This window comes from Mauremys reevesii, linkage group 2 (genome assembly GCF_016161935.1).
Source record: "Mauremys reevesii isolate NIE-2019 linkage group 2, ASM1616193v1, whole genome shotgun sequence".
Taxonomy (NCBI): domain Eukaryota; kingdom Metazoa; phylum Chordata; order Testudines; family Geoemydidae; genus Mauremys; species Mauremys reevesii.
The window spans coordinates 39,954,505-40,056,510 of record NC_052624.1 but is presented as its reverse complement, the minus strand read 5'-3'; the positions used below and the strand labels follow the sequence as shown (position 1 = coordinate 40,056,510).

At 41.2% G+C, this 102,006-nt stretch overlaps 1 protein-coding gene across 2 annotated transcripts; it reads left to right on the top strand.

Annotated features, from left to right (window-relative positions):
• The first annotated feature begins 1,765 nt into the window (after positions 1–1,765).
• LOC120397231 (macrophage mannose receptor 1-like) lies at positions 1,766–101,612 on the top strand. 2 transcript variants are annotated; one of them, XM_039522929.1, is made up of 30 exons: positions 1,766–1,941; positions 7,116–7,517; positions 8,971–9,144; positions 14,120–14,284; positions 16,832–16,945; positions 18,913–19,059; positions 35,431–35,613; positions 39,811–39,968; positions 43,921–44,034; positions 45,161–45,276; positions 47,825–47,973; positions 49,320–49,519; positions 50,123–50,244; positions 53,164–53,251; positions 54,631–54,775; positions 56,823–56,864; positions 56,947–57,110; positions 58,293–58,360; positions 61,468–61,568; positions 65,622–65,764; positions 75,235–75,349; positions 78,534–78,703; positions 81,764–81,866; positions 82,698–82,927; positions 83,912–84,077; positions 88,487–88,636; positions 93,903–94,019; positions 97,000–97,167; positions 99,749–99,790; positions 100,203–101,612. In XM_039522929.1, the coding sequence occupies exons 1-30, from the start codon at positions 1,881–1,883 to the stop codon at positions 100,451–100,453; spliced, it is 4,368 nt and encodes a 1,455-aa protein (XP_039378863.1). In that variant the 5' UTR covers positions 1,766–1,880; the 3' UTR covers positions 100,454–101,612. The 2 variants fall into 2 exon arrangements, with proteins under 2 accessions (XP_039378863.1, XP_039378864.1); XM_039522930.1 differs by lacking the exons at positions 1,766–1,941; positions 7,116–7,517; positions 8,971–9,144; ... (2 more) ...; positions 18,913–19,059; positions 35,431–35,613 and adding an exon at positions 38,783–38,879.
• The last annotated feature ends 394 nt before the right edge of the window (positions 101,613–102,006 follow it).

Below are 102,006 nucleotides of genomic sequence, written 5' to 3'. Positions count from 1 at the left end.
CAAAAACAACAATAATCAGCAACTATTTTAAAACAGTCTATAAGATCATGCTATGGTGGCCAGTATTTAAACATGTAATGCCACTGCATATATTAGTCAATTGACATACCAAAAGCCTGCACATTCGTATACTGAATGTCATATCATTGAAGCACAATGTAATCTATATTGTATCTTGAAAATTAATATTGCTGACTTGTAGACAGTTAGGGCTAGATTCATCAAGGGACTTAGGTGGTGTGACACTCAGCGTCACACAACACCTAACTTTTAGGTGCCTAGGAAATCACTGGAATTCACAGAGCCTCAGTTTGGTGCTCCAGCTTCTTATACAATGAATCAAGGGAGACAGGTGCCTAAGACTGGGATACTCAAAAGCCAGCTTGTTAGGCAGCTTCCTGCCAAAGAAAGCCAATGGGCGATGCCGAGGACAGAGATGTGTCCCAAGCCCGGCCCTCTGAGGGAATTTGATGCCTAAATTCAGTCTGGAGGAGGCAACTATTTGTACTTGGGATTCTCAACTGGGAACCCGATCTTGGGGCCAGGCACCTAAAGTGTTTCTTGCAAGAAGCAGGCAGTAGAGGACTTTCTTTTTAACTTCCAGCCTAGTGGTTAGAGTATTCACGGGTTCAAGTCCCCCCTCCACCTGAGTGGGAAGAAGGGATTTGATTACAGGAATCTCCCAAGTCTCAGGTGAGTGCCCCAGCCACTGAGCTATGGGATATTCTGATACCCCCAATCTCTCCTGTTGAAGCTGTTCCACTTTGGATAAATAATTAGTCATTGGGCCAGAGAGAGAGAACAAGTGGAGAATGCCTCTAGGGTCTGGTGGTTAGAGCACTCATCCAGCCTGTAGGAAACTCAGGATCCTGTCCCCCTGCTCTAATGCCTATTTATTTTCTCCCAAAATGGCATCCCATTTTGAATGACCTCTTTTCATTTCTAAATGTGTTTTGGTTTTTTTCTTTTGTCCCCCACTTCCCTCTCAAATCCCTTTGTTAGCTAGATGCTACTGGCTATTGCCCCCAACAAAGCAAAGAAATGTCAACTTTTATCAGGGTTGCTAAGAGAATTGCTGTTCCAGGGGAGTGTAGATACCCCAGAGCCTTTCATACCGTCTCTACATCCCCCTCCCTACTGCTTCCCGATGCCCTGCCTGTTTATGCTTCGGTATCACCCCATAAATGCTGTGGTACACACACTTCACTTCTGCTGAGTGAACCTCTCAATTTTTATTTTTTTTAACATTTCACTTTTCAGCTGTGCCATAATCCTTCTGTGCTACTAGGAAACATGCAGTTTAGAAGCAAATCTTTTCACACTCCAAGTATATCTATATACTATTAAAGGAGAGGAAGAGATATTTGATACTCTGTCTAAATATCCTATATTACAGCCATTTCTATATTCAGGAGATTACAAGTCAGCATGGTGAATATGTATTTCAAGTTTAAGGTTTAGCTGTGAAGGCAGAGGGGGAAATCTGCTCTTTCACTGCTGGTTGGACACTTCACGCTCACCAGTATCCTCTTTTGAGGGCTGATTTACTTGGAAAATCACTAACAAAGTCCCTGAAAAACTGCCCTCATCTGTCATCACTTAATCACCTGCCTTTCTGTTGGAGACTCTTCCCTCAGCAGAGAAATTAGCTTAGGAAAGCAAAGTTTGAACTGTGAATTCCTGTTATTTCAAAACACCCCATGTGACAGGATATTTCCTTATCATTTAGAGCACAGAGCTTTCCCCTGATCCATCAGCCCTTCACAAGTGCTGAGGACCTGCTACCTGGCTCACTTCAGAAATATCCTCATGATAGAAACTGATCACAGTTCTTCATCTTTCATTTTGGTGGCGGGGAAGAAAATAATCAAACATTTGTGATGACTCTCTCCCTGCTCCTGGTTTTTCTCTCTCTCATTCAGAGTGCCTTTCAGCTGCTGGGTAAGTGTCTGCTCTGTCTGTGCTGTGAATGTGGATGTTGGTGTGAAAGTGCATCCGTTCTCATGCTTTAAGACACACTTTGTGTTGCAGAGGCTGATCATTCTCTATTTATCAGCCTTGATGTACACATTTTAAACTAATGTGGTAGAAATGTTTGCCCCTCTCGCTGTGATCTGTGGAATCCTCTGTCAGGTGAAGGAGAGGATTGACCCGCACGGCAGTGATGAGCAGGAGCAGTGCTGGGTGGAGGGGCAGAGACAGAGACTCTTGAAAAGGCTCCTGATGGGGGAACAGTTAGAAGCAGTTGTGACCCTGCTGGAGTGTGGACAGTATAATATGCCCCTTCCTATTCAGAGGAGCCATTAGTTGCAAGTCATGTACACAGCTCTGCTGCCAGTGCTTTACTGCTTCTACAGCAATAAAACAATAGCTTATTTTGGAGTTTCTGGAGTTCTCCAAATAGTTTAATTTCCCCCTCTGCCTTCACAGCTAAACCTTAAACATAGTTCTCCTATGCCGTTCTCCATTATCCCCCCCAAAATGCCCTGCTGTCTCTACAAGCTCCTCCCTCAGCTGCTTCTCCTGTTCTGCCCTCTTGAGCCCCCCTTCTCTTTCCTCTCTTGGTGCTCTATCTAGCTGCACTCTTGTCTCCACAGCACTGAGGGACCCAGGAGGAAATGCCTCTGGATTTCTGAGAGATTTGGGCCTAGCATCTTGTAACTTTTAGCCCAGCAGGTGGAGTCACAACTTCAAGGCACCTATATCCTCTGCTCTCTGACCTGTTTTTCACTGAAGAAGCTCCTCTCTCACACCCTATGTATTGGCTAAAATATTTCCTTTATTTTCCTACCTCTAGAGTTGTTCTTGCTATCCCAGTCTTTCAGTAACACAGAAGCAGAGTCCCTTCTTTTCCAGTCTGTGCCAAGTTAAGTATTTGAATGGCTTCAGATAGATCAAGCAGCTATGTGCCTGTCGGAGCCTCTTACCAGCAAAGCACAATTCTGATTTCCATTAGCAAGCCACTTCTTTGACTAGATCTGTGACCTCTGTGGGATGTGACACTAAACATTGTGGGCCTAATTCTGATATCAGTTGCACGAGTTTTATACTGGTGTAACTTTACGGAAGTCAGTGGCATTACTGCTGATTTATACTGGGTCAGAAAGGTCAGAATTGGGCTCTGAGTGCCCCAAGTTGCTTACCCGACTATGTTCAGTGGTAGAATCCAGACTTACCCTTGAATCACACCACAGAGGGGATTCGTGCCTAAATAATGTGCTGTAGGGATATGTGGTGATCTCTGACTTAGCTGGCTGGATATTTTTCAGCAGGTGGATTTGGGGTGGGGTGGGGGAGTTTGATGCTGTTTTTGTTTTTTAAAACCTGGCTATATCTACCAGGTTTATTAGCAGCACAACTCAAAACACACACAAAAAGGGGATTCAGAGGTAACAACAGAGGACCAGAGGTCCTCCAACTTTCAAAAGCGGAAGAACCCTATTTTGTGTAAGCCTCCCACCACTCTGTGAATGATCACAGTTTTGTGTAAATTAATATATTTGTGGTTAGATGTTGATATATGTTTGGCTGCATATGTGTGTTCCCTCTGTGCACCACCCCAGCCTTGCACAGACAGCTGGCATGGCATACCTTGAGCGAACTACCCAGTGACCACATGATCTGTTAAGGGATGAAGGCACCCAGTCAGGTTTATTGGCGACGAAGCATGGTGCTTGTATCCTGCAGACTCTACCTGACCACTAATATATGTAAGCCAGTAACAATGGACCAGCTCAGTGAATGGCGGGACTTTCCATTCCTCTTTAGGCCAGACAAAGATACTCCCTCTGAGATACATCTTTATACCCCGATACAAACAAGTTAGTACTGCGCCTCTGACATAGTTAGTTATTGCCCCCTGACATGGCTAGTTACCTCGTACATGATGGTTCGATCAAAACATCTCTATTGCATACTGTCATTCTGACCTTATCTTTTAGGAGAGGTCAGTGTGTTCCTGTTATCCTTGGTGAATGTTTTTGTACCATCCTTGACATTGGGATGTTCTGGTACCACTTGATATCGGGATGTGTTTGCGTGAGCGCTCTGTGCTTAGCACTTCTTAGGAATGTGTATTTCTGAAATATCAGCCCTGTTCTTGCCAGATTCTGTGAGCAGGTCCTGCCTTACACCAGGCCTCTGATACAAGGGCTTATGTCTTAGGCTCTCTTCCTACTACAATCTTTAACGCTGAAAATCTAGGCAGGTTGCATCCAGTCCCTTAACGCCCCTACAAAGTCTTCACTGACCCATTGGCTGCTTGGGCCTATCCAGTTTGAGAACTACTACAGTACAGCCTTATTTAAATAGTAGGGCTGTCAAGCGATTAAAAAAATTAATCACGATTAATCGTGTGATTAATCACACTGTTAATAATAGAATATCATTTATTTAAATATTTTGGATGTTTTCTACATTTTCAAATATATTGATTTCAATTACAACACAGAATACAAAGTGTCCAGTGCTCACTTTATATTTATTTTTTATTACAAGTATTTGCACTGTAAAAAACCCAAAAGAAATAGTATTTTTCAATTCACCTAATGCAAGTACTAAAGTGCAATGTCTTTATCCTGAAAGTTGAACTTACAAATGTAGAATTATGTACAAAAAAAACCCTGCATTCAAAAATAAAACAATGTAAAACTTTAGAGACTGCAAGTCCACTCAGTCCTACTTCAGTCAATTGCTCAGAGTTTGGTTACAATTTGCAGGAAATAATGCTGCCCGCTTCTTGTTTACAATGTCACCTGAAAGTGAGAACAGGTGTTCACATGGCGCTGTTGTAACCGGTGCCACAAGACATTTACATGCCAGATGCGCTAAAGACTCATATGTCCCTTCATGCTTCAGCCACCATTCCAGAGGAATGACTAGTGATTTCAAATAAGGATTCAGGAAAAGAAGAGAGGTGTTTCAATTGTAAACATTGCATATATAGTTTACAATAACACTGGGTTAGCTGCTAATACAAAAGCATAATAAAATAATTTATCACTAGCGATTATACTTACACATTTCCTTGCATTGTCTGGAGGTATAACTAATTGGCAAAAGGCAGCCGTTTGTCTCCAGTGCTCATCAGTTTTATGGGGCTTCCTAACGAGTTGGAAGCCAGAGGACAAGAAAAGGAAACCAAAGAATGGATGAGATAAATCCGGGTCAGCTTTTTCATTGAAACAGCAGGTTATTCATCTCTGGGTTATCCTGCCTCAGAAGAGTATCATCACTTACCTCTTGGAGTCTCAACAAAAAATACAATACAATATATTTTGGAGCTAACCTGGCACCCGCCCAAAGTATTTGCAACTTGTGTAATTAATATTCTTTACAATTATTTTATTCAATAATTACCAATTACCCTGAATGCCTTAAGTCATGAAAAATTAATGTGTCTCTTTCTTTCTGCATATCTGAAAGGGCATTTTAAGTACTGTACCAGCTTTGAGTTATGTCACTAGCCATCAGACTGAACTGTTAAACAGGACAATACCATTTTAAAATTCATGTTCAATGGATCAAGGGTGACAAACGCTTGAGCTGTGGGCCAGAGCTGCCCAGCTGGATATAGTCTACGGGTCTCCATGATAGATTTAGATGTAATGTAAAGCATAGGGTGGGGGAGGGAAGGAGAAGGAAATTTTTAACTGTTATGGCTGAGGAGGAAACCTTGAAAATGCGAACAGAGTGTGAACCTATGCATAAGGCCCTTTGTTTTCATTTTTACTGATTTTTAGTGAAAATTTCCCAGGTTTTAAAATAGCTGTTATTTGTTTCTTTGTTTGGTTACTTTAACCAATCTTCACCCACATTTTGGAAGTGCTGGAACTCCCTGACCCAGCTCCCTATCTGGTAACTGCCATCTCTCCTTCTGGAGCAGGGAGGGAAGAGGTGCAGGAGGCAAGGGTGCCATCTCCTCATGCTGTTTCCTCCTCTTCTTCTACCTCCAGTCCCACTCTGGAAGAGTGGCAGCAGCTCGGTAACCTGAATGGCCCAGGTTCCCAAGCTGCCATCTCTCCTTCCAGTGCAGGTCAGAAGTACAGAACAAGTCGAGTGCTGCTACTGTCAATCTCATGCCCTCCACATACACATTACTGGCTTTGTAGCTAGCTTGGATAGTTCTCAGCAGTCAAAGCAAATAAAAGTCCTTTAACTACTTTTTGAGCTAAAATGGGTTGGAAATGAAAAACCGCGTCTGACTGTGTTTCAGAACATCAGGGATTTTTTTGAACATTGGAAAAAAACAGGAGAAGAGCATGATATTACCCATAAAGCTGTGAAGTTAATATTTTTTCACCAATTTCCACCCATTTAAAAAAATTGTAATAAATTCTGGAACAATAGCTCAGGGAGGTGTTAATGATGGTACCCTGTGGTGATAGTTAAAATGTCAACACTGTTAGCTATTTCATTCTGTGCAAAAGCATGTGGGAAAGGAGGGTGTGTGTGGGGGTGGGTGGGGAGGGAATCACAGATCTGCACAGTTTACTGGACACCATCATTTGGGCACCATGAGTGGCGGATATTTGGCAGGTACAACCACTCCTCCCACTCCCATTAAAGAAGGAAGCCCAGGGACTTTAGCAAAGATTGTCAGGGCATCAGCCTCACCCACCCAAAGGGAAGCCTGGGCTGTGGAGTCCATGAGTACTTTTAAACCCCACTGAATGGGAGCAATCTCAGGGAGCCCAAAGGTTGCGCACAATCATATTTTGAAGAGCTACGCAATCTATAGTGCGTGGTGCATGGCTTTTAATGACTCCTGTGATCTCAGCTTTTTATTTTTTTATTTTTTCCCTCTTCCAGCTTGACTGCTGATTTAGGTCTTGGGGTCTAATTCTCCACTGCCTTGCATCTTTTGCATTGTCATTTACACATATGCAAAATGTGTAAAATCAGAATTAGTAGCATTTTGTGCACACATTGAATAGGGGAAATGACTACTTAAGGTGCAGGGCAGTAGAGAATCATTCCTAGTTTAACTGAACAGTAGGTAGGACTTAACCAACAGTCAAGCATCAAAAGGCCCTTGCTTGAGTCAACAAACCCTTACATCTAACTAAAATCATCCCCATGCAATATTATTGTTCTTTTTTTGTTTTGTTTTACAGATACCAAACTATTTTTAATATACAATGAAGACCACAAGCGCTGTGTAGAAGTTCAGAGTTCTAGTTCAGTTACAACTGCGAATTGCAACCAGGACAATGAGTCTCAAAAATTCAGGTGGGTCTCTGAACACCAGCTGATGAGTGTATCATTGAAGTTATGCTTAGGAGTACCATCAAAGAAAGACTGGGTTCCGATCACTTTGTATCCATGTGATAAGGCAAGTGAACTCCAAAAATGGGAATGCAGAAATGAGACCCTTTTTGCAATCCAAGGCGAAGATTTATTTTTCAACTATGGCAACAGACAGGAAAAGAATATTATGCTCTACAAGGGATCAGGAGTATGGAGTAAGTGGAAGATCTATGGAACCACAGACGATTTGTGCTCTCGGTTCTATGAAGGTAATGCTCTGAAAATTAATCTCTTCATTCTGAACTAAATTCTTAGTGTAACTATTTGAACATTTTGATGCCTATTAATTTTCTTAGTCTTGTAACTGTTCAGTGAGCAGAACTCCCAATGAAATCAACAGGAGTTTTGAGAAGGGTCGATTTATTACAGAATTGGGCTCTATTAGTGAACTGACCTTCTAAAAAGCAATTCTGTCGAATAGTAGCACTGATTACACAAGACAAGAATATAACACTATAAATACAGTATATAATGCTGCTGTTATTTGTACGTGTATAGGAGCCTGTACAGAAACACTGAGAATGCAAACTTAGTCACTGTTATGTAGACATTCCCTCTTTGGAAATAAATATAGAAATATGCTGTGTTTACCTTGGAGTTTGTATAACTGTTCATCTGTTCAGCTCCTGGACACTGAAAATTACTGGCTCATTACTTGAGGCAGTTCCCAGAGCTGATGTTTGTGGAATATGTAAATTAACTGGATATTTTAATGGATTTAATTGTACAATGTTTTTGTTGATATAAATATATAAAATAATTGTGGCTGCTTCTTTAGGATTTTTTTTTAACACATGAATTATTATGGATCAGACTCTGATCAGTTTCTGATGAACACACAGGAAGGAGGCATGTAAGAAGCTGCCCTTTCACAGTCTGCCCCAGGGCTGGCTGATTGCAGTAGCACTCCGTAAGGCAGGGGCAGAATTAAAGCCCAAGGGAGCACGTTGCTTGAAAGCAGGCAGGAAGGAACTAAGGTTATGGCCTCACCATCCCTATGCACTTGACCATTGCTATCTCAAGTGTACACCAGGATGCTCTGGGACAGATTATACTTCCTGAGAAACAGTCTATCCCAGTACTCCCCCATGGATAATGCTGCTCTGTACCTCCCCCAACACAGGGCTGTGTGCAAACCACACACCCACCAGTATTCATTTAGTTTAGTAAGCCAAATCCTGCAGTCCTTACCAGGCAAAACTCCTTCAGAAATGAATGGGAATTTTATCTAAGGATAACAGAATTTGGGCCATTGTTACATATATGCCCTTCCAATGCATGTATTCTCCCCAACTACTATAGTCAATAACTGAATTGATTCATAGAACAAATGTATTTTGTGTTACAGAAGTACAGCAATGATATTCTTAACTGGTGGTAATGCCTCAGCCCTACTGACTTTTTGTATACTTATTAATATTGTACTCTGAAATTTTAAGATAGGAATGCTTGGTTAATTCTGTTTAATGAACATTTTTAGTTTTTATTGACACTGAGAACTTGTTGAACTGAATTTCATCATAGAAAAGGGGACAGGAAGTTTGAGAATAAGGAAATAGAATGTGGTATTATTGGCAACTCAGTACTTGCACATTATAACCACAAACTTGGGCAGACGTGGATTCCATATTTCATATGCTTTTTATTATTCTATCTCCTTAGGTATGTTTACATTGTTGGGAAATGCCAATGGAGCACCCTGCGTATTCCCATTCAAGTTTAATAAAAAATGGTATGCTGAGTGTACAGATGATGGTAGGTCAGATGGCTGGCTCTGGTGTGGAACAACTGCAGACTTCGATGCAGACAAAAAATATGGATTTTGTCCACTGAAATGTAAGTTTTGTATGTTTTTAAGACTTTATGACACTGCATATTATTTAGCAAACTAATAGTGCAGACGTGTCACTCATTTTAATATCTTTACTGTACAATACAAAATTTGAGTTTTGTACATTTTCCACAGCCTTGATGTCCTTTCTAGGGAAGCTTATTAAATACTACATATATGTACCTAGGACCCAGTTGTAAAAAAGTACTGCCTCCAACTACACCCATGCAAATTATGAAAGCATGTATTTGAGCCTGTAGTTATCAGATTTGCTCATATAATAGGGCAGTTGAACACAGATCCTGTACTCAAGCATACAAAAGGGTATCTGCATAATTTTGTGCAGCAGAATTAGAAGGTAGGGTGTTGTCTTGTTGTTATAGAAAAAAATGTGATTTAAACCTAAAATGGTGCACAGAGTTTTGCAGAAAACTTCTATTCAGTGTATTATACTGAAGTGTATTATTACTCAAATACAATAATATGTCGATTGCCCAGTGTTTTGTGATCCTGTAAGGAAAAAGCCAATTGCAATGCATAATCACAGTTAAAATAAGGAAGCTTCACTCTAAATTTCCTGACTTTAGTGCAAGTAAAAACCTTAGTTTTTTATTTAAAATAAAAAGCATAAGATAAAATGTATTTATTTAATCAGAACAACACACTTACATTGAATTACTGACATTTTTTTTAAAAAGGCTGAAGTTTCTTCAAACATTTAAAAAAAATCATCTCTGTGCTGTGAAAATTTCTCATTTTTATTATCTCAAATGTTAATTGGTAATTGTTTCAAAAGAATCACTGAAAAGAGCAGTTTAAAAGAAAATGCCCTTTCATCTTTAACTATGATAAAAACAGGTAATAAATACGTAAGTAGATTTTAAAAAGTAATTCCAAATTGCCAAGCTGGATTTCAGAAGTGGATCATTTGGAGAGAGAACCAAGTGAGGAACATTATATCTTCTACAGGATGATTCAAAAACCCATTAGAGGGATATCATGCTTTATAGGATTCTGGAGGAATTTCCATAGATCCCTATTTAGTTATTATCGAACCCTACTGATTTCAAACTTGGTAATTTCTACAGGACTTGTCCAAAAGGTCCATAGTCTTTAGAAGGCCTTTATAAACTTGAGAGACCCTGAAAGATCAGTAGGTACAAGCTACTCCCACTCATGAAATCAGCTAGATTTACTGAGTTCTTGCTCCTCTGGTCTGCCTTCTTTCCACTGTGAGGGTGCTCTTCCTACTTTTGGCCCAGTGCTGAGGGCCCTTTTTCCTTTTTGTGTCCTATCAGTAGAGTGCTAGCTGACTGTAGCCAGAGCCAAGAGAAACACCTCTGTGTGATGTTGGGAAAACTGTGGGCTATTTATTCTGCCTTGATGACAGACTACAACTAGAATCATTATTTCAGACGGGTTAGGAATGAGGGGTTTAGAATGAAAGCCTCATCTCAGTCTCATTTGAAGCATCATGGCAGTGTTACCATAATAAAGCTAAGACTCTTTGAGAAAACCACAGCAGTTATAGGTAACTGTTCCTTCATTCTTTAAAGCACACTGTGCCTCCTTTTGCCTGCCTTGCATAATTTCCTCACATTGCCTTTCAGAAGAAATAATATTTGAAATTATTTTTTCCTCCATGTCAGTAGCAGCTCTCTTAAATTCAGTACCAATAACATTGTGAACCTTAATCCCATAAAGATGTCACACAGAGCAGGACTCACTTTAGTATGTGTTAACTGTCTAGCATGCTCTAAATAAATAGATGAGGCAGTATCTTGAAATTGTTAAAACTGTATTTGGTTCTTTGACATCATTCACGAAAATTCATTCAGATGATTGTTTTTGCAAAGAACTGCATTATGTTGATTGCCTTCGTGTTTCCTTCCTGGTTCGTCAGTACTAGCAATTAAATATGATGTTTATTTGTGTGGCATGTTTTAAATAAAGACAGGCCTGAGCTGCAGAATTCATATTCAGATCCAGTTTTGAACTCTCTCTCTGTTATTGCGTAGTGTTTAGATCTAGAGTTTATATTTGAGCCTATTTCAATCCTATGGGTAGGGATGCTCTTGCCTAACAATTTCTTTGAGTTGTATTAATTCCTTTGTAACAAAATTGATTTGATTTTTTTTTTCATCCAGAATAGGCTTTGACAGAAAATAGTTTTGACAGATTTTTTCTAAAATGCCCCAAAGCCATAGTGGACTGTAAATTGATGGTGTTAGGTATCAAAAAAGGTGGTGTTCATGGCAGGCTTAATTATATCTAAAAGCTAAAGAATAATAGTATCACAACAGAGCTTTTTAATTATGGGACAATGTACTCAACTAAGAAAGGGCTCTGTATTAAACTGCCCTGAGCAGCTGTATAAATTGAATGTATTCAGTGCAAACAACTAAACGGTTATATTTTTTCATGTAAATTTGGTGCTCATAAAAAAAGATACTGGCTTGACAGCAATGGAGACAACAACAGGAGGGAACAGGGCAAGCTTGTTGCTATTTCAGACTGTTCTTTCAGTGTGTGTGTGTGTGTGTGTGTGTGTGTGACTGTGACTGTGACTTTTTATAGATAAATAAAAGACAGTCCCTGCCCCAAGGACCTTAAAATTGAGGTTAGATGAGACATTATGTGGCAGAGCCAGAGAGCACCTCACGCAATGGGGCTCGAGAAGGAGTCTTGTTATATGGTGTAAGGTCATGAGTGGAGCTGGCTGAACAATTAACAATAAGCAATTAATTTTGTGAATTTAGATATCTCTGGATCCACTCACAAATTGTCTGTCAGTGAAATACCTACCACTATTACAGATTTTTTCACTGTTGGCAATTCTTCAGCTGTTTACTGCAAACATATGTTTAGCCTATGGATTGCTCATGAACAGTTCATTGCAAGTGTATTTGTGATTTGAAACTCACGATGTATAACTGGTCACTCAAGTCATATGATATTGTTTATAAACAGTCAGAGGGACCTGATACATTTATCTGGATCTTGGGTTCTCTCAGTGAGAGGAGAGGGAAGAGCACTTCAAGGGAAGAGAGCTAGGAGATAAGTAGAAGGAAGATTTTAGGACGCTTCAGACCTTTTCTTGTTTTCTTTTCTACCTGAGACAGCATTGTGTTTAGCCACATATGTGAATCCCATATATAAAAATAGCTGAGTTTCTTCCTGAATATGAGAGATTTATAGATACAAGCCAAATTTATTGGCCGTGTAGCAGAATTGTCTCTCAATTTCCTCATGTAGTGATGCTGCCCATGGTGTGTCTCTAGTAAGCGTGCTAACAAAAGTGTCAGTTGTAGTGGTAGTTTTGAGAGTGGTAGCACCTGTATACTGGGAAGTGGACTGAGACCACCGGCTTCCTTTCTATAGACTCCTGAGCAGCTGGTAGATGGTGAATTTTTTACTACTATTACTGATACGGGCCGGAGTTGAACTTGCAATCTTGTGGTGACAGTTTGTGCTATTGATAAGTCCTCCAGGAAAAGTAGAGAGGACACGCTTCCTGTACTCTCTAAATGCAGTCTTTGTTTTCCCACGACACAGTTCCTGTTGGGAGCAGAAACAAAGAAAGTAGCTACACAGGGCAGTAGGAAGTTTGTGACCTGATTTCTGTACATATTTTCTGTTCATAATAAAGGGTTTATCTTGACACTGTGGTAATTGTCTTGTAGAAAACTAGCTGCCAACAGGCCAGAGCATATTAATGCATCTAAAATTTTTTTAAAATGCTTCTTATCGGGTCAAACATATATTTTTTGGAAAAAAAATAAATAGTAACATCAATTATCTCCATGTTACCTCAAGTCAATACTCTCTGTGCCCCAGTTCAGGGTGCTTTTTTAAACAGAACAAATTATACCAAAGAGATTATTCCTTCCTGTATTCATAAAACATCTTGGACATGGTCTTGTTTTTAGATACTGATATTAAAATTTGTCATTTTCCAGGAAAATGTACATTGCAACATATATTTTTGTTTCTAGTGTGTCAGGCTAATTTGAAATGAAGCATTTTATGTTATCTGTAGGCTATCAGCTCCAGTACAGGGAAAACGTGGAACTGGGTACTGACCTACTGACACTTAACATATATCTCCTTTGTCTTGAGTATTGTTTATTGTAATGCTTTTTCTGATTCACACACTAAAGTTTTCTGAGCTCTTTTGAGAATAGGAAAAGGAAAAGAACCCGTTCTCTCAACTGTTTCACAGCTTGCAAACAGAGAGCCTCTGATTTATGCTGCAGGAATTTCAGCTCTTCGGACACTTTCTCTTTTCCCATCATCAGCAAATATACAAGTTTCAACTCTTTGAGGCAAGAATTTTAGCTCAGTGTAAGGCTCATATTTTATTACTGAAAAGAAGATTCAGTGTGAGAAAATTAGAAGTAGTTAGGTGATATGGGTCATTAGACTCTGCTCTGTCCCGTCATCCAGAGACTTTGTCTTGACTTGAGGTTGAGTTGACGCTCACTTAGCTAACCCCTGCTGGTTAAGCCCAATGTAAACTCAATCTTTTCCCTCATGTAGATGCAGGCTAACTCCTTTAGCATGTTTTTAGCTGGTCACATTCAAGCCTAGGCAGGGGCTTTACACTACTTGAGTAATTGGCTGAGAGTCTAGCCTATTATATGTAATGAGTAGTTCAGTCAACTCTACTGTGAGAGTCTAGCCTATTATATGTAATGAGTAGTTCAGTCAACTCTACTGTGAGAGTCTAGCCTATTATATGTAATGAGTAGTTCAGTCAACTCTACTGTTCTGGCTTAGCTATGGAATATATATATATATATATATATATATATATATATATAATATAATAATAATACACCTGTGATCCTCAGATCATTTTAGATCTGCCCCTGTACTACAGCAGTGGTGTTTGTACACTTAGTCTCCATAATTTATTCTATGTTTTCATTTGGGTCACTCATAGAAACCAACAATAACATATCTTACTTATCTCTACAGTTACAGGCATTGATACTCTGTGGTATACAGATCCACTGACAGGAGTCCACTACCAGATAAACTCCCAATCAGCCCTAATGTGGCACCAGGCAAGGAAAAGCTGTCAGCAACAGAATGCGGACTTATTAAGTATCACAGAGTTGCATGAGCAAACATACCTGGCAGGTAGAGTAATCAGATGATTACTACTGCAAATGTAGCAGTTTTTTTTTATTCTGTACATTGCAACTATAACACTTGTATAGCACATTATATCTTCAAAGTACTTTATGCATGTTAATTCATCCTCATAATACTGTGAAGTAAGTAAGAAAATATTTTGATCATGTTACAATAGTCAGATGACAAACTTGCCTGTGCTGTAAGTGTCTTCCATTTTTTAAGCTTAGAAAATAATTATTTTTTCTAATAACTATAACTAATAATGTTTATAGCATATTTTCCCTTAAGCTTTTATTTTTGAGTTAAAAATCCCGTCGAACACAGAAATCATGGCATAGGTGGGACCTCCAGGGTTTCCTGACACATTAAGTTCTTGACTTGTGGAACCTCGTCAGATTGCAGCACCATACTGGTACATTCAAGCACTGTTTCTTTTAGATTACAGAATATGAACAGTCTTGCATCGTATCATCTAGCACAGGGGTTCTCAAACTTAATTGCTCTGCAACCTTCTTCTGACAACAAAAATGACTACTCAACCTCAGGAGGAGGGAACAAAGCCTGAGCCTGCCCAAGCCCCGCTGCCCCGGGTCGGGGGGCCAAAGCTGAAACCCAAGGCTCTGGGGCTCGGGCATTGGCTTCAGCCCCAGGCCTCAGCAAGTCTAAAGCCAGCCCTGGCAACCCCAGTAGAACAGGGTCGTGACCCGCTTGGGGTCCTGACCCACAGTTTGAAAACTGCTGATATAGCACATATTTAAATTGCATGATTGACAGCATCAGAGGCATTTTGTTCTAGATATTCTATCACACAAACGTTTTGTTCTAGATAGTCTATCACCACGATCCTATACTATTAGCAAAGCAGAAATAAGTGACCCATATCAGTGCAATGTTTTTTCTGAGATCAATGAAGCCCTATGTTAAAATTTGACATTCAGTAGTCAGTCAAGTAACCTTCCAAAGCCTTAAAAAGAAGTAAGAGATAAAGTATAGAATAATAGGCTCTAAACTCGCTAATGCTTACACATGTGAGTAGTCCTATTGACTTCAATGGGACGACCAGTACAGGAAGTTACTTATGTGTATAACTGTTTCCAGGATTGTGATCATAATCTGGAAATTGATTATGGTGTGTGATGGGGCAAGGCCAGATGGCTACAGTAAAGTAGTAAGGAACAGATATGTTAGCCCCAGGCTAACCAAATCCCTAGTACCATGGTAACCAAATGGCAGTTGCTCCAAGTTAATCAAGACACCTGGGGCCAATTAAGATCTTTCTAGAAGGCAGTGGAGATAGCTACATTGATTGGGCCACCTGAAGCCAATCAAGGGCTGGCTGGAACTAGTTAAAAGCCTCCCAGTTAGTCAGTGAGAGTCGCATGTGAGGAGCTGGGAGCAAGAAGCGCAAGGAGCTGAGAGGGAGAGTGAGAGGGTGTGCTGCTGGAGGACTGAGGAGTACAAGCGTTATCAGACACCAGGAGGAAGGTCCTGTGGTGAGGATAAAGAAGGTGTTTGGAGGAGGCCATGGGGAAGTAGCCCAGGGAGTTGTAGCTGTCATGCAGCTGTTACAGGAGGCACTATAGACAGCTGCAATCCACAGGGCCCTGGGCTGGAATCCGGAGTAGAGGGCGGGCCCGGGTTCCCCCCAAACCTCCCAACTCCTGATCAGACACAGGAGAAGTTGACCCAGACTGTGGGGAAGATCACTGAGGTGAGCAAATCCGCCAATAAGTGCAGGACCCACAAAGGTAGAGGAAGAACTTTGTCACAGGTGATATTGACTTGATCAGTAGCAGGAAAATGATCCAGACCTGAAAGCAGGTGAAACAGAAGAAGTTGCAAGTCTAACTAGAAGAAAGACACAAGGATTATTTTTAATGTCTCTTGATAAAATATGAATAGTATTTTTGCATGCTACGATATCTTGTACATTTTAAGCTCTTTAAATATGTACAGTAATTTATTACTGTTTGCCATGAAATACCAAAAATGATGCAGGTTGTGCAAGTGGATGAGTTAATATTTGCTGGTGGAATATTAACTTTTGCATTTCTGATCTATTGTGATTTAAACCATGCAACCCTAATGGAGTATTAACATAAATTTTGCATTTTATAGTGTCAAGAGTAAAGTGGTTAGTCTTATCTTTGTGTGCATGTGTTTACAGTAGGCACACTTAAAAAGCTCATTCAGTTTTAGATGCATTACTCAGTCTAGCAAAATTCTTTGTACTTAAAATTGGGAATGCTGGAACCAGTAATACCTTTAATGCTAGAATGAACTGTAAGTGCCTCCACTGCTTAAACTTCCCATACTGCCAAATAAATTGAAATCAGACTCACTTGACCCGTACAAATTCGGAGTAGTCATGCTTTGTGCAGGGTGCTAAGCGATGAATGAGAGTGGATGGTATTCGAGTCCTCAGGTGACAGGCTGGCTTGAAGCTGCAACAGAACCCCTCTGCAGCCACTACTCCGTAAACTGGAATAGCATCTGTCGTTGCTTTGCACCCCAATGGTGACCTTTTCTGTCTTTCTCTTGGTTATCTAGGATTAACTAGGACTATGAGTTCTTCACTCTGGTTTGGTCTTAACAGTTTGAATTTCAACAGTGGATGGCAATGGAGTGGTGGTAGCCCTTTCAGATACTTAAACTGGGTTCCAGGTAAGTATAAATCAGTCTGGTAAACAATTTTAGAGGCAAAATTGTGCTCTTAGCTCAATGTAATGGATTTCAGCTCCAGTGTTCTACTCTTCCGATGTGCATGGAACTTTGTTTAACTTGTGTTAAAAGGAGCTGAACGTGGACATACAACAGAACTCATCTCGTGTTTATCAAGAACAGAATTCTGCACTTAATTCAAAAATAAAAAATAGAAATCATAGCGTCTAAACTCAGAACAATGGTATTTATGTTTTGTTCACATGGATCTAAATTTCCCATATGTCATATCCTATTTCTCACCTTAGATATAATTAGCAAACTGCTGGTGCTTCACAGAAAACTTTGAACTGTATTCTTGTTAGAGATGTCGTTACTTGTACATTTGTCCTTTTTTAAATATTTGGGACATATGCATGAAAATAGAACGTTCTTTTTTAAGCATTAATATGTTCCAGGGCAGTTAAATACACAAATCAATAGGACATGAAGCACTTTATTTTAAGCAGCACAAAAATATTAAGTTCACTGGGTGAAATTCTACAGTATTTGTTATGCAGGAGGTCAGATATGTACAACAGTGGAGAATGGAATAAATATTACCAAAGAGTGAAGATCAGCCTTCGGACAGCCAGCCAGTGCAAGAACCTGCTAGTTACATCCAGTACAGGGGCTACACAGGGTGCAATATACTGAGTGCACCACAGAAAGAATCTACATACCAGCCCCACATAGGCTGGTGGAAGACTTTCATTACTTGAGGTGGAGTTGTACCAACGAAGGGGACTGGTCATGGTCTTCCTACAAACACATATAGTGGGTGTATCAGTAGCAGCCTGGTAAAAATAAATAAATAAATAAATAAATAAATAACTCAGACTTAAGTGGTCAGATGCCAACATATAGAGCTAGCCTGTGCCATTCACAGGAATGTGCAGGCTAAGAACCAGTTTCAGTTGAATTTTCTTGCTGATTTTTATTTTACTTTTGATTTTTGATAATGACACCCACAGCCGAGAGGAAAGTGCATCATATAAATGAAAATATTACTAATAAAGTAATTACTGTAATAATAAAATAGCAGCAATAACATAAAAACAATTTCAGCTGAGCATTCTTACACATTAAAAAGGATTGCTTTGCTGTGATATATGAACTATATTCATATATACTTGTATAGATCATATATCTTTTGTGTTCAAAGGCTGAAGAGAAAAACAGGATTAGTGTAATAATATTAAAGTGGATTCAGGAAAACTCTTCTAATTTACTGTAGTGGTTTAATCATTATACAGTTTACTACTTTTCTCCTATAGGGTTTCCCCCGCCCTCTTTCCTGGAAGTTCCTTGTCAGCTTCTAGCACAAATATCCTGTTATTGTCATTTGTTTGGACAAGTTGGCAAGCAACTTTTCAGATTGTCATCAGTTTTTGCAGTCAGCTAATTAATTACCTACCAAGTCTTTAAAGTGGTAGTCAGACCCTGGACTTGGCCAGTCCACTGCATCTCAGTGAACTGTTCCTTTCCCTGGGCCTGGTAGACTGCCTCTTGTGCTCCAGAGTCTGTGCAGTCTTCTTTTGAAAAAGGAAAAACCAAGAGCCTAACCCTTGCAGTTGTGAAGAAAATCTTCAAAATTGGAGTGTGCAGACACCCTGAAAGAATAGCTCTGAGAAGTGTGAACAGCCCCATTCATCTCAATCAACTGTTTACTCTGAATTCTAATGATTATCTAAATGTCTGCACTGTTAATTATTTCATTGCCGATCAAAGCAGACAAGAGAAAAAGTTGCTGGAATGATGGGGAAATGATGCTGCATTTTTTTAAACCGGACCCCTGCTGATTAAAGTTGGTAAAACAGTATTGGAATTAAATGACAAAGAATTACGGAGTAAAGGCCACACAAATGTTTTCTTTAGATAGTGATGTGCTTATATGAAAGTCTCTGTTTTGTATCTATTTCTCATCAAAGGAAGTCCCTCCCCAGAGCCTGGGAAAATCTGTGCAGCCTTGAATCCTGGAAAAGGTGCTAAATGGGAAAACCGGGAATGTGATCAGAAACTTGGCTATGTTTGTAAAAGGGGAAATGCCACTTTAGAGTCTTTCATTATTCCTTCAGGTAGGTTGGTCGATAAAATAAATCAATAATGGCAATTATTTTAAATGCTATGTAATTAGATGAGGAAAGAGTAAGAGTAGCCTCAGGACCCTGCAGCTGATGGTGTAAAGGAAGATCCCTCCTCAGAGTGAGTGGGATTCCTCTGCTCCCCCTAACCCCCCAGGGCAGTCCTGTCCCACCCACTCCCCACACAATCTGCCTTCTCCCTTGGCCTAAATCCCTGGACTAGCAGAAAGTGGCCGAGTTCCCCTTTCCATGAGCAAACAGAAGGGCCCCTCTGTGCACAGTTCTTGGGGGAATGATGTGACCCAGAGATGTCATTGTCAGTACATGAAAAAGGTTAAAGTCTTTGTTTTGAAAAGGGACAATGGAATCGTCTAAAACATCAAATTTTCATTTGCTGAAGAGAATCTGTTGCTATTTGTTATCACATTTGATACCTTGTAATATAAAACTAAATACACTAAAAATGCTACAGCAACACAGCTGCAGCTGCACCGTTGTAGTGCTTCAGCAAAGACCCTATCTATGCTGATGGGAGGGGTTCTACTACCGTCACTATAGTTAATCCAGCTCCCCAAGAGGTGGTAACTAGGTTGATGCTGTACACCGGGGCTTAGGTCGGCTTAGCTATGTCTCTCAGGGGTATGGATTTTTCAAACCCCTTTGCGACGTGGCTATGTCCATATAGGTTCCCAGTGTAGACCAGCATGAACTTGCCAAGGCATTTTGGTATCGGGTGGCAATGGAATTTTTTAGAGAGAGTATTTTAAGAAGTATTTTGTTTCTTAGGAAGAAACATCCATATAGATCTAGGACCAGTTGAATGTATGTAGTGAAAACACAAGGCAGCACTGGGCAAGAAAATACCACTTAGCTTGAAAGCTATTCCCTTAAAATCTCTTTGTGCCATCTCTATACTTTGTCATTGTTTCTGTCATCCCTGCCCTCCCCCCGCCCCAGCATTCCCCTCTCTTTCCAGAAAAATGCCCAGATGTCTCTTAAATCCATATGGTTTTATTTTCAGTGACCTTTACTGGTAACCTAGTCTACATCTTTACTACTCTTTGACCAAAATGGTCTGCCTGAATTTCCAAACCTTTAGTGGTTCCAGTGCTGCAATCTACATATACAAAACAATATGCCCGCATACACGGGGTGGTAGGTTTGTAGAATTTTTGGTGGTGCCCAGAACAGGTCCAGGTCCTGCCTTCCCGCCACACTTGCCTAAGGCTCTGGGATGTAGTTTGGGTGCTGGGTGCAGGCTCTGGGCTGGGGCAGGGAGTTGGGGTGCAGGTTCTGGGATAGTTTGGGTGCAGGAGGGGTGCAAGCTCTGGAAGGGAGTTTGGGTGCTGGGTGCGGGCTCTGGGCTGGGACAAGGTTGGAATTCAGGATGGGGTGTGGAACGTGGGGCTGGGCTGGGGATGAGGAGTTTGGGGTGCAGCAAGTAGACTACCCCCAGGGCTGGGGGCCAGAGAGGAGGACTCCCCCCAGCCATCTCCCCGCCGGCAGCGGCGAGCTCTGGGGGAGGGGAGGACCCCTCCACGGCCCCTCTTGCATGACACTCACCCAAGCCCCCCCCCAGACTGCTGTTCAGTAGGTCCAGCCAGGATAAGGCCCCCCACCCCGGAGTTGACTCGGAGGCACCTGATGAAGGGTGGAGGAGGGCTGCCATGCACCCTCCTCCCATCCGCAGGTGCAGCAGCCTGTAGCCGGGGGCAGCCTGTAGCCGGTGGCAGCTGGCAAGGGAGCACAGTGCGGAGCTGCAGGGGGCAGCCGCCCGCTGCCTAGGGTAGGCAGGGATGCTTGGCGCAGGCACATGGGGGCAGCAGGCAGGGCTGGGGGACGCTCGAGGGGAGGTGCGTGGGGGCGGCAAGTGGGACCAGGGGACGCTCGGTGCAGGCACATGCGGGTGGCAGGCAAGGCCGGGGGATGCTCCAGGGGAGGTGTATGGGGCGGCAGGTGGGGCTGGGGGAGGTGCGCAGGGGTGGCACGCGGGGGCCAGGGGAGAGAGTAAGTAAATGTTATGACAGTATGTTGCCTGATTTGGGGAGGGTTAGTAGGGACAGTGGAATTTATCCACTTAATTTAGTTTTATTTATTAATTAATCTTCTAATTAATTAAGAATGTTAGTAATAATTAATAGATATTAATAATATGGGTATGGCTCGCCAATATGTGTGGTCAGAAGATAAAAGTTCGTCTTGAATCAGGCTTCACAGAATTTAATACCAAGGAGATTGGGGTATAACAGGAATTACACTGAGACAAAGTTTAGTCAAACAAGACCTTTTATTTAAAATCAATGAAACAAGAAGTAAATGTAAAATGTTAAAAGCAGTATGAGATTACAAAGTATCACAATTCTTTAAGAGATATAATATGATATTATACAGTCCTAAATGCACTCTGCAGCAAAGAGTACTAAAGTGAATTTCACACCTCTGCTAGAGGAAGTATAGTTATAAAGAAACTGGTTGTAAATTAAACCCTTCTTAGCATAGATGCTTAGAGGTGAAGTAGAAATTAAGAATTATTTCATACTCACAAAGAATTAATACTACGACTAGCATTGACAGCTGAGAAGGAGGCTTCGAAGCAGGTTGAGACGACCAGGAAACAGAGAGATGTATCGCCTGCCCTAGTGGTGGATTATCACACCTTTTATAGGTAAAAATCCTTCCCTTTATGCCCAAATTTGTCTTTCCCCCATGGAAAGGTGAGGGTACCTGTTTTCATAGGCTGACCTTTGTAATGACAACTATCTACGTATTTTGTGGTAGACTTGTTATATTTTGTGGGCAGAAATACCCTACTTTTGCACCTAACTAGGTGAAAGGTTAGCAGATATTCAGAAAGTCCCTAGACAATTTGGTTTGTTTCCTAGTATCACTTTTCTGAGTAAGGGTCTTAAAGGTTGCTTTCAGCATCACAGAGGAAATAGGCCAGGATGTCTGGTTTAGAAGCTTCTAGGTATCTTGCATTTATAGCTATTGCAAATTCTATTAATCTATGCAGCCTACACACTTTTATCAAAAGACATTTTATACAGACCAACAGATTAATCCTCAGGGCTGGTGGTTTACATAAAGAAACCCCGTCACCTAGGACTTAATATCTGTGGGGCCCTTTTTAGTTTCATACCTGGGCAAATTTTGGTATGTATCGGGAATGGGCACCATGTATATATATTCATCTTTATCCCCAGATGGTGCTCGTCTATGCATTTGTTTAGGGGATTGTCTGGGTGTCTGTCTAGGTCTCTGCCTAGTTTTTGGCTTGGGTTTGTTGCATTTATACAGCATATAACCTAACATAAGGAAATTAATCACAATCCCAATTCCTTGGATAATTATCCATACTTCTAATCCGAAATTTTCTCTGGAAGTTATTACAGGCTCATTCCCTTCATTCATTAATTGGGTAATAACTTGTTGGGCTTCATCCATATTGTTAGTAATTTGAATGAGGTGAGTCTCTTTACGAGTCATTAAGGATTTCAGTTGCAACCCTAATGGTGGAATATAAGCCAGAAAAGTAGGTGTACTTTGAATAGTTAAATTCTGGTAATCAGGGTTAGACTGAATAATAGTAATGTTCTTAAAAATAGGAATAGGGGAAATAACTTGATTTCCTATTACCGTGGGTTGCTCTGGGGTAAAACAGAAATTTGGCTCTGTGACAGGACACTCCAAGGGACCATACTGGTACCTCTTTTGGTTGGTAACCACGCAAAATTGGTTCCTTCCAGTATAGGTCACCCTCTCCATCGGAGTCTTCCATGTGGTCAGCCTCACCAGGCATGACGGTGATGAATTCTGTGCTTTCTCTCCCTGTAGTCCACACAAAACAGTGTCTGTTTCAAACACATTACACCTACAGATATACTGGGGTCCCTTTTCAGAACAACAGGCCATCTGTGGTACCTTCCAAGTCTGAGTTGGAGTGTGATAGACTACCAGGAGGTGCACCTGTAGATGTCATCTTCGAGGTGACCTATAGAATGGATAGCAGCCAATTGCCTGTACACATCTCTGTCTGGGTCAAACACCGACCGTGAATGAGACATACAAAGACCGTGCCATCATACAATCTTTTATAAGAGAACAACTGTCTCGGTTGGGGTGAGGTGTCACAGATCCTATCTCTCTCATAGCACCCACTGACAAATGCTGGCATGCATCCAAACAAGTGGATCTTTCCTTTTCCAGCTTTTGAAAACATTTAGGACAATACCAACTCATTAGTTGTTCATCCTTAATTAAGTCAGGGACTTCTCCTAATTTTAAGGATCGCAATGCATCAGTAATTGTGCTTACAACATATTCCCCATATGCAGAACATATAATTTCTTTCCCCAAATGCTGATCTCTTTTCTGATCATTGTTTAAAGCAATTAACTTTAAAAGCAATTACCACATCTTTTTCCAACCACTAGAGGGTAGTGCAGTTACTTCTACTAATTGATATTCAAAAGTAACATCCCCGAATTCCTTAACCTGTTGAATCGGGTTGTTGACCAGTTCTGGATTAAGTATAATAGTCCGTTCCTTCTTTGTTGGTATGTTCTGTTGCTTGGGCTCAGACAACTGAGTGTGATCCGGTCGTCTGGTTTCCTGGGGTTGCAATAGTTCGGTTTCAGACTTAATATTTTGGCATAGTCCTACCCTTAGAGCAACAATAAGGGTGTAATAAGTCAAAAATGTCAATGTCAATTTCATGGTTGCAAACTGCTGGGCTCCAGTTGTTGCGATTTCGTCTGATCACTTAAGTCCTGAGGAGGAAGTTGCTCCTGCGACCTGGACGATCGATACAGCTTTAACTGGTTAGCATGATAAATCTTGTCTCTATTATGCTTTCCTCCTGTTACTCTGATCTTATATACTGCTGAACTGAGTTTATCAATGATTTGGAAAGGTCCAATCCATCGATTACACAACCCATGTTCTGGTGACTTATATGACAATAACATTACTTGATCTCCTACCTCCCAAGTATTCTCTCTCTGTTTTTTGTCAAAGTAAGCCTTTGCCTTACGTCTGGATTTTCCCAATTTAGCAGCTACCTGCAAGTGAATGTGATTTAAATGTTTTTACAGATTTTGCAGGTAGGTATCCATTTTTATTCCCTCTAATTGAGTGCCACTAGTTTGCCAAATTAAATGTTCTGGTAATCTCATTGTTCGGCCTGTCATCACTTCAAAAGGTGTTTTATCAGTAGATGCAGCCTCAATGCCATTAAAATTAAAGGCATGAGGGTGTCCCAGTTACGTCCATTGGCATCAACCAGTTTCCTCAACATCACTTTTATAGTCCGATTGGTTGTTCCACCATCCCAGATGACTGTGGTCTATATGGGATGTGTAGTCTCTGACTCCCATCAATTTAAGACAATCCCTAAAGAACTGTCCTGTAAAATGTGATCCCTGGTCTGATTCTACCTTGGATCCCCCAGCGAGAGAAGACTTGTTCTACCAAAACCTTGGCAGTGGCTTTTGCAGTATTGGCTTTAAGAGGAAATGCCTCTATCCACTTTGAGAAAGGATCGATAATCACCAACAAATATTGGTTACCTCTTTGGGTCCTTGGCAAAGGACCTACAAAGTCAATCTGCAAAGCCATCCACGGACCTTCATACACCTGGGATCTTAGTGGCGCATTTCTTTTGGATGGAGTAGGATTAGCTTGGGCACATGCCAGACAATTTTCACAATATTGTTGCACATCCATCCTAAGAAGTGGCCACCACCCTACAGATGCAAGACGTTGGACAGTTTTGTCCACTCCCTGATGTCCTCCTGTAGGAGTGTCATGGACCATGTACATCATTTCCCTTCGTAGGTGAGCTGGAACTACCCACACAGGGAAAGGACCTCCTGTATACATGAGAACTCCATCTACGATTTGTAACTGCTATTCATGTCGTTTGTACAAAGGGTCTATTGTTAGTGATCCCTCTTTGTCTATTTTGGAAAGCTCTAAAATTACTTTTATTATGTCCTTATCCAATTTTTGCATGTCTTTTAGATCTGGTATATTGGGTTGTACCAATTTAGTTGCAGCTACAGGACATTTAGGATTAGGGGTAATAACAGAATACTCCTGATCCTTACTTTCCCAAAATTCTCCTGATCGGGCTCCTTCACGGGCCAATTTATCAGCTTTCTCATTTTCCATAGCATAAGGGTCTAATTTGCAGTGAGCTTTACTTTTTTATTTTGATTGGCGCTCTGAAACAGTAACTATTACTGTTAACCAATGGATGTATCTCATCAGTGATGCATACCTAATAGGTGTGCCATCAGAAGATGTAAAACCATTTGTTTCCCAATATGGTAGGAACTCTGTGAGAGAATTGCATACCCATGCAGAGTCTGAAAACAGACAGATATCTTGGTATGTGGTGGTGATGGAGAACTGCACACAGTACTCCAACACACAAGCCACTGCAGCTAATTCTGCATATTGAGCCGAATGTGGAGTGCATGAATATGCCTTTTCCCAAGGCTCTCCTTTCCCCTCAGGGGGAACTGCATAGATTCCGAACCCAGTATAGGGTTTGCCTTGATGGTAATAACTAGAACCATCAACAAAGAATTTATACCTATTAATGGGATCTGTCTCCTGGATTAAAGGTTGAAAGAGCTTTTGTTTTTCCTCCCCCCTTAGATCCAATTGATCAAAGTTGGGACACTTGTGTGGCTCTCCCTGATACAATAGAGCTGTTGGTAACAAGGATGGTGTCCTAATAGGTTTGACTGCAATATCTTTTCCTTGCAGTAATAATGCCCAGTGAGCAAGGCGAGCATTTGAAACTTGCCCATCTTTTACCCTATTGGACAGTAAAAACTTAATAGTCTTTTCTATGTATGGATTTGCTTGTTCTGGGTAAGGATACTGTTTTTGGGCTGAAATTTCTCCTCCTTCTACAACAATAGTGACAGCCATGCATCCACAGTCATGTTTGTGTTTAGCAAAGGCATCTGTATGTTTGTACAGTAATGCCTGTAACTCAGGTTGGTCTGCATGTTTAGCCACTATTTTGTCCAAATCATACCCTTCAGGTTCAAAGTCCTCCACAGGAGATACCATGCCACACTCAGGTATGACTACTGGAGAGTCATCCTTTTCCTGTTCTACTGAAAGACACAATAATTGGTTACACAAATCAAGAACACATCCCTGTTTGTATAAGAAATCAGTTCCCAATAAGGAATTATTTGGGTCTGCTAACTTCATTAATGCAAAAGTATGATTCTTTCTTAGGTGACCTATTTGTACTTCAAGGGGTGTAGAAAGTGTGGTAGTAACCTGATTACTTGCAAAGGTTGCAAGTGTCTTGGTACATCCTGATGATAGAGGAGAGGATCTAGGATCCTCGACATGGAGAATACTGATTGCTGCTCCAGTATCTATAATGAGATTCCTGTCTAGTCCCTCTATCACTGCAGATATTGTGGGTCTTCCACTTATATCTCTGGGTTATGACTACACTCGGGTTGTTTGTAGTCATGCAGCATATGCTGTCAGATAATCAAGGGGTTCCTCCTCTATCTCCTCAGAGGCAGCCAATTCTGGAGGAGTGGCTGTCCACTGGGGAAAAGAAGGATGGATCGACGGAGGCCACTGGACGGTTCAAGGTTGCTGAGCCTTGGCCTTCCATCATCATCAGCTCATTCACACGGGCATGAAGTTCTCGGATAGCCCGTCGTTGAGCCTCAAGCGTCTGTTGCACTGTTTTAAACATTTTCACAACTGAGTCCTCAGTTTTGTGCAAAGGCGGTGATTTAGATCTCTGCAGACGTGAACTGTTCTGTGCAGCATCTGAAAAGAAAGGAACACGATCCCGGGCTCCTGCATAGGATCCAAACGCATAACCCTGTCGAGGGGCCTGGCCACTCGAAGGTCCAGGGTTATTACGTGGGTTAGGGTCATTTTGCCAACGTTGATACTTAGGGAATTTAGGAACTCCTCGTCCTAATCCTGGCTGAGGTTGAGGTCCCTCAATCCTCACCGTAGGATTAGTTTGTGATTCCTGAAGTACTGCAACCGGGGCTCCACCTAATTTAGAGCCTCCTGTGCATGTGCTTTAGCCAGTAAGGCTAATGTTCTTTTAAAGAAATATCATCAGTGATATGCATATTAACCATTTCTCTTAACTGAGGAAGAGAATTATTAACTAGCAAACTGATGTATGGCAGTTCATCTGTTTCCTCTTTGATATGACTGCTGCACTCAACCGCAAATGAAACTGATGTGGAGTTTCATTAGGTTTCTGCTTTAAGTTAGACAGAATTGCTACTCCAGCTTGCCCTGGGTGCTGGTTATGTTCCAATAGGGCTACTGTCTCTTGAAAACTTTTCTCTCCTACCCTAAACTTAAGTGGCAAAGTACTCCACAATGCTCGATTCACTGTGAGTTGTAAGATTTTAACCCAATCTTCCCTTGGTAAGCCAAACACTTTTGCTGTCTCCTGCACACGTTGTGCATGCATAGCAACTGAAGAATCCTCCATCATTCCTACTTGCTTAGCTACCAGGTCTAAGGTTTTAATATCTGTAACAACTGCTACAGGACAATCAGAATTGGAACCTGCAGTTCCTTCTTCTGGATCTGAATCTGAGCTTTCATCTGAGCTTTCATCTGAGCTTAAATCTACAATTTCTATTCCTTGCCTCCTTCTACCTGGATTTACATTTTCCTCATCTGAACCATCAAAACTTTCCACTGGAGAGAATCCTGGGTATCTAGGATAACTTTCCATGAAATATCTATGGCTTACATCCAAAGTGTCTCCACACTGACGCAGGACATCCCTTAGTCCACTAAAGTCTGGCGTGGTAGGGCGTTCTACCGATACACTAGGTGATACCAGCATATACCACGGGGGTGTAGAGGACCCACGAAATTCCTGGGGTCTAGGCAATGTTGATTGCCCGAATGCCAATAAATGTCCACCCAAAGGGACTGGATTTTCTACTCTATATGGTGCTAATGTAATATTGGGTGGAGGAGCAGGAATTCTATTTCCTGCTTGTTGTTGTAGCTCTCTTTGTAACTTAGAGATCACTACATCACATGCATTAGCTACCTGTGTTACCTGTGATACAGCCTCTTCCAACCCTTGAACAATGACCGATTCTAAAGGTACACTCACAGAAGCTGTCTCTACAGAAGTAGAGATCTTTTCCTCTTTCTCTGCTTCTCTGTTTGTGTCACTAACTGCTTCACTGACTGTGACACTTGTCTCCGCCTCCTGAACTGTCACTTCAGAACTTCCGTCTCTTATCGGCAGACTGTCAGTTTTCTCTGCACTGCCAATTTCCTCTTCTGACTCTACAGATTCAACTTGCAAATTCGCTTCTGAAGGTACTGTGTTTGCTAATTCTCTTGTTTTACTTCTAGTCACTGGTCCAATAAGATTTTCTACCTCTGTCGGGTCCACCATACCAATAGGAATGGGAATCAATTCTTCAACTTCCTCTGCTCTATTTTCTCCCTTTTCTAGTTCTTTAATCTTTTCCAACAGCCGACCACGGTCCACTCTATAGGCTACCAGCATCTGCTGAACTTCCCTGAGTAACTCCATCTTTTTATCCAATTTCTTTCCCAATGAACTACAAGCTACAAGCAAGCATTCAACAGCTATTCCCTTCACCACCTTAGCTCTTTTCTTTTTCTGCTCTGTTTCATCCTCAAATACATTACTCACAAAACCCCATGGGTTTCTCTGCTCAGAAATCATTCTACTATTTCTCAGCTGCTCCAAACCTCCACCATGTTCCTGAATATATTTCCTAGCAAAGTTTTCCAAAGCTAAACTACTAGAAATTCCAACACACTCCACTCCTGTGCTATCTTCACTTTTAACACTCTTACTACGAAATAGAGAATTCATCTCTTCCTTTTCCTAGTATATTCACTAGAATCTAGTATTGTCTAGTATATTCACTAGAATCAATCTTCTGTTGATTTACTCTGATATAGAAGGCGTCCCTTCACAGAAACAACAGGATAATACCCCTTGTACACCGGTTTAAACACTGTATCATAAAAGTCCCAAGTAAATAGAGGGAGTGGGGATACTCTCTTCTCTCTTCTCTCGATGGCTTATAGCAGATCGAGAGGTCTTTCCCCTCTGTCGGGACCTGCCAAATATCGGGGAATACTGAGGCAGACGGATCAGAGGTGCAGTCCGGAAGAGTTAATGGGACTAAGATAAGGTATCTTTGAACTATTCAAGTTCTGACTGATTTATGAATACCTTGCTTTATTAACTCCCCGCCACCACTAGTGTGGGTCATCGGATCCAGATGCTACTGCGAATTATTTTATTCGGTACCATTCATTAACTTCTTCAACATATAAAAACCCCTTTCTGTGCACATATATCACTTTTAAACTTTATTACTTTAATATTCAGTTATCAATACAGTTAAAATCCTTTAGGCAAAAGTGAAAGTAAAAAACCTTAAGATTGCTTAACCACAATACAAAACGGAAATACTGGGCGTACTGCCAGCAACAATAACCACAGTTGATTCTGACTTTGGTTTAAGAATAAGATTTCAGAATTGTACTGAAATTAACTATTTACTTACGGTTCAAAGAAAAAGTCTCTAAAGGGTCCAGAAATTCCTGTCACACACTCCTTAAATCTCCTCCTGGCTGGCTCGCCAGTCTGTTGCCTGATTTGGGGAGGGTTAGTAGGGACAGTGGAATTTATCCACTTAATTTAGTTTTATTTATTAATTAATTTTCTAATTAATTAAGAATGTTAGTAATAATTAATAGATATTAATAATATGGGTATGGCTCGCCAATATGTGTGGTCAGAAGATAAAAGTTCGTCTTGAATCAGGCTTCACAGAATTTAATACCAAGGAGATTGGGGTATAACAGGAATTACACTGAGACAAAGTTTAGTCAAACAAGACCTTTTATTTAAAATCAATGAAACAAGAAGTAAATGTAAAATGTTAAAAGCAGTATGAGATTACAAAGTATCACAATTCTTTAAGAGATATAATATGATATTATACAGTCCTAAATGCACTCTGCAGCAAAGAGTACTAAAGTGAATTTCACACCTCTGCTAGAGGAAGTATAGTTATAAAGAAACTGGTTGTAAATTAAACCCTTCTTAGCATAGATGCTTAGAGGTGAAGTAGAAATTAAGAATTATTTCATACTCACAAAGAATTAATACTACGACTAGCATTGACAGCTTTCGTAGGAGAAGGAGGCTTCGAAGCAGGTTGAGACGACCAGGAAACAGAGAGATGTATCGCCTGCCCTAGTGGTGGATTATCACACCTTTTATAGGTAAAAATCCTTCCCTTTATGCCCAAATTTGTCTTTCCCCCATGGAAAGGTGAGGGTACCTGTTTTCATAGGCTGACCTTTGTACGTACTAATGACAACTATCTATTTTGTGGTAGACTTGTTATATTTTGTGGGCAGAAATACCCTACTTTTGCACCTAACTAGGTGAAAGGTTAGCAGATATTCAGAAAGTCCCTAGACAATTTGCGTAGGTTTGTTTCCTAGTATCACTTTTCTGAGTAAGGGTCTTAAAGGTTGCTTTCAGCATCACAGAGGAAATAGGCCAGGATGTCTGGTTTAGAAGCTTCTAGGTATCTTGCATTTATAGCTATTGCAAATTCTATTAATCTATGCAGCCTACACACTTTTATCAAAAAGACATTTTATACAGACCAACAGATTAATCCTCAGGGCTACAAGTAGCAATATGGTATTGGCAGAGAGACACACAGTAAAGCAATTTACTAAATGTCCATTGGGAGTAAGAGTCATTGACGGAAGCAGGATGTGTTCTTGCAAAGTGCTGTGTCTCCTCAACTCCCTTTGATGTAAAGGGTAGGTAGTGGCACTTGGTGCCTTCCAAGACCTGCTCCCCAATAAGGAAGGAAAAAAGTGGCCTAGGTCCCAATACAACAGTGCACTTAAGCAGATGTTTGACATTAAGTGTGTTGGTTAAAGTCAACCCTAGAGATTATAGGTTTCATCTAGCCAGGCTGCGTACACGAGTTACGGGAGAGCAGTGTTCATTACATGACAGTCTATAACTAAATGCAATCCAGATGGTTGTACTGCAAACTGCCCACACTATTTGTAGTACCTGTGTAGCCCTTTACTTTTGTAGAGGAAGAGGATTTTCATGAACTCAAGGAATATGCTGGTCTAATGCTGCAAAAATCTATTTTTCCATTAGAAGACCACAGCAATCTAATAAAAAAAATTGTCATGGCAAAGTCTGAGGGCTTCAAAGCATTTGAGATGAAAGAGTTTGCATCCTGACACTGATATGTGGATCAGCAGGAGACTATTAATTCCATCTTCATAACTGTCTTATTATTTGTCATCTGTGTTAACCTGCATGACAAGATCTTAAGCAGTTATGCTTTGTTCTCTCTACTCTTGCTCTTTCATCTCTAATAGTCGAAACATAGTGTGTGTCATCTGGGATGAGGACTTCTACATAGTGCCTGGATTTGCTTGTCCAAAATTTAACTGTCTTAGGTATTGTTGCCCCTTTTGGCCTGAGCAGGTAGCTGAAGTTCAGGAACTCAGAGTTGTTTCAGTTAGGGTGAGAAATAGGTTATATGATTCAGGTGCATTCTTGGTATAATCTTTATTTACAAAGAATGTGCACAAAATTCTGTTTCCCTGAACAGAGTAGAAACAAACAGCAGCAGGCAGGTTCCTGGCTCAGAAATCCCCTAGTCTGCTACCGCAGCAAATTCTGTGCCCAAGAAGCTGCCCTTCTACGTCTTCTCAGGTTTGCACTCATAGCTGCTGCTTCTGGCTTTCTACCTCCAACACACAACCTGCAACCAATATCCTAGCCCTTACGTTGCAGCCAAAGAAACCTCTCAGTCCTTATGGCTTAGCTGTGGCCTGCCTTGCAGTCTAGTGTCTTGAATGGTGACCAGGGCTGGTGCAAGGATATTTTGCGCCGTAGGTGAAACTTCCACCTTGCGCCCCGCCTCTGATGTCCAGCCCCCACCTTCCTACGGTGAAGTCCCCCCAGGGGCCCAGATGTTCACAAAGTGCAGGGGACATGGGGGGGTGCTGCAAAGAGGAGGGTCGTATGGGGGCTCTTCCAGGGGGTGAAGGTGGCAGAGAGGGGGTGCATGGGATTGTTGCAGGAGGTGGAGGTGGCCAAGAGGTGGAGGGGGCGAGGGTATAGTGGCAGGAAAGAGATTGCACAGAGGCAAAAGGGGCTCGTTGCAGGGGGTGCAGTGGCAGGGAGGGAATGGCACAAGGGAGAAGTGGGCAGGAGAGGGTTGTTGCAAGGGGCTGGCAAGCGGGGGTGTGTGTCTGTGCCCGGAGTTGTTGCAGGGGGGTGAAGGTGGCACGGAGGGGTTTGCACAAGGGAGGAGTGGGCAGAAGGGAGATGGCAGGTGGGGGAGGGGTCCCGAGGTTGATGCAGGGGTGAAGGTGACCGTGGCTGGCTGGGGTGGGGGGGGGTGTTGCTGGGTGAAGGTTGCCCAGAGGCAAAAGTGGCAGGCCAGGGTGGGTTGTTGGGGCGGGGGGTGCACAGGGGAGAAGGTAGCTGGTCAGTGGGTGTTGGAGGGGGTGGCGCTGGCTGGGAGAGGGATGCCTGGGTTGCTCCCACGTACACCATTCCCCAGGCTGGGGACTGGACCTGCCCACCCCTCAGCGCTCCATGAGCCTGTGCGGCTCCCTGCGGCCCGGCTAGGTACCTTGCAGGCAGAGTAGACACCCAGCTTCTCTGTCCGAAGAGCAGAGTACAGCTGTGCCTTCTTCCCCGCGCCACGGACCAAGCCGGGCTCTCTGCCGCCCCCGAGGCTCTCAGCGGCAGCACAGGCGGCCAGGCCCCCCATGCCCGAGCCTGCTTCTGCTGCCGCTGAGAGCCCCAGGGGTGGCGGGGAGCCCGACTTGGCCCGCGGCACGGGGAAGAAGGCGCAGCTGCTAGCGCTAGACACTCCCCTTCCCCACTCTGTCGCCGGCTGCTCCCTCGGGGGGAGGGACTGGCCGCGCTGCGGGCAGCCCCTCTGGAGCCAGGAGGCAGGGAGCAGCAGCAGACTTGTGCTCCGCTGTTTAAAAAAAATGTTTGGAGCACTGCTTTTTGGCACCCTAGGCGGCTGCCTAGTCTGCCTAGTGGTTGCACCGGCCCTGATGGTGACCCCATGTCCCCCAGCTGTACTGTATAAAGGGCCTTGATTGCACCATCTACAGGGCCTGAAAGACTGCTTGGCACACCCATTGGCTATAATGAGGTCTGTGGTTGTCTTTAGTTCCAAGACTCACCTGGTGGCAGCCATTAGCACCAGCACACAAACAGTTCACAGAAGAATCCAAAAAATGTGTTGGACATGCATACAGGGGTAGATTTTTCAAAGCCAGATCCTTATTCCTACAAACATGTCCTGACAATTTTTTAATGGCATATGCCAAAGGTGCATGCTACACTGAGCAGTTGTGCTGTAAATGTGTGTGTATTGCACGAGCAACTGCACGCTAATCAGCATTATTCTCTGTCTCAAATTGGATGTGCAATTGCAACCTGTCACAGCTTTGGATGCCTGTTTAGATATGTCCAGGGTATGTACTAAATCCACCTACCCAAATGCATCCTCTTCTCTACCCCAATGATCTTAATTATGAAACACTTGAAATTTTTGGTGCACAGAATTTTGTGCTAGTCCATGTAATGCTGCTTACTAAGCCCATATGTAGTTTATAATTTCTGTGCAACGAGTATGCGAGCTGGCTTTCCGTGCAGCTATATTCTATGTATGCTAATCTTTGATGGAGTAACCCACTAAGGCTGAATTGTATTATGGGGTTTTTAAAACAACAAGGTACCCTGGCAGCACCCTAGTGCAGCCTCATATAATGAACTTAGAAATAGAAACATTTTTCATAGGTCTAATTTTCTTTAATAAAGAAGGAGGAAGGACTTCTTTAGAAAATACTCCTAAAACAACTGTTGTTTTGTTTCCTAATGCAAGAGAGCCAACTCTCCTGTCTCTCCTCGGACGTATGGGGTTAGTCCATTAAATGCATATGTGCGAGAGTGAAGTTATGTACATGCATTTTTGCAGGATTAGGGCTTTGTGATATAAGTACTTCTCAGAGGTGAGGTGGTGCTTCAGTATGTTACTTCTCTCAGGAATTTCTGTTATATGATATCCACTAGCTTCACAATATGAATATTTTATTTTTAATATTTGAAAAAAAACCTCTGCCCAAGTATGGAATTTTACAATGTCTATATGTTTAAATTGTAAGGGGCCTTTCCCCATGTATTATGGTTTCCCAACACTTTCCATTATAATACCCTGTTTTTAGTTGCTTATACTTTGCCAGACTTTAACCATTTGTATGGAAATTTTCCAGACCAGGTGTCTGCCTCAGTCTGATTTCTTTTGGGAAGGTTCTGGTAAAATGTCCATCTACTTCTCAGAATGAGGTTAGGAGGAAATGTGGTGGTTTGAACACGTTAATACTAGTCTTCCAACCCTTTAATTGAGAAGTGCTGGTATCTCCATTCTTTGGAGCCAGGGCTTGACATTTGGCAAGCTGTTTACCTCAATGTCACAAGATGTACCTTTTGCCACTCCAGTGAAAATTCACCCAAATTTGGCCAAATTGTAAGCCACCAAAATAATTCAATTCACACATGCTTAGTAGAGACTTCAGCAGCTAAACCCTTGGAAGACTCTCTCCATCTGCACTGCACCTGATCCCTCTTGACACAGCTTCTGTATGCTGACTGGACTGTGCATGAGCAGTCCTCACAAAGTGACTGAGCATGCACCATCCTGAGATAGCAGGGGCTGAGCAGGACTTTGATAACTATTCCTCTTCCTGGCTACCTGGGGCTGCTGTGGCGCTGGACACAGGTTCAGGGAAGGGAGACTGTCTGCCCTGTGCTGACAGTGCTCCCCCTGCTGGTGTCCAGATATGGAGGTGAAGGAGGAATTCTGATCTGAATGCAGAGGGATGAGAAATGGTGGAGGAAGAGGACTGAGGGGTCAGATTGTTAAAGTTTGTATTATAATGCATAGGCACAAGGGGGCTGAATTAAGGTGGCACAGGCACCTTAATTCTGTCATTGCCTAACTTTTCAGTGTTTGTCTTTGCTACCTTAGCAATCTTTTAACCTTTGTTTGAAGTATTTTTTTATTTATCTTCACATGCTAAATGCTTTTAGTCTTACTTGAATGTGCTTTATTTTTCTATGGTGTATTCAGCATGCAATACCAGACAGACCTGCTGCTCTTCATAAAGGACAAAAAGAAAGGTGGTGGTTGTTTATGTAATTTTCTATTCCTTTTTTTGTAGTGGTCTGAAATCTTTTTGTCATTTTTCCTTCAGAGACTAATGTGCCTATTAAATGCCCTGCTCAATGGATGTCATATGCAGGTCATTGTTACATAATTCAAAGAGACACCAAAATATGGAAAGATGCCTTAACTTCATGTAGAAAGGAGGATGGTGATCTGGCCAGTATCCACAACGTTGAAGAGTACAGCTTTATTGTCTCGCAGCTTGGGTACAGTGAGTATTTCTACAGGGCCCTATCAATATGATATTGAAAAATGAACAATCTTCTAGTAATGTCCCAAGTACACTGGGTGCACTTCAGAAGTTCCAAAAGCTTGAAAGAATCAACTTGGACCAGAGAGATTCCTTATCTTTAAAAGGGGAAAATCTAACAAAACCAGTAGAATCTTTCAGAAAGATGGAACTTTCCACGTGTCTGGTGGCGTGTTGCCAAAGAATGATGGCACTGCACCTTATGCAGGGTCGGGAGGACATTGTCCTGCTTGCTGGGGGAGAGGGAATAGCGTTTTATGGGCAGGGGTGGGAAAGAGGCTCAGAAGCTGCTGCAAAAGGAGAGGGGTCAGCGTGGCGACGCTGACTCCTCCCCCAGCAACTTGAAGGACTGGGGAATTGAAAGGGGACTAGCTCAATGGGAGAAGCCCCTTTTCCCTGCACAAAGCAGAGCGGCACCCTACATTACTCCCTTTGTAGGTTGCAAAATACCAGGTTTGGTCGGGCCCTGCTGTGGGCGCCCGTGCACAACATCCTTTCTACGGCGGCTGGGAAGGAATTTTCCCCTCACCTCCAGTTTGGTGTAGGTGGAGTGAGGTGTTGTTCACCTTCCCCACAGCGGGTTCAGGGAGGGCTTTGTTATGGTGAGCAGGGACGAGAATTGCGACTTACTATGTAAGTGTGGGGCAGGTGTCCAGCGCAGGTAATCAATAGGGAAGGGATACAGTGACCCCTGGGTGATTGGCATAAGAGGCCATGGGAGGCTAAGCCTCCCCAAATAGCTGGCCTGCCACCTTTGGAGTGTGCCACTGCCAAAAGGGAACCCCGGCTGACTCCCCCCCATGCTCTGCCCCAAGGCCCTGTCCTCCTTCTGCCTCTTCCCATCCCTGCTCTGCCTGCCTGGGGGCCTCTGGGAGGGGGTGAAGAGGCATGAACAGCGGGCTGGGGGGGCCTTTCGGGGAGGGGGCTGAGCAGGGCCACGAGTGGAGTGTGGGCAGGACTTTGGGGGAAAGAGGCTGAGCGGCGGTGGGCCTTGAGGCAAGGCCATGGTCTGGGCGCACCCAGCCTCCTCAAATGGAGGAGTCATGCACCGCTCATGCAATGACCAGATAAATGGTTTGGTAAAGGACTTAAAGTGGAGGTGTTGGTTATAGGAGCAAAAGGCGGAGTGTGTTCGGGGCTCCGATGACTGTCACAGCAGTATAGCCTTTCTGTATAGCCACCTTAACTCTCCTTGGGAGTGGGTGGTAAGGTCCCAGCTGAGGGACATGTATGGAAAAATGTTCAGGTTCTGCTCTCATTTACTTGCAAGGTGTAATTCAGGGAAACTGTGAAGTCAGTAGGGGTATTCCAGATTTAGGCTGGTGTTAGTGAGAGCAGAATTTTTGTCCCAAAATTTTGCTTTTGCCTGTTGTTAAAAGGAAGAAAATGTGTTTCAGAAATTTATTCTGTACAAAAATGGGTGAAAAGTTGTTTAAGTTAAATCTCAAAATGTTGGAAGCAAAAGTATAATTATTATAGATAACAAAATTTTAGTTCAGAAGTTGTGATAAAGTGTTTGCAGTGTGCAGTTGTTAATTACATCAGACTCAACATCTTATTCCCCAGTCCCTTCCTGGCCTCTTCCCTCCACCCAGAGTTGATGCAAATAGCTTCCATCTGTTCAGAGAGTGAGATCTTTACTATCAATGTATGGAAGTAGGTGAGAGGAAGCAATGTCTGTTGATTAATGTGGACAGGACTGGAAGTCAAAAGATCTGGGGTCTGCTACCAGATCTGCTATGTGTTCACTGTGCATCTTGGGGAAAGTTATTTAATCTCTGTCTGCCTCCATTTTCTCATTTGTAACATAGGGATATTTTATCAATCTGTCTATGCATGGCACTTCAAATGCACCCATCACAACAGGTAATAGTTTAGGCAACTACTATGGAAATCTAAACAGAATCATTTGTTTTTGGTTCATGAACAGATGTTTGATTTTTCTCCTCTCACTCCTGGCAGATGTTCTTCTGAAATGTAAAAGGCGTTTAATCTTCCTTTTAAGCGTGCGTGTGTGTGTGTGAGCGCGTGCGCACGTTGCCTCCCGCTGGGTGATTAGATCTTCTCACGCAAGTATGACTTGCATTTAGATCTAAAGGAAGACAGAAAAGAGGCTCATTTTCATCTTTGACAGGGACAAAATTGAGATATTCCTGACAAACATTTAGATTTAATTAAATCAGCATTTTCCTACAGAAAACTGTTCCATTGGTACATTTTAGCTTGGGATCAAAAATCAGTGCTGCCCTCTGTTACTACCTTAATAGTTTTTTCTTTTGTCAGTACTATCACTAGGGGGTATGTCTACACTGGCAAGTTTCTGCACAACAAGTGATGCCACTTATATTAAAGTACTGGAATTAAAACCCCGTTGCGTGTACACACTGTGCTCCTTGTGATGGTGGAGAGCATCCACGTTAGCAGCTCTTGCAATGGCAAAGAGAACAGTGCATTGTGGTAGCTATCCCACTGTGCAATGGGCCGCAGGGTGCTTTGGGAAGGGTTTGCAATGCGTCATGGGGCAGGCACAACATCACATGATGCAGGTTTCCCAATCCCATTGTTCCATGGGCATCCTACTACATCGCCAGCTGCAAAGTGGGGGGAGGAGGGCAGAGTGTGTGACAGGGAGTGTGTGGGAGGGGGGAGATGGTGTGTTTTGTGGGACAGAGTGTGTGTCAGCATGCAGTCTTGTAAGTTCAGACAGCTGCAGGAAGCAACCAGTCCTGAGGCAGGGGAAGGGGGAAACTCAGACATCAGCCCCCCCAGCCTCCATCCCTGGCTTTCTGCACAGCTCTCTCACTCTTCCCCGCACACACCTGCCTGCCTGCCTACCTCTGTATTCAACAGCAGGAGCAGGAGCATTCCACATTAATGGTTTGCTTTGTGTCCCAGAACAGATCAGCACAGCACGCAGGGGCTGTCAGAAACAGCTTTGAAAGGGGAAGAGCGCATGTCTCCAGGGCAGCCAAGTTCAAAACAATGAGCAAAGGCCACTTGAGGGATTATGGGACATTTCCGGAGACCAATTGATTGCTTTCTGCACTGTAATGTGTTTACACTGCCAATACAGTGCTGAAGCCTCTGTGCTTTAAGGCTTATGACTCTCATGGAAGTGTGTGGTGTTTCGTTTATTTTTGTCTCCATGAGAGTCGTAAGCCTTAAAGCGCAGTCTGCAAATATGACAGGTCACAACAAGTGGACACAACAGACAGGGGGAGCACAAGGTAACAGTGAGAAATGCATGATTAGTGTACTAAGCAGTGGTCACACAGCACATCAGACGCTTAGCCATTGTCATGTATTTTGTAGGCATCATGGTTGAGTTGAGTTATAGGAGAGATTTGGAGGAGAATAATGTGGTGGCTTTGTGGATTTTTACAGCTGTTCCCCACACATAAAGGGGAGCATGGGGAAACGTATTAAAGTGTTTGTGGGAAAAATGGACTGATAGGTGATAGACTGGCATGATTGTTGGAGTGAAGACAGGGGTCAGAGATGATAGGATATGGATAAGATGTGAATGACTTGACAAAGAAGACAAATAATTTTGCTTGGTGTGGAGGGATATGAAGAAGGGGAAATCCAAACAGCTCCTACTGCACATTTTAGTTGAGGTAGGAATAAAGTATTCTCAAGAACAGGAATGACCTGCAGTATGTTGGGGAAAGTGACAAGTATTTTGACAAGATAATGCATATTTTTTTAAATAGTAAGTATGAGGACAATTCTGCTTTGCTCATTGTACCGAAGAATAGCAATGTAAGGGAAGTGCATACCCTTTTTTTTAAAAGGGTCATTTTTAGAAATTAATGAAAGGCTATTTAGGTTGGAGCAATTTACAGGAAATCTGAACATGGAAAGCTGAGCTAAAAATAATTCTGTTTTTAATAATAATCCAGTTTAGATAAATTAGCATTTTGGAGGAGATCTGAGACCCAGCTATTTGTAATCAGGTTATCTCCCCACTTTGGGGGATGACCCTTCCTGATAACAAAATTAGACATGTGAAGAACAGTCAGCATGTTTTATGAAGCAGAGACTTACTTCCAGAAGCTTTCTTAAACTTCCTGAGCATAAATTCTTCACTCTAGAATGGAACTGAAAGTTCATACTGTGTAGAATGATTATTAGCAAATCTCCTAATTTGATTTTTAGAGCCAACGGATGAACTGTGGATTGGACTGAATGACAATAAGGTTCAGATGTATTTTGAATGGAGTGACGGGACTCCTGTGACATACACCAAGTGGCTACGTGGCGAACCAACCCATGCGAACAACATGCAAGAGGATTGTGTTGTCATGAAAGGACAGGTAAAGTAATCCAGTTATATCTGTCTCATGTGAGCCTGTTTTTCTTTTTATCCATTTTTCTGTCCAAGAGCGGGGGTAATATTATATGAAGTAACTTTTGTTGCTCAAAGGTTTTTAGAGTTACTTTGGGGGAATCTAGTCAGTATTTACATGTGCTATGAAGTTGTTTTCATTAGTTTCATAATAAATGGCAAGAGAGGCCATACAATGACCTTTTCTCAAAGGTTAACTCCTTGTGTTGCTATGAAGCACTCTGAGTCTACTACTCTGTAGGTCTCCCATGGATTTGGGCTTCAGAAGAATACGCCTACCTGTTCCATGAGACACATGAACATGTGTGACTGTGGCTTCCAGGAGAATGGAAAAAATAAAGACATTTGTTTAAGACTTGGGAATTTTTCTGCTTTGACTGAGCAGAGGCTGTATAACTTAAATTGCACAGATTTATAAACTTCACTAAGAAAATATATTAAGGAGAAATCCTGTTAATAAAAGAGCCTGACTTTCTGGAAACACATTTGGATCCCAGACCTTGGGCTTATGTGGGCCAGATATATTGCATGAATGTATTATAAATTCTTTGTTGGGTGTGCCCTGTTCATTTATATGTGCAAGAAAAGGGATTATTCAGTGCATTAAGACAAACCATTGCAGAGAACTATTGTCAGGCTGCTTTGATAAGGGCTACCTGTTAGCACTACTCCTAGAAAAATGAGGTACAGCTTCTGCAGCGACAAATATGATAAGCAAATAGAAGGAGCTTAGATAAGATAGCATCAGAGGGGTAGCCATGTTAGTCTGGATCTGTAAAAAGCAACAAAGAGTCCTATGGCACCTTAAAGACTAACACATGTATCGGAGCATAAGCTTTCGTGGGTGAATACCCACTTCGTCAGATGCATGTTAGTCTTTAAGGTGCCACAGGACTCTTTGTTGCTTGGTAAGAGATAGTCATACAGGGTACAGCTATATGACACCAGCAAATTTTTTTTTTGCCAGATCTGTGATGGTGTGAAAGACTTGTACTTACCACCCACTGCAGGTTCACCTATTTATCAAGGCAAAAATAGTTTTCAATGGCAAAACCTACATAAGAATGGCCATACTGGGTCAGACCAAAGGTCCATCCAGCCCGGTATCCTGTCTACTGACAGTGACCAATGCCAGGTGTCCCAGAGGGACATTATCTAACAGGTAATGATCAAGTGATCTCTCTCCTGCCATCCGTCTCCACCCTCTGACAAACAGAGGCTATCCAAACCTCCTTTTCATTTTGCAAAATGTCTCACCATTGGTGAAGGGAGCTAAAAGTGAAAGAAGAGAAATAAATATACAATACAAATCATCTTTCCAGCTGTCCTGAAAGCTGCACATGGCTTATATATGGCAGACCACTTAGGCCTAGGACTAAAGAAATACGAAAGAAATCTCAGCACTTGCTTCTAGTCTTGGCAGGTCTTAAGCTGGAGGATCTTAATATTGGAATACATTTATACCTTAAAAATCTCTTAGATCACTTTTTATACGTTTTTAAGTCTGTCTCTGGGAAAACAAACAAATGAAATTATGTTTGTATTTTCAGATTTGCCACTGACAGCATTAGCAGAGGAATACTGTACTTTTTTTTTATCCTGTCATATCAGCCTACATCCTGAAAACAGATGTAGTTTAATGAGACAAACACATTTCATTGGCAGAGCTCCAACATTTCAATAGGAGCTTTTTTTATCTTCATCGTAGTGTTGTCTGTTGTAATATTTTCCCATATCCATTCATATTTATATGGCTGCTCTCAATAAGCTTAGCAGAAAGTTAGTAACCTCCAGGGATAATGGATAGGAGGAAGTTGGAAACCTAATTCTAACAATAGGATATACAATACTATAGCATAGTTTGTCAGCACTTGTTTTATAAGTTATCTATTCCAGGGGCTTATGATTTCTGTACATCTACATTTAATGAGATATAGCATGCATTTAGCAATTGGTATGATCTGGTAGGACACCCCTTGTTAGTATCAGCCAATCACCATGCCTTAGGCAGGAAAATCACTATCAGAAGTAATACTTGTTAAAATGGTGCTTCTGTGAAAGACATGGGAGAAAAAGGCTGCTGTTTGGAGGGCAAGAGATGTAACTCAAATATCCAGCTTGTACACATTTGGAAGACACCTTCAATTTGCAGAAGTACATACCCAAGCACTGTCGTACTGGCAGCTGTAGGATCACCTCTGTCGCTTAGGGAATTAATATTTCAATGTTTGCTTATGAATCTCCTATATTTAAAAAGGCTATTAAGGTAAAACCCAACTCTAAAGTTCATAAATTAGCAAAAAGGATTTTGTTTAGTCAATTCATATTTGGTCAACACTATCGCTGACAGATGTTTCTAAATGAGACAGAGGTGTGTAGTGGGTGTGCGTGTAAATATGTATGCAATGGGTACATCTCATCCAAAGTATTTAACATGAATGAAATTATATATATATAAAAGTATTCATTCCAATGCTATTTTTATATATATATATATATATATATATATATATATATATATATATATATATATATATATATAAATAGCATTGGAATGAATACTTTTATTTCTTGACATTTTATATATATACACACACGTACATACACACATATACACCCACACCAGAAAAGGACCATGTTAAAAAGGGTCGGTCATGTAATTACCTACATTAAATTCAAGTATCAGGGGGTAGCTGTGTTAGTCTGTATCCACAAAAACAACAAGGAGTCTGGTGGCACCTTAAAGACTAACAGATTAATTTGGGCATAAGCTTTCGTGGGTAAAAAAACCACTTCTTCAAGCTAATGCCCAAATTAATCTGTTAGGGTATGGCTACACTTGAGAGTTGCAGCGCTGGGAGTTACAGCGCTGGTCGTCCAGCTGTGCAGGGACAGCGCTGGTGTGTGGCCACACTCACAGCTACCAGTGCTGGTGTGTGGCCACATTTGCAGCATTTGCAGTGCTGTTGGGAGTGATGCATTATGGGCAGCTATCCCAGCATTCAAACGGCAGCAACGTGCTTTTCAAAAGAGGGGGGTAGGGTGGGGTGGAGTGTAGTGTGACAGGGAGCAGAGGAGAGAGAGAGAGTGGATTTTTGGAGCCGACACTGTGAATCGGCTCCCTGCTTTTGCAAAATCAGAAACTTTTTCCGACCCCTTAGTGTTAACTGCAAACAGCCTGCAGACCAGATAAGCAGCTGCCGACTCCCTTTCTCGCTGCTATTTCTCTCCTCAAGCAAAAAGCAAACATTCAACCCCTGTGAATCAGGCAGGCAGGGGGGATATCTCATTTGATTGTTCACAGATTGATCACAGCAAACAGGAGCTGTGTTTGTTTTTTTAGATAAGCAGCTCCCGGAGCGGAGCGGAGCCCCGCGTTCACAACAAAACAAAGAGAGGCTGCATAACAAAACAAAGGGGTTAAAAGCATTCTGGGATATCTCCTAATACCCTGGAGGCCAACAGCAGCGCTGGTGTGTGGCCACACTTTATGACCAGCGCTGGATCACCAGCGCTGCAATGCTTATTCCCCAGGCAGACCCAGGTGTATGGCCAGCGCTGCAGCCAGGGAGTTGCAGCGCTGGATGTGCCCTGCAGGTGTGGACACTTACTAATTGCAGCACTGGAAAGCCTCCACCAGCGCTGCAAATCTCAAGTGTAGCCATACCCTTAGTCTTTAAGGTGCCACCGGACTCCTTGCTACATTAAATTCATAGGTCAAAACTGGCTACCCAAGATTCATTTACTCATACTGTAGATGGAATAACTTAAAATAAATCACAGATCTACATTTTTCCCTTTCATAGCACTACAAGAATAAATATCCATGAACATTAATAATATTAAAGAACTAATGAAATTTTCTGAAAGACTAAAAGGCCCACTTGATTGATAAGTTTCTCTCCTTATGCCATTTTCAGGATGGATATTGGGCAGATCATGCTTGTGAAAAGAAACTTGCATACATCTGTAAAAGGAAACCTTTGGCAGAAGCTAGTGGAGAAGAGGAGATCAATGATCCAGGCTGTCAAAGAGTAAGTGCAAAATAGTTATGTGAGTTGAACAAGCATGGGACAATTGAGACATTAAGTACAAACCAGATTACTGTGAGGATAAGGGTGGACAGCCAAAAATTGGTCTGTATTGGCCTCACCGGAGCACATGGCCGCCACAGTCTTCATAATGTGCAGGACATATGGCATACTTGGAAGAGTAAATAGATCTAGCTTCCAACTGCCTTCTGGACCATGATTCACAACTGTGTTTTAAGTACCCCAAACCCTATAATTCCTGTAGCAGATTATTACTTTCCTGCCCTGGAATCAAGTTCTCCTTGCGGGATTGAACTTGAAGTTTTTTGAGGTGAAGTAATGCTACCCTGAGGCTGGAGAGAAGGGGTGAGCACAGACTTATCGGAAGAATTTTTAAAAACTCATTCTGTGTGACATTTTGTTTCATGAAACAGTATGTTATAAATAGATGTTTGTTCCTAGTTACAAATAGATTTAAAAAGATTTATCAACAATTTTGTGTAGCCTACATGTGACTCAGAGATGTAAAGTATCTGACTTTGTTATAGTCAAAGTAGCTTTATTAGTCTACCATTTTTCATTAATGTATATCTTATAGTTGATACTTTTATATATATGTATTATACATTTAACATCCAAGTGTTTCTGGGTCTTGTGTGCTTCTGAAGACCCACAATGCTTTTGTGTTGAACTGGATCCATATTTCTGATAGAATATTCCACTTTGCTTGTCCAGTCTGTACATATAACTGAGGCAGTTTTACTGTTGGATAAGCAGACAAAGAAAAGATAACCCAAAGCTCGGCACTGGCTCAGTTTTGATTTTTTAAATTTTTTTTTAACATGCTTCACGAAAGAGATATCCCTACAGGAAAAATTGAGTCAGCACTTCGCTGCTGAATAAACACTCCCATGTTCTACTTATTTCAAGGAAATATTTTGCTAACTTATTTTCCATCTCTGCTTGTTGTTCACATTGTGACCTCTTCATTCTTATTGTTCGTTAGTTGCCCCATGGTTTAGCAGTATATTTGTGTTCTATATCCGTTTTTTTAAAACAGAATAGAAATGAGTATTACATCACACTTGGCCAACAAGCTTGTGTGATTGCCTAATATTTATTTTGACAGGGATGGAAAAGACATGGCTTTCATTGTTACATGATTTCAAGTACATTTGCATCATTTTATGAAGCAAATCAAACGTGTGGAAGGAACCAGGCTTACCTAACTACTGTTGAAAACAGGTATGGAAAAGGCTGCTGTTCTGGCGGCTTACAGGACCTTAGAAGGCTCAAAATCCTAAAATAGTCTAGATCATCAAAATAAAATTCCCAATGTTTAGCAAAGTCAGAGACAGGCTTGAGGCAGAAAATTAGAATGGGATATCGAACCTCTCAAAATGGGTGGGTGGGTGCCCAAATCCAAGGGTGTGGGTCAGCCCACTGTAGAGACGGGTGGGTGACTACCATGAAATTTGAATTCACCATTATATAGGGTCTTCAGAGCAAATTAGTCCCTCACTTACACCTGTGGAAGCCTATTCCTGTCAGTGAGGTTGCACAGGTGTGAGTAACTGGAAGTTATTAAACAATTCTGTTGCTGATGCACACACACGCACACAAATAGAATGACATTTGCTCTGTCCGAGTCGTGTTGGCTTTGCAGAGCTTACAAGAGTAAAAAGCTGAAAAAAAACTATTTTTGTTGCCAAATGAATAGCTAGGGGGGCTCTGAATCGCACACAGGAAGCAGCTCTTCTTAGTGAGAAGGGCTATTTTTACTTAGTTACTTTTTCTGGAGTAAAGCTGCACTTTAAAAAAAAAAAAAAAAAAAAAAAAGTCATTGGAGCATTTTCCGGCTATGCCAAAAGGACAGGAGACGTCTGATATGCTTTTAATCAGGCCACAACTTTATTATTAGATGTTTGAGGCTACCTGGCAGATAACTGTATAGTGCAGGTAACCCCATGTTCATTCAGGATTTACCCGGGGGGCTCCCCCTCTTTTTCTGTCTAGATCTCCCAGCCAATTCATTGCCAGGACCTTACCATCCACCCCCTGCCTTGTAGGAGGGTTAAGGTGGGCTACAAGAAATGGGGGTTGGCTCCCTGCCATACCAGTCATAGGAGCCCCAGCCACCCTTCCCCACCCCTCCCCCATTCCATTCCTTTAATGAACAGCTCATTTTTAAGCCCTTTTCCAAGCCATTTATCTGGTCACTGTATACTTTTTTGCCACAAGGAGGTGTCAGCAGTTAGCTTGGCTGCCTTCCCCCCAAACCCAGTTGGATTCTCAAACATCTCCTAACGCCCCCTTTTGTATCAGACAGAACAAATCTGCAGCAAAGCCTGGCAGGGGAACCCCACCTTCCCTGAATAATTCTGGTGTCCCAGCTTGCGAAATTGCCAAGCTTCTTATGACCCCAAGGACTTTGACCACCAATCTGTTCACATCCTCCTTGCCTTGTTCACCCAGGTAGTGTTCCACGACTCTCTGCCAGCCATGTGTTACTGTATCAACCCCAGAAATGGTGATAAAGTAATCAATATTCTCCTAGAGCATATTTGAGGACCACCAATTCAATCCATTCCTGCCCTGGGGGAAAAACCTGCAAGGTCTGTACAGGCCTTTGTGTGAATGGCCCTGCCACGCTGCCCTCAATTCGTTCCTGTGAAATCATATTCTTTACAATGTAGCCCATCCATCAAAAACATTTTTGTTTGTTTGTTTGATATCAAATTACTCCTAGTCCCCATAAAGAGGATCCTAAAACATGAGCAAACTAACCAAACATTCTATCTGAAATTTCTATCTGAAAGTCCTTCACAGTTCAACCAAATACAGTGTATTTTACATGAGGAGATGATGCACAATATCCAATATTACATGTTGGAGGAATGCAGAAGGGGTAGGCTATGGGGAGTCAGAACTTACTTATATTTGGTCAATGAGCCCTTTAGAATTTCTCATATTTGTTTCTGTAGTGTCTTAGTAGATCTGTATGCAAACTCTACGTGGCATAGATTGTATTTTCCTATATGTGTGTGTACGTGTGCATAGCACATTTCTGGTACAACTGTAATACAAATAATTAACAGCAAATTCATCTGGTTTTGGAACTAATAATAATAACAAATATGCAAACGTTTTTTTAAATGTTTTGATTTTGCAAGACTCCCATCTCTATTGTAATTCCAATAAGCCTTCTATGTATTGCTGACTTTTACATATAACTGACTTTTATTTCTACATCTTCCCAGCCCCATAAGCACACATTATTTATATGATGTTCTTAGTTAACAGATTTGATTTTCATGATTGTTAGTTGAAGTAGTGAATTTTAATTTCCATCAATACCACCCTAGACTGCATACTTTTGTTTACTTCTTCTGTAGCATGGCAGACCCTTAACCTGGAGTAGATACTTGTGATTATTTTAATACCAAACTGCTGTCTTGCATATAGCACCAAATATTTAAAATATAGAACTACTGTAAATTCTCTCTTCCACCAAGATAACACTAGGTGCCTTTCTTCCCCTTAACTTGTTCACACTACTTCAGTCCTTCTGCATATAATTTTGTTTACTCTACACACGGAAAGGGGTGAAATTACAAATTCAAAATATGCCAAATATGTCCTCTGTGAATGATTCCACTTTATTCTGTTGTGTTGTACAAATAAATATGCCTAAACCACTCATTTAATAACTCTTATAATATAAATGATAATGACATACTATGTATAAATATTGGTTTAACACCAATTTAACTATTGTCGTCTTTTTGTGCAGATATGAACAAGCTTTTCTAACTAGTCTGACAGGGCTGAGGCCTGAAAAATATTTTTGGATCGGTCTTTCAAATATACAAGAAAAGGGAACTTTCAAGTGGACCAATGGTGAAACAGTCTTATTCACACACTGGAATTCAGAAATGCCAGGTATATACAGCACCACAATATTGGTTGGGGAGTACAGGGGCCACACTGCAATACTCAGTGTTTAGACAGATTTTTTTTTTGTAATTCCCTTACCAATTCATTCTATATCCTCTGCTGGATTGTACAGCAGTTGGCAGTTTGCAGATGCTTCCTTGGTGAAGGGTAGCATTGTCAGGAATTTTGGTTTGCTACTTTGGTGTGAATGGTGTAAGTGATCTGCATGCCTGCATTATGTTAGCCTGATGGTTAGTGTTGAAATGGGATTGTATACAAGCTTGGAAAAAGCTCAAAGCTGAAATCAGGGTTCTGATTTGCCATTGTAATGGGAAAGACTGAGTTAGTGTTGGGGCTGGGCTGACATGGAGTACGTAGTGTGTGGTGGCTTAGAGTGAATGCTAGATAGGAAATAGGGGGTGAGGTATCTTGTGATGTACTTGACCCCATCATAATCAGTATGTTACTGGAGGGAATATCACTAAACAGTTATAGTTAGTTTGGGGTAACCTAGCACTGAATGAGACGGGCCAAAAAAATAGAATTGAAAAATAGCCTTGTAAATAGTAGCTAAGACATCTTAATTGTTCATCCTAAAAACCTGTTTTTTAATATGAAAATATCATGCCATCCTGCTAACAGGCTCTCCCTAGGACAGCTTGTTCTGTTAAACACCAGATTTATTTAGATCACTTTGTTATCTGAGGATATTTCAATTCCATCTGCGTGGTTGTAATTCACCCCTTTGCAGAAGGCCAACCCAATGGCTTGTGCAGCCCTTAAGTTCTGAAAATAGGGTTTAAGTAGGACTTAGGTGCTGCTAGACACCATGCTGACCATTCGCTATGCCCATAGTGAACAAAATTCTGCATTACTTTTCATAAGATCCTGTGGTTAGCCTTTATCTTCAAATGCTTTTAATGCATGTTGAAAAATGCCCACTGGCTTTGGTAAATCATATAAGGCATGATCAAAAGAACGGTGGGCTACATAGATACAGATACTGCAGTCACCAAAAGGGACCAAAACCGGGGTCTGTTAAAACTGAGAACATAGCACCAAAAACACAGGCCTCTGCCACTTGAGTTCAGAGGAAAACTCTAGTTGTCAGAGACTAGACGGTTGTGAAGCTGCTAGGGCCAGCCACTAAAAGGTAACAGGATGATATGTACTGACTAAGTATACTAGACATATATGTACCTCAAATTCACTGAATGACCTTTGTGAGTTGAAAAATTATCCATTTGAATGTGTGCAGAAATATAATTTGTTTATATCAGGACAGAATTCAAAGTTCATGAAGTTCTAGATGATTAACAGTTTGGTTTTCATTTCTTTTTATATGTATAAAGGAAGAAAGTCAGGCTGTGTTGCCATGAGGACTGGAATTGCTGGTGGATTATGGGATGTTGTGAAATGTGAGGAAAAGGCAAAATTTCTCTGTAAACAGTGGGCTGAGGGAGTGACACCTCCGCCTATTCCAACAACAACTCCTGTCCCCACATGCCCAGAAGGTTGGAATTCAAACAATCGTATTAGTTTCTGCTTCAAAGTAAGTACAGCAAATAATTCTGAATGAATATAGACTCTGTACATGTTTGAAACACAGAAGTGCAAAGAAGAACTTAAACAAGAATGACTTCCGTGCAGACTAGACATGTCTACATTTTCTCTCCATCCTGAAAGGATCTCTGAGTGTTTTGTAAACAGGATTTACAAGCTATCGATAGGGGTCACCTCACCCATCACTGAAATGCAGACACTAGCAACTATTTAATAATACACAACAATAGGCGAGAGAGGCTCGCAACTGCTCCCATCTCTTCTCACCTCTGGTGTTCAAACCTGACTTTTCTTCTCCCACATCTCTAAGTCCTATTAAATTTTAAACTGTTTTCTCCTCATTGTTTGTATTATAGTAGAGGTTGGTCTCACCAGTGCCCTCTGCTAGCTGTGGCTCAAATGTCTCATGTAAAGCGAAACAGATTCTGTGTACAAGGCATTCTGTAATCTGTATAACGCATTTTAAATTTTATACTGTCTGCTTTTTGATTTGTTAGATTGTATGACATCATACCATAGGGGAAATAGCTCATGGGTTTTGATTCTATGATTTATACAGCACATCTCTGATTGTAAAATATACTCTCATTAGCTTTTTTCAAGAGATCAAAAGAAAACCTGGTTGGACTCTCAAGGTTATTGTAGAGCTATAGGAGGAGATCTGGCCACCATTAATGGTAAAGAAGAACAATATGTTGTTTGGCGTTCCATAGCGTGAGTATCTATCTATATTATGGTTATTTTTTCACTTTATCAATTAAATGAGAAAAATAAATGCCTTTTGATCCTTCCTGCAATAGTTGGTTTCAGCTAAATATTCATACTTTGGTACAATATTTGTCATCCAATTTAAAATATTTTAGAATTGTAATATTTACAATCAGTTAGGGATTCCAAAAGTTGAAAGAATTAATGAATTGGTGTACTTTTGTCTGCATATTATTTTGGAATTTGTAAAATTGCCACAGAAGTAATTTGATACAACATATGAAAATTTATGAAGAGAGAGGAAAATATTCACATAAAACTGGTCAAGGTTTTTATTGTTCCCTAGCTCTAACTAACCAGGTACTTGAAATGATTTCAGACAGCTTTGCTTCTATGCAGGGAATGTGAATGCAGTTACGTGGTCTCTAGTAAAGGAACTCATAACATAGGGTAATACATTATCAATGTGATCAAATGTATTTTTTAAGAAAAGCAGCGTGCACATCACAAAACAGGTTTTTCTAGCAATAGCTTCTGAAAACAATCCCCATGTATTCCAAAACACCAAAATCAAGTATTTTTGGCCAAATTTTCAATGAGCCCTTAAATTATGCTTGTAAATTTTGCATGTGCAGGTTGGAGCTCTGAACCTGATTCAAAGGCCATTGAAGTCAGATCCTTATCATTGATGTCAGCAGGCTTTAGAACACTTTGTGGATGCAGATAGGATAGTTACTCAGTCTTCTACTTTACTGCACGTGGAAGTTGTGTGTGCAACTTCCAGAAGCAATTTTAGAGACCATTTTAACTTTCCATTATTAGGACACTATTTTACCATCATTACTTTCATTAATGATCATTATGCATAATTCCCAATCCTGCTGGAAATGTATAATAAGTAGGATTCCACAGGGGTCTGTTTTGGGACTGGCTCTGTTCAATATCTTCATCAACGACTTAGATATTGGCATAGAAAGTACGCTTATTAAGTTTGCAGATGATACCAAACTGGGAGTGATTGCAACTGCTTTGGAGGATAGGGTCATAATTCAAAATGATCTGGACAAATTGGAGAAATGGTCTGAGGTAAATAGGATGAAGTTTAATAAAGACAAATGCAAAGTGCTCCACTTAGAAAGGAACAATCAGTTTCACACATACAGAATGGGAAGAGACTGTCTAGGAAGGAGTACTGCGGAAAGGGATCTAGGGGTTATAGTGGACCACAAGCTAAATATGAGTCAACAGTGTGATGCTGTGGCAAAAAAAGCAAACGTGATTCTGGGATGCATTAACAGGTGTGCTGTGAGCAAGACATGAGAAGTCATTCTTCCGCTCTACTCTGCGCTGGTTAGGCCTCAACTGGAGTATTGTGTCCAGTTCTGGGCACTGCATTTCAAGAAAGATGTGGAGAAATTGGAGAGGGTCCAGAGAAGAGCAACAAGGATGATTAAAGGCCTAGAGAACATGACCTATGAAGGAAGGCTGAAAGAATTGGGTTTGTTTAGTTTGGAAAAGAGAAGACTGAGAGGGGACATGATAGCAGTTTTCAGATCTAAAAGGGTGTCATCAGGAGGAGGGAGAAAACTTGTTCATCTTAGCCTCTAAAGATAGAACAAGAAGCAATGGGCTTAAACTGCAGCAAGGGAGGTTTAGGTTGGACATTAGAAAAAAGTTCCTAACTGTCAGGGTGGTTAAACATTGGAATAAACTGCCTAGGGAGGTTTTGGAATCTCCATCTCTGGAGATATTTAAGAGTAGGTTAGATAAATGTCTATCAGGGATGGTCTAGACAGTATTTGGTCCTGCCATGAGGGCAGGGGACTGGACTCTGACTCTCGAGGTCCCTTCCAGTCCTAGAGTCTATGAATCTATGAATAATATATCCAGCAATAAACAATTTTGAGGTTTTCAATAATTTTACATGCAAAAAACCCTGCGTTTTTACCTGATTAAAATAAAAAGTTCCCCTTTTCTGCTTCTGGTCTGTTGTTGGCCTTATTGGGCAGGACAGTTTGTATGCAATTTGATTCATTTGAAATTAATAAATAGCAATAAAACCCCAACAATATATTTACATTATAAATACTGATATACAAACTGCATATCTTCTGGTATATGGGAATACAAGTATATTATATGTGTGTACTCCTGTGCTTAAGGGGAGAGATGTTGTTTTCGGTGCCTCACCCCGTCCCCAACTTCATTAAAAAAAAAACAAACAACAGAGTGTGGGCAGCTGTGAGCTAGTGGGCCGAGTCCATGACTGGGATATGTGGATTTTATGGTAGTCTTGATCTGATTCATTGTGTGACTGTCAAAAGTCCTGAATGGATGGGTTGGCTCCATCCATTCAGGACCTTTGACCAGCAGACGGGTGCTCCAGTCAATAAGGTTAAAGTACTTTATTGATTCGGCCCCTCCCCAACTTGGGGTGGGGAGGGGGAGGGAAGAGAGGCCAGAACAACAGAAAAACAACCAGTCAAAACACCCCAGCGGGGAAGTTGACAACATTAACAGTTTGACTAGGTAAATCTCAGACAATGAGGCCAATTTTTAAAAGGTATTTAGCTGCTTAAAGGTGCAGGTACACACCTAATAAGATTTTCAACAGCAGCTAAGCAGGTTAGATGCCTAACTTTTATTGAAAGTCTAACTCATTTAGACACTTTTGAAAATCCCACTAGGCACCTATGTGCATCATTAAATGCCTAAATACCTTTGTTAATTTGCCCAAATACCTACTAGCCAGCCCCGCTCCCTTTTGTTCTTAACTCTTTGTTCTGCTCTTTCCAACAGATTTTAGGAGTATTTTTACAGAAAGTTTATGAAACTTCTTGGTGTGATTTAGATTTTTGAAACTTATTTCATATAAAAATGTTTCTCTTGTTTTTCTTTAATCTGTCTGTATATCTTGTGTTTTAGGGAAAATGGATACTATAATCAGAAATTCTGGATAGGTTTATATTATTTGAATCCTGATGATGGATTTGCATGGAGTGATGGGTCTCCAGTGAGTGATTTAGTTTTTCCACAATTGTTATTTTTCTTTCTGATTCTGTAATCCTCATGCTTTTTTTAAAAAATAAGTTTATTCCTAATCATATTCCTGAACCCCTGTTAAGCTGCCATGTGCAAGGCTGATAAATAGCTATCCTGTAGCCAGATTGTGTACAACACACTATTTTTTATTGTAAAATATGTTTAAAATAAAAAGTGAAGAGTAAAAGTGACTAATATGAGCATAAGGGTTGTTTATGTACACAAAGGTATAGTCACAAAAGAGAAATTGCTCTGACTTGCCTACAGAAAGGAGATTTTTTTTTAATGTCTATTTTTTGCCTGTCCATTTGCGGTGATAAAGGCTTGGTGAAATTGGTGTAGTTGTAAAATATAATAATGGTAGTTTAAAATACTATCTGTAACACCTAAAGCCATGGATTGCTGCCCCTTTGCCCTTATGTTTTGTAAAAATTAAAATGAATAAAACGTAACAGAAAATAGCTTAGGTCTTGTCAATTTACCCTTTTCCGGAGCTAATTTAGAACCTGATCCTGCAGAGCTCCGCACTCGATAGGTCATACTACTTGTATGCCAGTGTAACTCTGTTGAAGCCAAGGTGTAAAACTGAAGCAACTGTAGTGAATTTGGCATTGTGTGTGTATTTTCCAGTCCAGTAGAACTGGTTTAAAAAAAAAAAAAGAAATCCAACAGAACATTTTTCATTTTGAAAATGTGAGTTTGTTGACATTTAAATATTTTATGGGTTATATTTTGATTTCAATGCAATTTTAGCTGGAAAAAATGTTTGAAAAGGATCTGAAGAAGAGCCCTGAGCAAGCTCTAAAGCTTCTCTCTCTCACCAACAGAAGTTGGGCCAATGAAAGATATAACCTTACCCACCTTGTCTTTCTAAAAAGAATCGTTTAGACTTTTGTTTTGTTTCAATAAGGTAAAATGTTTTGTTTCGAGTTTGTTTCAGTTCATTTTGTTTTGACTTGTATTAAATATTCATATTGTTATATTTTATTTAATGTATTATCATATTTCAACATCATAAAACCAAAACATTTTACCTTATCAAAACAAAATATGTTGATGTTCTCAAAATGTTTTGATGTTTCTGAAAAAAAAAATTTGAGGGGGGGGGAGAGGAAATGTCCATTCTGCAAGAAATTTAGACATTTTAACTTTTCATCCCAATTCAGAATCTGAACACATTTTGAAATGTTCAGAATTTCCCACAGAATAGAAATTCCATTTGTCTGACCAGCTTTATTTTCCAGCTTGACTCTGGAAATCCAACTTGGGTCTTTGTGGTTTTCCTGCTGCAGAACAGTTACTATCTCTTTCTATGAAGAAAATAGTAATACAATTATATTTCCACTTTAGATGATATATACAAACTGGGCCTATGGAGAACCCAATAATTATCAAGGAATGGAACTTTGTGTAGAACTCAGTGGAGATTCCAGCATGTTATGGAATGACAGGCACTGTGACTATGTATATGACTGGATTTGTGAAATAAAGAAAGGTACAATGACGTCTACCTTTAAATAAGAACAATAAACAAAACAGAAGAAATGAATTTTTTGTCTAATTTAAAAAAAATAGTTTGACTTAAGAATGTCACATGCAAGAAGTGAAATAAGAACAGTGTGAGGGTATTAAGTCATCTGTCTTCATTAAATTTAAATATATAGACTATCTAAGGGGTGTCCTGGTATTATGTCCATGATCTGCCTTATTCTGTTACATGCCCTAAGGAAGGCACTGTAATTCTTGAATTTCATTCATTTTATTCTGACAGGCACAGATAGCTTTAAGATTGAATTTCAAACTGAATTCATATTTTCCCTTTTCATTTGTTCATGCTTTCCTCCAACAAATTCCTTTTGGATTAATATTTTCTGAGGTTTGTTTTAAGTTTATTGGAAAGGTTTTTTTTTCTCAGATCAATTTAATCTTTTTTTTCTTTGAGTTTTTAAAATGTGAAAAATTGGTTCTCCTTTGCATGTTCTAATTAGACTTTTTTTTGGCCAGATAACTGAAGCTAGATATTGTAAATTGTGCTTATTTTGCACATCTCTATTTTGAGATCCGAGATTCTTCAAGCCAAACTGAAGAAAATCAATTCCATAGTTTTAAAGCCACTGTGCATAAGCAGTAGGATTTTTCTGCATTTGCAGTAGAATTTTTCTATTTCAGCTACTGAGCCAATTTCCTTCAAACATGGTTTGATTTTTAGGTCTCAGAAATCTTCAAAACAAATGAAGTTTGAAGAAAACCAGGTCAGTAGCTTTAAAGTTATGGTAACAGGTAAACATACTCAGAATTAGGATGACTTTAACAAATGTGTCCTGAATGTGTTGAACTCAAATTTTGGATGGCTGGCATGAGGACACCTTTATTAAGGAATTCTGTTTTTTTGTGGCATCAAGCCCCAAAAGCTCCAAATCAAGGAAACTTCAAGTTCTAGAAGCAGCATACATAGCAAATTTTAAGTATTTCAGTTACTACTCCAGCAATTGCCTCATCACAGTCTTTTTTTTTTATTTAGGGAGAGCATAGAGTGAAGGTCACATTTCAGATGAATGAGAGCAAAAAGTTAGACCAGAAAGATCCGTTTATGATGGGTAAAGAAATTTCTGGGAAATTCATTAGGAAATTTCACTAAAAGGTTAACACTTTTGAGATTCTATTTACTCAGCAAGGACAATGACTAAAAAGAGATGACATAGACAGAGAGACATCAAGTGTTGTGGAAAGTCATTTTCTCTAGTGCCAGCTACCAGGAAAATCCATGATATGACTAACAAGGCTCAGAGAGTACCTGTGGCCTGCCTTTTATGCTACTGAGAAATTATCAGGAAAGTGTTAAATTCCACTGCAATATATTGTGATAGTTCTTTTTTTCAGCTGGTACTATACATGAACTGAAAAAATTCACAACAAAAATCAAATTTGTTTTCATTTTACAGGATTTGAAATGGACCCGTTGTAAAGCATATTGTCACAACATTTTTCAAATGAAAGTTTTATCAAAAACCTTATCTAAATGGTTAACATCTTTCATTTTCTAAAAACCCAGTTTCAGTAAATGAAAAATGTCATCATGGTTTTTTTATTAAAAAAATGTATTAAAAAGAGTTATCAGTTTTTTTAACAAAAATTGTCTGAGAGAAAAGGCCATTTTTCAATGAAAAAAATTTATCTGAAAAATATTAAATCTAGTAACACCTGTTAATGGATTGTGCCTAGTCTGCCTCTTATCTTCCACTGCACATACTAGTTTGTATACAAAATCAATACAAAAAAGAGGCATAGAAGCTTTTGCAGAGCAGGACAAGCATCTGCTGTGCCCCGTGCATCTGAAAACAGTTCTAATTCAATTCTGACACACATTTAAAGGTAACTTGCAGTGTATTGTGTATATGTAAAGAATGACTGGAATCTAGAGCTTTGGGGCAGAGATGTTTTCTTTGAATTTTACCATATAAACTTGAGTACGGGCGGGAGCGGGGGAGGTTGTGCTACATGGCTATGAGATGTATTACATGTGGTTTTATTTTATTTTACAGGAGCAAAAGTAAATCCTGAACCAACGGAGCCTCCTAGTCCCAGTGAGTTTTTTTTTTTTAGTAATGTATTTTAATAATTATAATGAGAAGGGCAATAAATATAGCCTCATTATTTGCCTTACAGAATATAAACTCACAGATGATGGATGGATTATACAAGAAGACAAGCAGTATTATTTCAGCACAGAAAGTGTTCCCATGGAAAAAGCCCGGGAGTTTTGCAAGAAGAATTTTGGAGATCTTGTTGTCATTGAGGGTGACAGTGAAAGAAAGATGCTATGGAGATATGTGAGCAAACCAGGTCTTGCTTCAGCAATTAGTAATCTAGTACAGTGAACATGGTCACAGAATATTTCACTTTAGAGCCTGATTCACTACTATGTTGTTCCAGTTTTATGCTCGTGAAACAATGTAGTTACATTGTCATAAAACTGCAATAATGCAGTGGCGAATTAGGCCTTTAGTTGGCAAAGTAGTCAAGACAGGGACTGTGTTAGCAATTGCCAGTTGATCTTAAACTTTATTTTGAATCAATTTATGGCTATAAATCAGATTTTTAACAAGAACCAAATTGCTTTGCAAAATAACAATTGCCAGAGTTAGCCACTGCTTCACTTGTCAGTCTCAAAAGAGCTGAATAAAGTGGAAGTTTTCACCGATAAGATGGGCAGGATCTGGCCTGAAATTACTGCGCTGCTAGGTTGCTTGACAACTTCAAAATATCCTGCAGAGCTGGAGGCCTTAAATGCAATACTCCAGATAAAATCAACAGCTCACGGTCTTGTTGATTTCAGCGTGTGTGTGTGTGTGTGTGAGAGAGAGAGAGAATAAAAGTGGAATTGCCAGAGAGAGAAGAATAAAAATGGAATTGCCAATCAACAGGTCTGTCCCTTATCTCTCAGCATTGTATGACTGGCAAAATCTTGAGAGGGAAGTGAGAATTTGGGGCATAAATTGAGACCCAGGGAAGAGCTTGTTTACCCTGATTGATTAGGAAACTTGGGGTAAATTCTCCTGTAGCCTATGAGTTGGTCTCCATTTTATAAAATCAGACGTGCATATAACGCAGTCTTTCATTAAATAACAATTTTGCTCAACTGACTAAAGAGCAATAGTGAAAGGATCTATCTTGGATTTAATCCAAATCATAGGTGAGAGAATGTCCGTCACTAGAAATTTCTCTAGGTGTTAAATCCAACAACTTTGAAGAGAAACTGAAATAAGTACTCATGTGATGGCCACTGTCTTGGCCAATATATTGGGGATTGAACTGGGTACCTCCAGAGCAAAAAGCATGAGCTGTTACAACTTAAGCTAAAGAGTCAAAACTCTATTGCTGTGGGATGAAAAAACTTATATCCTCTGTGAATCAGTGCAGAGGGGGACCTGTAACTCACTCTCCAGGCAGTTACACTAAAATATTTTTGATATATAAAGAGGAAGTGTTAAAGATTTATGTTTTTGTTTTAGATCTTGAAAAATGGCAAAGATGATGCATATTTCATTGGTTTAGAACTGAGTTTGGATAAACAGGTTAGGTAAGTAAACAAGCAACATCAACGCTAGTCAGATGAACTGTAGTGAAACTGGTCTTGTATTGGACAAAGCTGTGATTACAGAGAACTTTAGGGTGAAATTGTGGCCCGGTCAAAGTCACTGAGACTGTTTTGCCATTGACTTCAGTGAGACAACGATGTCACCCTTAGTGTTTCCATTACTGAGGGTTGTAAAAATTTATTCTGGACTAAATATTGGCATAAAGATCTCAGTTCACAAGCATATTTAGTTCAACATTTTTAGAAAAATCCCGCATTTCTTATTTATTATAGCATTTCTATATGATCAATCACTATAATAGCTACTTTACATTTTCTATAGTGGGGAGGGGATTGAGTTGAATTGTGCACTCAGTTACGCCATTGGTCTGAATCTTACAAAGTAAAACCACACTGAGGAATTTAAAAGAATGTTTATATATTGATAAAGGACCAAATTCTGCCGTCATAGAAGACCAGCTTCCATTGAAGTCAATAGTATTTTTCCATTGACTCCAGAGGGAGTTGGCTCAGGCTCTTAAACCCTTACAAATCCATTAATTCCTTAAGAGTATTAGAACATTAACCTTTAAACAACAACAACAACAATGAGGAGTCCTAATGGCACCGTAGATTTGTTAGTCTCTTAGGTGCCACAAGGACTCCTCATTGTTTTTGCTGATACAAACTAACACAGTACCACTCTGAAACCCTTTTTTTTAAAGTTCAGTAGTTCTGGTGGATTTTGAAAAGTACTTTGCCATTTGTTTTAAGATTAGTAGTGCATCTCAAAAGATTTAAATTGGAGTTTTGAAGTTCTACCAGGCATAAATCTCTTTTTTTTAATTTAATTTGACTACCGATAGAACTGGATCAATCCAATTTCAGTTTAGACACATCTCCAGTTAACTCAAAAGAAAAAAATGATTTAAAAAAAATAGTGTTTACTCAGAAGGAATAGAAAAAGTGATGCTAGAGATAAAGCCTGGATTGGGGGAAATGGGAGTGTCTGGATTCTGCTGTGCCATGCTAATCAAAACAATAATAAAACAAGTGCCACAGAAACGTCAATCAAATCTCCAGAAATTCACAAAATCGTGGGTAGCCAGCCAGAGATGCCAAATATGACAAACAGGGATCAAAGCCGAAAGGAAGTCCCTGTTTCGATGGAGTGTCTGGTTAAACCCAAAAAACAAATAAAGATAGTGGTATGGAATGTTCGAACAATGTATGAAACAGGGAGAACAGCATTAGTAACAAAGGAAATGAGAAAATATGGTATTAACATCCTTGGGATCAGTGAGATGAGGTGGACGGACACTGGTATGTTAACACTGGACTCTGGTGAGACAATTTTTTATTCAGGATGCACAGATGGATATCACCATGAAGGGGTGGGCATCCTTGTCGACAAACAGACGAGAAAGAGTTTGTTAGGATGGAGTCCTGTTAAAGCATAAAGCAACACAGAGCGGACGTTCGACCTGTAGATCTCTACCTTGGTTTTCATTTGCAAGATGGCCAACCTCCAAATGTTCTGAAGTCTATAGAATGCAGTTGCTGCAAGACCGATTCTGGTAGATATCTCCTTCTGAATATTACCATCAGCCGATATGTAACTACCAAGATATTTAAAATCGTTCACCTCCTCCAATTCTACGTCTTCGTAGACATACTACTGTCTTCATCGAGCTGGCTGTTTTTACTTTCATTGTTTTGCTCTTACCGGCGTGGATATTAAGTCCCACGCACCTTGCTGCTCTACCTACTCTATCAGTCTTCTCTTGGAGGTCCATCTGAGAGCTTGAAATCAGGAAAAACAATAAGATAGAAAGTCGGCTTCAGGGTTTTGAAGGAAGGTGTCTTAGGCAAATTCTTAACATACACTGGCCGCAGTGTATCACCAATGTTGAAGTGAGCCGATTAACGGGCATTAACAACATAGTGGATGAAGCCAAACAACGAAGATGGAGATGGTTGGGGCATGTGTTGAGAATGGGTGCTGATAGACACCCTCATATTGCCCTATGATGGACACCACAAGGAAGAAGGAGGAGAGGTAGACCATTGGGGACGTGGCGAAGGACCATTGAAGAGGAAATGAAAGGCATGGGAATGAAGTGGGATGAAATTTGCTGCCTCGCTCAAGAACGAAATGAATGGAGGAGAACGGTTGACGCCTTATGCTCCACTGGGAGTGAATAAGAGGAAGAAGAATGCTAATCCCTAGCTTCCATAGTGGCCCTTTGGCTACATTCAGAATTGTCCTGGGTCCCAGGATTGAGAGGTACAAAGGAGTATTAATAGTCGCAAATCGGGGCGAACTCAGCTGTAACTCAAGGTCTGTGCTTTTGTAGAAACAGTAGGTTTGTTTCTCACTCATTACTTTTCAACAAAGTTCATAGTTATATATAAGTACTTACTACCATATCTTCCTTCCTTGCAGGGGTCACCATGTATAATATTCCTTTCTGGCCAGCAGTTACCACACCATGGTGCCTGAAATATTGCAGTCTTTTCCTGAATTTAAAATAGGAAATAATTAACATATCTCAGGTTTCCTATGATGGTAACTGTTGACTTTTTCATAGAAATCACTATATGCATCTTATCACATCTTCAGTCTTGTTTTTTCTGTATTATTCATTATATAATTTGAAATCAATCAGTTGTTTACAGAAAAATAAAAATCAAAAGAAAATAGACATAGAGCTAGAATATGAACCATATCCGCCAACACACTTGGACTGTCTTTTGCTGCTCCAGCAATGTAGCTAAGCCATGTTTATGGCTGCTTTGCATCACCAGACCTGTGCCAAAGCAGCTGGAGTGTATTGGTAAATATAGCCAGCTATTTAAAAAGAAAGTTAGTATATCTATAGATACAGAATAAACACAGGGATAATCAAAGTAAAAATATATGAAACATATTTTCTCTTCTCAGTTAAGTCTTAAGCAATCTCATAACTTTTAATGTTAATGGAAGTTGGACAAGTAAAGCACTCTAAACTAAATGGTTGATAGACTTCAACATTTTGCAAAATGATTTTTGTAACATGGAAGCAAATACATTTATGCATAAATAGGTTCTGTTTTGTCTGATTTTTAAGCTGGATGGATGGAACCCCTGTGAATTTCTTAGCATGGGCAGCACATGAACCCAACTTTGCAAACAACGATGAAAACTGTGTAGTCATGTATAAAAACTTAGGTGAGCAATATGACATTTCTGGATTTAATTTTTGGTTTTTTGTGTAAGTCTTTAATTTTTCCTTCTGTGGTTTATTTCTTTTTCTTTTTAGAGGTATTACAAAAAATAACTCTCTTTATACGTGTTTGTATTGTATCCAGCACAATGGGACCTAACAGCAGCCACTGGGCATGGTTGATATATAAATATATAATGATGATGATAATAATTTATTATTATTAACTGAGCTACTGTGCTACTAAGAAATTAATGTGGATGGCATAAATAACAAATTCTTCAAACCTTTCCATTGCCTTTCATCTTAGGAACATAAGACAGTCCATGCTGGGTCAGACCAGTGGTCTGTCTTCTGATAGTGACCTCTGCAGGTGCTTCAGAAGGAATGAACAGAAAAGGGCAATTATCAAATGATCCATTCCATGTCATACAGTCCCAGCTTCTGGCAACAACGGTTTAGGGATACCCTTCAGAGCATGAAACTGCATCTCTCACCATCTTGGCTAAAAGCCATTGATGGACCTGTCCTCCATGAATGTACTTTTTGAACCCAGTTATATAGTTTTGGCTTTTATAACATCCTTTGGCTGATTGTGCATTGCGTTTTTTTAAACCTGCTGGCTGTTAATCTCAGTGGTTGACCCTTGGTTCTTGTGTTATGTAAAGGGGTAAATAATGCTTCCATATTCACTGTCTCCACACCATTCATGACTTTATAGACCTCTATCATATCCCTCCTTCATCATCTCTTTTCTAAGATGAACAGTCCCAGTCTTTTTAATCTCTCCTCATATAGAAACTGTTTCATACCCCTAATTATTTTTGTAGCTCTTCTCTGTACCTTTGATAATTCTAATATATCTTTTTGAGATTTGGTGACCAGAATTGCACACATGGGCATATTCCTGGACTTATATGCTGGCATTATGATATTTTCTGTTTTAGCGTCTGTCTAGCTATCCATCCCTTTCCTAATGCTTCCTAACATTGTTAGCTTTTTTGACTGTCACTGCACATTGAGTAGATGTTTTCAGAGAACTATCCAAGATCTCTTTCTTGAGTAGTAACAACTAATTTAGACCCCACCATCTTGTATGTGTAGCTGGGATTATTTTTTCCAATGTGCATTATTTTTCACTTATCAACGTAGAATTTCATTTGTCATTTTGTTACCCACTCACCCAGTTTTGTGAGATTCCTTTGTAACTCTTCACAGTCTGCTTTGGACTTAATTATTGTGAATAATTTTGTGTTACCTGCAGACTTTGCTATATCACTGCTCACCCCTTTTTCCAGATCATTTATGAATATATTGAACAGCACAAATCCCATTGCAGATCATTGGGGGAATCCACTATTTACCTGTTCCCATTGTGAAAACTGACCATTTATTCCTACCTTTTGTTTCTTATCTTTTTGCCAGTTACTAATCCATGAGAGAACCTTCCCTCTTATTGAAAGACCGCTTACTTTGCTTAGGAGTCTTAGGTGTCGGACTTGTCAAAAGCTTTCTGAAAGTCCAGTTATGCTATATGAAGTGGATCATCCTGGTCCACATGCTTACTGATACCTTAAGAGAATTCTAATATATTGGTGAGGCATGATTTCCCTTTACAAAGCCATGTTCACTCTTTTCCAACATATCTTGTTTATCTGTGTGTCTAATAGTTCTTTACTACAATTTCAACCAATTTGCCTGGTACTCATTCAAGAGTTCCAATAGGTGTATATAACCATCTGATCCTGATGACTTAATAAATAAGTAGGTATATCTCCAATTATTATTTTATCTCCTAGAACTGGAAGGGACCTTGAAAGGTCATTGAGTCCAGCCCCCTGCCTTCACTAGCAGAATCAAGTACTGATTTTTGCCCCTAGATCCCTAAGTGGCCCCCTCAAGGATTGAACTCACAACTCTTGGTTTAGCAGGCCAATGCTCAAACCACTGAGCTATCCCTCTCCACCCCCATTTACCAATGCGTTCCAATACTTCCTCAACTGACACCTCAAGAATTCGCTGTAATGGCCTTAACTTAAGTGCTCCTTTAGCACCTCAATCATCTATTGTTCCCACTATTGGCAGACTTCCTGCTTCTGATCAATTTTTTTAAAAAATTGCTGTTAGTTATTGTGTCTTTTGCTAGTTGCTCTTCAGATTTTTTTTGACCTCCCTAATTATACATTTACACTTGACTTGACAGAGTTTATGCTCCTTTCTATTTTCCTCTGTAGGATCTGACTTCCAATTTTTAAAGGAGCCTTTTTGCCTCTAACCGCCTCTCTTACTCTGCTGTTTAGCTGTGGTGGCATTTGTGTTGTTCTCGTGCTGTTTTATTTTTTTGTTTTATTTGGGATGTACATTTAATTAGCCTCTCTATTATAGTGTTTTTAAATAGTTTACATGCAACTTGCAGGCATTTCATCCTTGACTGTTTCTATTAATTTCCATTTAGCAAGTGTCCTCATTTTTGTATAGTTTGCCTTTTTCAAGTTAAATGCGTCTATGGTGGGTTTCTTTGGTATTTTCGCCCCTACAAGGATGTTAAATTTAATTACATTATGGTCACTATTACCGAGAGGTCCAGCTATATTCACCTCTTAGACAAGACCCTGTGCTCCACTTAGGACTAAATCAAGAATTGCCTTTCCTCTTGTGGGTTCCAGGACTAGTTGCTCCAAGAAGCAGTCATTAAAGGTGTGTAGCAATTTTACCTCTGCATCCCTTCCTGAGGTGACATAAACCCAGGCAATATGGGGATAGTTGAAATCCCCCATTATTATTGGGTTTTCTGGGTTTTTATAGCCTCTTTAATCCTCCTGAGCATTTCACAATCACTATCATCATCACCATATTGGTCAGCAGTATATTCCTACTGCTATACAGTTACCATTTAAGCATGGAATTTCCATCAATAGAGATTCTATAGTACAGTTTGATTCATTTAAGATTTTCACTATATTTGACCTTATGCTTTCTTTCACATATACTGCCACTCTCCCCCACAGTGACCTTCTCATTATTGCTATATATTTTGTACCCTGCTATTACTATGTCCTCTTAATTATCCTCATTCCACCAAGTTTCTGTGATGCATATTATATCAATGTCCTCATTTAATATCAGGCACTCAAGTTCACTCATCTTATTGTTTAGACTTCTAACATTTGTATACAAGCACTTATAATATTTGTCAGTATTTAGTTGTCTGACTTCATCTGATGTAATTGAATGGGACTCTTTTTCATCTGATTGTTTCTTTTCAGTTCCTAAGTATTTTATCAACTTCTGTCCTAGCCTCTTTATTGAGATATCGTGTATTCCCTTTAATAAATCCTCCCAATGTCTGTGTCTATTCAAACTATGTGCTCCTCTGCACCTGTTGGCTTTCCCCCAGTCCATACTATAAAAAAAGACAAACTTTTTAATTTTGCATGCCAACATCTGGTTCCATTTTGGCTTAGGTGGAGCTTATCCTTCATAGGCTCCTCCTTTCCCAAAAGCTTCCTTAGTCTTGTATAATCACTTACACATGGGCAAAATGGGTGTTAAATGCCACCAGATCACATTAGTGGCAGTGTGCACTAATTTGGCACAGGTGTAAAATACTACACAAACTTTGAGGCACTGATTCTTACTGTTAATATCCTTCAAATAACAGCACTGTAATTAATGTAACTATATTGAAATTATTTTTCATGCAACAGACATGGGGTGGGATATATGCCATGTAGCTGTAGCCATTTCAGTCTCAGGATATTAGAGAGACAAGGTGGGTGAGGTAATATATTTTATCAGACCAACTTCCATACTTTGAATGGTCCCTTAGAATATGTGCTAGAAACTTACATTAAACAATCAGATCCATCTTGCAGTTAGCTGTAACTCTGAGAGTACCTTTCCAGACCTGAAGAAGAGCCCTGTGTGGCTCAAAAGCTTCTCTCTCTCACCAACAGAAGTTGGTCCAATAAAAGATATTACCCCACCTACTTTGTCTCTCATGGGATGGGTATTCATGACAAATGTGAGTCTCACCCAGTTATTTATCTCATATTCAGGATTATGGAATGATATAAACTGTGGTTATCCAAATCCTTTTATATGTGAAAGGCACAACAGTTCCATTAATGCGACACTTTCTCCTACAACACCTTCACCCCCAGGAGGATGTCCGGAAACTTGGCTTTTGTTTCAAAATAAGGTACAGTAACATATCCACAATGTGTTGTATTTTAGACAGAGGAATTCTGCATTTTTATATTTATTATGATACAATATTGGAGGAAGAGGAACAGATTTTCACAAAGAGAGGACTTAGGTCTGCATACATTATTTTTGCATGCAAAGGGGATTATGGCATGCTTGGCATATTCATTTGTGATGAAATTGCATGCAAGCAACTTGCTTTACAAAAATTATGCACCATTTCATGAAAAACGGGGTCTGATTTTTTTCAGTTATTGGGTGGTTGAGCTATTCTGGTAATTAATAAAACTATATTTAAATCAGTTAGGAAATAAATCATGGGATATAAGCACTGTAAGTTGCTTTAAGTCTTACATACCTTTCACACAGGAATGATCCTGGTAGATTTTAATGTGTATATTTAATTGAATTTCCACTTTTTTCTGATTGATGCTTTTTTTGGAGATTTATTAGATAACTGAAAGTGAGTTGCAGCATCAGCCCTGAGCAGAGCATATGAAAAAGCCCTCTCACCGTGCATTAGAGAAACTGTTCTGAACAGTAGATCATTTTGTTCAACAAATAACTTATTCTTCGAGTGATTGCTTATGTGTATTCCACAGTAGGTGTGCGTGCTTACCACCACATGCATCGGTGTCTGAAGTTTTTTCCTTAGCAGTATCCGTACTGGGGAGCACCGCGGCAACCACTGGAGTGGCATCTGTATATCGTACTACAAGGGGAGCCACGGGCTCTCCCCACCCTCGGTTCCTTCTTGCCACCAGTGAAGGTAGTTGGAACTTTGTGCTCCAGCTCTGCTGCAGCCTTTTCTTCTCGACCTTAGTGGTACCATTCGTGGATCGTTTCTTCAGTTGTTAGAGTGGGCTCGGGAAATGTCCTGTGCCCCAGGATTCAAGTCGTGTGACTCCTGTCACTGTTCTATGCCTAGGAGTGACCCGGATGCTGAGTGTCTCCGCTGCCTGGGTGAGACTCACATCAGCGACCATTGTAAGATCTGCAGGTCGTTCAAGCCAAGGACTAGGAAGGAGAGAGACATTAGACTTCGAGCTCTCCTGATGGAGTCGGCGCTGGCCCCAACACCAGCATGCCGGGTGGACTCAGCACCGGCCGCCACGTCATCGGTGCGTAGCGAGGCCCCTTCTACCAGTCAGTGCCACTCTCCCTCCAAAAAGCAATGGAAGGGCCCTGCCTCACAGCAGTGCTGTGACAAGGAAAAGGGGGAGGCTGGTCACGTGTTGGGCAGCCCTCGGTCCCACCCCGGGCTCAAGACCTCCGACTCATGTGGAGCGGAGCAGCCCGGCACCGTTGGCCCGGGCGTCCCCACTGGTACGGATGCCGTTGACGCCGGAGGTGATGCAGGCTGCGAAGGACGTTATGAGCCTGCCAGTCACAAGCACGCAGCTGGACATGGGCCCCAGGTCTCATGGCAAGCCTCCATTGGGTGCCCATCAGACTTCTCCAGCCAGCCGCAGTTCCCACTCCGAGGATCGCTCCTTGCACCGCTTGGCACACAGTGGCTACTCATCTTGTAGTTCCTGCCCACCCTTGATGCTGGCCAGACCATCCAAGTCGCCGTCAGGATGGGAGTCACGGGGACCCTCGATGCCTCCTGCCAGCAAGTGTTGGCACCGAGAGAGGCAACGGGAACGCTCCCCTGTGCGGTGTAGGTACCGCAGCTGCTCTTGATGGGATAGATGCCATTGTTCCCGTTCCAGGTCCCAATCAGCTAGTCGTCGTGCTCGAGACTCCCCTTGGGGTGCCTCGGCACCGGGCTGCCAGTCCTTGTGTCACCGTCACGGGTACGAAGTAGTTCTTCAGGCGAGTACCATTCCTCGATGTAGAGGTCCAGGTCCTGAGGGAGACAGCATCACAGGCACTATTCCTACCACTCCCAGGGCACCGCGCGTTCGTCGGCGACCTTGGCATCTGGCCACCCATCCTCGGTTCACGCTGTTCAGCTGGGACAGATAGTGCCATCGGGCTCTCAGCCGGGTAAATGGTAAGGGGCCCCATGGCAGGGACAGTGGTGCCAGTGGGCACCATAGCCACTGATGCCAGCCAGGACAGGGGCTCATTTGGTCACTGGAGCGTCTCAGGCTCCATCGGCCTCGTCCGGCCGCCTACGGGACAAGTCGGCGGGTCACGAGTCGGCGGACCCGCGCCCGGACTCTGATCTGGGGCTCGATGCCCTGGCACCGACCGAGGATCTCGGCTCTGTGCGGGCCCTCTTCCCGGCACGAGACGACACCATATCAGTGCCTCCGCCATCAGTCCCACAGGAGGACTTCAAGGCACACCAAGAACTGCTAAAGCGGGTGTCATCCAGCCTCCAGCTGCAGGCCGAGGAGATGGAGGGTCTGTCCGATTCCCTCTTCAACGTTCTGTCTCCCTGGGCACCAGACCACATGGCCCTGCCCCTGCACCAGGGTATTGCCAACATCTCCAACACCCTGTGGCGAACCCCTGCCTCCTTGGTCCCTATCTCCAAGAAGACGGAGAGGAAATACTTCATGCTGGCCAAGGACCATGAATGCCTCTATTCACACCCGTCACCCAACTTGCTCGTGGTGGAATCAGTAAACCACAGGGAGCGACAGGGCCAGCCCACGCCCACCCCCAAAAATAAGGATGCCAGATGGCTGGACTCCTTTGGGAGAAAGCTTTATTCCTTTGCAAGTTTCCAGCTTAGGGTAGCCAACCACCAGGCCTTACTGAGCAGATATGACTTTAACCTTTGGGAGTCTCTGCCTAAGCTCGAGCCCCTCCTTCCAAATTGGGATAGGAAGGACTTCAAGACGCTGGTGGAAGAGGGGGCAGCAGCAGCTAAAGCGGCCCTGCAAGTGGCGTTGGATGCAGCTGACACTGTGGCCCACTCGATGGTTTCCGCAATTTCCATGCGCAGGGCGTCATGGCTCCTGTTGTCGGGACTGTCAACGGAGGCCCAATCCCTGATGCAGGACCTCCCGTTCGATGGGAAGATGCTCTTTGCGGACAGACAGCCGTCAGGCTGGATGGGATGAAAGATTCCCGCACTACCTTGCAGACCTTTGGCCTCTGTCTCTCTAGCTAAGGACAAGGCCAAATTGCTTCCGGCGGCTCAACCTGCAAGGAACAGATACAAGCCCCCATAAAAAAGACCCAGAGACGAGAAACGCTGCTCTCAGCAGCAGTCCCGCTCTGCCCCACAGCCCAGGCCCTCCAAGGGCAAGAGATAGGGAAAGAGGCGGTTTTGACTATTTGCAGGGGGGCACCTGGTCTGTTGCCAGGGATACCTCCCGTTTAATAAAGTTTTTGTTCTGCAACAGATTGTCTGCCTTCCACATGGCATGGTCCCGCATAACATCGGATCAGTGGGTCCTCAGTACCATTTCCAAGGGTTACATGTTGCAGTTCACCTCGCCCGCGCCAAATCACCCACCCTCCTTGTTGGCCCTAGGGGACCCGGAGCATGTCCACCTCCTGGGGCAGGAGGTGGACTGGCTACTGCACCTGGGGGCGGTGGAAAGGGTACCCGTAGAATTCCAGGGCAAAGGGTTCTACTCCCGGTACTTCCTGATCCCGAAGGCCAAAGGAGGCCTCAGGCCCATCCTGGACCTGTGGGACCTAAACTGGTTTCTAGTCTGTTCCAAGTTCCGCATGGTGTTCCTGGCCTCTATTATCCCCTCCCTGGACCCAGGGGACTGGTACACTGCCCTGGACCTTCAGAACACGTATTTTCACATCCATATATTTGAGGGGCACAGGCGCTTCTTTCGCTTTTGAGTGGGGATAGACCAAAACCAGTTTGCGGTCCTCCCTTTTGGCCTATCCACGGCATCCAGCGTCTTTACAAAATGTATGGCTGTGGTAGCGGCCTATCTCAGGCGGGAGGGCATACAGATCTTTCCTTACCTGGACGACTGGCTCCTCAAGGGGGAGTCCCACTTCAAAGTAAAGATCCACGTGGAGCTGCTCCTATCGACATGCGCCAGTCTCGGCCTAGTGGTGAACAAGACCAAATCAACATTAGTTCCCATTCAGTGCATAGAGTTCATTAGGGCCCTGCTGGACTCCTCGAGGGCCACAGCCTCTCTCCCCTTGGACAGGTTCAAGACCCTAAGGGATCTTATCGCCTCAGTCAAGGCTTTCCTGGTGACCACAGTGAGGGCGTGCCTTCGAATTCTGGGGCATATGGTGGTGTGTACTTACGTGGTCCGCCATGCCAGACTCCGAATGAGGCCCCTCCAGATCTGGCTAGCCTGCCAATTCTCTCAAGCTCGGGATGGCCTAGACAAGGTGCTCACGATTCCATCCCCAATACTGGCTTCTCTTCAATGGTGGTCTTGCCCGAGCAATATGATGCAAGGAGTTCCTTTTCAGGATGCCAGCCCATCCATAGACCTGGTGTCCAACACTTCAGACCTCAGCTGGGGAGCCCACACAGGGAATGTGCAGACCCAGGGAATGTGGTCGACCCCGGACCTGTCCCTTCACATAAATGTCAAAGAGCTCAGGGCAGTGCAGTCGGCATGCGTGGCTTTCTACATGCACCTCTGTGGCAGGGTGGTCAGGGTCCTCACGGACAACACCGTTGCCATGTACTACATCAACAGGCAAGGCGGGACGTGCTCCCTAGCCCTCTGCTGGGAAGCTCTGAAGCTTTGGGAGTTCTGTATAGTCCACAATATCTCCTGCGGGCGGCACACCTCCCAGGCATCTGCAATATGCAAGCAGACCGCCTCAGCAGGGTCTTCTCCCCCCAGTACGAGTGGTCACTCCACACAGAGGTTGCTCACCGGCTCTTCCGAGAGTGGGTAGTTCCCCATATCGACTTGTTTGCAACCTGCCAGAACCAGTGTTGCCCCTGGTTCTACTCCAGAGGAGGGGTGGGGAAGGGCACGATCTCCGATGCATTCCTCCTACGGTGGTTGGGCCAACTCCTCTACACCTTCCCCCATGCTCCCCCGAGGGCCCTGCCGCTCCGCCCGGACCCCCTCTCCCAGCACGAGGGCCGCCTCCTCCATCCCAATATGGCCGCGCTTCACCTGACAGTATAGCTGCTCTGTGGCTAAACGAGGAGGAGAGCAGGTGTTCAAAGCAGGTAAGGCGAGTCCTCCTGGAAAGTAGGAAGCCATCCATATGTCGGTCGTACATGGCGAAGTGGTCCAGGTTCGCCAGGTGGGCGAGTGAGCAGGGGGTCTCCCCTTCTGCCGCACCTCTCCAGCTTATACTGGACTACCTCCTATCCCTTAGGGCCCAAGTACTAGCACCTGCCTTGGTCAGGGTGCACCTGGTGACCATATCAGCCTTCCACCCGCCGGTGCAAGAACATTTGGTCTTCTTCCACTTGATGACCTCCCATTTCCTGAAGGACCTCAGCCGTTTGTTCCTGTACGCTAGACCCCCGGTGCCACAATGGGACCTAAACCAGGTCTTGTCCCGACTCACGGGACCTCCCTTTGAACCCCTGGCCATGTGTTCCTGGTCTCACCTCTCATGGAAGGTGGCCTTCCTTGTAGCGATCAGGTCGGCCCGACGTGTCTGAGAACTTAGGGCCTTAACCCAGGAACCTCCCTATACTGTCTTCCACAGGGATAAAGTCCAGCTCTGCCCACACTCGACATTCTTCCCGAAGGTGATCTCCGCCTTCCATATGGAACAGAGCATCTTTCTTCCCATGCTCTGTCTTAAGCCCCATTCCTCGAATGAGGAATGCCGCCTCCACAGCTCAATGTGTGTAGGGCACTGGCCTTTTATCTGGATCTGACCAAGCCGTTCCGGAAATCCTCATAACTTTTTATTGCCTTGGCTGAGCTGGTGAAGGGGCAACTTATCTCCCCCCAGTGGCTTTCCCGCTGGATCACTTCGTGCATATTCACGTGCTATGATCAGGCAGGGGTGCCCCTGCCACTGATCGTTAGGGCGCACTCTACGAGGGCTCAAGCCTCATCAGCGGCCTATGTAGCCCATGTCCCTCTCCAAGACATTTGTAGGGCGGCCACTTGGGCCTCAGTTCACACATTTAGTTCGCATTACGTGATCATCTCCCAGTCTAAGGATGATGCCAGGTTCGGCAGGGCGGTACTTCATCCCGAGCTATCGTGAACTCCTACCCACCTCCAGCAGATACTGCTTGGAATCACCTACTGTCGAATACACATGAGCAATCACTCGAAGAAGAAAGGATAGTTACCTGTTCCGTAACTGGCGTTCTTCGAGATGTGTTGCTCATGTCTATTCCATACCCCGCCCTCCTTCCCCTCTGTCGGAGTTGTCCGGCAAGAAGTAACCTGAGGCTCCCCTTATAGCGCGATATACAGGTGCCACTCCAGGGGTCGCCGCGGTGCTCTCCCAATACGGATACTGCTAAGGGAAAAACTTCTGGCACCGGTGCATGTGGCAAGCACGCACACCTACTGTGGAATAGACGTGAGCAACACATCTCGAAGAATGCCAGTTACAAAACAGGTAACTGTCCTTTTTCTTCAGAATCTCTGCTCCCATTCCTCTAGGGGTTTAATTCATTCTGCAAGAGACTATGAATGCAGATGTTGTGTATAGTATCAGAGGGGTAGCCGTGTTAGTCTGGTTCTGTAGAAGCAACAAAGAATCCTGTGGCACCTTATAGACTAACAGACATTTTGCAGCATGAGCTTTCGTGGGTGAATACTCTACCCCGCAGACAGAGACCAACACCTAGAAAATCTCCACCAAGCATTCTCAAGACTACAGTACCCACACGAGGAAATAAGGAAACAGATCAACAGAGCCAGATGTGTACCCAGAAGCCGCCTACTGCAAGACAAACGCAAGAAAGAAACCAACAGGACTCCACTGGCCATCACATACAGTCCCCAGCTCAAACCCCTCCAACGCATCATCAGGGATCTACAACCCATCCTGGACAATGATCCCACACTTTCACAGGCCTTGGGTGGCAGGCCAGTCCTCGCCCACAGACAACCTGCCAACCTGAAGCATATTCTCACCAGCAACTAAACACCGCACCATAGTAACTCTAGCTCAGGAACCAACCCATGCAACAAACCTCGATGCCAACTCTGCCCACATATCTACAGGACCTAACCAGATCAGCCACACCATCACCGGTTCATTCACCTGCACGTCCACCAATGTAATATATGCCATCATATGCCAGCAATGCCCCTCTGCTATGTACATCGGTCAAACTGGACAGTCTCTAAGGAAAAGGATAAATGAACACAAATCAGACATTAGGAATGGCAATATACAAAAACCTGTAGGAGAACACTTCAACCTCCCTGGCCACACAATAGCAGATTTTAAGGTGGCCATCCTACAGCAAAAAAACTTTAGGACCAGACTTCAAAGAGAAACTGCTGAGCTCCAGTTCATCTGCAAATTTAACACCATCAGCTCAGGCCTAAACAAAGACTGTGAGTGGCTTGCCAATTACAGAACCAGTTTCTCCTCCCTTGGTTTTCACACCTCAGCTGCTGGAACAGGGCCTCATCCTCCCTGATTGATCTAACCTCATTATCTCTAGCTTGCTTCTTGCTTGCTTATATATCCACCTGCCCCTGGAAATTTCCACTGCTTGCATCCGAAGAAGTGGGTATTAACCCACGAAAGCTCATGCTGCAAAACGTCTGTTAGTCTATAAGGTGCCACAGGATTCTTTGATGTTGTGTATGACTTTTAATATACTGGATTTTTTGTTTGTTTTTGTTTGTTCTTTGCTAAGGTGGCAATATATTACCTCTCCACACTGAACCAGTGCAGCTTTACACATGTTATGCTAACCCAGTTTTCTGTGTCAATGTTAGGACATTCAGCAGAGACAGAACTGGAATTTCAGGACCAGATTCTGATATCAATCGCAGAGGTGTAAATCCAGTCTCGCTGGTGTTTCTTTGGATTTACACTAGTGTATCTGAAATCAGAATCTGGCCCTTAGTGTTCAGAATCGTGAATGAACGCCACCAGCATCAGGAACTTGCGAAAGCAAAGTCATTAGTAGTGTTGCCACAGCTGTATCCTCCTAACGACTGCAACGTCAAATCTCTCTAATAAAGATTTCATAAACCCGATAGGAAGAATCTCCTATTCTGGTCCTAAAAGCACTACTGCATTCAAACCCATGTGGCAGGTGTCAATATACTTCCTATCCATTAAGTAAATGACCTGATAATTACTATCTCTAATTAGATGAATATATGAAGTTGGGAGCTTTCTCTGATGAGACCCAGAATCATACTTTTAATTCACGCAAGTAGTCTTCACAACTTCCATAACATTAATTTCCAAAGTGAAGGATGATCCTGCTTCCCATGTTGGACGCAAACTGGTGTGAAAATTCCATTGTAACAGATCTGTGGAACTTACTATGATGAAGAATAGGAAAACTTATGTATGTTTACTTGAAAATGTCCATCTTGCAAATAATAAAATTCACAGATCCAGTCCGTCACAGAGACAGAGTTGGAAACTCACCAACAAAGATTCAGGTTTGCTTCTTTAGGGAAAATTACCTCCATGTTCCACAATAGCAGAAGCTGTGCTTTTTCTTCCAAGTATACTTAACACAATCAGTAAACATTGGAATAAACTGCCTAGGGAGGTTGTGGAATCTCCATCTCTGGAGATATTTAAGAGGAGGTTAGATAAATGTCTATCAGGGATGGTCTAGACAGTATTTGGTCCTGCCGTGAGGGCAGGGGAGTGGACTTGATGACTTCTCGAGGTCCCTTCCAGTCCTAGAGTCTATGAATCTATGAATAGTAATGCAAAATGGAATTATCCTGACCCTGGAAGTTGGATCAGTTGGATGGAACTTCAAGAAACAGACTATTCCCCTGCTGGCCATGACTGACAGGTCTAGCTCTGTCCCCAAGTTCCAAGAAGGCTGAAGTAACAGCTCTGTTGACGTTATTACTTGAAAAAAGAATGTTTCTGGTCAACACAGAGATATTTTTCTGTTCCACAATGTACTACCAGCTCTTTTTGTGCAAATTTCAGCCTCATAGACTACCAGACATTTCTTTAAAAATGTATTTATTTGCATTTTATCACAAAACTCACTGCTTTGCTTTTTGATTCAACCTATGCTTTGTACGGCTAAAGACATACACAAACTGGTTTCAATCATTCCGTAGCTCACCAAATATAGGCAGCTGGCCTGTAAAAGCAGCCAGCTTCTGCTTGTTGTTTTAAGCTGATTTCAAATCAAATCTGGTAAACATATTTTCTTTAAGAACACACTTTTTTGGCATCTATAGTTTTACTTTTCACTTTATAATCAACTGCATCACCCCGAAAACCTCATTCTAAATGGGGCTTTCTCACAAACATTTTGTAGAACACAGTTTAACATTCCTATGGTGATGCAAAGCTTTCACCTTCCTACTTGAACATGGCAGTCATGTTAATTAAAAAAAAATGGTTTCCTATCTGCGGGGAATATTGCTGCAAGTAAAATATTTACATGATTTATTCTTATTTCAGTGTTACAAAATGTTTGGCTCAAATAAAGATGAGCGACTGTCGTGGCATGCTGCACGAACAGCTTGTGTGAATTTGGGAGGAAATCTAGTTACCATCCCAAATGAACAAGTGCAAGGTACTGTACCAGATACCATTCAATTAATGTAAAGAATTGTAAATGCAAGCTTAAAGTGTAACTCTTCAGCAGCAGTAATATATTTTACTATTTTTGTCTGTTACTGATTACATATAGAATTAAGAAAAATTTTAGTTACATGAGACAAATGTATATTTGAAAGCATATACTGTAGATATGAGTGCCGCTATATACTTTTTAGTAGTAACAAAAAGCTGATAGGACCAAGGCACCATTGGGAGACTGATTTAATTACTGTGTTTGAGATTTGTTATACTCAATTATTGTTATTTATCTGTCAACTTTTAAAGATTGTCACCTGTAAATTTAATCTGTTGAGAGTTTTCCTCAAAACCTCCCACCCCTTCTGACTCTTTTACTTTATAATGACTGTCCTGTTACTAGCTTCCCAATCCATTGTGTCAGAAAAGTAACATTGGGACAATGTGAAGCTTCTAACAGCAAAGCATCTTTATAGCTGAAGTGAACTAAAACTGATATGAACTCTCCTGCTGCTGATGAGATCAGGGCTTGTGGACATGTCCACTTCAAACTGCTTCAATTCCTAGTGTTGCCTCACTGAAAATAAGTTGTTATGCACTTCTTTTGGGGGAGCTACAGGGTGGGAGAGCACATGCAGAAGACAAAAAGAAAGTGAAGCAGGAAAACATGACACAGTCATAGAAAGGGAAACAGTTGTAAATGGATTAAAAACACATAAGAAAATGCGAGAAATGCCCATGCCAGAGGCACTAGAATTCAGGTGGTGCCTCCCTCCCTCCCCCGCCATGTGGCCCTGGGGCAAAATTGCAGAGAGCAGCCAGCCAGAGATCAGAAGCAGCTAAAGCAGGGACCTCTGGACATTCCAGTCAAAACTGCAGAATGTTCTGTGACTTTTTCTGCCCGGTGCTGATTGGCTAATTGCTCCAACCATCCCTCTCCCTCCTCACACTTCACTCCATACCTGCCCTGTCGCCCCTCACCCTCTTCCCTTCCCTTTCCTTTCTATTTAGCTGATCCCCTCCTAAGTAGCGCCCCCCATAACAACTCCCCTCATCTTCCTGTATCATCGGTCGCCTCTTGTCTTCTTCTTAGATTGTTTAAACTTTTTGGGAGAAGGATTGTCTTTTTGTTCTGTGTCTGTACAGAACCTAGCACGGAAGGGTCCTGGTCCATGATGGCAGCTCTGCGGCACTACAATAATACAAATAATAAAGAACAACAACAAAGATAGGAAAAATGACTATGAAAAACAGCTACTGCACCAAAGCAATAGATATAAAGTTAAAAGAGCAGAAATAGACAAACAGAACCATAGAGAGAGAAGTAAATGGGGTTATATTCTGACATTCACAGTTACATTACTGTAAAATCAGAGTAATTCCATTACCTTAATGTATGATTTTCCATAGTGGAGAAAATCAGACTCCCAGTGCAGAAAAAAATAGGGATCAAATATGACTGTTCTATCAAAACGTGGTTGAATTCCCTCCAAGAGAAACGTTCCTGTTGTGACCAGATTGTATGAATTCCTGAAAGGTTGCTTATGCACAAGGGTTGAATTCTAGGTAAGAAACATATGAATAGTAGAACTAGTGGGACAAACCAATATTATTACTGGCAACAGAGGCGTGCAAGGAAGGGTTGATTTCCCATCGCACTTCCCAGCAGGACCACAGCACTAACATTTGTCACAAACCTACAGGTTTTATTCCTGGCAGGATAAGGCACAAGTGACGTTCGTATTAAGAAAATTTTGGAGGATAACCAGCTGAGAGAACAGAGAAACAAAAATGGCTATTAATTCAATGAGAAGAGTAAGCTCCTAACTGAAACTCTAGAAGCTGGTTAAGATTAGCTTTGTGATAATCGCCTGTTACTGACCAGAGCTGAAGCTTGTGTACACTACAACTTTAAGTCTGTGACAAGTTAGTGAGATGGTTGGCCCTAAATTTGGTTTATGTCTGCACAAAATATGATTGATGCTGTGTTTGTAACTTTGGCAGCCAGCCATGTTTCAGCCTTGCCAGGGGAGGGCGTTTAGTCCATGTGTGTCTTCCAGTAATCAGAACACTATTATTTTGCTGAGTGAATGACAGCCATTCATCTGTGTAACCAGTTTGGTTGGTCCTCTTCCTTTCCAGCTCTCTGTGCAGTAGGACAACCCAAAATACCTTGCTGTTCATGCTGCTCGTGACGCTGTTTGTGCATATCCCCTCTGCATTCTATCCCTTGCTGAGGCAGTTTGGGATACCTATCTAGATTTTTCCAGAACGCAGCAATACAAATGTGAATAGGCAACGTGGCAGGTGCAGATGCACAAGCATGGTTGGCACATAGTTGTGTTTTCCACAAAAGAGCATTTACATTTAACTCATCCATATTGTAATCAGCTTAGGTGGAAGTATCAAGAACTGGTATAAAAACATGAATGAACTTGTAATGTGGGTGGGTCCCAGTGGGCCCCCAAGAAAACAAGGGGCAGGGGAGTGAGGGCAGTCAGGCAGCGTACACTTCAAACACAAGATTCTTGTTGACCCTAAAGCAATTTTTTTTATCATTTCCAGAGATGTGATTTCCAGCTTCAGTGCCAGCCCCAGCATCCCTGTATAAACCTCAGCAACAAATATTGATGCACATATATCACACCTGTTCTTCATAAACTCTGCTGGCTTCCCATTTGCTTCATAGCAGAGTTCAAAGTCCTGGTCATAGGCTATAGAGCACTTGATGGAATAAGACCTAGGAACCTCAGAGGGGAAGCTTTACTAATCTGCTGTTGAGACTATTCCTGTACTTGAAGAGTCAGACATACATCTGTGATATCTTGAACAAATACAAAAATTGTATATCTGAGTCCTTGCTCACCCAAACTAACAACTTACCCTCCTCAAAGTGCCTTTCCAATTTTGTCCGAAATAAAAATCTTCCCATCTTGTTGTTTTTAGTTGTTTTTCTGTTTCTTTTAACTTAATGTTGAAATAATATTCATTTCTTTCACTTTCTCCACTAGACATTCATCTAAGTTTGCAAACTATCTGATTAGAAGAGTTATAAGATTCAATACTACAAGAATTTTTTGGACCATGGCTGGCCCAGTTCTGGCCACATCAGCAACTTCTCTGATGAGAAAAAGCTGTGTTCTACTACACTTCATGTAAAATGTTTTTCTTCTTTCTTTCAGCCTTTCTCACCTTCCATTTAAAGGATTCTGTGGTTGATATTTGGATTGGATTAAATGATATAAACCATGAACTCAAATATCTTTGGACAGATGGAAGTGGAGTCTACTTTACAAATTGGGGCAAAGGTTTCCCATCTGGACAAATGTCATTATATTCATATGATAGCCAGGTGAACATCAATTACAAATTGTTGTTAAATAACTGTACCATAGTTACTGCTCAGTTTATTTCTGACTTAGTGAAGACATTTTCTGAGGCTAGAGCTGTGATACTGCAGGATTCAGGTCTTTTACAAGTGCAAAAGGAGTTTAAATCTTTGATCAAATATGTTTAGCACAATCCGGTCTCTATTGTTTATGGTGCTTGTCATAAGTTGTTACACTGATTATTGGCTCAGCTTAAAAAAAAAACATTATTGCAGCTGTACAGTAGGAATCCAAATAAAGGAGCAGCAAGTGAAGTATGAGCAATATCTTACAGGACACCCAGTAAGAGCTGCACCAATAGGGTGTGTTGTGAAGGATTTCCAGCAGGATGAAGCTGCTGAGCTAGCTTAATAAAGGGGACTGCTATGTCGCAAGGAGGAGTCATCCCTGGTTGAACTAAGTTTCAGGAAAGAAGAGCAGCTTTAACTTGTGCACGTCTCCATGGCACCCCTGCCTTGTGGTGTTTGCTATGGGGATAAAAACTGAATTAGTGCGTCACTTTTATCATTCTGACAGTGGTTCTCCCTAGCTGGCATTTTCCCTTTTGGGGCTTTGGGCTCCTACTGGAGTAGGGCCACTTACTCAACAACATCTTCTCTCTCTCCTCCAGATGGGTGGAGATGCTGCTGCTGTGGGCGAGAGGCATGTGTTACCCTAGCTTCTGTAAATAAGCATTTGACTTTTCAGAAAAAAATCACTTCCTATATTTTCTCAGCATTCTAGAAAAGGACATTCTATCCATCAAGTTCATCTCTCTGCTAATACAAGATTATTTCGTACTGTGTGGTGGAGTTACAATAAGTAACTCCTTGGATAAGGAGTTGATCCTGCCAAGGACTGCAGTAGGGGCACGATCAGGCTTTGAAGTTGTAATGCAATTTCAATATAACCTTGATTTTGATACCCTATGACCCTCTCCAACTTCCTGAAAATAGCACCTTGCTATCAGAAATTTCTCATGTGTTATCCTGAACAGATGGAGAAGTGTTGGAGAAACTCTGAAGTTTATCAGACAAGGCATTTTTAAAATATGTCACTATGGAGGAAAAATATTTTTTCTTTTCTGAAAAGCGTAGTATTTTTATAAAGTCCTGTCCTAAGAGTGGCAAGGTCTGTAAGGTTTCACTGAGAAATTGAGAGTTCATATGCGAAACCACATGGTGGGGGAATCTCAGAAGATTCCGTTTGCCTGGGGTAAGCAACAGAATGTGATCATTTCTCTGACACAGCTACAGAGTGCAAAAAATGCCATGCTCAACTTTTCAAAAATGTTTGCAGATGTAAAACATTTTTATGAAACACTGTGTTTCTTATAGGCTCACAGAAGCTCTGTGGATTTGGAAGTCAAGGAAATGGAAATGCCATCTCAACTCAGGCATCTCACTCTCATCAGTGGACATTCTTAAAAATTTGGGCCTAAGTTAGGATTGCCAACTTTTGAATTGCACAAAACTGAACACCTTTGCCTGGCCCTGTCCCGAGGCTCTGTCCCCCACTTACTCCATTCCCCCCTCTTGTTGCTCGCTCTCCTCTACCTTCACTCACTGGGGTAGGGGGTTGGGGTACAGGAGGGGGGTAGGGGTGAGGGTTCCAACTAGGGGTGTGGGCTCCAGGGTGGGGCCAGTAAATGAGGGGTTCAGGGTGCAAGACAGGGCTCTGGGTTGGGGTATGGGAGGGGGTGCAGGATGCAGGGTCTAGGAGTGACTTAAGGTGTGGGAAGGGGCTCAGGGTGAGGAAGGGGTTCAGGGTGCGGGCGGTACTTACCTCAGGTGGCTCCTGGGAAGCAGTGGCATATCCTTCCGGCTCCTAGGCAGAGGGGCGAAGGGCCTCTGCTTGCTGCCCATGCCCACAGGCACTGCCCCCGCAGCTCCCATAAGCCATGGTTCCTGGCCAATGGCAGCTGCGGAGCTGGCACTCAGGGTGGGGGCAGTGCATGGAGCCTCCATGGCTGCCCCTGCGCCTAGGAACCGGACATGCCGGCTGCTTCTGGGAGCTGCACAGAGCCAGGGCAGGCAGCAGGGGCGGCTCTACATATTCCGCCGCCCCAAGCAGTCATGCGTGGGAGGCGCCCTGGAGCCCCGGGAGCAGCGGACCTCCCGCGGGCTTGACTGGTGAGGGTCCGCTAGTCGCACGGCTCGGTTGGACCTCCCGCGCCACCAGCGAACCACTGGAGCCGCGGGAGGAGCGCCCCCTCCGCAGTCATGCCTGCGGCAGGTCCGGTCGTCCCGGGGCTCTGGTGGACCTCCCGCAGGCATGACTGGCGGCAGGTCCGCCGGCCCAATCTGCCGCCCCTGCCGGCAAGTGCCGCCCCACGCGCGTGCTTGTCGCGCTGGGGTCTGGAGCCGGCCCTGGCAGGCAGGCAGTCTGCCTTAACCCTGCTGCACCGCCAACTGGACATTTAGCAGCCCGGTCAGCAGTGCTAACCAGAGCCACCAGGGTCCCTTTTTGACTGGGCATTCTGGTCAAAAAACCAGATGCCTGGCAACCCTAACCTAAGCGTTTCTAGTTTGCAGTTGATATTTTGCACAGCTGCAACTATGAATTTGAAAGTGGGAGAAAACATTTCAGAGAAGTGCATTACTCCTTGCCTGTCCAGGGTTTCTTTGGAACAGACTGCAGTAGCCGTGTAGAGGGATCAAGCCACTTTTTCCTTCCATGACTAACTTCACCCAAGATCTCCCTCTGAACTTTCCCGTGGGATGCCCTCCATATTATACAACATGGGGATGGGAAGAGAATAGAATTTCTTCACTTCCCCCTTCTTTCAGCCCCCCCCCCCGCCCCCAATTGTTTCACGAGATTGACTAGGGAAAAATCACAGGCAAGTTAAGAAATAAGGGCAATATACGGGAAACGAAAGCACATAGAAGTCACCAGCATAATGCCAGCATTACTGAATCTTAAAATGATGCAGGAATGAAATTTAATTATATTCATGTCTACAGATGTAAAAGGGGGAGGAAGTTTTCTCACTTGCTTTTGATTTATTTATTAACTGATTTGTGTATCCTTTTTTCCCCTAGGCTGACTGCGTCTTGATGAGAAATAGTCCTGTTAAGGAGGCAGGGAAATGGGTTGATGAAAGCTGTGGCAACAACAAAGGCTATGTATGCCAAATTAACAAAGGTGCATTTTTCAGAAATCTCGTGCAAGATATTTTTATTTGCTTGAGGATTAAATGCTGGATTTCCACTTGCATTATGTCACCACTATCCTTCACTTCTGTGGCTATGGTTAGAAAAAGTACTGTTTATAAATATGACCATCCAAATCTTGGTCTACACATTAAACCAGCTTTTAAAGGCTTTTCTACATACAGTTCAACTGTGATCTGTTCAAAAGCTAATTTAGTTAAACGAGTGCAGACCCCTGTATATGATCACTGCCTATATCCACCCATACATTTACCAACACAAGGTAAACCAATATAAGACAACTGTAAATTGATTTAAAAGGGTTCACATACAAGGTTGCACCAGTTTAGCTAAATCAGTTTAAAATCACATCTTTTATTAAACCAAAAACTTGCGGAACTTTGTATGTAGACCAAACCTAGACCAATGTAAATTAAATGGATGCAACTTCCGTGTGGACAAGCTCTTAATCCCTGGATGTATTCAGGGTCATAGTTTCCTTAGCCTTTTGTTCCTTCACTTTAGCTCTGCTGAACTAGCACAGTTGTGAGAGCATAATTTGGATTCTATGCTAGCCATTGTGCCATCATCAACATTGTAAGATACCGTCAATGACGATGTAAACTCTGCCCTCATTTGACACCTGTGAATCCTCACTTTCTTTAGTGGGTTTGCAGAGCTTTAACCAAGACCAGAAGTCAGGAGATAGGAGTCTCTTTTTATCCATGCTTTGCAATCGCATGCAGGGCCAGCCACAATGTGGCCCTAACCACTTTTAAAAAACTCCAACGACTTTACATTCCCTTTTTTCTTCTCCCAATAGACTCCAAGTTCTACCATTCATCAACAGCAGTCCCAGCAAACTTTATCCGTTATGGTAACAGTAGTTACTTGTTCGTTCGTTCCAAAATGAAGTGGGAAGATGCACGGCGAAAATGCGTACAGGAGTCCTCTGACCTTGCCAGCATCTTAGATCCCTACAGCCACTCATTTCTGTGGCTACGAATGTTAAAGTATGGGGAGCCTGTATGGATTGGTCTGAACAGCAATCTGGTAAGAACATCTTTCTACTTTCTGTGATAATACTGCTCTCACAGTCCTTACCTTAATTCAGTTTTGATCTCATTAGATTACATACTGCCCTAGCTACTTGTGTGTAGTGTCATTGTTTAAAGGCAGGGAATGTGCTTAAGCTTTGAATCATTAACAATTCATCAGTATTAATCAGATTAAATCACACATTCTCTGGTCTTATTCTTTCTGGCATTATGCTCTGTTTTTTCCAGGCAGTTTTTACTTCAGGTCATCTCACTATGGCTTTCTTCATACGGACACACTGTCATGATCCCCCTTGGAAAAATATCCAAACTTCTTTAAGTGTGCGATAAAAATTATTTATTTTTATCCAAAAGTATTTCTCTAAATGACACCTGAATTTATTTTAAACTAACATTATTAATCTCAGGACATCTGTGCTGCTGAGAAGCTGAATAGCTGGTGGGCTATACAATTTAATTTATTTATATTGTGTTCCTCATTCTGGTATCTGGGCCCTTTACGAAGATTAAAATGAAGAACTATTGCAAACAGTTGGCACGAAGATTAAAATGAAAAACTATTGCAAACAGTTGGCACAGTCCCTACTTCTGCTTTCTGCACCCATTGACCAGAGAAATTAAGGAAACGCCAGAGTGAACAATGTAATATACGACTTCTTCAAAACAAAATAAAACAAAACTTGGGCATGAGCTAACTGGAGGATGGAGTGATGGTGGATTAATTTGCAAACTTGATATGCCACAGCATGAATCAAAAATTTGAGCCATCTACTTTTGTTCTATATTTTTGAACGACAACCTCTGACAAAGGACAATGGGCAGACTATAAATATCTATCTACTGGCAAGGGACTGAGTCTTGGTATTTTTCTGTTTCATATCAGAGGTTAGGACGGTGAAAGAATTCCTCTCACAAAACTGACAGTGAAGCAATTCTTGATGTCCGGTTCATTGTTTCTATTGATTTCTTTTGCTTTTAGACTGAGGGACGTTATGAATGGCTTGATAACTGGAAGGTGAAGTATACTAAGTGGGCCAAAGGAGAGCCGAAACAGAATATAGGCTGTGTTTATCTGGACCTTGGAGGAGTCTGGAAGACGGCATCTTGTGATGAAAACTACTACTCTATCTGTAAATGGTCAGATGGTAAGCAATTGAATGTAACAATGGTAATAACAATGATTATTTATTTATATTGCATTGTGCTAGGGACTGTTCAAATATATCTAGTTAAATGACTGTACACTTTGATATTCAGTAACTATCAAATAACTGGAGAAAGACAAGTGAGTGGAAGGGACTGCGTTTTGGAACTGAGTTAGGGGAAAGATGGTGAGTGGGCACCAGGCCAGTGGGAATGGAAGCCAGTGGTTATTCCTATTTGCTTAGCTACTAAAAAAAGCACACTGAGAACAATCATAGCTCATAAATCCAACCCCATCAACCCAGTTCATTAGTATAAAAACAAAGTAGTTAGTAAAGCAGTACATTATTCTGTGTGTCCTGCTGGGTACATAGGGAATGCCTTGTAAAACAGAGAAAACTATTGGTAAGTAATTCCTTTCAAATAGTGAATGTCAAGGTGCTGACCACCACAGTAAATTCTATGCTGCTTGAGTTAAAGACCATGTCGTCTTGGTTTTACAGCACACGGAATATTTAACAGATGGTAGCATAGAATGATAGAAGAAAGCATTGCAGAGGCAGCACAGAGACAGCTTGAAATAGTAGTAGTGGCGGAAGCAATACAGAAACTGAAAGAAGTTTGAACACAAACACAGCTCCAAAAACACAGGACTTTCCACCTCTTGAATTACACAAGTATCTTCATTAGCTGTCAACTGTATTAGTATGTGATAGACTAGCCCCCGACTAGAAAATGAGACAAACATTTGAATGTCAGATATATCCAACGGAGGGCAGTGGTGTACACAAACTATGTATAAAAATTAGGGCTGTTGATTAATCACAGTTAACTCACGCAATTGCCTCAAAATTAATTGTGATTAAAAAAAATAATTATGAATAATAACAGATTTAATCGCACTGTTAAACAATAGAATACCAATTGAAATGTATTTAATATTTTGAATGTTTTCTACTTTTTCATATATATTGTGTTGTAATTGAAATCAAAGTGTACTTTATTTTTTATTACAAATATTTGCACTGTAAAAATGATAAACAAAAGAAATAGTATTTTTTCAGTTCACCTCATGCAAGTACCATAGTGCAATCTTTGTCGTGAAAGTGCAATTTACAAATATAGATTTTTTTGTATGTAACTTCACTCAAAAAACAATACAATGTAAAACTTCAGAGCTGACAAGTCCACTCAGTCCTACTTCTTGTTCAGCCAATCACAAAGACGAGCAAGTTTGTTTACATTTACAGGAGATAATCCTGCCCTCTTCTTATTTACAATATCACCAGAAAGTGAGAACAGGCATTTGTATGGCACTTTGTAGCCGGCATTGCAAGGTATTTACGTGCCAGATATGCTAAACATTCAGGTGCCCCTTCATGCTTTGGCCACCATTTCAGAGGACATGCTTCCATGCTGATGACGCTCGTTAAAAAAGTAATGCATTAATTAGATTTGTGACTGAACTCCTTGGGGAGGGGGAGAGGGGAATTATATGTCCCCTGCTCTCTTTTACCCACACTGGCATATATTTCACGTTACAGCAGTCTCAGATGATGACCCAGCACGTTATTCATTTTAAGAACACTTTCACTGCAGATTTCACAAAATGCAAAGAAGGTACTGATGTGAAATTTCTAAGGATAGCTACAGCAGAGGTTCTTAACCTTTTTCTTTCTGAGTCCCCCCCCCCACATGTTATAAAAACTCCACGATCCACCTGTGCCACAATAACTGATTTTCTGCTTATAGAAGCCAGGGTCGGCATTAGGGGGTAGCAAGCAGGGCAACTGCCTGGGGCCCCATGCCTCAGCGGCCCCCACAAAGCTACATTGCTCAGGCTTCAGTTCAGCCCCAAGTGGCGAGGCTCAGGGACCTGGGCTTCCACCCCATGTGGTGGGGCTTTGGCTTTCTGCCCTGGGCCCCAGCGAGTCTAATGCCGGCCCTGCTTGGAGGCCCCCTAGGGGGCCCTGGACCCCCTGGTTGAGGACCACTGAGCTACAGCACTCGACCCAAGGTTTAAGCATCTGAAATGCCTTCCAAAATCTGAGACAGACAAGGTGTGGCACATGCTTTCAGAAGTCTTAAAGAAGAAACACTCCGATGCGGAAACTACAGAACCTGAACCACCAAAAAAGAAAACCAACCTTCTGCCAGTGGCATCTGACTCATATAATGAAAATGAACATGTGTCAGTCCACCCTGCTTTGGATTGTTATCAAGCAGAACCTGTCATCAGCATGGACGCATGTCCCCTGGAATAGTGGTTGACGCATGAATAGACATATGAATCTTTAGCGCATCTGGTATGTAAATATCTTGTGGTGCCAGCTATAACAGTGCCATGAGAATGCATGTTCACACTTTCAGGTGACATAAACAAGAAGTGGGCAGCATTATCTCCTGAAAATGTAAACAAACTTGTTTGTTTGAGTGATTGGCTGAACAAGAAGTAGGACTGAGTGGACTTGCAGGGTCTAAAATTTTACATTGTTTTATTTTTGAATGCAGTCTTTTTGTTCATAATTCTACATTTGTAAGTTCAACTTTCATGATAAAGAGATTGCACCACACTACTTGTATGAGGTGAATTGAAAAATACTATTTCTTTTGTGTTTTTCACAGTGGAAATACTTGTAATCAAAAATATATATATAATGAGCATTGTACACTTTGTATTCTGTGTTCTCATTGTAATCAATTTATTTGAAAATATAGAAAACATCCAAAAAATTTAAATAAATGGTATTCTATTATTGTTTAACAGCGTGATTAATTGCAATTAATATTTTTAATTGCTTGACAGCCCTAGTAAAAATAGAACTCTAGTTAAAAGAATTATTCACAAGATGTAAAGAACACTAGATAAAAGCAAGAAAAAAAAGAGTTTGATAGTTAAGCAAGGCAAAAGACAGACAAGTTGAATGTTAAGTCTCTTCCAGTGTGTACGTGAGGGAAGGAACTTTGGTTCATTACTGAAAGTCTGTTTAGTATAAAACACACAATATAAACACACATCTGCTGGAGTCTGGGACTTATTAATTTTTGAGTTATCAAAAGAAAAATAACTGTTTTTCCTGTAAAATTATCTTCTGTTTCCTCAGATCTTGTGGGCAAAAGAGTGTAGGCATTTAATATTGAAGCCATTTGACTTATTTTCCATGTTATAGAGTAGTGCATTTTAAATATGGAATAATTGATTACTAATTAAACACACTTTCCACATGTTGAAGATCATCTTCCTTTGGCTAGATTAAGAAGAACAACTAGTGTATTTTTAAATAGTTAAGTTTTAATTGTGCAATGTTGTTGTAGTCATGTCGGTCCCAGGATATTAGAGAGACAGGTGGCTGTAGTAGTATTTATTGGACAACTTCTGTTGGTCTCAAAAGCTTCTCACCAATAAAAGCTATTACCTCACCCATCTGGTCACTCTAATGTTTTAATTAGTTATTCTTTAATGGAAGTGACAGGCTAAACCCATCTGCAATACATCCCCATTAAAGGTGAACATGAACATTTTATTTAAAAAGATGTTAAAATCTATTCACAATCCTTTTCATCATCACAGTGCAAAATCCTTATTTTTAAACAAAATATTTGAAAATCTATTTCCATTTTACTTACCTGCCAGATCTTGAAGGATTTTGTGTTTTCATCTTCATAAATTAATAGCATTGCAACTGCCTAAAAAGATTCTTTTCTCTCATGGCTCGATGATCATTGAAATGATAATAGCTATTGCTAGGGAAAACAGGAAAATCCTGAATTCAGATCTTAGTAGATAAGTAAAATGAGAACAGATTTTCTTGACCCAGAATACTAGGTTTTAAAACATAAATGCATTCCTGATATTTAGGCTACACAATATACATTCTCCTACTTGTGTGAGATTTTAAACATTTTCTATATACTGCAGTTTTTAAGTTAATAATTTTGGCCCTATACTGTGCTGTCTTCATCTGCACCTGAAACTCAGCCATTGATGTCAACTGAGCTGCTCTCTTGTTTCAAGAGTAATATTGGTTTATGGCCTGATTTCACCAAATTTAGGCCCTAATTCAGCAAAGCACTTACCATGGGACTTAAACATGTTCTTAAGCTTGTTTAAGTGTTTGCTCAATAGGGATGGACATATGAATGTGCTTAAAGATAAGCATGTGCTTAAGGGCTTTGCTGAATTAGGTGCTTCTAGAATAAAATGCAGCTGTAACACTAATCATTCACCATTCCACTATGATATAATAACAAGGAATACAGATTTTCAAAGATTATATATGATTAAACAACTGTTATGAGCGTTTCCTGGTGTCAGATTAGTATGTGCTAGTCATAGTAAAAGTGTGTGAGAGAAACCTGTTCATTAAAATGTTTTATTAATTGCAAACTGTGTCCCTTTTTTTTTAAACAGTTAAAGCCCCCACGGATCCCCCCCAGCTTCCCGGAAAGTGCCCTGAGTCAGAACACAGATCATGGATCCCTTTCCGTGGTCACTGCTACTTCATTGAGTCTTCATCTACGAGAAACTGGGCCCAGGCCTCCTTAGAATGTCTTCGATTAGGTAAGTGTCCTTTCACATTAGAGGTAAGATGCACACAAATCACAAATCTATTATTTTTTTTATACATCACTATGAACGTATCAGTGGCTATGAAAGTGCTACGTATTAGCATAATTTAAAGACAAATTCCTTGTCTGCATTAATAATAAAATCTTTGGTTTTTGTTCAAATCTCATTTTACATCATTTATACTGTGGGCCTGATTTGCCACTAAAATACTTCAGTTATATGCCACTGAATGACTAGAATTACAGAAGCCTGACTGGGATAATGAGCTGGTAAATTGGGACCATTGCTTACTTTTTGTAATTTAGTTGTCTGGGGAAGTGAATCTTTATGTACAGTCAGTTTCAGTGTCTGAATCTCATGTACTAGTTAAAATAGCTGTTGTATTTGAATTTCTACAATTACAAAGGAATGGTTACATTCATTCTTTGTTTTCGTTTTGTGTTTTTTTAATCATAGCATCCTGTTTATATCATGATTTTGTACAATTTTTTTATTAAAACAAGTTTTTGCCAAAAACTACATCCTAGTGTCCCTTTGAAAACAGAAATACCCCCCAAATGCACAACCATATTTTTATGGTTATGACAGGTGTGACCAGGCGGCCTACTAACACACAGTAGCAAATGTTAAATCTTGGGACAATATACTGTATGTTGTTTGTTTGGTTATGCGTGTTTTTGTCTAGAAGGAGCTGTGCAGACAGCAGGAGAATTTGTTCTCTGCCTTGGTCTCTGAATGGAGTCAGTTCTTGAGACAGAGTTGCTACTTGGGAACCAGACATTGGTGTTGGGCTGAGATTCCTGAAAGAAGGGATTTCCTGCCTGCTGTTTGTCCACCTATGTTCAAGGACTGGTCTATGTATAAATTAAACAATTACAGTAGAATATACCCAGACTCCACATCACCAATTCCTCCCCCCTCCCCGCCCCTTCTGGGAAGCCAACCTGCAAAGGCTACAGACACTTGCTGCTGCTTGGTAGAGGGCTGTCAAAAGTACAAAAATGTATAGCCTCAAAATGATATAGATTTAATCATTTGTGTGATATACCTAAACTTTTCAAAGTCCTTTTCCTCTTCTGCATTTGTGAAAGTGTTTCCTGAGTCTGCCTATAATAATGACTGCAGTATAGAAGACTAAAGATTCATGTGTTTTTATATTTGGGATACAAAAAATTCACACAGTCACTCCTCACCCTCACTCACTGCCCAATTGGTATCCTGTTAATTCCCCACCTATAGTGGGATTTGGCCTCAATTATAATTGCACCTATGTGAGGGCAGAATTGGGCCCTAAATCAGTAGTAGTACAAAGTGTCTATTTTCTATGATTATATATTAGTTCACATTATTTCTACAATTATATGTTACTTGGATAAACTTTCCAAGAATGTGACTGCAAAATCAAAAATAGTTAATTGAGGCACCATCACATCATGTCATACTATCCACAGCCATTGCTACACAGCTGATTCCTGGGTCCCAGCCACAAACTAAAAGAGAATTGGTTACGGAAAATGTATTTATCAACGTTTGAAACATTCCAGTCCTTACATCATTATGCTGCTGATTATCTTTCCTGGAATACTGTTGAACACAGTGCAGGAATTCCTTAGCTCTATCAGTACAACATGGAGAGTTAATAGCTGTACTATAATAATTGGAGTTGCAGGTAGATAATTAGCAGGATACTAATTGGGTAGTGAGTGGCCAAGAATGTGGAGTAGAGAGTGGGTATGGAGGAAAATACAAATGCTGTATCCCCAAATATAAAGATATATGAACTGCTGATAATAGCCCACCTTAATTGATTAGTCTCATTATAGTTGATATGGCAACACTCATTTTTTCATGTTCTCTATGGGTATATATATCTTCCTACTGTATTTTCTACTGCATGCATCCGATGAAGTGGGTTTTAAGCCCACAAAAGCTTATGCCCAAATAAATGTGTTAGTCTCTAAGGTGCCACATGTACTCCTCGTTCTTTTAACAAAGGCTGTGACACAGATGAGTTATATAGAAATTCAGAAAACACTCCATAAAATTATAAATGTGCTAGTTGTATCATATACAAGATGAAGTGTATATTGTTTTGAGGCTACAGAATTGATATATGTAACAATGCTGGTTCTGGCGGGACCTAACTGAGAGTGCCAATTCAGGACAAATTGCTTAAAACAGGGCCGTTACAGCCCAAGGCTGGGTTTTTTCCACCTCTAAGGCAAACCAAACAGACCAAAAGGACTTTGGTTTAACCCCACTGGCTAACCATAAGTCACACAAGCAATTCCCTTAGACACTCCAGTTTCCCAGTATCACCACCAGTGCCACTCGTTATGGGGACAAATGGTTATGAAAACCAATACCCCAGTAAAAGAAAAAAGGTTGTCCTGATCCCAAAGGACCAAGCCCCAGACCCAGGTCAATATACAAATCAGATCTTACCCACAAATCATGCTGTTGCCACTCCTTTAGAATCTAAAATCTAAAGGTTTATTCATAAAAAGAAAAAGATATAGATGAGAGCTAGAATTGGTCAAATGGAATCAATTGCATACAGTAATGGCAACGTTCTTGGTTCAGGCTTGCAGCAGTGATAGAATAAACTGCAGGTTCAAATCATGTCTCTGGAATACATCCACAGCTGGGATGGGTCAACAGTCCTTTGTTCAGAGCTTCAGTTTGTAGCAAAGTTTGTACAGAGGTAGGAAGCAGGATTGAAGACCAGATGGAGATGAGGCATTAGCCTTTTATAGTCTTTTCCAGGTGTAAGAACACCTCTTTGTTCTTACTGTGGAAAATTACAGCAAAATGGAGTCTGCAATCACATAGGCAAGTTCCTGCATACTTTGCTGAGTTACAAGGCGTATCTGCCCTCTCTCAATGGGTCAGTTGTATCGCTGATGGTCCTTAATGGGCCATCAAGCAGGCTAGGCAGAGCTAACACCAACTTGTTTGGGATGTCTCCCAGAAGCACAGCATAAGTTTGAAATACAGACAATATAGAGCCAATATTCATAACTTCAACTACAAAATTGATACACACATATAGACAGCATAATCATAACCAGCAAACCATGACCTTGTCTTAGACACCTCATTTGACCCTGTTTATACAAGATTTGGTGCCACTACAGGACCTTGGTTGCAACCAAGTTCTATATGGTCCCAGTTCAATTCCATAACGTGACAATATACATATTCTAATATTTGACTGAAAAAATGATAACTTTGTAAATCTTGTGGGCAAAATTCATCCAAACAATGTCACAAAATTCATCCAAGCAGTGTCAGTCTCACAACCTACTGCAAACTTTACTGGGAATTTCTAGACAAATAATTTTTGTGAACTTGCAGCACAAGTTTTACCAGATACTAGAAAACGGTGCAGGTTTTTAATCTATTTTAAAACTATGTATCTAAGACCAAAAAGCACCTGAATCCCACAAAAGAAACACTAAGAATTACTGAGCAGCTGTTCTATTGCCAGCTGCTATGAGTTTGAGAAATATGTATGTAGCAGTGCATGTATTCCAAAATCTGAAGATTTTGGCAATCTTAATCCTTCTATTATTGGCTTTCCACTCTTTTTTGTGTCTGTGCTGCAGTGCTTTTCCTTTACTGTCCCTAACTTCTAGTGCAAGGCCAAAGGAATTTTCATTGTAAATCCACGCCACAGATGGTTCACGTGCTCTTACAAATTTCCCATAATCTGTAGAAACAACCAGTAATTTTTAAAAAATAAATATTTTATACTTTCACAGGTATAATAAGATTGAGAAGGAGGAATACTGCACATAATTATACAGGAAATGATGTGGGAGTAAGATTTGTTCACAAAACCACTAAAATATCTGTATGTACCAACTATCATAATATGCACAGGTAGTATCTACCAGCCAAGTTCTTGCAAATGTCTCATGAGCTTGAAAAAAAACCTTGTGAGAATTCTTGCTAAGCAGCCAAAATCTTGCAAAAAATTTTCCAGGAAATCTTTCACTTCAGCTCTCCTCAAACCCATCAACTTACCAAGACATAGGGCTTGTCTACACTACTGGCCAGATCTAGTATAGATGTGATAAATCAACTGCCGATCGGTCTAGTGTCGACTCCGGTACTCCACCTCAATGAGAAGCACAAGGGCAATTAACAGGAGTGTGTGTCCTGTTGACACACCGCAGTGAAGACACGATTGATCTCCCCACCCCCCGGCCCTGTAGTGTAGATCCCCCCACCCCATAGTGTAGACATTAAGGTCAGAAGGGACCACCATGATCATCTAGTCTGACCTCCTGCACTTTGTAGGACACAGAACCTCACCAACTCCCTCCTGTAATAGACTCCTAACCTCAGGCTGAGTTACTGAAGTCCTCAAATCATGGTTTAAAGACTTCAAGTCACAGAGAATTCACCATTTACACTAGTTTAAACCTGTAAGTGTCCCCTGCCCCATGCTGCAGAGGAAGGTGAAAATCCCTCAGGGTCTCTGCCAATCTGACCCGGGTGAAAATTCCTTCCCAACCCCAAATACAGTGTTCAGTTAGACCTTGTTTATGTGGGCAAGACCCATCAGGCAGATACCTGCAAAAGAAATCTTTATAGTAACTCATAGCTCTCCCCATCTAGTGCCCAGGCCGTTGGAGATTTTTGCAATTGGCAGTCGAACACCAGGTATCTTTGAGGGAGGGGAAAAAGGAACAGCTTTCCCAACTTTGGACCACAAGAAGGCCTGGGGAGTGATAGGCCCCTGACTGGCCGAGTGGTAATATTTCTTCTGATGGATGCTCCTCTCCCCTTTTCTATTTACCCCATAACAATGCAAGGCTTTGAGAAATTTGTTGATTTTAGGTGAAATTACCTTTCTAGTCATGATGTATCTGATGATAATGAGCAACAGTGAAGAAATTAAGCTGAGTTGTTAGCAAAATTTCTAGTATCAAAAATTTAATTGGCAAACATCTCATAAAGTAAAACAGTGTATACATACCAGTATGATGAAAGTAACCAGTGTAGGTGCTGGGGTGGGAAGGGAGCATTTACTCTGAAGAGAAAAATTAAAGGACCGTATCCTGCAATGATTCCCATTGTTTTCACTGGGAGCTGGGCACAAAAAGCAATGGCAAAATATGGGCCCACATGATAATTGATTTAAAACTGTCATAACACTTGAAAAGACAAGAAAAGGCACTCTCAATGGGGGGGAATGTATTCCATTGTAAACTCATTTCCAAAATGATTGTTTCTTGATGCTCTGTAGGTGCCTCTTTGGTTTCAGTAGAAGATTCAGCTGAAGCCAACTTTCTGGCGCACAACCTAGAGCCACTTGAAGAAAAATCATCAACTTTTTGGACAGGAATGTACAGAAATGTGGATGGTAATTTTTTTTTCTTGCAATACTTATTCCCAGATGAATATTTGTCAAAGATACACTGAGTGTCAAATATTTCACATTGCACTTTGGTGTAAGACAAAGAGATAAAGCAGGAAAGGAGACGTTTTATATATTTTACCTAGTGTTGTAGAAATGAAGGTCATAGGTATGACTAGTCAGTTTATTGTAATAAAGTGGGTTGGAGGGCAAAAGTCACTGTAACTGGTAAGATATAAATGAAGAAATAAGTAGCAAGAGTCCTTTCTCGAACAAGGGATGGGGTGGGATGGAGAGGTTCTAGACAGAGCCAGGAACTGAGAGAGTGAACATAGGGCTCTTTGGACTGTGTGAGAGTTGAGCACTGGTGCAAGTAGGTTAACTTAGTTGTTCATCAACTAATATAAAAAGAATTCAATAAATGAATGTATGGCTAAACGTTGGCCTCTAACTTTATCTTTATATTAAAAAGTAGCTCAATCTAGTACCCTCCCAGAATCAAAACTCCAGTTTAACTATGACAGTCGAAGATCAGAGGCAGATCCATCAGGACAGCTCCTACCCTTTCTACTTGAGAAAGTCTAAAACATGATTCTTGTGGCCAAGTGGGTTGAGGATGCATCTGGTTCAAGCAGCTCGTGACCCTCAGAGCACAAATGCAGCATCTTGGGGCCAGAGTTACTGAATTGGAGGAGCATTAAAAGATTAAATTATTTATAGAGATAACAGGCTTACCTACAACTGGCTGTCTTGATCTTCCAGTTGATGAAGCCGGTCTCGTGATAGAAGGAAACCAACATCACTGGAGCAACAAACTCTTTTGCTTGTGATCTATTCACTCTAGCTGAGTGTGTAAGGATTGTCTGGGTATTTGCCTAACAGATTCAAAGATGGCGAATTTCATGAGGCATCTAGACAGACCCTCTTCTGAGTGCTGCATCGGACCCCAAAGTCATGGTACACGTTGGTACCAGTGATCAAGAGCAGTGGATAATACAAATCCTGGAAACTAAATTTAGATGACTAGGAAAGAGGCCTAAGTTGAGGACCTTTGAGAGGCTCTCTCTGAAATACTTGCAGTTCCATAAGCAGGGCCAGCTGGATAGGAGAAATGTCAGAGTCTCACTGTGCAGGTGAGAAGATGGTGTAACCAGGAGATGTTTAAATGTATTAGACACTCGAGAACACTCTGAGGAAGGGAAAGCCTACATAGAATGGATATGCTACACATGATACAAAGGAGAACACTGGACTGTTGGCGCAGAACACTGATGAATTTTTGTGGGGATTATTTTAAGAGAGAAGTAGGGGGCATCTGAATCCAAAGAGCATTCAACTCGGACAAAGATATTTTCTAGGGATGTTTGTAACTGAAAAGCATTTCTTTATCCAGCAAAGGATAGGGCAAGAAATATAGCCTAATGGGTGGAGGGAAAGAATGAGCTCATAGAGATAAATTCCAGAAAAGTAACAGGCATCATACTAAGGAGCTAAGGAAAAAACAGATGCCCTGAGAAAAATAAAAAATACTAATGTAAGAGGTATAAATGCAAAAATAGAAGATCAACATAGAGTTCTTGGCAATTGAAGACATAACTAGACCTGGGTAAGAGCCAGATTTTTCATTGTGTGGGAAATGTGGCAATTTTTAATTTTTTCTTTTCCTAAACTGAATGAAAACAAAAAAAGTAGAAATTTCCTGTAAAACAAAATCCCCCTTCTCCAATGCTAGAGGTTGAGCAATACATTTTGTTCCGTTTTTGGCCTTTCTTAACTTTAATATGTAAAAATTAATTCATTTTGAAAAGCCAGTATAAGGCAGGAGATCAGAGTGTAATGAAAAGGAATAATAGTTGTAAACTGGTCAGTCATGAAAAGAAAAGGTTTGGAAAAGTAATTGCCTGACATCTTAAGTGATTGATTGCTTCTTAAAGCACTTCATTCTGAGCACAAAGAAGGAGGCTATTCTTGCTTTAGTCTTAAGAAACACACAGGAGCTGATTCAAGAACTAACTATAGTTGTTCCACTAAAACGTTGTTCCACATATTCAGGGAAATGTACCAACATCTAGCACAGTGACGCCAAGCGCGGGATTTCAAAGAAATGAGGAAGCTGGTTATAAAACCTTAAATTCAAAAGTAAGGAAATCTGTAGACTCAGCATGGAAGTTGTTTAAACGTTATTTAAGGGCAATGAAAGAGGCATATCTGTAACAAAAAGGAAACAGCGAGGCAAACAAACAAAAAGTCCCAGTATGGCTAAATAACAAAGTTTAAGAGATTTATTCAAGTAAACAGATAATCTGTCAGAAAACGGAAATCCAGCCCTGCTGAAGCCAATAGGAGGGAACATAAACTATGGCAAGTAAAATGAAAAATGGAAATTAGAAAGGTTATGTGGGATTTTGATGAGTAAATAGTCCTAAAAATAACTAACTTGTAAATCACAGAGGATAAGGACATTTCAGAGAAGCTAAATGATTTCTTTCCATCAGTCATCACCACAATAAGAATAACCAAACAAAATAATAAAAACAGAGGATGTTGTGAGGGATACTTTCCCTGAGCCTGCTTTTCTGAGGTAATCTATGAAAGTCATGACAGGTTGATGCTTTGAGATGTTCTCACCTCTCTAATAATAATTAATTGGAGATATACCTATCTCCTAGAACTGGAAGGGACCTTGAAAGATCATTGAGTCCAGCCCCCTGCCTTCACTAGCAGGACCAAGTACTGATTTTTGCCCCAGATCCCTCAGTGGCCCCCTCAAGGATTGAACTCACAACCCTAGGTTTAGCAGGTCAATGCTCAAACAACTGAGCTATCCCTCCCCCCTAACACACAACTCTTTTTTGGGGGGGCATTTTTCAAAAACTATAGAAATGTGAAATTCTCTGAAGTGCCCTTGAATTTTTTTATTCTTGTTGTCAAAATGTGAATGACCATTAAGCTGTTTAATATTCAGTGTATTTCTAATTAACACTAGGACAATGGTTGTGGCTAGACAGCACTGCAGTGGATTTTGTCAACTGGAATGTCGGAGAACCCTCAAGTCAACAAAATGAGCACTGTGTTGAAATGTATGCAAACTCTGGGTACTGGAATAATATTTATTGCTCTTCCTACAAAGGATACGTTTGTAAAAAACCAAAAAGTAAGTAATGAGTTTAATGTATTGTGTTCATGGATTGTTTCAATAGTAATGTTTATAGTATGCATACTCTTAATAAATATGTGCTGCATACAGTACATTTGTGATAGATATCCTCTGTGTGTTTATACAAAATACAGATTACACACAGACATAGTATGAAAGAAAGGGTCATGCTGTCAAAAAGTAGGTGCATTCAAAAAAATGGATGGCCAAACTCTGTTTCCAAAAATGCATGCATGCAAATAAGGAAATTTGTACTTACACTTGCAAAATTGCCCATATAGTTACAATAATTATGTGTGCAATTGCATGGGCGCTATTAGGATTGTGTTTTGCACACAGAATTTGATCCATTCCTGAAAATTTTGTCCTCAAGAAAAAATACTTATATCTTAACCTAAAGCTAATTTTGTGTGTTTTTTCTCTCTCTCTTATACGCACATGCATGCACACACTTGGCACTCTTTGCTCCTGCTTATATGAAATGAATATTCATTAACTTCACTTCTTTGTATAGCAAGAATATTCTTTCCTGAAACATGTTAGGGGAAGATGAGTAAACTGGAAAAGGAAAAATTGATCAGGGAAAAGCAAATAGCATTGGTCTAAGTGTACAAAATTTAGAAAGACCTTGAAGTAATGGAATGTGCAAACTCAGGAACAAATCAGAAGCAAGCCTATCCTGTGGACCCATGTTCATATACTCCAGTACCCCGGTGTCACTGGTAGTGTTTAGAAAGATTTGTGCTTTACCATTTCCACCTCTTGGGTGTCAATATTTATTTTCTTCATCCTACTTTGTGAAGATGATGCCCATTGCTCTAATCAAGGATGGCTGCACAAATTAAAGTAACATGAGCATTACCTGGAAAATTTGCCCATTATTTAAACAGAACCTTTTTTTGAAAAGTCAGACTCTTGAATTAACTTTTTTTGTATCATTTCTGTACATCTCCACAGCACCTGGTTTTGTCATGAATCAGAAATACAATGAACAATGTTACCTTTGCTGTACTTCTGATGCAGGTCAACCAGGAAGCAATGGACATTTCATAAGAGTGCTTATTTTTGCAACATTTCCTGTTCAATTCAATTTTTCAACCAGACACATTCAACTGAATCATTTGAGATTTGCTGTGACCAATCCTACCTCCCAAAAGTGCAAAAGGAGCCAAGTATGTGGAGGGAGCATTTCTCCCACACTGCATTGTAATGACAAGTTTCTTGTAAACATGCTCTGTTCTAACTGTTGCAAAATGCATTCAGTATTTGAAATGTGCCTAGTTCCTCTATATGAAATGAGGGAAATCTCATTACCCTTTTATAGAAAGCTGCTCTTGAGTACACAATCATCTGACTCTCTCCTGACTGCTGATGAAAGATGTTTTTTATATTATACAAACAGCCTTGCAAAATTGTCACAAAAATGTAACAGACCATCCACAAAATCTAGTCACCTGTACTTCAACGTGATGATTAACAATAGAAAAACAAATGAGATTTTATTTACCTATCAAAAATAAATAGCCCCAGGTGAGTGAATAAGTGGAATTTTGCAAGGCTGTGATAATTCCTCATTTTACAGTTCAGAGAATTAATGTCAGCATGTTAAATTTAAGCCTGCTTTTTCTTGAAGAGGCTATAAAACAGGGGTAGGCAACCTATGGCATGCGTGCCGAAGGCGGCACGCGAGCTGATTTTCAGTGGCACTCACACTGCCTGGGTCCTGGCTACCAATCCAGGGGACTCTGCATTTTAACTTAATTTTAAATGAAGCTTCTTAAACATTTTAAAAACCTTATTTACTTTACATACAACAATAGTTTAGTTATATAGTATAGACTTATAGAAAGAGACCTTCTAAAAACGTTTAAATGTATTACTGGCACGTGAAACCTTAAATCAGAGTGAATAAATGAAGACTCGGCACACCACTTCTGAAAGGTTGCCGACCCCTGCTGTAAAACATAGATCTATAACTTATTAACTTTAAGTCAATATTTTCCATTGCACATGTTTACATAATTTCTACCCAAATTATTGAGAACCCTGGAAATATTTCCATTCTGTATATGCAGTTGAACTTCATTTGATAAATAAGCAAAAGATATTGGGGTGTTACAGCTAATACAAAGATGTCACATAGGACCCAATCCTGCAAACGTTTACTGCCAGGCCTAGTCCTTACTGTGACTTCTTTCGAATAGTAATCGCTGTGCCCGGTTGTAATCATACGCAGGATTAGGGTCATAGGCCACATTCCTACAGGCTCTGTGAAGTGAACTGCTGCATATGCAGCACTCCATGAATTTCACCATAGCTCTGCACTGGTGCAGGGGTCTGTCAGTATGGAGCTCACAGCAGAATCATTTCAGGTTCATTGCATATTTTGTAACTATATTAGAGTCATTTATCATATGCTGCTTCTGGTAAAAATATTGTATTTATTTAATAACAGAAAGTCCATGGCCCTGTTCATGGATTTTTACAGTATATACTAGTAAGTGTTCATTTATACACTGAAAATTGTACATTAAGACTTTTAAAGATGCTGAGTAACTGTTTTTCTTCTGTTTTAAAGTTGTTGAAGTGCAATCAACTGAGAAGCCCCCAGACAAGAAAGGTAGGTTTACTTTCTTTCAAATAAATAAAGACAAAGCCCAAATAAAAGCATTAGTATATATTATACCACATTGTCACATTTTATATTATAATATCACATCATATATTTAGATGCTTAATGGCCATCAAATGCATTTCCTCGATAATAAAACATCCATAATACCTCATTTATGTCCAAATGCAGAACACTTCCCTAAAATTGGATTGAAATGTTGCATTAAGCTTTATAAATTGTGCTGTTTCATATACTTTCTCATTTTACTTTCTGCATTGTCAGTCACTAATTATTTGGAGATGATAAAGCATTCATGCATAAAAATAAACTATGGTACCATTTCTAAGTACAGGATTGCATTCTATAATCAGATGCCATGTGCCTGGTTTCTAGTAATTTGCTTTGCATTCATTTACAGCAGTGAAAAAAGAGGAGAAGATTCCTGAACCTAGTCACAGCAAAACTGGGATTGTTATTATTGTGGTACTCCTTATCTTAGCAGGAGTTGGCCTTGCAGGCTATTTCTTCTACAGGAAAAGGAAGAATCACATGGCAACAAATGACAGCTTTGAGAACAACATGTATTTTAATACTGATGCAGTTCCTGGAACTAGTGACACAAAGGATCTTGTGGCCAACATCGAGCAAAATGAACATGCTATTCTCTAGTGTGATAAATTAAAGATGGGCCTTGTTTTAATAAAATTACGCAACTGGGTTACCTGAAGGTTTAAGACAAAGCTATTTTCTCCTGTGCAAATCCTGTAGCAGTCACTTTTTTGGTGGCTGCATATTTTTTTTTACATACTAGCAGCGGCCATTACTTCATTTCATAATCATTCTATAGTTGTATACGATTCCCGAACTACTTTAACAGAAGCATTTCTTATGAAAAATATAGTGCTGTCTAATTTTGAAATGGAATAAATGGATACAATTAAGAAAATGAAACATAAGCCAATGTGAATAAGCCTTCAAAGCATTTGTTTCTTCATCATGCCTGCATCACCCTCATGAGTGTCAGGCTTCACATCAACGCAGTCTCTCCAAACTGATCAGCAAGCACTTGTCTCATTCTGTTAATAATACACATATTCCTGGAAACTTCACTACAGGGGTTTGGCACTGGGTAGCTGATGGCACTGTATTTGAATACATCCCATTTTAAAAAATGCTCTATGTTGCATAATTTCAGTTCCTGTAATCTCAGACAGCATACAGAGCCAAATATGCAGTACCCCTCTATCTCACACACACTCAGGGGCTATCCATAATCGGGGTGCAGGCCTCTGGAGCCCAAGCAATGTGGCTGGCAGACACTACCAGCACCTCTTACTGGCCACAGAAGGAGTTTGTCTGGGTAGCATGATGATGAGACCGTGGCAACACCTTCCTGCATACCAGCATAGGTGTTGGAGGATACAGGCTATGAATATTCTAAAGATGCAGTAGCGATGGACAACTCTCATGACACTCCTCACGAAACACTGCCACTTAAATACTCTTTCTCCATAATACAGCTTAGTCTTGTAAGAGAGATCTTGGCCTATACAATGAGATAACTTTTCTAATGCACCTGTCTTCTCTATTGCTCTAGCAGATCAGCCGTTTCTTTCTATAATGTTTAAAGAGAAAAATATATCAGAAACTTTAGCTTCCCAAATGATCATTTTATAATCTGATTTTTGTATATCTTGTAAACTGTAAATCATGTGTGCATTAAATTTTTTCCTCACACAGATATAAATGTGTGAAAGGAAAATTTAAATGTTTCCTTTGTTTATGCATTCAACTTTAGCTCTGTGAAATAAACAGTAACAGACTGTGACATTTTAATAGTTTTGCATTTTTAGAGTACGTAACTCTCTATTCACATTGAAACCAGTAGGAACAATAAAGAGTTATTCATTAACTAATACTGACCTGGAGCAATACCAGTTGTGTTGTGATCAAGTAATATTAGCAGACAAGGCAACAATAAATAAGGGGCAACATCCAGTCACCAAAGCAGAAAAAGAAAATGAATATGCCAACAATTTTTGGTTAGCTTGTGTGCATATTTCATTGTGGCCTACTGGATGGCTCCCTGAAACCTTTGGTGTTGTGTCCAGTCCTCAAATTGTATTGCTACCAATCTTATTTCTTATTTCCCTTTCCTTAGTACTTCTCTCTTTCAGAACAAGAGAGCTCTTAGAAGTTGCAGAAAGGCCCTTCTCCAAGCA

Coding starts and splice junctions, on each gene's coding strand:
- LOC120397231 (XM_039522929.1), top strand. CDS start 1,881: ATGACTCTCTCCCTGCTCCTGGTTTTTCTCTCTCTCATTCAGAGTGCC. Junction 39,969..43,920: donor GTGTTGTCATGAAAGGACAG/GTAAAGTAATCC, acceptor TGCCATTTTCAG/GATGGATATTGGGCAGATCA. Junction 94,020..96,999: donor AATGTACAGAAATGTGGATG/GTAATTTTTTTT, acceptor AATTAACACTAG/GACAATGGTTGTGGCTAGAC.